This window comes from Salvelinus fontinalis, chromosome 20, assembly GCF_029448725.1.
Source record: "Salvelinus fontinalis isolate EN_2023a chromosome 20, ASM2944872v1, whole genome shotgun sequence".
In the NCBI taxonomy this organism is placed as follows: Eukaryota; Metazoa; Chordata; class Actinopteri; order Salmoniformes; family Salmonidae; genus Salvelinus; species Salvelinus fontinalis.
The window spans coordinates 19,490,050-19,634,228 of NC_074684.1; the positions used below are offsets into that span (position 1 = coordinate 19,490,050).

The 144,179-nt window shown below is 41.7% G+C and overlaps 4 protein-coding genes across 4 annotated transcripts in view; 2 read left to right on the forward strand and 2 right to left on the reverse strand.

Moving 5' to 3' along the window:
• Positions 1-1,190: 1,190 nt before the first annotated feature.
• Positions 1,191-4,906, reverse strand: LOC129817471 (lymphokine-activated killer T-cell-originated protein kinase homolog). Its single transcript, XM_055872744.1, has 7 exons — positions 4,788-4,906; positions 4,283-4,473; positions 4,056-4,195; positions 3,716-3,885; positions 2,982-3,111; positions 1,822-1,995; positions 1,191-1,604 (listed from the first exon to the last, which is right to left on the reverse strand). The coding sequence occupies exons 2-7, from the start codon at positions 4,459-4,461 to the stop codon at positions 1,375-1,377; spliced, it is 1,023 nt and encodes a 340-aa protein (XP_055728719.1). The 5' UTR covers positions 4,462-4,473; positions 4,788-4,906; the 3' UTR covers positions 1,191-1,374.
• A 4,695-nt stretch (positions 4,907-9,601) lies between these two features.
• Positions 9,602-75,700, reverse strand: LOC129817472 (scavenger receptor class A member 5-like). Its single transcript, XM_055872745.1, has 9 exons — positions 75,103-75,700; positions 72,327-72,445; positions 68,607-68,738; positions 36,294-36,968; positions 34,429-34,509; positions 33,646-33,753; positions 28,666-28,731; positions 16,497-16,685; positions 9,602-11,173 (listed from the first exon to the last, which is right to left on the reverse strand). Exons 2-9 carry the CDS (start codon positions 72,436-72,438, stop codon positions 11,040-11,042), a joined length of 1,497 nt encoding a protein of 498 aa, XP_055728720.1. The 5' UTR covers positions 72,439-72,445; positions 75,103-75,700; the 3' UTR covers positions 9,602-11,039.
• A 2,487-nt stretch (positions 75,701-78,187) lies between these two features.
• On the forward strand, positions 78,188-83,066 carry LOC129817473 (sterile alpha motif domain-containing protein 12-like). The gene is made up of 5 exons (XM_055872746.1): positions 78,188-78,375; positions 79,001-79,044; positions 80,463-80,607; positions 81,206-81,343; positions 82,134-83,066. The coding sequence occupies exons 3-5, from the start codon at positions 80,487-80,489 to the stop codon at positions 82,148-82,150; spliced, it is 276 nt and encodes a 91-aa protein (XP_055728721.1). The 5' UTR covers positions 78,188-78,375; positions 79,001-79,044; positions 80,463-80,486; the 3' UTR covers positions 82,151-83,066.
• A 22,864-nt stretch (positions 83,067-105,930) lies between these two features.
• The window catches only part of LOC129817474 (exostosin-1-like), a 370,751-nt gene continuing 332,502 nt past the window's right edge, over positions 105,931-144,179 (forward strand). The window contains exons 1-2 of the mRNA XM_055872747.1: positions 105,931-107,332; positions 107,651-108,738. Coding sequence (XP_055728722.1) covers positions 107,777-108,738 — 962 coding nt within the window. The 5' untranslated portion in view covers positions 105,931-107,332; positions 107,651-107,776. The remainder of the gene's footprint in view (positions 107,333-107,650; positions 108,739-144,179) is intronic.

Genomic DNA, 144,179 nt, shown 5'->3' on the forward strand with positions numbered 1-144,179 from the left:
TCTCCGTGTCGAAGTTTGTTTGATACATATGACCATATCACCGTAATGTATGTTTTTTCAATATAGTTTAATCAGATTATTAGAATTTTTTCGGGAGTTTTGCCGTGTTCCGTTCTTTGAGTTTTTTAACTTTGGACATGGACCGTGCCAGTCGACCAGTACCCAGGCTAAATGAAGAGGGGAAGTTGCCATTGTGAATGGATTGAACGACTCATCAGGACTAAGGACACCTTGATCAACATTCTGATGAAAGACCAGCAATAGTAAGACCCAATTTACGATGTTATTTCATATATCTGTCGTGCATGTGAACTGGTCGGGCGCGTCCAGCTGGTTCTGGCTGGCCTGGTTATGCTAATTTAGCGATACATTTTGTTTTCGCTATAAAACATTTAAAAAATCTGAAATATTGTTTGGATTCACCAGATGTTGGGCTTTCAATGTCTGTACGCTGTGTATTTTTTCTGAAATGTTTTAAGACAAGTAATTAGTTATATAACGTTGGTCTCTGTAATTGTTCTAGCTGCATCAGCACTATATCAGATTGCAGCTGCAATGTAGAACTGTGATTTATACCTGAAAAATGCACATAAAAAAAAAAAAAACTATGCTATACCATAAATATGTTATCAGACTGTCATCTTAAGAATTTGTTTGTTGGTTAGTGGCTATCAATATCTTAGTTTAGCCGAATTGGTGATAGCACCTGATGGAGTAAGAAACTGTTGGAGTAAGAAAATGGTGTCATTTTGCTAACGTGTTTAGCTAATAGATTTACATATTGTGTCTTCCCTGTAAAACATTTAAAAAATCTGAAATGGTGGTTTTATTCACAAGATCTGTGTCTTTCATTGGGTGTCTTGGACTTGTGATTTAATGATATTTAGATGCTACTATTTAATTGTGACGCTATGCTAGCGATGCTAATCAGTGTGGGGGGGGGGTGGGGGGTGCTCCCGGATCCGGGTTAGGTACTCTAGAGGTTTTAATGAAGATGAGCATTAAGCATATTAATTTAATTGCATGATCATTAACAACCTGTTTCAGCTGAAAATTCCTTCATCTATTTTACATTACACGTTCAGTTTCAGATTGTGCTGCACAATGTATGCCCACATCAATTTGACATGAACACATGGCTACACATGACACTACTAAAATGCTGAAGTATTAGTCTTTAGAAAAGCGGCTTCCTTAAAATGTTTCATATCAATTTACTGAGACATTTTATTTACTACATTTCACCTGAGAAGAGTACAGGACAGGATATTGCATACATACAAGTCAAGACAAACAGGAAAGGTTTTTGGATACGAAAACAAGACTAGCCAACATTACAGTATGGTTTGAATGAGATGAGACTAGTCTAACTGATCAGTCTATGACAATGACATTGTTTTTGTTGTCCGCCTGCATGTTGGACTCCAGAACCTGAACTATTTGGGTAGCTGAGGGGCGTTTCTGTGGATTCTCCTCTGTGCAGAGCCAGAACAGCTCCACCATTCTCTGGTAGGCTCCCCCAAGACTCTCAGAGTCCAGCGCCGGTCGGGTGCCCAACTTCTCATAGTAGGCATCCTCAAAGTCATCCTCGTCCATTGAGACATCTAAAAGGGTAAATATAAAAGTTTATTGTAAAATTACTTTAACAATCATTGAGCAAGTGATATTGTTTGACAGAACTTATGGGACAAACATTTGTCAAAGAGTGACAAATCTCAGATCTTATGAAATAATTATCTAAAACATGTTAACGTAAGGGAAATAGCCTTTTAAAAAGAGCTCTAGATTCAAATACAGCCAGAGTATGAGAACTCTCCTTACCCTCCTCCTCACTGTTCTCCATCTCCAAGTGAGGCATGGCCAGAGTCATCATCTCCCACAGGGTCAGTCCGTAGGCAAAGATGTCTGCCTTGTCCGTGATCACGCCTCCCTCTTCCAGAGCCTCCTTGGGCTTCCACGGCTCAGTGCCAACGTACTCTGCTTTGGGGTTACTCACTGAGAGAGGCAGAAACAGCAATAGGTTTAAACACGTTATACAGTGATTGAAGCCAGGGTTTTTAGGCATATTGGGCGTTCTTACATTTGACCAACGGGTTATTTGTGAGTATTTGTGGTTCTCAGAAAATCCCAAAATAGAATTTAAAGATCTTAAAGTTGGGAACATGTTTAAGAAACTATTGAAGAATAAAGAGGAATGTATTTGCTTTGAAGCCTAAGTAACAGAAATGGAGGTATTGTAAACATTTTTGATCCCCTTTCATTTCTTGCCAGTGTTAACATCTCTTAACTATAATTAATCACACATTGCTCAAAGCATTTACAAGCAAGCTGCATGAAAGGGTGAAACTATTACCAATTTTTGTCTATATAAAAGTATTAATATGCATTAAACAATGTTCTAGCTCTTCTGCATTTGGTTTGAGGTAAACTAAACTCTTATTGCATTTCACTTGTTGACACCCGGAATGATTCACCTTTGCCTACAGCCTATTTCTGAAATACAAGAATACATAAACTTGTGTTGATTGTGCCTTTTTCGTTGAGAGGTTCCATGACCTCATGAAAACAGGCATTGTGTACATGGCAAACCACCTGTACATGTTTGTTACTCTATACCCCTCCCTACAGCATCACTACCATGAATTCCCAGGCTGTGTTTATGAGAAAGTCCTTGGCATTCGTTCCATTAGGCTCATGCCATGAGTGCGTGCAACATTGTGAAAATCATCTACAGGCTACTTTGCAGGAACAACAGATGTTTGGCATTACTCCCAGAGTCCTAAACCAGGCTAGTAGGAATACACTTTGTAAAAGTCTAATCAGTGTTTACACCAGACTAATTTCTCAGGTTCACACTAACAGTGAAAAAGGCAGGTTGTCTGACAACATGGGGAAACGAGGCCTAACGACTAAAATACCAAGTAATGCCTATTTTCCCCAGTGTTTAAGTGCATGTATTCAGCTCAGATGCTGACATCTACCTTTCATATTCTCATCCAACTGCAAGGAGACTCCCACATCGCAGATTTTGACAGTCTCAAAGTCACCCTTGATGACAACATTGCAAGACTTCATGTCGCCATGTAATAGCTTCTTCTCGTTGTGAAGGTACTGGAGAAAGTGGGAAAAAATATATACATTTCAGTGTTTCCTTACTATATTTCTATAACAATTGTACAGTCATGTGTTTGACTCACATTAAAAGATGGAATAACATGAAGCATCTGGGAACAATGAGAGGGAAAGAAAACAGGAACATAATTTATATTTAAGGGGATTTTCATGGTGGCTTTTAAAGTTTATTTGGTCATAGCTAGGCAATGAATCTAGTGACACTTAAAAAAACACCCCCTCAGGGGATTACAGAACATTTGAAATCGTGAACCTGAAATTGTTTTTGTAATAACCAATAAAGAAGAAACTCAAAGACCCTTCACCACATGTCTGTATTCAAATCAGAGGAGGATTGAGTTGGTGAAAATGTACAAAAGCAATCTTCAATTACATTTGCTTACATGACCGACTGCCCCAAAGCATGAGAAATGAATAAAGCCCATCCATATCAATTAGCCTATCTGGATAATCACATCAAAACCTATACAGTTTACAGTACTCCTGGTATTACAGCTTTCTGTTTACAAGCACTTTCAATTACCCACCCCTTCCGGACCTAGACCAGGTGTAAACTGTGTTCAAAAGATGAGTATGAGGTTACCTGTAGGCCACGCGCCACATGCAAGGCCACTTTCTCAATGGTGGCGGCTGGATAAGCCTTCAGGCCCTCCTCTCTTCTCCACTCTATCAGGTCATTCAGGGACTTCTCCCCACCATACTCCATGGCCAGGCACTTAGAGCCATCATTGGCAGTGGTGAAGGCACGGAATCCTGTCAAATCATATGGCTGTTAATACGGATATCAAGAACCAAATATTGCATGGACTGGGATTTGTTCAACACAATCTTTATAATATGTACAAGTACAGTAGCTCTTTTCATGTAGAGTATAGAAGGTCATTACACTGCAAAAAATAATGATATATATAATTCATTCTTACCAACAATGTTTGGGTGCTGCAGACCTTTCAGGATATTTGCCTCGTCACAGAGTCGTCTCTGGTAGACACCCACCTGCTTTGAGGCACATTTGTTGTTGATCTTTTTGACAGCCCATGGAGACAGGTTCAGTTTACCAACTCTAAAAAAACGAGCACATGGGAACATGGTCATGATTCGTGACACACCAAAACCATGGGTGACATTGAAGAAGCTAAACAAAACAAACCTGTTCATAAGATACACATTCACCCCAGTTCCACATCCCAGTTTCTTCATGAAAGGGGAGGCAGGGATGGTTATGGGAGTTCTAGGACTGGCAGTGCTACCAGAGAGAAGGCTCTTCACCCTGTCTGGTTTGCAGGGCGTCTTGAATCCATTCACATCACCGGCAATAGTGGAATCCATTATTTTCTAGATCTGTGAATAGAGATGTAAAAGAGATGTGACAGATGTAAAATAATCGTTCAATGCTTTCACAGCTGACTGGCTAGCTAACGTGTTATCTAGGGCTAGGCCACTGATCTAGGCGAACTTTTTCCCCATTCATCGACGGTAATGCCTTAACAGTAAGTTACATATTGGGCTAGGCTAACTTCAACAACCGTCAGTGATCTAACGTTATCGCAGGGACCCAAAGTTAGCGATCATGCTAATTTACTCAAACGTGCGATTATGATCTTTTTATGTAGCTACAGCATAATGGGATAAATTCACAGATTATTATGTTTTACCAATTTCTGTCTTGCAGCTAGCTATGTCTTCATCCCAAAACCTACAGAAAACGCGCCCAGTCTTCGTTCAAAAATTGTTTACGTGGGTCAAGTACAGGCGCGCTAGAAGGACAAACGGCACGTCTGTCAAATTAAAAAGCGTTTTTAAAATATGTAATGAAAAGGGAAAGTGGATACCTAGTCAGTTGCACAATTGAATGTATTCAACCGAAATGTGTTCCGCATTTATAACCCACCCCCTCTGAATATGTAGCCCATAGATATATACAGTGATTGAGCCACAGGAGGTTGGTGGCACCTTAATTTGGGAGAACAGGCACGTGGCAATGGCTGGAGTGTAATGGTATCTTGCCATCCCATTTGCTCCGTTCCAGCCATTATTATGAGCCGTCTTCCCCTCAGCGGCCTCCACTGCTCAGATTGAGCCCACCAACTATCTGAAATACAGGTCAGTGGCATGGACACACTGTTTGGTGTATAATATAATGTCATGATGTAGCTAATGATGTTTCCGGTTTGATAAAAAAAAAGAATATATATATATTCAAGTAAAGTACATGTATTACACCAGCAGAGGGCAGGCTTAGGAGCTAAATAGATAGGTATGTTGTTTGTGTGGACCTTCACAGTCTATGGTGTGGACTGTGGGCATATGTAGATGCACCAAAGTGCTTTAGCCTACATTAAACATCTTACAAACTTATAGTGCATGTCATGACCACAGGTTATAAATAGGTAGATGTGACCACCAGTGGTGTGCTGAGCAAGGAGGATGGTCCTGTGGTACGATAATACACTAGATTCCAAATCAATGAAGGCCTACTGTAGTGCACTGAAATGTGAGATTCATGCGGAGCCAACTTGTCAAACCTGTGTTGTTTATCTCTCTTATAAACAAAAAATAAACAATTATGTTCATTGCATGTGTCTCTTTTTCTTGACTGATATGGCGTGTGTCCTAAGGGGAGAAAAGACAGCTTTGGGTATGCAAATGTTCTGCACACTCTCAGACTGTTTACGTAAGTAAAAAAAAAGTTTATTTATCTTACATTTTTACGTTTGGGGCCCGAACCCTGGACTCTAGTGGCAGAACAGATTTCCATATTTTCTGCAGATCAAGGGACAAATCCCCTGATTAATTTGTTATTTAACCAGCCACATTTGAGCAGATGTCTGCTGCAGCCTGCATGTGTGTCTGAAATGATCCCAAGCACAGTTGAGGCACACGTGTCTTACCCAATTTCTCCACATGTGCATACATACAGACATCACCATAGCAATGGGCAGACCATGTCCCAGCCATACTGCCCTTCCAGGTGGTACTGCATGCTGTTTAATCACTGGTGGGAAGGATTTCAATACCCTAGTTGTTTCCCCTCTTTCCTTCAGCACTATATTGTAGAAACATAGTTTAATATGAAGACAGTGCATTGTTGCTACATGTTTTGGTTGTTTTTAATAGACATGTGTTCCTTGGCCAACCCTCAGTGTGGGCTCTGGAGGGGAAGAAAGAGCTGTCCTCAGCTTTGCTCAAATTGGGTGGAATTGGGGAAATCCACAATTTAATCACTTCATGCATGTTTTCAATGTCAAATGTTGTTCTGTATATATGGTTTATTTATCCATGGTTTTACTTGAATAATCAACTGCATTTTGACAATTTCTTGCTTATTGTTTAACTTTACATTAATTTGGATCATATCCAGTGTACATATGTTAATCAATTCTGTATATGGACATGTCGACAGAATGTGTGTGTTCCAACAGCAGCTTCATCTGAACATTCAGACACAGGATGGAAGACTGTTCAGGAAATCCAGGCCAAAGGCCACCGATAACTCTTGCTAGTTTACAATAGCAAACAGCGGCTGTCAAATCTTTCTTATAGAGATGATCCTGTCCAGAATACTCGTGGGAATATGGGGGAGTTCTGGAGGGCTCTGGGGTAGCAGTTCAAAGTGCAGCCTTGGAACATACAATTTAAAAAAAAGAGTTACACATCAAGCAGTGTTGATTGCCGGAACTGCCCTTTCTGAGTTATGTGATGTGAGCCTGCTCTGAACAATGTGGTTTCTTTCCATAAATGCACTGAAGAGATATAGTTATTGAGCCCACTACCCCTTGCACAAAATCACTGTAAATAGATTGATAATCACTGATTGTTATTTCAAATCCTCATACAGAGCTGACTCAATGTGACAGTCATGGATGTTGATGCCAGAGAGGCCTTGTGGGTACTATAGAGAATAAGAGTCCAATGGTTCCTTTGTCCATCTGTGAATTCCACTGAAATATCTCTTAACAAATATTGTTCTCATGTCATACCTCAAATAAAGAACTTGGTGTTGTTTGTCATAAAACCGAGGGTAGAAAATAGATTGATACAGTACCAGATGCTAAAGACTTCCACAATCAGTGTATGAACCTGGGTGTACCAAAGACCCAAACATTTGACATGATAAAATGAAATATGTGCCATTACCTGCTAAAAAAAATCCTCCAATAAAAGTTCAAACATGTCGATTAAACGCATTTTCCCCTCACTCGTGATCCAGGGTCTTTGTTCTCGCTAGGCCAGGGGTAGGCAACCCTAGTCCTGGAGTGCCGCAGGGACTTCATGTTTTTTATGTAACCGACCTGAAAGACCAGGTGTGTTATATTTAGGCAGTCACTGAACTGATCAATTAGCTCAGTTGATCAGGTGTGGTGCCTAGTTGGAACAAAATCCTGCAGTACCTGCAGCACTCCAGAAACACTGTTTCCTTCCCCTGCCCTAGGCTCACCATATGCTGAGGTGATCAGGTGATTCTCCAGCAGTCATTTCTATATCCGTCCTCCATGTGGAACCACTTTTAAGGTAATTGTTTCTCAGTTGTCAATCCAGAGATGCCATACCCAACTTCCTCTCTCCATCTTCACCTGCTTTCTTGATGTAGCTACTGCAGGGTTTCCTAAACACGGTCTTCTGGACCCCAAGGAGTGCATGTTTTGGCTTTTGCCGTTGGACTATACAGTTGATTCAAATAATCAACTAATCATCAAGCGTTGATAATTTGAATCAGCTGTGTAGTGTTAGGGCAAAAACCCTTGAGGTCCCGAGGATCGAGTTTGGGAAACCCTACTGTAGCTATAGTATGGGATAGGATTACTTAGGTTCATACTGAATTGCCTCTAACCTCATTTTAATACAAATAAATGTCCACATAAACAAATTAATACCATTTTATTCTTTCAACAGTACATGATTTCTTTTTTTTATCAGCAAGAAATATCAAGTTAAAAGTATTATCTAATGAACATATCAAATATTATTGTCACATTCACTGTATTTATTTAAACATTTCATATTACATGAAAAAAATACTATACTATGGTTCACATACTATAGTATGCACTGTAGTTTTTTGAAGACTTTACTGTCATATTCACTGTAGTATACTGTGTATCTACAGTTAACTATAGTATAAATACTGTAGTAAAATAAAACTTTAGTATATACTACAGTTTTTAATGTAGTGCTTTTTAAGAGATTACTGTAGAATTTTCTATTGTGTTTTTGTTTTATTATCTTTGACATAAGTGGAGGCTTTGTCATTGAGGAAATCTACTGGACAAGTACTATAAAGATCACATTTTCAATAACCTGCATGTAGTTAGGACTGGGGTCTAAACAGATAATTCAGCACTTCTGTTCTTTTCTATAATCTGTAGTTAACACAATATATAGTCTATACTTCGCATGTAGGTTTCTCACTTATGGGTGGCACAAATTGGAATATGGGGGAGGGGAATGTTTTCCAATGTTTTCCAATTAGTTACCATACCCACAAAGTCAAAATTGGCTATAACGTAAAAAATGTATGGGAATTTTTTTTTGCTTCTTCATCTAAATTTATGGTTAGGTATAAGGTTAGCAGTGTGTTTAAGGTTATGGTTAAAGTTACGGTTAGGTTTAAAATCACATTTTAGGAAGATCAATTGTAGAAATAGGAGGGGCTTAAGACTATGCGGCTGTGGTAACTAGTGACGACAGAGGGGAATGGGCAGGGTATGTGCTAATTAAATACTGTAGTATTTAATATAGTTTTAAAAAGTTTTGTCTTTTTGCCGACTGTAGTGTTTTGGCGGACATTACTGTAGTAATTACTACAGTGTTTTCGTTGCGGATAATACTGTAGTATTTACTATAGTATTCTACGGTATATTCCAACATTCTCTAGTAAGTACTACCACACACGATCAAGGGATGTTGCAGTGTGTAGTATAGTATTATACGGTATTACAGTTTACTACAGAATTTTATAGTAAGTGCTGTAGTATTCTATAGTAAACTGAAGTATTTTTTCATGTGGACTGGGTGTTATGACCAGCACAATCGATAAACAGATATTTACACTCCTCAAACGTCCTTATTAAATCTTGACCAATAAAAGTGGTGGTTAGAGTTACAGGGGTACCATGGTATAATAAATCAACCAATCTCGACTTCACATACTGTAGCAATTATAGCATCCTTGTATTTGATAGTATGTTCCTAAAGTGGGAACCTGGGTTTGTGGTCCCAGTTATACAAATCAAAATTGTGTGCAGGCTGCTCCCTTGTACTTGAAAGGCATTGCATGACAGTGATGAATTTACAGAACAGTTGAAGATCCATGCAAAAATTACCTCTTATGTTCACAGACTAACTGCACTCTAGTTGAATATTTGAGAGTGGATTATAATAGTAATGATCACATACTGTAGGAATATGTATTTTTACAAAACAAGAATAATTTCTTTCTATGAAAATAATTCTGAAGAATTCCAATAGAAAATATTTGGTATAGTTTATTTTCTGTTTCCCAATCTGAGTGAAAATATAAAAAAACAGGGTAAGGTGTTATCTTTGACAGTTGTCACATACACCAGATAGGTGCAGTGAAATGTGTTGTTTTACAGGATCAGCAATAGTAGTATGGCTCCCCTGGAGCAAATGGTCAAGTGCCTTGCTCAAGAGCACATCTACAGCTTTTTCACGTTGTCAGCTCAGGTATTCGAACCAGAAAACTCTATAGCACTGGAGGCTGGTGGGAGGAGCTATGGGCTTGTTGTAATGGCTGGAATGGTATAAAGGAATGGAGTCAAAAATTTGGTTTCCATATGTTTGATGTCTTCGATGCCGCTCCATTTATTCCATTCCAACCATTCCAATGAGCCCGTCCTCCTATAGCTCCTCCCACCAACCTCCACTGCTCTATAGCACTCTATAACACCTCAATAGCACTTGTCTGAGTATGAACCTCAGTGGATGAAAGTGAGGCCCATGTCTAAAGGGGTGCTGCTTCAATGCTCCAAATTAAATACTGAGAGATAGTCCAGATTCATGTGGCTCAGAGTGTATCAAACCTAGTCCTCAGGACCTCAGCACATATCTTTGCATATCCCAAAGTAATATTTGTCTAGGCTCATCTACAGAAATCTATGATGAAAGATATCATGCTCATGGCAACACTTGATTTACATTTGAAAGTGTATTACGTCAGCGGTTGGTTTCGCTTATTTCACGCAATAATCTATATTTCCCTGTTTCTTTTCCTGTGATAAACCTCAAGTCGTTGTGCATGTTTTACCATTTCATAAAAATGTTCCCAAAATATAAAAAGCCATCTAGGGCTGTAATTTGTCTTACTTTAGTCTTGGTTTCCATACATAAACCAAGTGTTAGTCTCCAAACAGCCCCTGCAATTGTCGATGAAGAAAGAGGCATTTTTGGCTGCGCTCTAACCGAATCAAAATTAGCCAGTTGAAGGGAGAAGAATGAACGAGAGAGAGAGAGACTCTAAGTCATGATGATAAAAACCAATGCTTGGCTCCACAGACAGAAATGGTGAAATCGACAGACACAAACCAATCAATCGTACTGGGGCCAAGCCATTCATCTATTTCAAATGGCATTAGTTCCCTTTATTTTCTTTGTAATCGCGTCATCTGTCAACAATTGGACAAACATTTGTGACTGACCATTTTTTAAGTTGGTCCTTTATAGGCACTGAATCTAGTTCAGCTATTGTTAAATATACTTTACGTGGACAAAGTCGGCCAAGAGGCCCTAAAGGGGTCTGAAGTCAAATCAGTTGCCCACAGCAGTGAGTGGGTGTAGGGCGTCAGAACGCAGCCCCTCTGCTCTACCTCATGCTGCCTGTCATCTGCAATTTAACTCTGCAGTTTAAAACTGAACTCTGAACTGAGTGGGTGTTAAAATGGTGGGTGTTAGGTGTTGCATGTCACCCCCGCATCCTCCACGTGCCCACAGTTAGTCTTTGCCCAGCCTGAGAACTTGCACTGGTGGATGGTGTCCTCATTCCCAACACAGGCCACATCATCCATCCAGATGAGCCCAGTACCTGTAGAAATAGACAGGGAGATATATTTGTATATTAATGACAGAGAGCGAGAGAGTGAGCGGAAACACTTTAGTCAAGATTTACCTGACAGTGCAGGTCACTCCAGTACTTACAGAAACATATGGTTTTCAACTGAGATTATAAAGGAGGGATTTAGAGGATTTTTTCAAAGAAATGTTTCATATTTTTTTATTTTACCTTTATTTAACCAGGTAGGCCAGTTGAGAACAAGTTCTCATTTACAACTGCGACCGGGCCAAGATAAAGCAAAGCAGTGCGACAAAATCAAACAACACAGTTACACATAAACAAACGTACAGTCAATAACATAATAGAAAAAATCTATGTACAGTGTGTGCAAAAATGTAGAAGAGTAGGGAAGTAGGCAATAAATAAGCCATAGAGGCGAAATAATTACAATTTAGCATTAACACTGGGGTGATGGATGTACAGATGATGATGTGCAAGTAGAGATACTGGGGTGCAAAACAGCAAGAGGGTAAGTAATAATATGGGGGTGAGGTAGTTGGGGGTGCTATTTACAGATTGGCTATGTACAGGTACAGTGATCGGTAAGCTGCTCTGACAGCTGATGTTAAAAAGAGAGTTGCATGGGGGCAGCCAAGTATCAGGCTCTGATGTTCTATTCTTTCTCTCAAATCACAGCCTTTATCTGAAGTGAAGAGACTGTGATAGCAGAGTATGGTCTGGCCATACTTAGTCTCCTCTCCTAGCTCTCCTAGCCCCTCAGTCTGCTGAGTAATTCATCACACCAGTCTCCTCTGAGAGCTCTTGGAAGCGTTAATGTGAGGCAGATATCTGGCAGAGGGATGAGAGCACGCCGTGTCTCCACAAACACAGAGGTTCTGGAGACTGGAGCAAGCCTCTCCTCTCTCCCGTCCACAGGCATCAGCTAGGGTAGCTAAGCACCACCAGAGAGGACCTCTGGCATGGAACCTCTGTCTGAAACTGGGTTTATTGTTGTATCAATTACATTGAAGACAGAGCTGGGAGGCCGACAAACAAACATGACACCACCCCCCAGCGCCTGCTTCTTGATCCAAATGAAAATTATTTCAAGACCCAGTCAAGATCTCCAAGATGGCTTAATAAATTGTAGCTGTCTGGAGAATGAGGTGCAAAATGAATATACAATGTATAAATGCACCTTAGGAATTCCATTGTTCATGATGAGTTTGGAGTTACAATGGTAGACTTGGGACAATGAATTCATCATGCGCTTTGAGAAGAAAGGTCACGTCATCAATCAGTATGTAAATCTGATAGGAATGCATTTGTGTGCTTGAGGGCTGGATGGTTTTACACTCTGTCTATTGTTCTACCTCTGTGTTCTTTTTGGGATCTAAATTACCTTACTTGCCAAATAAGCAGGTTTGAGAAGTTCACTAACATAAATCAAAGACATAGGATCTTAAATATATGCCTAACATAACCCAACTTGGTTTGATCTATAACAACAAGGTCTAATATACAGTATATCAAACCAATCCACATAATATATGTTTTTAAGATGCAATATGTCATATGAATGTCTCTGTCCCAACAAAGGTTCCCACAAAGTTACATTAGCATAAGCATGTCTGTCTTACTCCACATTTGAATCCGATTTCTTCAGGGTTATGTGAATGCTGATAAAATAACAAGCACAAAAAGCACAATATGGTTTTTATAAACCTGAATTAGACGTTCATTTATTTTACTCTATGCTGAGAGTTTACAGATATGCATGAGGGCCTCCTTCCATAGACCAATCAGAGGCTGTGTACGGGTGAGAGGATTCATAGACAGACTTGATGAAAGACCATTAGAGGCCAATATAATATCAATATATCCTGCTCTAGTTGGAGCCAGCAGACTAGACCATCAAACTGTTTAACGTCAGGGCTGGTCTGATATAGCGTATAAATAGAAGTCTGTAATGAGAATTCTTTGTGTTGTTTGGTAGTAATGTCTCAATTTCAGCAATTTTATCTATCGTTGTGTGTCTTGGCTCCAAAGAAGTAGTATCCCTAATGTTCAAATGAGTCCTGTCCCTCTCATGTTTAAGAACAGGATGTGTAAGTAAATATCATACCATATTGTTTTCCATACACTTTATGACCAACGGTATTGTCGAGGACGGACCACAATCACGAAGGCCTGGCCTACTGTCTATCTACTCTATCCGTTTGTTCACAGAAACATTTTGAACTTTAAGTGTGAGCAATATTTTCCCTTCGAATGTTGGCGAACACAGTGTGTATGATCAGAGTTCTGCTCAAAGGTCTTTCTACCACATTTAGCACCATAAAGTGCTAAAGTGGCGACTCCAAGTCGTAGCACAACCAACTACATTACATTGAATAACTGAAACATCTTGAGTGCAGCATGAACATGAAGCAAACTTGAAAAGAAAACTTGGCCAGGGCCGGTATAGTATAGTGTACATTCAGCACAGATTTTCAGAGGCTGATGCATCACTGTTGGGTTTATTTTAACAAGACATGCCTCCTAAACTGGTTTACCCCAGATCTTAACATTTCGTTTCAGAATTATTTATTGGACTGACCATGCAGTGATGTACAATGTCGTCTGTAACTTAATTATAGATATATCACATCAAAGATATTTGTCAAGAGTAAATAAACTGGAAACATTTGACTAAATGTAGCTTCACAAATGGGGTCTATGAAAGAAATATTTACAATTATTTCATTCGCCCTCAAATAACATACGCCCTCAAAAGCCAATGTGAATTATAATACATTTTAAAGCATGGCTCTTGGAATTAGTATTCCCAGAAACATAATATGTTGATTGGACCTAACAGAGGTGTGTGTGTGTGTGTGTGTGTGTGTGTGTGTGTGTGTGTGTGTGTGTGTGTGTGATGTAATGATAGTTGTTGAAAAAAGGTCATAGAGGAAACAGATATTACCACTGGGACTTTTTTGATGGCATCTGGCTCCTACTATTTTTCCATATAAACTTATATGAATCTCAGTAGTATTCTACTGCTGTGTGCATTAATACCCACCATAAAAAAGTACAATTACAAAAACAAATGATACAAATCATAATCCTACTCCCTGAAACACATTTATCACAGTCTGTACTGTAGTTAGTTCCTAACTAGATGGAGATAAACTGCAAAGTGGCTTCCCAGCTAGCCCATAATGTTCTGAGAACCATATGTTTCTTAGAGCTTGGTGAGAGTGTGGTTGTCCTATGGTTATTTTGCATACAACCTTCCCACAATGTTCTGGGAATTGTGCAGGATAGTTGTTTGGCTTTGGAACATTTTCAGCACATTTAAGGAACTTGACAAAATACCGTTATTTCCTTGGTATTTCATTACTTTAACAGAACGTTTCCAAAAAGTTCAAACATGTTTACATTTGATTACATTACAGTTCTAGGAATGTTCTCCAACTGGCTTGACAGTGGGAATGTGCTCAAATAGTTCAATGAACATTAAGAAACAACGTTCTCCTGTGGGAATTTCAATATTTAAGCACAACGTTTCCACCAGGTTTCCTCATGGTTCTATTTAAAGTAATGTTCCGTTCTCAATTTGTTCTGAGAACGTTAAGAAACAACGTTCCTCAATGGGAATTTCAGTATTTAGCATAATGTTCTCTGTCGGTTTCCCCATGATTCTATTTAAAGTAATGTTCTCAGAACATGAAAAAACCTTGGCCAGTATGTGTGCATGTGTAGGCAACGTGCCCCTCCCCTTCCGAAGCTTAAGCTACTGTAGCCTACTGAATTTACAAGCGTGATTCAGAAATTAGGGAGAGATGTTTAATTGGAGAAGAATGGAGGAACTTTTCCAATTCTAGTTACGGGCATTATAGTTATCACGTTTCACATTGGATATATTAACTGTTTTAAATTCTGGTGCCTCTCTGCACACAAAAGGCAGTTAGCTAGCTAGCTATGGTCCAACTCTCTGAAGTTCAAAGACATTCAAAGTTCCTCCATAGAAGCCTCTCCTCCGTAGGCCTAATTCAGATAATGCATGTCATAACAAGATGCCCAGCACTTCAAGCCAAGGCTCCTCCTCCACCCTCTCTCGCTCTCTCCCCACCTGCAAAATTTCAGCCGCATCGAGTTCACTACACTTGGTGGTCCATTGTGCATGTAAACAACTATAGCCTAGGCAGCTGATAACACCCAGGAACTATCGGCTGCTTAGGCTAAAATAACAGTAGCTTCCCCGCTCCATAGCAAGCTGCACTATCTGCACTGATTGGTGAAGTAATTTAATCTCGAGCTAATGTAAAAAATATATATAGATTTCAGAGGTTTAAAAAGGTACAGAAAGGTACGATATAAACAGGTACTTTTTGGGGGTTTGAACCAGTTCAAAACTTTATTTTGCAGGTCGGAACAGTGGAACGCAACAAAAATAATAATGATTTTGTTCAGAATGAAACAATGGGAAAATAATTTCTGTTACAACTCCTGATGTTAGCTCCATCCTGGTGGCACAGTGAGCTAATTCCATGGTTAGAGAACAGAAGATCAAAGGTTTGAATCTCACTGATGCCATGCCACAATAATAAAGATATGTTTTTGCATGATTAATGCCAAAGCAAATTCATTTCCATGTGTCCTATCTGTGCTTGGAGTTCAAAACAGTTAAACCAAACTAATCTAGCAGTGTTATAAAGTCTTATTGAAACATTCAGGGAAAGTTTTAAGGAAGTTATTCAAAAACCTCAAAGTATCCTATCTTTTCCATTCTCAGAACGTTAATAAAACCTCAGAGGAAAACTTTCAGGGGACTATAGTAAAACGTTATCAGAACCTCCCTGCAAACTAAAAATGTACGTTCCAGGAACAGGCACCATTTTTACATCTGTTCTCAGAACGATTAAAAACCTTCAGTTTTACCGTTCAGGAAACGTATGGCTTCGTTCTAAGAACTAATGGGAAACCAAAAATCAAAATAATTTTAGACCCAAGCCACCCCGTGTACCCGGACTTTGAACTTCCCCCCTCTGAACGCAGGTATAGGGCACCCTCGGCAGGAAAAACAGAGCTAGACAATCAATTGTGCCAGGTGTGATATCCCTCCGAAATAGCTCGGGCTAATGTTCCTATCGACTCAGTAAGGCCAGCAGGCTAGTCTCTTTTTATTGGTATGTACTGTAACTGTTATGAAAGTTGTATTGTCAATTTGTTTTGTACTTAAACGCCACTTTAAACGTGTACATGACACTGCAACAAAATTTCCCCATGGGGACAATGAAGTCAGTAAAGTAAAGCTAAACTTACATTCCCACAACTTCCAAGGAACCAAATGTGCTAGCTGGGTTACCTTGTCCAAACCGGCCTGTTTTATGGATCTCGAAGGCCCCTGTGTAGCCAAGCATCCTGCAGACCACGTCACCGTCCTTCTTGTCCCAGACGTCGTCACACACCGTTCCCCAGCGCCTCTCATGGAACACCTCCACTCTCCCCTCGTGAGGGCCTGATCCATTCACCAGTCTCACCAGTGTCTCGTCCACTGAAACATACACATGCACAAGCACGCACACACACACAGCAGGAGAGCGAGACATGACTGGTGGTTAGACAAGGGATGCTGAGGGGTTCATAGACCACAGATAAGGTTGAGATGGCTTGACTCAGTGTATTAGTTTTGTGCATTCAGTTTGTTTGTAGACATCTTTCACCACACGTTGGTTTAATCACCAAAACACAACATAATTACATCTTGTACATTTTTATCGCTTTGGTGCAATTTCCTCAAGTATGTTGTACATTTTCACAACTGTTAGTACAAAACTCAAAACAGATAATCAAAAAGCACTTGTTTCAAATCTTTAAGCACATTTTCAATTGATTAAGTATAACACACAAAATCATACAGTCACTTTTTCACCAAACTTAATCAGTGTTTCATCTAGAAATACAGTACATGTTTCACATTGCAATACATGTTCATATAAAGTAATTGCCTTTCACAATGCAATTCTCACATTACTTTTGATATGATTCTTTTATATTTTGTTAGAGTACTATTACTTGTACTATTACTTAACCCAATTGCTCTTAAACCAATGTATTCATTATATTTCACATTCAACTTATATTTGGTGAAAGATGTCTACAAACAAAATGAATGCACAATGAAAGGTTTTGAATGTAAGACTGGCTGTGTTACAAATGTTACCAGTTTGGAGTTTAGAAAATTCAACACATACTTGTGAACATAGTACCAAAGCAAAAAATAAATAAAACAGTAGTTCTTTTAACAACCAGTTAATCCAACAGAAAAAAATTTAAGATACATGATTCATAATTGTCCTTTGAATGTAGTATGCTACAGTACATTACACTGTTTTCACATTAAGTATTACACTAGCACTTCCCATTAAAAATGACTAAACATCACAATTCCATAATTTCTATCCCATGTGTGATCAAAGGTGTGATCATTGAAGGCATCTTTCACAATGTAATCAAAAAAATAAATGAAAGAAAGAAAAATTGTTTAACAGGCACTAGTTTGAGCCTTGTCTTGATCATTTATCCATAGGTTTTCATTAAAGTCGCAGAAAAATATCCTCATTGTTCATGCACCTGTGAAAAAAAACTTTTGGCATTGCGAATCTAAGCCTAACATAGGTCTGGATTGAAATCATTGTATGCCTCATCCATGGCCTGAAGGAGGATGGTTCACTGATGGGGATGGCAATAAATTGTAAAGTATTTTGTCTGTAATGTAATTTTGGTTATGTGTCGGACCCCAGTAAGACTAGCTGTCACCATTGACGTCAGCTAATGGGGATCCTAATATACATATGTAACAGTATAACTTTACGTCGTCCCCTCGCCCCGACACGGGCGCGAACCAGGGACCCTCTGCACACATCAACAACTGACACCCACGAAGCGTCGTTACCCATCGCTCCACAAAAGCCGCGGCCCTTGCAGAGCAAGGGGCAACCCTAATTAAAGTCTCAGAGCAAGTGACGTAACTGATTGAAATGCTACTAGCGCGTACCCGCTAACTAGCTAGCCATTTCACATCCGTTACACTCACCCCCCTTTCAACCTCCTCCTTTTCCACAGCAGCCAGTGATCCGGGTCAACAGCATCAATGTAACAGATGTAACTTTACGTCGTCCCCTCGCCCCGACATGGGCGCGAACTAGGGACCTTCTGCACACATCAACAACGGTTGCCCACGAAGCATCGCTACCCATCGCTCCACAAAGGCCGCGGCCCTTGCAGAGCAAGGGGAAATCCTACTTAAGTCTCAGAGCAAGTGACGTAACTGATTGAAATACTACTAGCGCGTACCCGCTAACTAGCTAGCCATTTCACATCCGTTACACTCACCCCCCTTTCAACCTCCTCCTTTTCCGCAGCAACCAGTGATCCGGGTCAACAGCATCAATGTAACAGTTTAACTTTACGTCGTCCCCTCGCCCCGACACGGGCGCGAACCAGGGACCCTCTGCACACATCGACAACAGTCACCCACGAAGCAGCGTTACCCATCGCTCCACAAAAGCCGCGGCCCTTGCAGAGCAAGGGGCAACCCTACTTAATGTCTCAGAGCAAGTGACGCAACTGATTGAAATGCTACTAGCGCGCACCTGCTAACTAGCTAGCCATTTCACATCCGTTACACTCACCCCCCTTTCAACCTCCTCCTTTTCCGCAGCAACCAGTGATCCGGGTCACGGCACCAATGTAACAGTATAACTTTACGTCGTCCCCTCGCCCCGACACGGGCGCGAACCAGGGACCCTCTGCACACATCAACAACTGACACCCACGAAGCGTTGTTACCCATCGCTCCACAAAAGCCGCGGCCCTTGCAGAGCAAGGGGCAACCCTAATTAAAGTCTCAGAGCAAGTGACGTAACTGATTGAAATGCTACTAGCGCGTACCCGCTAACTAGCTAGCCATTTCACATCCGTTACACATATACAAAAATATTATACGTACATCTTCCACCTGTATTGTAATCGTGTATTGTATTTTACAGTAATGCATTGTGGTGATTGTCGTGTTGTGCGTGAGCATACGTGACTGGATGGCCAGCACTACAGTATTGTACTTGCGTATGTATTTTAGTGATCCTGTACGGGGTTCAGTTCATAAGAGCATGGCACTAGCTAATTTCCTATAATTCTAACAATTTTTACCATGGCTTGGTTTCATTTGAAGCATCTTTTTATACGTCTCTTGTTTGTATCAATTGCAAAGACATTGGCAACTTTATATTTGTAGTCAACTTTGTTTTGAAGTTATCTGCGGTCACAGAGAGACGATAAACCATGTGATTCTATGATTAGCGGAGATATTCTGAGGGCGAAAAAGCATTTAACGATGCGCTTTTAATGATTTAACTAGGCAAATCAGTTAAGAACAAATTCTTATTTACAATGACGGCCTACCCCGGCCAAACCCTAACCCAGACGACGCTGGGCCAATTGTGCACTGCCCTATGGGACTCCTAATCACGGCCAGTTGTGATACAACCTGGAATCGAACCAGGGTCTGTAGTGACGCCTCTAGCACTGAGATGCAGTGTCTTAGACCGCTGCGCCACTCGGGAGCCCACTTAACAGTTCTACGAATGGTCTGAGCCAGGTGTTGGATTATGAGCGTTTAAGTGCAACGTTAATAATGATGCTTTTGGGAATCATCTCAGAGATTTAATGATGCTCTTACGAAAGTTCTAACAATGAACTTAGTATTAAAATGCTTGTAAGAAACCGGGCCCAGCATGGTTATTGTCTTTAATTAGTGAACACATGCTTTTTTTCAATAAGTTTGTTTAAAGCATTGTTTGTCATTTTCATGTAGACTAATAAATCCATCCGATATGGAGCAACAAGCCAAACATCTTTAACTTTGTCAATTTTGTTATTTTTCCATTACTGTGAAAATAAAACAAAGCAAAACCTCACGTTTTTGTTCAACGCAGGAGAAGGCGTTGAAAACGATTAGTACCTCTCATTGGAAAATGTACTCTGACTCAACTAGCCTTTATTTACCTTAATAAGAGATTAATAACGTCGGGCTCCAAATGGCTGAATCTGAATCTGGAGGATAGACTCGAGAAAAACACAGGAACATCTCAATAATGTGTTGCAGATGTTGAGCCTAAGCTCTGCTCTACTCTTGGCCTGAGACAAGCCAAGAATCTGGCAGATTGAAAACGTGTCTGCTACAGACATGTAGCCGGAACTTTCATTTTGCCATTAGGGATTACTCTGATAACGGCTCGGGAAACTTCAATCTGTCTGGAGAAAAGCGTATCCAAGTTATCTCTGATGGGGGTGTGATGAAGCTAGGCCAGACCCAGGATTATATTAGCAGAGTAATTAACAGAGCAAAGCGGACAATGGTCTGTCTACAGTAGGTAGCAGAACTAACAAGGAGAAGTCCAAGCTCTTCTAAATGCCTAATCCAGCCCAAGAGCCTACAAGGCCAAACCTACTGTATTATCACTAAAATTAAACAGCCATACAGCTGTAGGTGTGTAACATGGTTGTTATGTATTAAATGTTTATGTATTTTTATTGGTTGGTTCAAGTCAGATGTCGATAAGGTGTTATGTCATTGGCTAAACTTGCAGATAGGAGGAGATTGCAAACATCAATTCTACCCAGTCTGAAATTGACATGCAAGCGTTAGGTCACTTTCTGAAATAGTGCATTCTATTTACGTATTAACAATGTGTACGAGTTCACTATGCACATTTCCTGAATATATATATATATATATATAGAGTGCAGTCGGAAAGTATTCAGACCCCTTGACTCTTTCCACTTTGTTACGTTACAGCCTTATTCTAAAATGGACAAAATAAAAAAAATCCTCATCAATCTACACACGATACCCCATAATGACAAATGAAAACAGGGTTTTAGAAAACAGAAATACCTTATTTACATAAGTATTCAGACTCCTTGCTATGAGACTTGAAATTGAGCTCAGGTGCATCCTGTTTCCATTGATCATCTTTAAGGTGTTTCTACAACTTGATTCGAGTCCACCTGTGGTAAATTCAATTTATTGGACATGATTTGGAAAGGCACACACCTGTCTATATAAGGTCCCACAGTTGACAGTGCATGTCAGAGCAAAAACTAAACCATGCGGTCAAAGGAATTGTCCGTAGACCCCCGAGACAGGATTGTGTCAAGGCACAGATCTGGGGAAGGGTACATTACTGCAGCATTGAAGGTCCCCAAGAACACAGTGGCCTCCATAATTCTTAAATGGAAGAAGTTTGGAACCACCAAGACTCTTCTCGGCCAAACTGAGAAATCGTTGGAGAAGGGCCTTGGTCAGGGAGGTGACCAAGAACCCGATGGTCACACTGACAGAGATTCAGAGTTCCTTTGTGGAGATGGGAGAACCTTCCAGAAGGACAACCATCTCTGCAGCACTCCACCAACCAGGCCTTTATGGTAGAGTGGCCAGACAGAAGCCACTCCTCAGTAAAAGGCACATGACAGCCCGCTTGGGCTAAAGACGCTCAGACCATAAAAAACAAGATTCTATGGTCTGATGAACCTAAGATAGAAACTGAATGCCAAGCATCACGTCTGGAGGAAACCTGGCACCATCCCTACGGTGAAGCATGGTGGTGGCAGCATCATGCTGTGGGGAGGTTTTTCAGCGGCAGGGACTGGGAGACTTCTTGTCAGGATCAAGGGAAAGGTGAACAGAGCAAAGTACAGAGAGATCCTTGATGCAAACCTGCTCAAGAGCGCTCAGCACCTCAGACTTTGGGTGAAGGTTCACCTTCCAAAAGGACAACAACCTTCAGCACACAGCCAAAACAATGCAGGAGTGGCTTCAGGACAAGATTCTGAATGTCCTTGAGTGGCCCAGTCAGAACCCGGACTTGAACCCGATCGAACATCTCTGGAGAGAACTGAAAATAGCTGTGCAGCAACACTACCCATCCAAACTGATAGAGAGGATGTGCAGAGAAGAATGGGAGAAACTTCCCAAATACAGGTGTGCCAAGCTTGTAGCGTCATACCCAAGAAGACTTGAGACTGTAATCGCAGCCAAAGGTGCTTCAACAAAGTACTGAGTAAAGGGTCTGAATACTTACGGAAATGTCATATTTCAGTTTGTAAAATGTACTGGCAGCTTCATTAAATAGTACCTGCACAACACCAGTCTCAACGTCAACAGCGGACAGTGAAGAGGCAACTCCAGGATGCTGGCCTTCTAGGCAGAGTTGCAAAGAAAAAGCCAAACCTCAGACTGGCCAATAAAAATAAAAGATTAAGATGGGGAAAAGAACAGAGGAACTCTGCCTAGAAGGCCAGCATCCCGGAGTCGCCTCTTCGCTGTTGATGTTGAGACCGGTGTTTTGCGGGTACTATTTAATGAAGCTGCCAGTTGAGGACTTGTGAGGCATCTGTTTCTCAAACTAGACACTCTAATGTACTTGTCCTCTTGCTCAGTTGTGCCCCGGGGCCTCCCACTCCTCATTCTATTCTGGAGAGAGCCAGTTTGTGCTGTTCTGTTCTGTGAGTAGTACACAGCATTGTACCAGATCTTCAGTTTCTTGGCAATTTCTTGGAAGGAATAGCCTTCATTTCTCAGAGCAAGAATAGACTGACGAGTTTCAGAAGAAAGTTCTTAGTTTCTGGCCATTTTGAGCCTGTAATCGAACCCACAAATGCTGACGCTCCAGATACTCAACTAGTCTATAGAAGGACAGTTTTATTGCTTCTTTAATCAGAACAACAGTTTTCAGCTGTGCTAACATAATTGCGAAAGGGCTTCCTACTGATCAATTATCCTTTTAAAATGTAAAACTTGGATTGGCTAACACAACGTGCCATTGGAACACAGGAGTGATGGTTGCTGATAATGGGCCTCTGTACGCCTATGTAGACAATAGTCATTTACAACATTAACAATGTCTACACTGTATTTCTGATCAATTTGATGTTATTTTAATGGACAAAACATGTGCTTTTCTTTCAAAAACAAGGACATTTCTAAGTGACCCCAAACTTTTGAACGGTAGTGTATATTTATATAATATTTATAAACATATATGGGGGATTGGAAATGATGCATTTGATAGAAGATAAACTGTGCTGTAGCCTATTGCAGAATAAGGACAATTTAACAAACAATCTCCCATGTCGAGTTTGTCTACTTGGTCAAGCATTTACTCTATAAGTCATCTCTGATTGAGATCTGTATGTCTGAAAATAAAGACCTCAACATCTCTTGTTAAACCCTTCAGGCTTTCATTGCATACAGTTGAAGTCGGAAGTTTACATACACTTAGGTTGGAGTCATTAAAACTCGTTTTTCAACCACTCCACAAATTTCTTGTTAACAAACTATAGTTTTGGCAAGTCGGTTATGACATCTACTTCTCGCATGACACAAGTAATTTTTCCAACAATTGTTGACAGAAAGAATATTTCACTTATAATTCACTGTATCACAATTCCAGTGGGTCAGAAGTTTATATACACTAAATTGACTGTGCCTTTAAACAGCTTGGAAAATTCCAGAAAATGATGTCATGGATTTAGAAGCTTGTGATAGGCTAATTGACATCATTTTAGTCAATTGGAGGTGTACCTGTGGATGTATTTCAAGGCCTAGATTCAAACTCAGTGGCTCTTTGCTTGACATCATGGGAAAATCAAAAGAAATCAGCCAAGACCTCAGAAAAAAAATTGTAGACCTCCACAAGTCTGGTTCATCCTTGGGAGCAATTTCCAAACACCTGAAGGTACCACGTTCATCTGTACAAACAATAGTACGCAAGTATTAACACCATGGGACCACGCAGCCGTCATACCACTCAGGAAGTAGATGTGTTCTGTCTCCTAGAGCTGAACGTACTTTGGTGCGAAAAGTGCAAATCAATCCCAGAACAACAGCAAAGGACCTTGTGAAGATGCTGGAGGAAACAGGTACAAAAGTATCTATATCCACAATAAAACGAACCCTATATCGACATAATCTGAAAGGCCGCTCAGCAAGGAAGAAGCCACTGCTCCAAAACCGCCTAAGAAAAACCAGACTACGGTTTGCAACTGCACATGGTGACAAAGATCGTACTTTCTTGATAATTTCTGATAAAACAAAAATAGAACTGTTTGGCCATAATGACCATCATTATGTTTGGAGTAAAAAGAGGGAGGTTTGCAAGCCGAAGAACACCATCCCAACCGTGAAGCACGGGGGTGGCAGCATCATGTTGTGGGGGTGCTTTGTTGCAGGAGGGACTGGTGCACTTCACAAAATAGATGGCATCATGAGGGAGGAAAATTATGTGGATATATTGAAGCAATATCTCAAGACATCAGTCAGGAAGTTAAAGCTTGATTGCAAATGGGTCATCGAAATGGACAATGACCCCAAGCATACTTCCAAAGTTGTGGCAAAATGCCTGAAGGACAACAAAGTCAAGGTATTGGAGTGGCCATCACAAAGCCATGAACTCAATCCTATAGAAAATGTGTGGGCAGAACTGAAAAAGCGTGTGCGAGCAAGGAGGCCTACAAAACTGACTCAGTTACACCAGCTCTGCCAGGAGCTCTCAACTTATTGGAGGAAGCGTGTGAAAGGCTACCCGAAACGTTTGATCCAAGATAAACAATTTAAAGGCAATGCTACCAAATACTAATTACATTTACATTTCATTTAAGTCATTTAGCAGACGCTCTTATCCAGAGCGACTTACAAATTGGTGCATTCACCTTATGACATCCAGTGGAACAGCCACTTTACAATAGTGCATCTAGATCTTTTAAGGGGGGGGGGGGGGGGGGGGCAGAAGGATTGCTTTATCCTAGGTATTCCTTGAAGAGGTGGGGTTTCAGGTGTCTCCGGAAGGTGGTGATTGACTCCGCTGTCCTGGCGTCGTGAGGGAGTTTGTTCCACCATTGGGGTGCCAGAGCAGCGAACAGTTTTGACTGGGCTGAGCGGGAACTGTACTTCCTCAGTGGTAGGGAGGCGAGCAGGCCAGAGGTGGATGAACGCAGTGCCCTTGTTTGGGTGTAGGGCCTGATCAGAGCCTGAAGGTACTGAGGTGCCGTTCCCCTCACAGCTCCGTAGGCAAGCACCATGGTCTTGTAGCGGATGCGAGCTTCAACTGGAAGCCAGTGGAGAGAGCGGAGGAGCGGGGTGACGTGAGAGAACTTGGGAAGGTTGAACACCAGCCGGGCTGCGGCGTTCTGGATGAGTTGTAGGGGTTTAATGGCACAGGCAGGGAGCCCAGCCAACAGCGAGTTGCAGTAATCCAGACGGGAGATGACAAGTGCCTGGATTAGGACCTGCGCCGCTTCCTGTGTGAGGCAGGGTCGTACTCTGCGGATGTTGTAGAGCATGAACCTACAGGAACGGGCCACCGCCTTGATGTTGGTGGAGAACGACAGGGTGTTGTCCAGGATCACGCCAAGGTTCTTAGCGCTCTGGGAGGAGGACACAATGGAGTTGTCAACCGTGATGGCGAGATCATGGAACGGACAGTCCTTCCCCGGGAGGAAGAGCAGCTCCGTCTTGCCGAGGTTCAGCTTGAGGTGGTGATCCGTCATCCACACTGATATGTCTGCCAGACATGCAGAGATGCGATTCGCCACCTGGTCATCAGAAGGGGGAAAGGAGAAGATTAATTGTGTGTCGTCTGCATAGCAATGATAGGAGAGACCATGTGAGGTTATGACAGAGCCAAGTGACTTGGTGTATAGCGAGAATAGGAGAGGGCCTAGAACAGAGCCCTGGGGGACACCAGTGGTGAGAGCGCGTGGTGAGGAGACAGATTCTCGCCACGCCACCTGGTAGGAGCGACCTGTCAGGTAGGATTGAATGTATGTAATTGAATGTATGTAAACTTCTGACCCACTGGGAATGTGATTAAAGGAATAAAAGCTGAAATAAATCATTATCTCTACTATTATTCTGACATTTCACATTCTTAAATAAAGTGGTGATCCTAACTGACCTAAGACAGGGAATGTTTACCAGGATTAAGTGTCAGGAATTGTGAAAAACTGAGTTTAAATGTATTTGGCTAAGGTGTATGTAAACTTCTGACTTCAACTGTAAATGTGTTTATCAGTTTACTGGTTAGGCAAACACAATCTGTGTTCAACCCCTGGATGGGCCCCTGCCTATAGTCCTTAAGGGAGTTTCATATGCAAGACCTCACCTCCTAGAGATGGCTATCACAGGGACCAGTCTATGTGCTATCGTAACTGCTCTGACGTTATCTCCTCTCAGGTCACCTCCGCTGTATGTGTTTGTGTTGGACTGTTTTCTGCCTTGTACAAAGAGGGTTATGTGTGGGCAATGTCGTCATCCTCTCGTGTGTGTGTGTGTGTGTGTGTGTGTGCACGACCCCGAGACAGCAGGAGTCCCTTTCCCTCAGCACACACACAGTGGGAGGCTGATCTGAAGGGCATCCTGTCCCCCATCATGTGAGATGAGAACAGATTTAGGAAGAATAGGAAGGAGAGGAAATGCTAGATCTAGCCAGGATGTCATATTACATGTCCCCTGCACATAAAGCCCAATCCTGGAGACCTGGAACGAAATAAGTTATGAAAAACATCTCAGCCAGGTATAGACCTACCTATCATGAGGACAGCATGAGGCTTGGTTTGGTCCAATCATTTTAGAAATTCAGACAGAAATGTGTTAACACTTTACTCTAGACATAATCATACATCCAACAGAAAACCTCTTAGCAGAGCCTGTTAAAGTCCAGCTAATTGATCGGACGACCGCGTAATGAAAGCCAGTACTTCCCCTTTTCTAGCACCATGCTGCTGACATCTCTCTACAGTTTCACAACTAAACTATTTGTTCTAGAAAAAGAGCCAATTGGTTAAGTCCTAAGGGAAAGAGCACTAAAAAACATGCTGTCAACACCTTATAAAAACAGACACATTGTCAAAAGTGCATTTGGAAGATTGGAAAACTGGCCCACTTTGAAATGCTGTATGTCATCAAAACAGCAATTTTAACTGGGTATTTTTCATCATTAAAATATACTCTGGGAAAAAAGATATCTAACTTGGTTTTGGCATGAAATGCATATAATCAGGGCATAAACAATAACAGAAGAAAAAGGACGTACACAACTTCCACCAAACGTTCTACACCTTCCTCCTTACTCTTAGAGGAGAGGAAGGGAGTGAACCTTGATCTTAGAGCAACAGTTTACAACATCTGGCAGGGAACCGATGTTTGGCACTTTGCAACAACATTTCTGGACTAATGGACTAAGACCATGCTGTGCAGTGTGTGTGTGTGTGTGTAGGCAGACACTTCAAATGTGGAGACTGAAGCTTGTGGCTGTCCTGTAAAAATGATCTGTCAAAGCCAAGCTTACTCCAGTTTCTTGGGATATCATATCAAAGTTTGGTACCCCCATTCTGAGAGGTGTGAAGGTGAAAGGCAATGCTATGGCAACAATTACCAAGCAAGCATTAAAGCACCTGACATTTTACAGCTTGTCAAGCTAGGTCCAACTGCACCCCCAACCCTCAGTCTCAGCTCTCAGCCCCAACCCTCAGCCCCAACCCTCACCCCCAACTTTCAGCCACAACCCTCAGCCTTCTAGGATCATTAAAAAATATATATATTTTACCTTTACTTAACTAGGCAAGTCAGTTAAGAACAAATTCTTATTTACAATGACGGCCTACCGGGGAACAGTTGGTTAACTGCCTTGTTCAGGGGCAGAACGACAGATTTTTACCTTGTCAGCTCGGGGATTCAATCCAGCAACCTTTCAGTTACTGGCCCAATGCTCTACCCCCTAGGCTACCTGCCGCCCCAAAAAAACATGGTTGTCAGTTGACATTGTAAACATCAAGCGAGATAGAGGACTAATGACCCAGGGGACTGGGGAGTGTGATCCCCAACTCAGAGCCCCACGGGCTCTGAGCTGTGACAGACCTTCGTCTCACTACGAGAACCTACACTTTGTGACACCACTGCTTCCCACCAACCACCAGCATTCCATGTACAAGTAGAGCAGAGATGTATGCCTGTTGTGATTGGGTCCATAAAATTGTCTATTTTTCTATTTGATCCTTTGGCATCCCTGTTGTTTACAAGTGATGCGTGTGTGCCAGGTGAGAGCCTCCACCTACTCATGTAAATGAGTGATGAACTCACTAGACTGACACCAGCATGTGACGTCAGCTCTGGTGCTGAGTTTTGAAATGTGTTGTGATGGTACAAACTGCATTCTAAAGCCAAACAGAAAGATAGCAGGCCTCAAAAAAACCTCTGCATTCCTTCACCCCCTGAACAGCAGTAAACAATAATTGGTAGGTCAGTTAGGGTTAAATTCTGTAACCTACCTGTGTTTTACTACAACCTAATACAATAACCAATTTTACGATGCAGCATTGTTACAGATATGTGTGCAGATAAAAATGGACCAACATCATTGAGAGGATGATGAACATCAGCAATCCCATAACTCTTCACTATTCACTGGTCTCACCTGTTTTTTCACCACGGTCACCTCGGTCTCCCTTCTCGCCTTTCAGTCCTCTGTCTCCTCCGTCACCTTGGAAAGGACAGACAGACAGACAACAAAACATTGTGTTACAGCCAGTGGAAACTTTAGGAGACGCACAGATGAATATTTCTCTTCCTGTTACTACAAAATCAAACTGGACATAAATAAAACAGATTATCCTGTTGAACAAGATCAGTATTATGATCCTAGAGGACCTTCCCACATGCTATTTATCTTCTAAATATTGCCCTCTCACTCTGTCATGGTTGACTTTGTGTAGATGGGCCTGGATTAGACCTAAATCTAGGCTATGGTTTGAGGTTTCCATATTGCCTTCCTGGAATACTTCTGAGCAGGGCCACTGAAAAAAGTGTGGCGAGGTGGCATTTGCCATAGCTCTTTTCGATCAGGTGTGGTAGTGCCACACCACTTTTGATTTAGTTGAATAAAATATATTGATGCAAAGCTTTAAAAAGAGGGGCAAATTTGCCTCATGATTTGTTCACTTGTGCACAATTACTCTGTCCTTCACATCAGAGTGTTGCTGCAGGCTCTTTGCGTGTCTTCTCCAATCAGATTCACGAAAATCGGAGGTTGCGCGGGCCGGGCACAATGCACAAAACTCAAGGTGTGCTCTCCACTTTCCTGCGCTTTCTCTGTGTCTCTGTATAGGAAACCCCCTTCTTTAAAATATAATTCATATGAACAAGTACATGGTTGCTGAAGTTTGACAGGGTTTTCATCCTCCCCAAGGCCAGTAGTTTTCCCAGGAGTTTTTTAAAACCTTGTGACCATATCAGAAGAACTCTGGTCCCATCATTAATCACGTCATACCATATACGGTCAGAGTTTTAACTGGTTAGGTTACTAGATCAGGAAAACTACGGACCCAGATTTTTTTTCCCACCACACCACTCTGGGACCTGTGGTGCCACCTCTACTTGTGAGACAAGAATACTTGTGAGTAACTCTAAAATAGTCCCCCTCACACCGAAAAGAAAGACAGCTGAACCAACCTCAGGTCTGATTTTAGACATCCCTCAACTCAATTTCCCTTTGGATACCTTATCATCTTGTTAACGTGAACTGAAGACCCAAAAACTAAATGTAAGCACCTTGTCATTAGACTTAACAATTATAGGACAACCTCCTTGTAAACTACAGTATCTTCAGCTTGTGCTGAAGTGGACTAGAAAAACAGCACAAAGAAAAAGACAGTATAGACAGCAAATACAGTATAGTGAGGTGTATGTTTCCCCAAATGTGAACATGAACACATATGTCCTTGTCACGCCCTGACCTTAGAGAGCCTTTTTATTTCTCTATTTGGTTAGGTCAGGGTGTGATTTGGGTGGGCATTCTAGTTTTTCTATTTCTTTGTTAGCCGGGTATTGTTCCCAATCAGAGGCAGCTGTCTATCGTTGTCTCTGATTGGGGATCATACTTAGGCAGCCTTTTTTCCACTTTTAGTTTGTGGGATCTTGTTTTTTGGTTAGTTGCCTGTGTGCATGCCATTAGTTTCACATTTCGATTGTGCTTGATTGTTTTGTTTGGTGAGTTTCGATTTATTAAAAGATGTGGAACTCTACGCATGCTGCGCCTTGGTCCATTCATTTCAACGAGCGTGACAGTCCTTGATTCTATGTGATCTGACATCCATTGTTGTGGGCTATTGTTTTGTTTGTTGCTCTGCTCTCGTCGTCTGAGGCAACTCATCTGTCTGTCTGTGGGTTTTATGCCATATTATAAAAGACAAAAAGGAGTCGGAGCAAAAGACAACATCAATTTAACGATGAAAGGATTTTATGAAAAATCGCTGGAGTTGAGAGGCTGAAAGCACAGTCGTCCTGCAGCTCCTCTTTCAGAGTGAGCAGAGAGACATTTTATGGCGTCTTTCTGGCTTCACTACTTGAAGCCAGTAACAGTCTTGAAAATGTTTTTAAAGAAGATCCTCCTTGGATACATTTGTGACCTGAAGAGGGCATCTGATGTTGATCTGGTGAGGATCTGAGTGTGGGTGCAGGGACTTTCTGGAGCCTGGCAGTTTCATCTGAAAGTCTTGATTGTTACAAGTGTGCCAGCACCATACATTTAATTTACTGTCTGGACTTGAGAGAGGCTGTGGAAAATGAAGTAATCAGTCAACTTCAATCTTCAATTCCACTAAATTAAGATTTGTTGTATTTTGATATGTACCAGAAGTGTATGTCCATGATTATAGAGGACACCACACAATAAAGCAAAAATGACCATTATGGTACTGTCAACTTTTATTGTAGAATATTCATAAAAATAACAAACTCTGGATATGCCTTTGATGGAATATTAAAATTCCTACCACTCAGTTCTGTGGGAACATCTCACTGTAACTACAAGTTTAAAACCACAAGGTGTGGTTATGAGCTGTTACTGTAATAAAGTGACTATTATCCCACGTTTAATTCCTGTATTTTCAGATCCAGAATTACAGGAAAGGGTCCAATGGCAGTGGCACCCAAACAGAACCACCAATTGTCGGGTAGCGCTCTGAGCTGACCACATCCTCATAGTAATGTGTGCGGTGGTCAGGAAATGTTAGACACTTACTCTGGTTCAAGCGCCCAATGCCAAACACAGCTCTAACTCACAGAAAAACATACATAAAGGCCTACTTTAACAGGCCACACAACATCTCTCCCTTTTCCACAATGGTGCTTTTACAAGCTTTACTAAAAGGCTAAGTGCCTTTGTTATTTTATATTTATCTAACCCTGTGTTATATGTGTTGTAGTCACAGTGAGTCAGTCTAACAGGGCTGGGAGGACAGGGCAGATAGAGAGCATCCAGATCCAATATTAATGTTATTGGATCACGGGGGTTTGAGCCTCCAGCACCGGACAGTTCAGCCAAACTAAACTGATCCAGCTGTTTGGTTTGCATAGAGAAATAAAATAAGTCCATTGTGGATAGTCAAATCCATGACCAATACAATAAGGCACTGCGTCTCAAATCATATGTGTGAGAGGAGTATCTGATTACAAAACAAGTGCTGATTCCCAACACACAATGTGACGAAGGATGAAAAAGCTTCCTAGAAGCAAGGTTGGACTAGCCCTGAGACATGGCTGTAGACTCCTATGATATCTAGGCACCATAAGCGTCTACAGCCAGGTCTCAGGGCTAAGGTTGGACCAACTAAAAACCGGACATGGCTTTCCTCCATTATTATGGGGAGAGGGAGACATTTCTGTCTGCAAGGTTGGCGGTTCAGCTGATAAGGAAGGTCTGCTTTGGGTTAGGATGGGGAGGCAGAGGGCATGAAGATATACAGTACCAGTCAAAAGTTTGGACACACCTACTCATTCAAGGGTTCTTCTTTATTTTTACTACTTATTTTTTACTATTACTCTACATTGTAGAATAATAGTGAAGACATCATAACTATGAAATAACACATTTGGAATCATGTAGTAACCCCAAAAAATGTTAAGTAAATCAAAATATATTTGAGATTTGAGATTCTTCAAAGTAGCCACCCTTTGTAGTCACCTGGAATGCATTTCAATTAACAGTTGTGCCTTGCTAAAAGTTAATTTGTAGAATTTATTTCCTTCTTAATGCATTTGCGCCAATCAATTGTGTTGTAACAAGGTAGGGTTGGTATACAGAAGATAGCCCTATTTGGTGAAAGACCAAGTCCATATTATGGCAAGAATAGCTCAAATAAGCAAATAGAAATGACAGTCAATGTGGAAAATTTCAAGAACTTTGAAAGTTTCTTTAAGTGCAGTCGCAAAAACCATCAAACGCTATGTTGAAACTGGCTCCTGTGAGGACCGTCACAGGAAAGGAAGACCCAGATCTGCTGCAGATGATAAGTTCATTAGAGTTACCAGCCTCAACTGCACCTCAGATTGCAGCCCAAATAAGTAACAGACACATCTCAACATCAACTGTTCAGAGGAGACTGCGTGAATCAGGCCCTCATGGTCGAATTGCTGCAAAGAAACCACTACTAAAGGACACCAACTAGAAGAAGAGACTTTCTTGGGCCAAGAAACACGAGCAATGTACATTAGACCGGTGAAAATCTGTCCTTTGCACTCATGAGTCCAAATTTGAGATTTTTGGTTCCAACCGCCGTGTCTTTGTGAGATGCACAGTAGGTGAACGGATGATCTCCGCATGTGTGGATCCCACCATGAAGCATGGAGGAGGAGGTGTGATGGTGTGGGGGTGCTTTGCTGGTGACACTGTCTGTGATTTATTTCGAATTCAAGGCACACTTAACCAGCATGGCTACTCAAAACACAACTACAGGCTGTGTAAGGGCTATTTAACCAAGAAGGAGAGTGATGGAATGCTGCATCAGATGACCTGGCTTCCACAATCACCCGACCTCAAACCAATTGAGATGGTTTGAGATGAGTTGGACCGCAGAGTGAAGGAAAAGCAGCCAACAAGTACTCAGCATTTGTGGGAACTCCTTCAAGACTGTTGGAAAAGCATTCCAGGTGACTACTTCATGAAGCTGCTTGAGAGAATGCCAAGAGAGTGCAAAGCTGTCATCAAGGAAAAGGGTGGCTACTTTGAAGAATCTCAAATAGAGAATTTGAGAAAAATACATCTTTTTTGGTTTCTACATGATTCCATTTGTGTTATTTCATAGTTTTGATGTCTTCACTATTATTCTACAATGTAGAAAATAGTAAAAATAAAGAAAAACCCTTGAATGAGTAGGTATGTCCAAACTTTTGACTGTTACTGTAGTTGTCAATGAGACACAACAAATCAGATGGAATAGACCCTGAGCCTCCATTGCCCTCTCTGGAGCCTGAGCTTAATAAGAGAGAGCATGCCATCACAGAAGGATAAGGGAGATAGATGTAACCATTGACAGCAGGTTCAAAGAGGCAGCGAGGTACAGATGATAGTTTAACTAATGGCTCTACAGCTGTCAGACAGTACTAATATCAGACATACCTTTGGGCCCTTCGGGTCCCATATCCCCTTTCTCCCCCTGTAGGCCGTCAGGGCCGCTCGGGCCCTTTAGTCCCCTTGGACCCTGGAAGCCTTTTTCTCCTGTAAAACCTGCCGAAGTACATAAACAAAGCATTGGATTTATTTTCCCAATTCTTTTCAAACAGGATATCTGAAATGCGTTTCAAAGAATGCAAACAGCCTATCTTATCCGAATCTTTGAGTACGATGGTCCGCTTGCATGCCATAATAACATTTTCCAATGTTCTCTTTCTTTATTCACCATTTAATTATGTAATGAAAGACTATCTCAGGGAATGCCCCTGCTACATTTCACAGGATGCTTTGAGCCCAGTTGGAGGGCTGTTATTAGGTTGCTAGCAGACAGAGTGGACTTATGGATTTGGAACCATAGAGGGTCGTGTTCACTAGGTAACCCCTGATGAATCAATAATTGAAGATATAGTCGCAGCATTACTAACAAGGTATACTGTAGTAACCAACTCTTTCATAAGTAGGATAGTGGACTGACTGATAGTTTGGATGTGGTAGGAGGAGTCTTTTGGATGGCTATAACAAATTAACATGTTCCATGCTCCTAAAGGGAGGATTGCTTTCAGCATTCTTCTTGGAAATATGTCTTTGAGGGTTTAGGCTACATAATCCGTGACCCGGGCCAATTACAGTAAGATACGTTTCGAGGACATGGTTGAAAAATGGTTGAAGAATATCATGTATGTTGAAAGCTAGAATAGGACAAATGACAGTACTGTACAGTGTACGGACCTCTCATCCCTATGAGGCCTGCCACACCAGGGGCACCAAGTGGCCCAACATCGCCCTTCTCACCTTTTGGTCCTGGAGGCCCTGTGGAAAACAACCTCATTAAAGCATTGAGTTGATCCCGACATAACAAACTGATGAATATACTGTAATATGAAGACAATATGATTACTGAAGTGGTGTGATCTTATAAATTGCCAGTTTCCTCTTGGTATGTCATTCATGTTTCACCACACTCTCGGACTAAAGCAGAGGAGCTCAAGGCAGAATCTGAGTCTGAAACATGGTTAACGGACATCATCCAACAATTGTTTTTACTTGGATCCAGTTAACTGACTTCAGATTTGTTTGTAGAATCAGCTTGGCCACAACGGAAACCACGTTACCTAAAGTACACCACAATGGAACCACAATTGAAAAGTTAGACATTAGTCTTGTTTTGTCCGACTGACATTCTCAAAGTAGCCTTTCAAATCATAATGTGAGCTGATCCCTAGATCCTAAGATACTGTCCTGGCGTAAAGTAGTGGCTAATGACGAGTCAGAGTTGAAAGTTCACTTGGAAGTCTTCTCACCCTGGGGGGTCTGAAGGGAAAACCACTCCACTTAATTGGTGTTGACTGGTTTGTTTTAGTAGGATCAATGATATCACTCATTACGTCTTAATAGTTTTCTATTAATTCAATTAAGAATGCTCAAGAAAAACAAACATGATGCATGAGGGTCAACCAGCGTGCAACTTTCACATAAAGAGCTGTCCGTTAAACACCAATATGTGCTGCTGTGTCATGGATCAGCAATTCTGAACTGGAGTAGGTTGGACCGAAAACACACGTTGGTAATGCCCTATTTGCATGTCAAGGGAAAACACCTGCAATGCAATCAGTTTTGAGACATTTGGTATCAACTTGATAGATAGATTATTTAAACCATTGGCTTTCTGATAAACCTGTTTAGGCTATTTAAAGTGGCTGATATTGTTTTTACACTAAGGATGACCATTTATCAAATTATCCATTAAAAGAACATTCAAGTTTCCTTATTTTGTTTCACCACTGGTGAATAATGAAATTAGCGCTAGCTCAATGTTTAAATTATGACAATTACATTTCCATGAGAATGAAGGCAATGGACACAGTGATCCTCCCAGCCAGAAGACACTTCACTAAAACAGCAAACATGTCACTCCTGAGGTCATTCCTGCTAATCAAGTGGCTGTGTGATGATTATAAATGTTTCCAAGCTCACACTCTCCTCAGACCAACACATCACAGTTTCTTAATCCACCTCTCAACTTTGCTTAAATGTGTATTTTTTCCCCCTTCTCATTTGTTCACCACTGCCAAATTGGAAGGTAGGCATGAAACATAAGCTAAAGGCATTGGGATGGAGTGATGAAGGGAGGGAGAGGAGGCAGGCCAGAAATGCCAATTACCACGACAAGGTGTGGAGCTTTCCTGGCTAAACCCATGCTTAATGACAAGCAAATGGGATGTGCAGTGGAACAAATGACAGGGCTGATTTCCTTGGTTTTGGAGGCTTCTAAATGTAACCCACAATTGTTTCCAGCCTAAATAAAACACTGCCCCATTCACATACAATATCAATCAGATTCTGATTCAAAGTCTTATTTGGCATGGATTCACATCACTGAATTCTGTCTAATTCCTGCTAACATTACATCATGACATACTTATTTGACATTTATTTAACCAGGAAAGTCATTGAGTATGATAGCAAGTCTCAATACAACATCAACATCTTCATCTCACATTTTCCTTAACCATCGTGTAAGGAGCTCAGTAATCATAGTGAGATTAATCATGACAAACTTCATTCTAGCCAGTGATCAGTGATGGGGCCGTTACCTTCTAAATAGGTGATGTTCTTAAGGATATTGGAGTGCTCCCAGTCCTTGAGCCTCAGGTCCTCTGTGATGGTGCTGAGGATCTCTACCTCATTCTTCAGGGTCTCTTCCATGTGCACTTGTGTCTCCCTCATGTGCCGTGCATCCTGGCTTGCATTGCTGATCTGCACCTGCAGGTCCTGGATCTTTAGGTGATGGACGCTGATGTCGCTGGTGAACGTGTGGTTGACTGAGCCGACCGTCCAGCCAACCTCCTCCAGCCTATCCTTGAGCTGGTCCACCTGGTCCACTGTGCTCCTCAGCAGGAGGTCGTGGTTGTGCAGCGAGACCGAGGCCTGGGCCAGCTGGTTGCTGAGCCCACTCACGTTCCTCTGGGTGGAGCGGTTCAGGACGGATACACGGTCCCCCAGCTGCTCCACGGTGCTGTCTGTCGACTGGCAGTGGCCTTGCAGATCCCTGATATCCCTCTCCAGGCCGCTCACTGCCCGGCCCAGCTGCTTTAAGGACTCACTGTGGTTCTGGAACAGGCTCTCCAGCTTCCAGATGTTCTCCAGGAGGTCTGCCTGAGAGGAGATGTCACCCAGGGACTGCTGGAGCTCTCGAGAGCGGTCCTCCATACGGGTCATGTTTTCCATCAGTGCCTCCTGCTTCTCTGAGGACATCTGGGACCTGGACACTGAGGAGGACACATGGAAGAGAGGAGAAAGACAAGAGGCTCAATTATACATCTCCTACATCTCCATAGCAGATAGAAAATGCTACAGATCAGCAACACTTACTACAGAAAATGGCTCCTGAACATTTATCAATGCAATCCATCGCATTGGATCACTTAATTGTCATTGGGATGATGATTTATAACACTAGAGTTGTACACTACAGTATTACTATTAAAACAGCAAGATAATGTCGTGATCTCTTTTATACCATTGGCAATGACTGTTTGTTGTTAATGTCTTTAGAAAGGAAAGAGAAGTGATCTATTTTAAACAACCTCTATAACAAGGCTTTTAAGGTTTATGTTCTGTTGGAGTGAAGTTTCTTAGTAACAGTGCAGTCAGCCAGAGAGATATTTTGAAACTAAATCCTCTCAGCTCTGCAATGACGACATCCTCTCTTATACTTTTGAGACCCTTATGTAAAAAAAAAAGGGATGTTACTCAATCTGAGAAAAAGAGAATGTTGGGGAAATGGAAGGAAATGGCCAATTCCCAGCGCACATGTTCAAAATCCCTCCCATCCCCCTCCACGGTTATTAAACAATTGTTGCCTATGTGTGTGTTGTGGACCAGAACTAATTTAATTATTTCAATATGAGGGAAATGTTTCCTACATGGTTGCACAAAGAGACTTTACATTACTTCTCATTTTACATTGTTCAGAAAGTTAATGAGCTGAATACCAAAATAAGCTGGCACTCAACTACAGAGACTTTCTCATTTTCAATGACAGTCTATCTTACAGTATGTTATTTCCACACGTAGATAAGCCTAATTGTTATTAATCAGGAATTCACGGACGGCAACTTCGGCTCTAATGTGGGTTGAAGAGTAACGTGGCAATGTGCCAAAAAGCACAAAACCAAAACAGATGGATTTGTTTCCCAGACGGATAAATTAAGAAGAGATGTGGGATCCTGGACTGGGGTGAATATAGAGTAGGTGAAGGTCTGCCCTCCTTTGGCATTCAATCCCTCGTTCTTGGAGGAACCAAACTCTCTGGTAACGCACTGCGGCTCTTCACATGACTTTGACCTGTCCCTGCTCTACCAGGACAGTAACAAGAACTCACACAAGATAACACAGAGGACTCAGGAACTCACACACGATAACACAGAGGACTCAGGAACTCACACAAGATAACACAGAGGACTCGGGATCTCACACAAGATAACAAAGAGGACTCAAGAATTCACAAAAGATAAGTCACATTTCTTGAAATTCTCCAAAATTTACAAATATTTTTTTTTTTCTCCTATTGATGCATTTCTGTTTCCAGGAATCTGGGAGCCTAATTACGTTTCAAGCAATTCCCCGAAGGATATCTAATGTATGAATATCAACATCGCCCATGCAACATTTACCCTTGCACTAGAGCCAAACAAAATTGCAAACGGGTGTGGTGACCAGTAAACTGGACTGCTCATCGAAACAGGCAGCAGGCGATGTCAACAACCCCATTCCTCCACTGGACTACCTACCATGAAGACGGGAGAGTCTGTAAAATATATGGAGAGTCAATGTGTAAAACATCCCTGTGAGGGTGTGGTGGCAGACCTATTATTCCCAGAGGCCTCACTGTCCTGGTGCATCATGTGGTTTTACAGGATGTTACTGTGCAAGACGATCTCTAGGACCAGGTGGTCGTCAGCTGTTTGCTCTCAAACTAGTTAAAGAGGAGAGGAGGCTGAAAATACAGGCCACGCTCCTCTCCTTTTCCTGTTATTGGATTTCACATCCCCACACCCAATGCATGTTCCTGATTACCAACCGTAGCTTATGCTTATTAAACAAGCCTTTTCATAAAATACTTCATGTTCTGTGTCTGTCCTAGGAGTTCAGTATGCAGGGACTTTTCACCTAGTGGAAGTGTGTTATTGTCAATAAGAACTGATGTCCTCTCCCACAAAAAAATACTACACTCTACTATAGAATACTATAGTACTTACTATAGAATACTATAGTACTTACTATAGAATGTGGGTAGTAAACTGCAGTATACTGTAGAATCCTATACTCCACATTGTAGTGTCCCTAGATCATGTAGCACTTACTTTAGAATTTAGATTTTGTAGTTTACTGTAGAATCCTATACCCCACACTGTAGTATCCCTCAATCATTTAGTGCTTACTTTATCATTTTCATTTTATAGTATACTGGAGAATACTATACTACACACTCTAGTGTTGTCACGATACCAGAATGTTGACTTTGATACGATACTCGATACCATCACTATACTCAATACCAAAACGATACCACAACAACAACAAAAAGATGGCGTATTAACCAAAGTCACAGAATGACACTTGATCCAGACAAATAAACTCAGCTACTGCTCTGTTCAATTTTTGGGTATCTTTTGAGTTTAATATCCTTACATTTGAAAATGTATGTCCATTTTTTTTTTACACAACCATGTATTCAATCATACAATCAATTTGACTTTGTTTTATCCCTCTAACTACAAAACAACATAATGAACTTGGTCAAATCAAATTGTATTTGTTGCATGCTTCGTAAACTACTGGTGCAGACTAACAGTGAAATGCTTATTTACTTATGGTCAGATGAGTCTCTGTGGAAGCACAGTTGCATTTCAGAGGAAGTAACAGATCTAAGAAGTCCTTTTGGTGTACTCTTGTTAAAGTGTTATTTATCTGTCAGACAAGCAAACCTAATCCTCTAAGCGTTAATAAACGTTCCTTGTTCTTTATATATGCCTCTGTGCTGTTTCCCTTTATTGGGCCTAGAACCTGCCTAACGTTTAGATGTTACAATTGTTGTTTGGTCCATTGCATTGCTCAGAACTATTGAACCAACTCAATAGGTGGCCTGTCACGAACCTGTGAGTCTTATGTTCTGGTTGAGGTTTTCCCCTCATTCAACAGTAAGTGGTGTAGTCTGGTAGTTGTACCATTTTAGCTAACCCTAGACTGCAGGTTACTACAGCATACTACATTCATGTCCACAAAAATACTACAGTATACTACATTTATGCCTGTAATAACTTCAGTGTGAATACTATAGTATACTAGTCATGTCTGCAAAACACTACAGTGGATACTATAGTATACTAGTCACGTCCGCAAATGCACGACAGTGAATACTACAGTAAAGTTCGAAATAACACTACAGTGAATACTATAGCATACTAAAGTCATGTCCACAGAGATGTTACAGTGAATACTATAGTATACTACATTCATGTCCACAAAAACACTACTGAATACTATAGAATACTACAGTAATGTCTGCAAAAACACTACAGTAAATACTACAGTATATAAATATAATAATATTACAGTATTTAGACCATAGTATACTATAGTACTTTTTCATTATGTCTTGTACAATAATAATAATATCAATACCTCAATAAAGAACCATACCTATTTTAGCTACACACCTACTCTGCCAGTGGATATACTATACATCTAAAACCAAAACATACTCACCATAGCTCGTTAGGGCCCTATGACCAAATGACCTGGAACTAACAATAACATAAACACAATGATTGGCTTGATAAAGTTAACTAGTCCCTGGAGAACCATGAGTCTGGGGCAACAAGAGCTGTAGGGTGAGGGGAGAGGGTGGGGGGTGTGTATAGCTAATTATCCCTGACCGACCTGCTTTAAGCAAAATCTGAGGCGGCACAAAGTACATTAGGATGGCTGGGGGTGGTCCGGAGGGGGGCTAGGAAGTTGGAGAATTCTGCATTTTTCAAACACCTGAAATCTACCCATAATCACAATGTAAAATTTCTGGGCATATCTAAGCATACCTCTTGAGCTGTCTATATCCTCCTGACTGGTGATTCTTTTTTTAAAGAAACAATATATGCTTCTCTGCATCTCTGCTAAAATCTCAGTAAAAGATTGAAAGGAATGTGAGTCTTATTCAGTAGGCTACATTAAGTTATTGCTTGCTTTTCTAAAATCTACCAACCTTGGCAGTAGGCATGTCAGCTAAGCTAGATAGACAAGCTAGCTACTCTAACTTGATTGATAACCTGAAATGGCTTCTTGGTAGCTAGTTATGAGGTTGGGAGATTTTAACCTATCTGGGCTAGCTAAAGCCAACTTCATAAAATTGATAGATGGGTAGCAGTATTACAGAGCAACAGCAACAACAAAATGGTATTAATATATACATGTATATATACTGCATATATACACTGAACAAAAATATAAACGCAATATGCAACAATTTCTGAGATTTTACTGACTTACAGTTCATATAAGGAAATAAGGAACTGGAACACGCTGTCATACACGTCGATCCAGTGCATCCCAAACATGCTCAATCAGTGACATGTCTGGTGAGTATCCAGGCCATGGAAGAACTGGGACATTTTCAGCTTCCAGGAATTGTGTACAGATCCTTGCGACATGGGGCTGTGCATTATCATGCCATAAACGCTGTCTGCCATCTACCCGCTACAGTTGAAACTGGGATTCATCCGTGAATAACACACTTCTCCAGCATACCATTGGACATCGAAGGTGAGCATTTGCCCACTGAAGTTGGTTACGACGCTGAACTGCAGTCAGGTCAAAGACCCTGGTGAGGACGATGACCACACAGATGAGCTTCCCTGAGATGGAGGTCCTGGGCTGGCATGGTTGCACGTGGTCTGTGATTGCAGGCAATCTCAACGCTGTGCGTTACAGGGAAGACATCCTCCTCCCTCATGTGGTACCCTTCCTGCAGGCTCATCCTGACATGACCCTCCAGCGTGACAATGCCACCAGCCATACTGCTCGTTCTGTGCGTGATTTCCTGCAAGACAGGAATGTCAGTGTTCTGCCATGGCCAGCGAAGAGCCCGGATCTCAATCCCATTGAGCACGTCTGGGACCTGTTGGATCGGAGGGTGAGGGCTAGGGCTATTCCCCCCAGAAATGTCCGGGAACTTGCAGGTCCCTTGGTGGAAGAGTGGAGTAACATCTCACAGAAAGAACCGGCAAATCTGGTGCAGTTCATGAGGAGGAGATGCACTGCAGTACTTAATACAGCTGGTGGCCACACCAGATACTGACTGTTACTTTTGATTTTGACCCCCCCTTTGTTCAGGGACACATTATTAAATTTCTGTTAGTCACATGTCTGTGGAACTTGTTCAGTTTATGTCTCAGTTGTTGAATCTTGTTATGTTCATACAAATATTTACACATGTTAAGTTTGCTGAAAATAAACTCAGTTGACAGTGAGAGGACATTTCTTTTATTGCTGAGTTTATGGCATAAATCCAATTCACATACTACACCAGTTACTGTTAGACCACACTCTACATACTGCAACATCAGAACACACTTATGGAGCCATCCTATATCTAAAGTTAAAGTTAGATGTTTGAACTACAGTATATTCTACAAAGAATTGTTCACAAGGACGAGTGATACGTTGCTTCTTGTGTTATGTTGAGTTATGTGTGTCTGCTGCATGCCAGCGGAGAACAAGCTGTTTGAGTGATTGCTGTGGCTGTTGAAGCTCTGTGAAGCTGGACAACTGTTTACATTCCTGCAGCTGAAATCTTTTCATGGATGAAGTAAATGTCATTGAATCATTAAACTGCCAATATTATCATTTGTAGTGCATTCCTCGGCTGTATTTGTCAATCAGATTTTTATAAGAAATACCCTGAGGACGTGATATACATTCATAGTGGGATAATTCTCCGTGGGTACCACATACACACAGGCAAGACAACCATTACAAAATACAAGCAAATAGTTTTGTACATCAATTTCTCTCATCTCTCTCTGAATGTGTTCAGAGGCAGGACACAAATATTTGCAGGCATCTGTCAAATAATATGTCATTGATTAAGATAAAGGGAACCTTATAAGATGACCAGGTAAAAGAAGTATGGTTAGGATTTAGAGGCATGCTTTTTAGAGCATCCCCCTAACAGGGACAGACACGGTGCAGGGCAGGGCAGGGCAGGGCAGGACAGGTGCTAAGAGTCTTTGTTGCTGCAGACAGACCGTGCCTTTGTAAAGCCCAATCAGCCCTGACAGTCTCCCAATCCTCACATTCGGCTGATTTGTCTCTGACTGGTTCTGGGTCATTAATGAAACAAACTATATACAGTATCACATTCAGATTGAGTCAACATAATTTTATCCTATATGAGTCATTTATTGAAATAACTGGAATGTTAGTATGTTTTTGACAGTGTCTAGCTAACAAGAAGCAGATTTACACATGATTGTCGGCCTGATGAAATCATTACGAACTCAGAGAAACTCTTTCTCCATCATCGTCTCTGTCCTGCATATTAGAAAGTACTCTCGAACCAGTGAAGGACCCACCGATTAGTTCCAATCCCATTCATAGGCCTGGCTATTTTTGACATCACTAGAGGCCTCTCTGGGGAGAATCAAACACTTTGTCCACCCAGCTCTGGTCTGGTCTAGCCATGCCTTGGCAGGGACACTCAGTAGGTCCACAACAGCCTTCTTCTTTCCTGATGAGGACACAGTGTCAGACTGTTTGAGTAGACACCAGGCCAGAGCCCAGTAGCATCCTGTGCCACTACGTTATCACCCAGGCCTCCACTCCCATGCTGGGTTCAGGAGGCCCACCCAGCCCCAGGGCTCAGCCATCACACCCACCCCACAATAGGACCATTGTCTCTGGGAGCGGAGGGCAGAGAGACGTCCATCCTGGATCCTGCTCAGACCAGCTCGGCTCTTTCATCCACAGTGTCACAGACTGGCCAAGAAGCAGCCCACGCACAAATCAAAGGGATCTCAGATTCTTATAGGGCTCTGAGCGACAGCCAAGGAAAATATACAGGTTCACCCAGGCTCTGCCAATTCAAACAACAATGTGAGCCATGGGGAGTACATACTGACATGACATTTACAGGGTGGCTCGCTGGGCTGACTCAGTCTGCGTCCACTCCAAAGTGCCATGGTCAAGAAGACACACGGGGGGGACTATTAGAGTTGCAAATTTAAAAATCACTGAGTCATTGCCATCATGTCTTTCTGTTAATACGGCTAGCAGCAGTGAGCGCTGTCACAGGGTGTCAAGTCACTCTTGTTTTCAGCACATCGGAGTGTGTAGACTGTGACGAGCCTGGAACACATTTCAGTTTGTGTTCGGCTCTCGGAGTCACGCACATATAAAACGGTGCGTTAACTTGTTGTTGTGACTAGGGTGGGCATTCTAGTTTCTTTATTTCTATATTTTATGTTTCTATGTTTTGGCAAGGGTATGGTTCTCAATCAGGGACAGCTGTCTATCGTTGTCTCTGATTGGGAATCATACTTAGGCAGCCTGTTTTTCCATCTTAGTTGTGGGTAGTTGTCTGTGTTAGTAGCCTGTATAGCCCTAGTCAGCTTCACGTTCGTTTTTGTTGTTTCTTGTTTTTGTTGGCGACATTCAAAATAAAAGGAAATGTACGCTCACCACGCTGCACCTTGGTCCGGTCATTTCCACTCTGACGTCGATCGTGACAGAACTATCCACCGCAAACGGACCAAACAGCGTGGTAAGGAGGACTGGACATGGGAGGGCATCCTGAATGGGAAAGGATCCTGGACGTGGGAGGAGATCCTGGTGGGAAAGGATCGCCTGCCGTGGGAGCAGATGGAAGCAGCAAGGAAGGCGGAGGCAGCAGGAAAAAGGGCCCAGGTTTACACAGGGTCATGGCTGGTACGAAAGACCGGGAGGCCACTCACAAAAATGTTTTTTGGTGGGCACACGAGGAGATTGGCTGAGTCAGGTTGGAGACCTGAGCCAACTCCTTGTGCTTAACGTAGGGAGCGTGGTACTGGTCACGCACCGTGTTATGCGGTGGAGCGCATGGTGTCTCCAGTGCGCCTTCACAGCCCGGTGCGCTACATTCCAGCTCCCCGCATTGGCCCGGGCTAGAGTGGGCATCCAGCCAGGACGGATGGTGCCGGCTCAGCGCATCTGGCCGCCAGTGCGTATCTACGGCCCAGGATTTCCTGCGCCGGCTCTGCGCGGTGCGTCTGCACAGCCCAGTGCGTCCTGTGCCAGCGCCCCGCACTTGCCTGGCAGACTCTACGCTCGAGACCTCCAGTGCGCCTCCACGGCCCAGTGTATCTGGTGCCTACTCCAAGAACCAAGCCTCCAGTATGTCTCCTCAGCCTGGTGAGTCCTGTGCCTGCTCCCAGAACCAGGCCTCCTGTATGTCTCCCCAGCCTGATAAGCCCTGTGGCAGCTCCATGGACCAGGCTGCCTATACGTCTCCTCACTCCAGTGATGATCCATGGCACGAAGCCTCCAGTGATGATCCATGGCACGAAGCCTCCAGTGATGATCCATGGCACGAAGCCTCCAGTGATGATCCATGGCCCGGAGTCTGCAGTGAGGATCCATGGCACGAAGCCTCCAGCATTGATCCATGGCACGAAGCCTCCAACGACGGTCCCCGGTCCGGAGCCCCCAGCGACGGTCCCCGGTCCGGAGCCCCCAGCGACGGTCCCCGGTCCGGAGCCCCCAGCGACGGTCCCCGGTCCGGAGCCCCCAGCGACGGTCCCCGGTCCGGAGCCCCCAGCGACGGTCCCCGGTCCGGAGCCCCCAGCGACGGTCCCCGGTCCGGAGCCCCCAGCGACGGTCCCCGGTCCGGAGCCCCCAGCGACGGTCTCCGGTCCGGAGCCCCCAGCGACGGTCTCCGGTCCGGAGCCCCCAGCGACGGTCTCCGGTCCGGAGCCCCCAGCGACGGTCTCCGGTCCGGGGCCCGCAACGAGGGTCCCCATTCCGGGGCCCGCAGCGAGGGTCCCCGGTCCGGGGCCCGCAGCGAGGGTCCCCGGTCCGGGGCCCGCAGCGAGGGTCCCCGGTCCGGGGCCTGCAGCGAGGGTGCCCGGTCCGGGGCCTGCAGCGAGGGTGCCCGGTCCGGGGCCTGCAGCGAGGGTGCCCAGTCCGGGGCCTGCAGCGAGGGTCCCCAGTCCGGGGCCTGCAGCGAGGGTCCCCAGTCCAGAGGCGCCACCAAACTGGGGGGAGCCAGAGGTGGAGTGGGGTCGACGTCTCGCACCGGAGCCGCCACCGAAGTAGATGCCCACCCGGACCCTCCCCTATAGTCAGGTTTTGCGGCCGGAGTCTGCACCTTTGGGGGGAGGTACTGTCACGCCCTGGCCATAGAGAGGTTTTTATTCTCTATTTTGGTTAGGCCAGGGTGTGACCAGGGTGGGCATTCTAGTTTCTTTATTTTTATGTTTTCTGTTTCTATGTTTTGGCCGGGTATGGTTCTCAATCCAATGATGGTCCCCAGTATTTAACAAGTGCATTCGCAAGAGAAGCACTATCGTTGCACCAATGTGTACCTAACCATAAACATCAATGCCTTTCATACAATCAATACACAAGTATATGTATTTAAACCTGCATATTTAGGTAATATTGCCTGCTAACATGAATTTGTGTCACTTGTCTTGCGTTCTGTGCAAGCAGAGTCATGGTATATGCAGCAGTTTGGGCCGCCTGGCTCGTTGCGAACTGTGTGAAGACCGTAATTAATTTGCCAGAATTGTACATAATTATGACATAACATTGAAGGTTGTGCAATGTAACAGCAATATTTAGACTTAGGGATGCCACCCGTTAGATAAAATACGGAACGGTTCCGTATTTCACTGAAAGAATAAATGTTTTGTTTTCGAAATGATAGTTTCCGGATTTGACCATATTAATGACCTAAGGCTCGTATTTCTTTGTGTTATTATATTATAATTAAGTCTATGATTTGATAGAGCAGTCTGACTGAGCGGTGGTAGGCAGCAGCAGGCTCGTAAGCATTCATTCAAACAGCACTTTCCTGCATTTGTCAGCAGCTCTTCGCTGTGCTTGAAGCATTGTGCTGTTTATGACTTCAAGCCTATCAACTCCCGAGATAAGGCTGGCAATACTAAAGTACCTATTAGAATATCCAATAGTCAAAGGTATATGAAACACAAATGGTATAGAGAGAAATAGTCCTATAATAACTACAACCTAAAACTTCTTCCCTGGGAATATTGAAGACTCATGTCTTCAAGGAACATAAACGTTAGCTTTTTTACATGGCACATATTGCACTATTACTTTCTTCTCCAACACTTTATTTAAATCAAATTGAACATGTTTCATTATTTATTTGAGACTAAATTGATTGTATTGATGTATTATAGTAAGTTAAAATGTGTTCATTCAGTATTGTTGTAATTGTCATTATTACAAATATATATATAAAAATCAGGCGATTAATCGGTATTTGGTCCTCCAATAATTGGTATCGGCGTTGAAAAATCATAATCGGTCGACCTCTACTTCTGACCCACTGGAATTGTGATACAGTGAATTATAAGTGAAGTAATCTGTCTGTAAACAATTGTTGGAAAAATGTATAACTTTTTGAGGATCTGGGGACTCATGCCAAATGTTTTCAGTCTCCCGAGGGGGATAAGATGTTGCCTTGCTCTCTTCACAACTGTCTTGGTGTATTTGGACCATGATAGTTCGTTGGTGATGTGGACACTAAGGAACTTGAAACTCTCGACCAGCTCCACTACAGCCCCGTCGATGTTAATGGGGGCCTGTTCGGTGCTCCTTTTCTTGTAGTCCATAATCAGCTCCTTTGTCTTGCTCACATTGAGGGAGAGGTTGTTGTCCTGGCACCACACTGCCAGGTAATTTCCATGGCCATCTCAGAAAATGCCTCAGGACATGAAATAGACCATGAGGAAACCTGCAGAAAACGTTATGCTGAAGTACAGAAATTCCCACAGAAGAACATTGTTTCTTAAAGTTCTCTGAACGTTCTGAACGGAACATTACTTTAACTTCCCTAGGGTAGGGGGCAGCATTCGTATTTTTGGATGAAAAGCGTGCCCGAATTAAACTGCCTGCTACTCAGGCCCAGAAGCTAGGATATGCATATAATTAGTAGATTTGGATAGAAAACACTCTAAAGTTTCCAAAACTGTTAGAATAATGTCTGTGTGTCACGCGCTGACCTTTGAGAGACTTTTTATTTCTCTATTTGGTGATGTCAGGGTGTGATTTGGGTGGGCATTCTAGTTTTTCTATTTCTTTGTTGGCCGCGTATGGTTCCCAATCAGAGGCAGCTGTCTATCGTTGTCTCTGATTGGGGATTATACTTAGGCAGCCTTTTTTCTAACTTTAGTTTGTAGGATCTTGTTTGTGTGTAGTTGCTTTCTGCACTGCATGTAGCTTTACGTTCGTTTTGTATTTTGTTGTTTTTTCGGTGTCATTTTATAAAAGAAAGATGTACGCCTACCACGCTGCACTTTGGTCTAATTCTTCCATCAACGAGCATGACACTGTGAGTATAACAGAACTGATATGGCAGGCGAAAACCTGAGGAAAATCCAACCAGGAAGTACTATTATTTTGAAAGGCTCTTTTTACATTGAAAGCCTATCCACCATACAAAGACTTAGGACCCAGTTTACGATATCTATGCCTTCCTCTACATGTGTCCAGTTTTTAGGCATTGTTTCAGGCTTTTACTCTGAAAAATTAGGGAGATACAGCACTTTCAATGAGAGGACAGTGGACATTTCGAGACATGAGTCCTGCACGTGATCGGGAACGCGCCTTTCTTGTTTATCCTTTTCTATTGAGGAAGCTTTTGTCCGGTTGAAATATTATTGATTATTTATGACAAAACAACCTGAGGATTGATTTTAAACATCGTTTGACATGTTTCTACGAACTTTTATTGTACTTTTTAAAAACTTTTCACCTGGACTTAGTGCCCGCGCCTTGTGCATTCAGATTACTGGACTAAACGCGCGAACAAAAAGGAGGTTTTTGGGTCATAAAGAGGGACATTATCGACCAAAACAAACATTTATTGTCTAACATGGACACCTGGGAGTGCCACCAGATGAAGATCATCAAAGGTAAGTGATTCATTTTAATGCTATTTCTGACTTTTGTGACACCTTTCCTTGGTTGGAAAATGGCTGTATGGTTTTCCTTGGCTAGGCGCTGACCTAACATAATCGCAAAGTGTGCTTTCGCCGTAAAGCCTTTTTGAAATCTGACACAGTGGTTGCATTGAGGAGAAGTTTATCTTTATTCGTATTTTTAACACTTGTAGCTTTTATCAATGTTTATGATGAGCATTTTTGTAATCTGATGTGGCTCTCTGCACTTTCAACGGATGTTTGTTTGAGACGATGCATTTCTGAACATAACACACCAATTTCAAATGAGGTTTTTGGACATAAAGATTAACTTTATCGAACAAAACACACATTTATTGTGTAACATGAAGTCCTGTGAGTGCCATCTGATGAAGATCATCAAAGGTTAGTGATTAATTTAATCGCTATTTCTGACTTTTGTGAGCCCTCTCCTTGGCTGGAAAATGGCTGTATGGTTTTCTGTGACTAGGCGCTGACCTAACATAATCGTTTGGTGTGCTTTCGCCGTAAAACATATTTATAAATCCGACACTGTGGTTGGATTTACAAGAAAGTGTATCTTAAAAATGGTGTATAATACTTGTATGTTTGAGGAATTTTAATTATGGAATTTCTGTTTGAATTTGGCGCCCTGCAATTTCACTGACTGTTCTCGAGGTGGGACGCTAGCGTCCCACTTGTACCAGAGAGGTTAAATAGAACCACTCGGAAATCTGTAGGAAATGTTATTCTGAACTACTGAAAATCCCTCCTAAGAAATATATGGTTCTCAGAACGTTAAGTGCTAGCTATATAATATTTTGTGTTATATTGTACGACCGCTATTCCATTCATATCATAATAAATGGAATATCACAGATTTACATACAGAATAATATGAATTGCCCTGAGATTGAGCAGTTGACATGAGGACAAATCAAAAGCAGCTGCCTGATGTCTCCTGCACTTTCAGTTTGCCATTTATCCCCACGGTGTGAGTTCTATTTGTGGTGGATATACATCAAGTAGTTACATGTTATGATGGCAACACCAGAATGTAATAACTCAAACAGAGAGTCAGGTACACCAGTGTACATCTGCTTCAGTTCCTCTGAAGGGAGGAATCTCATCTGTCCGAGCAACCAGAGCCATTTGAAAATCATAGAGAGACCTCGAAATTCCAGGTGGAATGAGAATAAAATAAAGAGAGGTTAAATCTGTTTTGTTTAACATCAGCAAAAATCAGCCATTATTCTTGACAAGACAATCATTTCACATATCGTCTGGACAAGACAAAGGCTCTACTTTAATTTCCTGTTCCCAGAACGACCTTCATCTGCTGCTCAGACAAATACCACCCCAATACTTTGGGATTGATTGCATAATTGGGGAGTGGAGGGCCGTTAGTACAGTCTGCGCTCTAAGCTGCTGTGGGTCATATACTGTAGATCAGTCAGTGCCCCAGACAGGGAGTTACCCACTCTATCTGGACAAGGTGATCCAGGAGTGGCTACTGAGGGAGTGTCTGCTGGACAATGAGCAGGCCAGACCAGACAAGACCTGGCTGTAGCGCGGGATGCGTGGAATGTAATTTCAACCAGCCAGCTGAAACCTACCTGCTGGAATGCACATGAAGTCAGAAGTAGTACCCAGGCTGTTTGTGAAAGGGAATCAAAACGCAGCTCCTGCTGAGAGGGGGATTGGCTGGTTGAAGTGATGCAATCTCGGACCGTAGGTGGCTTTTAGCTAAAGCCCCTGAGGTAGAAAGCACCTGTTCTCTCGCCGACAGCTTCACTATGGTAATTGTACTGTTTGAAAGTAACAACTATGCAAACACCTGACGGCAGTCATTATGCATTGTGTGTTTTCCCAGAAATATTAGCTCTGTGGCTGAACAACCTTATGCCCAGCCAAGACACAAACACAGCCCAAACACAGCCCAAACACAGTCCAACATGAGGCCTCTGAATCTGTTGTGCCTAATTACCTCTTTAGAGAAACATTTAGATCCAGACAGACAGCTGATGTTCTGAAAGAACTGTAAAATCTGGATCCCTACACATCAGCTGGGCTAGACAATCTGGACCCTCTCTTTCTAAAATTATCTGCCAAAATTGTTGCAACCCCTATTACTAGCCTATTCAACCTCTCTTTCGCATTGTCTGAGATCCCCAAAGATTGGAAAGCTACCGCGGTCACCCCCCTCTTCAAAGGGGGAGACACTCTAGACCCAAACTGTTACAGACCGATATCCATCCTGCCCGGCCTTCTAAAATCTTCAAAAGCCAAGATAATAAACATATCACCGACCATATCGAATCCAACCGTACCTTCTCCACTATGCAATCTGGTTTCCGAGCTGGTCATGGGTGCACCTCAGCCATGCTTAAGATCCTAAATGATATCATAACCGCCATCAATAAAAGACATTACTGTGCAGCCGTCTTCGTCGACCTGGCCAAGGCTTTCGACTCTGTCAATCACCACATTCTTATCGGCAGACTCAATAGCTTTGGCTTCTCAAATGACTGCCTCGCCTGGTTCACCAACTACTTCTCTAATTGAGTTCAGTGTGTCAAATCGGAGGGCCTGTTGTCTGGACCTCTGGCAGTCTCTGTGGGGGTGCCACAGGGTTCAATTCTCGGGCTGACTCTTTTCTCTGTATACATCAATGATGTCGCTCTTGCTGCTGGTGATTCTCTGATCCACCTCTACGCAGACGACACCATTCTGTATACATCTGGCCCTTCTTTGGACACTGTTAACAAACCTCCAAACGAGCTTCAACGCCATACAACACTCTTTCCGTGGCCTCCAACTTCTTTTAAATGCTAGTAAAACTAAGTGCATGCTCGTCAAGCGATTGCTGCCCGCCCGACTAGCATCACTACTCTGGACGGTTCTGACCTAGAATATGTGGACAAATACGTGTACCTAGGTGTCTAGTTAGACTGTAAACTCTCCTTCCAGACTCACATTAAGCATCTCCAATCCAAAAAATATATTTAGCAACAAAGCCTCCTTCACTCATGCCGCCAAACATACCCTCGTAAAACTGACCAACCTACCGATCCTTGACTTTGGCGATGTCATTTACAAAATAGTCCAACACTCTACTCAGCAAACTGGATATAGTCTATCACAGTGTCATCCGTTTTATCACCAAAGCCCCATATACTACCCACTACTGCGACCTGTATGCTTTCATTGGCTGGCTCTCACTACATATCCATCGCCAACCCCACTGGCTCCAGGTCATCTATAAGTCTTTGCTAGGTAAAGCACCGCCTTATCTCAGCTCACTGGTCACCATAGCAACACCCACCCGTAGCACGCACTCCAGCAGGTATATTGCACTGGTCATCCTCAAAGCCAACACTTCCTTTGACTGCCAATGACTGGAACGAATTGCAAAAATCTCTGAAGCTGGAGTCTTGTATCTCTCTCTCTAAGTTTAAGCATCAGCTGTCTGACCAGGTTACCAATCACTGTACCTGTACACAGCCAATCTGTAAATAGCACACCCGACTACCTCATCCCCATATTATTACTAACCTTATTGCTCTTTTTCACCCCAGTATCTCTACTTAATGCTAAATTGTAATTATTTAATATTTATTGCCTACCTCCCTACTCTTCTACATTTGCACACACTGTACATAGATTTTTCAATTTTTTATTTTCTTTTGTGTTATTGACTGGTCGTTTGTTTGTGTAACTGTGTTGTTTTTGTCTCACTGCTTTGCTTTATCATGGCCAGGTTGCAGTTGTAAATGAGAACATGTTCTCAACTGGCCTACCTGGTTAAATAAAGGTGAAATAAAATAAAGAGTAAAAAAAATGTTGTAAGCCTGCTGTGATATCTGAGTGTGCAGACTTCTAGAATCACTGTAGTCATTTGTGGAAAGTTATATCAATAACAGCACTGGGTTAATTGGCAGGCAGAGCCTGAGCAATAGCGCTTGACAGTTTTTAAAAACCTGTCTGTTGTGAACTACTTGGGATCCTTGAAAGTTGGCTGCGACATGGTGTCAAGTGGAATAGTGTCTTTCCTCTAAACCTCTTGACATGAAGTTTTTTTTGTCCCGGTCGGTTAGAAGGGACCACCGGCAGCCAAAGAAAAAATACGATTCAATCAACACTTCCCAACATAACTTTTTATTGAAAGGAAGTTATTATCAACATTTACCAAATCCAGTCCAGATATGGAAAAAGCATTAAGCTTCTCTGCTCTTTCATCACTTACCCCTGGTTATCTTCAATAGAACAGCTGACAAAGCACTCTGCGTGGAATTCATTCAGCACATGGGGACAACTCATTATAACAGTTAGGAGCTGCAAAGTGCACAGTCCAGCAACGGGCCAGACCAATTAGGGTTCAAATGTTAATTGACACTGTTTAACTATCTCTCTGTCTGAATGGGGATGTATTCAGGACTTCCCAGTGAGCCTATAGGGAGCAGGACTTCTCCAACGGCAACCCAAATGATGAACCCCTGTCTGTAATGAGTTGGGCACAGAGGAGCCTGAACGTCAGCATAGAACTTCAACATCAGCTTAGAACTTCATTAAAGGGGCTTTTCTAGAGAAGAATGGAAGGAAGGGGCTCTTGGAGACAAGAGAGGGTTCCAGCCAAGGCTTTAACTCTGTTGCCAAGCTACACATGTTTGCGGAAAATCTTTGTCATCTTTGGACTGTTTAAGAATCACACATGCAAGTTCACTTCTCACACATATCAAGTATAAACACGTAAAAATAAGAAATAAATTGCAAATGAGCACATAAATCCAAAAGTTGGGTGTGGCAGTACTATTGAGGTTCTCTTTGAGCTCCGAGGAGTGGCTCGATTTGTGGTTTGAATTACATACTGAGAAAGTTATTCTATGGATAAACTAGGTATGACACGTGTTCTAGATTCGTGTGAATTTTTATCTTGTACTCTGTTATATGAAGTATGCAATTATGGTCCTAGATAACTTCAGACATTGTGATTTTTTGGGGGGTTATTCTAAGCTCAGCTTCTCACTATTTCCCCAAGAACTCTAACTGGATTTGAATGTCTCCTAAGTAGTGCCTTTCTAGCTGGTCACAGTTAATGGAAACCCTACAAGGTTCGCATCAGACCACAGATTTTCATTTAATCTGACAGTTGGTGGTTATGTTGGCCAGCAGTGCGGTTGTGAGTAAGGAGAGAGGTTTGCAACTGTGACCTACAGTTTTACTTGATCTTTTGCACTCCACACACTTGGCCAAGAAAGCCCCAGCGCCCAGTGCCCATACCAGATCATATCCTGCATACAGTACATCAAATCAAATCAAATGTTATTTGTCACATGCGCCAAATACAACAGGTGTAGACCTTACAATGAAATGCTTACTTTCAAGCCCTTAACCAACAATGCAGTTTTAAGAAAATACCCCCAAAAAGTAAGAGATAAGAAAATCAAATGATTAAAGAGCAGCAGTAAATAACAATAGCGGGCTATATACAGGGGTTACCGGTACAGAGTCAATGTGCGGGGGCACACAGGCACACAGGTAATTGAGGCAAAATGTACATGTAGGTAGAGTTCTTAAAGTAACTATGCATAGATATAACAGAGAGTAGCAGCAGCATTCCAGAGGTGGGGGGTGTCAATGCAAATAGTCTGGTTAGCCATTTGATTAGCTGTTCAGGAGTCTTATGACTTGGGGGTAGAAGCTATTTAGGAGACTCTTGAACCTAGACTTGATGCTCCGGTACCGCTTGCCGTGTGGTAGCAGAGAGAACAGTGGCTGGTAGAGTGGCTGGACTCTTTGACAATTTTTAGGGCCTTACTCTGACACCGCCTGGTATAGAGGTCCTGAATGGTAGGAAGCTTGGCCCCGGTGATGTACTGGGCCGTACGCACTAACCTCTGCAGTGCCTTGCGGTCGGAGGCCTAGCAGTTTCCATACCAGGCAGTGATGCAACCAGTCAGGATGCTCTCGATGGTGCAGCTGTAAAACCTTTTGAGGATCTGAGGACCCGTGCAAAATCTTTTCAATCTCCTGAGGGGGAACAGGTTTTGTCATGCCCGCTTCACGACTGCCCTGGTGTGCTTGGACCATGTTGGTTTGTTGGTGATGTGGACACCAAGGAACTTGAAGCTCTCAACTTGCTCCATTATAGCCCTGTCGATGAGAATGGGGGTGTGCTCGGTCCTCCTTTTCCTGTAGTCCACAATCATCTAATTTTGTCTTGATCACATTGCGGGAGAGGTTGTTGTCCTTGCACCATACGGTCAGGTAGTCTGACATCCTATCTATAGGCTGTCTCATTGTTGTCGGTGATCAGGCCTAACGCTGTTGTGTCATCAGCAAATAGAATGATGGTGTTGGAGTCGTGCCTGGTCGCGCAGTCATGAGTGTACAGGGAGTACAGGAGGGGATTGAGCACGCAACCCTGAAGGGGCCCTGTGTTGAGGATCAGCGTGGCAGATGTGTTATTACCTACCCTTACCACCTGGGGGCGGCCAGTCAGGAAGTCCAGGATCCACTTGCAGAGGGAGGTGTTTAGTCCCAAGGTCCTTAGCTTAGTGATGAGTTTTGAGGGCACTATGGTGTTGAACGCTAAGCTGTAGTCAATGAATAGCATTCTCACATAGGTGTTCCTTTTGTCCAGGTGGGAAAGGGCAGTGTGGAGTTCAATAGAGATTGCATCATCTGTGGATCTGTTTGTGTGGTATGCAAATTGGAGTGGGTATAGGGTTTCTGGGATAATGGTGTTGATGTGAGCCATGACCAGCCTTTCAAAGCGTTTCATGGCTATAGACGTGAGTGCTACGGGTCGGTAGTCATTTAGGCAGGTTACCTTAGTGTTCTTGTGCACTGGGACTATGGTGGTCTGCTTGAAACATGTTGGTATTACAGACTCAGACAAGGAGAGGTTGAAAATGTCAGTGAAGACACTTGCCAGTTGGTCAGCGCATGCTCAGAGCACACGTCCTGGTAATCCATCTGGCCCTGTGGCCTTGTGAATGTTGACCTGTTTAAAGGTCTTACTCACATCGGCTGCGGAGAGTGTGATCACACAGTCGTCTGAAACAGCTGATGATCTCATGCATGCTTCAGTGTTACTAGCCTCAAAGTGAGCATAGAAGTTATTTAGCTTGTCTAGTAGGCTTGTGTCACTGGGAAGCTTCCGGCTGTGCTTCCCTTTGTAGTCTGTAAAAGTTTGCAGGCCCTGCCACATCTGACGAGTGTCGGAGCCGGTGTAGTATGATTCCATCTTAGTCCTGTATTGACAGTTTGCCTGTTTGAAGGTTTGTCGGAGGGCATAGAGGGATTTCTTATAAGCTTCCGGGTTAGAGGCTCGCTCCTTGAAAGCGGCAGCTCTACACTTTAGCTCAATGCGGATGTTGTAATCCATGGGTTCTGGTTGGGGTATATATGTACGGTCACTGTGAGGATGACGTTGTCGGTGCACTTATTGATGAAGCCAGTGACTGATGTGGTGTACTCCTCAATGCTATCGGAAGAATCCTGGCTCATATTCCAATCTGTGCTAGCAAAACAGTCCTATAGCTTAGCATCTGCTTCATCTGACCACTTCCTTATTGACTGAGTCACTGGTGTTTCCTGCTTTAGTTTTTGTTTGCAAGCAGGAATCAGGAGGATAGAATTATGGTCAGATTTGCCAAATGGAGGGCGAGGGAGATATTTGTACACGTCTCTGTGTGTGGAGTAAAGGTGGTCTAGAGTTTTTTCCTCTCTGGTTGCACATTTAACATGCTGGTAGAAATTAGGTAAAACGGATTTGAGTTTCCCTGCATTAAAAGTCCCCGGCCACTGGGAGTGCAGCCTCTGGATGAGCGTTTTCCTGTTTTTTTTATGGCCGTATACTGCTCATTGAGTGTTGTCTTAGTGCCAGCATTGGTTTGTGGTGGTATGTAGACAGCTACTAAAAATACAAAAACCTTGAGACTTCCTTAGATTTCGTGCACCAGCTGTTGCTTGACAAATATACATAGACCGCCACCCCTTGTTTTACCAGAGGCCGCTGTTTTATCCTGCCGAAAAATCTTAAAACCCGCCAGCTGAATGTTATTCATGTCGTCGTTCAGCCACGACTCAGTGAAACATAAGATATGACAGTTTTCATGTGTCCCGTTGGTATGATATACTTGATCGTAGTTCGTCTATTTTATTATCGATTGATTGTACGTTCCCTAATAGGACCGATGGTAAAGGTAGATTACCCTCTTGGCTACAAATCCTAACAAGGCCTCCCGGATCTTCATCCACAATACCTCCGTCTGTTTCTCCTGTGAATTATGGGGATGAAGGCCTTGTACTGGGATGAGGGTGTCTGAAATAAATCCTTACCGTCCGACTCGTTTTCCTGCAGTATGGGATGAGTCATACGACACGGTGGCAGAAACATTATGTACAAAATAACTTACAAATAAGTCCTGTGTGGCCGTGTGGTGCCAAGACAACAACCGCTCCCTCAACATGATCAAGGCAAAGGAGACGATTGTGGAATACAGGTAAAGGAGGGCCAAACACGCCCCCATTCACATTGATGGGCTGTAATGTAGCGGGTCGAGAGCTTCAAGTTCCTTGGTGTCCTTATCTCCAACAAACCATCATGGTCCAAACACACTAAGACAGTCGTGAAGAGGGCACGACAAAGCCTATTCCCCCTCAGGAGTCTGAAAAGATTTGGCATGGGTTCTCACATCCTCAAAAGGTTTTACAGCTGCACCATCGAGAGCATCCTGATTGGTTGCATCACAGCCTGGTATGGCAACTGCTCGGCCACTACAGAGGGTAGTGCGTACGGCCCACTACATCACTGGGGCCAAGCTTCCCATCATCCAGGACCTCTATTCCAGGCGGTGTCAGAGGAAGGCCCTAAAAATTGTCAAATTTATGACTAGCCACCCTAGTCATAGACTGTTCTCTTTGCTACCGCATGGCAAGCGGTACCGGAGCATCAAGTCTAGGTCCAAAAGGCTTCTTAACAGCTTCTACCCCCAAGCCATAAGACTCCTGAACAGCTAATAAAAGGGCTACCCAGACCCGTCTTTTACGCTGCTGCTACTCTCTGTTTATTATCTGTGCATGATCACTTTAACTCTACCTTCATGTACATATGACCTCAATTACCTCGACTAACCAGTGTCCCTGCACATTGACTCTGTACTGGTACCCTCTGTATATAGCCTCACTATTGTTATTTTACTACTCCGCTTTAATTATTTGTTTCTTTTCTTTTCTATTTTTCAACCTATCTAGTTTTTACTTAACATACGTTTCTTCTTAACTTCTTAAAGCATTGTTGGTTAAGGGCTTGTAACTAAGCATTTCACTGTAAGGTCTACTACACCTGTTGTATTCGGCGCATGTGACATAAACAATTTGATTTGAACCTCAGAGCATCTTAACCTGGTGTTGAGCCTGGAGAACTAAATCAAGTCACCGGATTTCCAACTAATGCATCAACATAACCATCTGGATAGAAGTGACTGTGAGGCCATCATGACAGAGCAAAAAGGTTTTCCTGTTGAATGCTCTCTCTCAGCAGTGTCTCTCTGATTATCTATTTACCCAGATGGATGAGGTTCAGTATCTCCACATGGAACTGGGCTTGCTCAAACTTAAAATGCTGCTCTTTTAAATCTCTTAGATGTCAGACATATGCCAGGCAGGCACTAACACACACTATATAGAGTACATTGTCACATTGAGCCAAAAACAGGATGTTGAAAAACATTCTGTGGTAGTTTGGCAAAATTACAGATAGAAATGATGTAAACAAAACATCAAGAGGACTTTAGCAGGGCACAGTTTATAGTGAAATGCCATTACCATTATGTCATAAACTCGCATCATGGTTGCGGCAGGAATAAAAAAATACAGATATTTTTTGGTAGTCCTAGGTCTACTCTCTAACTTTATCTACCATTCTCAAACAGATTGTGAGTAGGTCTACTTTTTCAGTGTTGGTCAACCTTCCCCTCTTCTGTCCTGGACACCTATGAAGTGTCAACGCTATTTATAAATCAGCTCCTCTGAAAGGTGATGTACTGGGCAATCTCCTTGTCCATAGGAATGTTTGTTGGATACCTTGCAAAACACATTTCCCATAAAGGACTCCAGATGCAGGAGCAGAATAGTTGTACTGCTGCCCAGCTGAAACATGAGTATCTAAACTAGATGCACTCAATCTCACACAAATTATCAAGGAACCTACCAGGTACAACCCTAAATTCATAATCATGGGCACCCTCTTAGATATCATCCTGACCAACCTGCCCTCTAAATACACATCTGCTGTCTTCAACCAGGATCTCCGTGATCACTGCCTCATTGCCTGCTTGCGTAATGGGTCCGCGGTCAAACAACCACCCATCATCACTGTCAAACGCTCCCTAAAACACTTCAGCGAGCAGGTCTTTCTAATCGACCAGGCCTGGGTATCCTGGAAGGAAATTGACCTCATCCTGTCAGTAGAGGATGCCTGGTTGCTCTTAAAAAGTGCTTTCATTACCATCTTAAATAAGCATGCCCCATTCAAAAAATAAAGAACTAAGAACAGATATAGCCCTTGGTTCACTCCAGACCTGACTGTGGTGTCTGCATTAACATCGAATAGCCCCCGCGATATGCAACTTTTCAGGCAAGTCAGGAACCAATATACTCAGTCAGTTAGGAAAGCTGAGGCTAGCTTTTTCAAACAGAAATTTGCTTCCTGTAGCACTAATTCCAAAAGGTTTTGGGACACTAAAGTCCATGGAGAATAAGAGCACCTCCTCCCAGCTGCCCCTGCACTGAGGATAGGAAACACTGTCACCACCAATAAATCTACGATAATCGATCATTTCAATAAGCATTTTTCCACGGCTGGCCATGCTTTCCACCTGGCTACCCCTACCCCAGCAAACATCTCAGCACCCCCTGAAGCAACACCCACCCGTAGCACGCGTTCCAGCAGGTATATTGAAATGGTCATCCCCAAAGCCAACACTTCCTTTGGCTGCCTTTCCTTCCAGTTATCTGCTGCCAATGACTGGAACGAATTGCAAAAATCACTGAAGCTGGAGTCTTATATCTCCCTCTCTAAATTTAAGCATCAGCTGTCAGAGCAGCTTACCGATCACTGTACCTGTGCACAGCCAATCTGTAAATAGCACACCCAACTACCTCATCCCCATATTATTACTTACCCTCTTGCTCTTTTGCACCCCAGTATCTCTATTTGCACATCATCATCTGCACATCTATCACTCCAGTATTAATGCTAAATTGTAATTATTTCACCTCTATGGCCTATTTATTGCTTACCTCCCTACTCTTCTACATTTGCACAGACTGTACATAGATTTTTTTATATTTTTATTTTCTATTGTGTTATTGACTGTACGTTTGTTTATGTGTAACTTTGTGTCGTTGTTTTTGTCGCACTGCCTTGCTTTATCTTGGCCAGGTCGCAGTTGTAAATGAGAACTTGTTCTCAACTGGCCTACCTGGTTAAATAAAGGTGAATTAAACACAAATATATATATATTGTTTAAATCAGGTTCTGTATGCATTCAAATTAGTCAACATACTGTACATTCAAATACATTGGAAATCAATGTATCATGACCCAAATAATGTGTACAGTATGTGTCCAAGTCCATTGTGACTAGGCTACTAGTCGGCCTTTAAAACAATAGGTGATCTGAACAGGTCTCTCTGGTTTGTTTAATATTGTTTGTAGAACAGGACTACGCAGGAAAAGGTTTGGGGAGCGGTTATTTTATTACCCATAAACCACTTTGGTTTCCAGCAAATCCTGGTGTTTTCATGCTTTGAAACATCCACCCACTGTAAAGGGGTTATAGCTCACATAGCTTGTTGATTAACTAGGCACCACTTGATTATGAGTCATAGGGTCCATTTATACAGACTCATGTAGCTCAAGTTTTTTTTAAAGCAGCTGCAATTTGTTTTGCTATTGAAATAGAAATAGTAGTAAATTCTGATTCAAAAAATTACACGAGTTATGTACCTAGAATAGTAACCTGTCTCTCTTCACTGTTAGTTCTTGACAGTGGGAATGAGCACAGTGATTCATTAAAATAATAAATGTTCTCAGTGACATCCTCCTTTTGGGGTGACATTTGTATTTTTTGCAAATTTTTTCCTCTTCACTGCACCGGTCCCTTCACATCTAGAAACATTGGCCAAACAAGTCCATGAATTGTCCTCATAAACATGGACGATCAAAAGTGCAATTGCTTTCCATGCACACAGCAGCATTTATATAACTGAGTGCAAGAATCCCAAAGTTCGTTAAACTCAGTGGAACACTCTCTGAAACACTGTTAAGCCCTATCAGGCAGCTGAGAGAGCCAGACATAATCAGGGAGTTCCCACTGGGAGTTCGTTTTGAACTGGAAACTAAACACTAGCAGGGTAACTCACTTCTCACACACTCTCAACATCATGTGCTGAGGTCGAGTAGCCATAAAACATAGAGTGCTTTGATGTGTATTCACTGTTCTGCTCAGCTTCTGAGATGTAGGCTAATCTAACTGTTGTATCTCTATTTTCTCTGTTCTCTCCATTGTTCCCTCCTTACTGTCCTCGGCTCTTCCATCCCATCTCAATTCCTGAGTAGTAGGGTAATAGTTATTGTGATTGTCAGAGTAATGTGTAGTTATACTAATGCTACTAAGTAGCAGATGACTTTGATTGTATGTAAATTGTTCAACTGTTTAACAGCTGCAACAGTCATTCCGTGGACAGAGGTGTACCAATACAGTCGGTCTATGGAAAGTTTGAGAACATCCTTTGATACGGGAACACAGGGTTCAGATCTGTATTCATGCCGTGCCTTCTCCGACCTTACAGAGCTGTGATCTCTCAGCATGGGTCAGCGAGTACATCTGAATTACTTGAAATATGGAGTGATATAACCCCTCTCTCTTATCTATCCAAAAGCATGGATTAAAGGTTCAGATGTCAGGCCTGGATATTTAATGTGCTGGCTAGGAGGTTGAAGCAGAGCCCTGCCCAGGTCATATAGGGAAACCTCATAAATATTCACAAATGGACACAAATGAAAAGCAAATGTGGATTAAAAAATGGATGGGTGTTGGTTCACACTGGAAACTTGGCAGGGTCCCTGTAAAATGTCCCCCTCCACAGCAATCATTTTGTTATGTTAGTCTCATTCACCCTCTTGAATGATCCTCATTTCATTTCACAGAGACTATTTGAAAGCTCTGTTTGATTACTTTTTAAATTAGCTTTATGCTAAACCATACATTTCTAAATACCTCCATGACAGTGTTTGTCTCCCACGATTTCGTCTTCCTTTTCAAATGATGTCAATGGTATTGCATGTTGGCTGCAGTAATGCCTTGGCTTTGCCTCGGCCCATATCCACCTACAGAACTTCAGTTATTATGGACCTAATGGGAAGAGTTGGAAAGGCATGTGTGAAATTCCCTAGAGATTACACAAAGAGTTAATCATCTAGATTCCCGCTGTTCACCAACCCAACAGGGCTTAAGTCTGTGTCCGGGAACTTCCCTCATTACTAATAATGCAGAGGTGTGGTTTACTGACCAACACGGCATGTTTTCTCTGGGTTATCGAGCCAGAATCTAACAGTGAAACATGACTTTATTAATGTTAAATTGGTCACTAGGGTATAATTTGTCAGCCATGGATACCAAGAGCCTGATTCCTTTCAGATGCTCTAGATTTTTCCAAATCAATCTAGGCAACAACGGTTTCATTCTAAATTGGTTTAAAGTAAGGATCCACATTTGGGGAAACAGTGCCACTGTTTGCCTCCAGTGGCTTTGTTATTGTTTTTGTTTTGTTGATGAAAACGGAAAAAAGGAGCATCCAATAATTTTTCACAGTACATATTTTGCTGTTCTATAGAGCGTGCAGTGGGGATCTGTCATTCAGGGCAGGTGGGGCAGAGCCCCACATTTTTAGCAAAAAATACATATTGTCACGACTTCCGCCGAAGTTGGTCCCTCTCCTTGTTCGGGCGGCGTTCGGCGGTCGACGTCACCGGCTGTCTAGTCACCACCGATCCATGTTTAATTTTCGTTTTGTTTTGTCTTCATTGTACACACCTGGTTTACATTCCATAATCATGTTCCTTATTTAACCCTCTGGCTTCCCATTTTGTTTTGTGCGTGATTGTGTTTGTCAAGTGGTTCCGTGTACGTGTTCTGGATTGTTTATGTTTATCCTTGTTGGATTATTGTTGATGTTGAGTAAAGATCGTGGCTTTACTCATACCTGTGTCCTGCGCCTGACTCCGCTTCATTCCATTCACCTGCAACACTGACACACACATATATATATATATACATTTTGGGAGTGGACTTGCCTGCTTTGCATGCTATTTTGGCATTATACGTGTCACATATCAATAAATATAATTGAATTAATAAAGCCGCATGCAAACATGGTCTGTTTTTTTGTTGTTGTGTAAGGCAGCTCCAAAATGCAGGTGTTTCAGCCTAGTTCAGTGCTTTCTGTGGTGGTGGGGCAAACCAGAAAATAGGAGCATTGCGCCATGATTGGCTCAATGTTCTGTCACTCATGGGGACACTACGTCATCGCCAAGCTTGAGGCATTAGTAAGGGTAGACATCCAAAATGTAAGCACTTTGGGTCCTGCCATAGAGTTATATTACAAGTGCCCTTCCAAGAAGGCTCAAGGTCATTGTCCACAGATAAAATGACGTCAATGACGTTATATGTACAGTGGCTTTCAAAGTCTTTCAAAGTCTTAGCTAGCAGTCATCATCATGAATCAAGTCGACAATCTACTGGCAAATCCTTTTTAATCCTTGTCATATGAAGAGAAATAATGAAGAGAAATTATAGATAAAACATATCGGTGCTCATCGGCCTTTGGACATAAAGATTACACAACAAGTTGGAAATCGCAAATTCAACAATGAGTCGTTTGGAAGGAATCAGTGGCTAACTGCAACTATTGCAAAGAAACCACTAGCCTGCTATTCAATAGAGTGGCTGTGTGCTTTTTTTTTTCAAAGTTCCCAGCATAAATCAAGAGAATACCAGACTTTGATGACAAAATTTGCCCACAAAGGACCGTCGTGCCACCTTCTTGTTTAAGTGAGCAGATCACAAGGTCAGTCCAAAAATGTCTTGTATGCTGCTGCATAAATTATGTAATATGCAAGGGAGATATGTATACTGTAGTTAAGAAGGTAATACTAAGTGTATGTTGTTTAGTAAGCTATTAGTAGCCCATGTGCCTCACCTTAATAATTTGGTCTATTTTCACCAATGTGGTATTGTACGGTGTGTGATTTATAAAAAACTTTTTTTGTACAGGTTTGACAGTGCTACTGATAGTAGTGGTGGCGCTTGGCTTTCATGAGCAAATTCAGCACACTGTCACGCCTACTCCCGCTTCCCCTCTCTGGCACTCGAGGGCACCAGGCTGCCCTTCATTACGCACACCTGTCACCATCATTACGTGCATCAGCGCTCATTGGATTCACCTGGACTCCTTTACTTTGTTGACTGCCCCTCTATATCTGTCTGCTCCTCAGTTTGTTCCCTGTGTCAGCATTGATGTTGTTACATTTTCCCCTGTCCAGATGCTGTTCTTGTTTGTTTCTTGTCTATTATCCATTAAATGTTCACTCCCTGTACTTGCTTCTCGTCTCCCAGGATTGGTCCTTACACACACACACAACATTCTGTAATAGAATTCTGTTTATTTGATGTGTCAAATTAAAAGCTTGTTTAACACGTCAAATAGTGTTCTGTGACGTGTATCTTTTTTGACACGCAAAGACCCAAACGGCGTTCAATGTGCCTCACCCTTACAATTTGGTCTATTTTCACTTCTTAATTTCTCCTAACATTACTGTTCTGACTCGGTGTTGCTGCACATGTAGCCTATAACCTTTTAGAGAAATGTAATCATTGAATATTGTAAGAGCTTTCATTGTCTGCTTATATGCCCCCTTTATTTATCCTATAGTTCTGACTTGGTGTACAGGGAGTACGCTGTAAGATCAGCACATGTTCTGAATTCTGTTGCTGTACATTTCAAAAGTGCAAAACAAATAGTTATATTGACTACGTCCGTCGTCGCTCGCTCATTAATGTCTTAATCGAAATTACGGATTGCCTCTTATCCGCTCGTCGTCTCCTTATGCCATAGTTTGTATATCTCAATTGTCAGTAGAAACCACATTTGTTTAAGCAAATCAGCCATATCAGCTATGTTTTTTTTAAAGGCAGTAAATGAGGCTGAATTAACTGTTTCACTGCAAGACAAGGCTCCGCTGATAGCCAGGTGTAGCAGTGGTAAGGTGTTGGAACTGGTGTTGGGATTCTGCTGTTGGGACAGCTTTATGTAGACCCTAACCGTTTGTGGGCACCATTTGTCACCGTTATAGTGCAATTCATGTATTGCTTAGTGTTGTGTTGTGTAGTGGCTTTGCTGGCATGCATCCCAATTTCTTTTTTGCCCCACCAAGATTTACATGCTAAAATCACCACTGAGATCATGCAATGATGTCCAAGGAGAGAGAACTGTGTTTGCTATTTGCAGCAGTGGTTGGCTCCTCAGAGGAGGAAGGAGAGGACCATCCTCCTCAGTAAATTTCATAAAAATAAAAAGAGTGAAACATTTAAAAAGTTATCCATTTAAAAAGTTATCCATCCAACTATACAAAATATATTCATATGCCACAAAATAATTGATTAAAACACACTGTTTTGCAATGAAGGTCTACAGTAGCCTCAACAGTACTCTGTAGGATAGTACCATGGTGTAGCCAGAGGACAACTAGCTTCAGTCCTCCTCTGGGTACATTGACTTAAATACCAAACCTAGGAGACTCATGGTTCTCACCCCCTTCCATAGACGTACACAGTAATTACGACAACTTCCGGAGGACATTCTCCAACCTATCAGAGCTCTTGCAGCATGAACTGACATGTTGTCCACCCAATTAAAGGATCAGAGAATGAATCTAGTACTGAAAGCATAAGCTACAGCTAGCTAGCACCGCAGTGCATAATATGTGGTGAGTTGTTGACTCAAAGAGAGAGAAAGACAATAGTTGAGCAGTTTTGAACAAATTTAATTTCTTCAAAAATGGAGGAGCAAGAGAGAGAGGGAGAGATTTAGTTGAAAAAAATTAACTTTCACTTACTTAACTAACCAACGCAGCTAGCTAGTTTAGCCTACTCAAACACCCAGCTCAAACAGAGGGATGCTATGTTAGCTAGCTGGCTATGACTATCCAACACTGGAACTCTTCCAAGTCAAGGTAAGCTTTTGGTTTTACCACCGGGGCCCTCTGGAGTAACTGCTAAACTGCTTACTAGCTGTACACTGCACTGCATGATTGTAGCAGGTTTACTAACGTGTTAGTTCTATTAGCTATGTTGACGTTGATGTTACTTTAGCTAATATGGTGACAACAATGTAGGCTGTGTGTAGCATTTATGAAGGTTTGGCTTGGAAAGTTTTTTTTCACCTGGTCACAGACAGGTGATGTGTTGTGCACTGAAGTCCATAAGCAAAGCGAAAAGGTGAGAGGAGGAGAGCACATAGATGTGAGAAGGAATTATATATACAATGAGCTGTTTATATGTGCCTATGAAAGTGATCAGGAGTATATTCATTCCGCCGATTCTTTTGAAAAACCTTTCTTAAACGAAGATGCAAATTAAACGAAACGGGGAAAAACATACCTGAATTTGTCCAATAGAAACTCACTTTTGCAACTGTTGGACTAATGATTACACCCAAGATCAGCTACATGTAGGCAAGAGTGTGCAAGGCAATATTGAATGTGTCACTCTGTCCATGTGTCACTGTCTGTCACCTCAAATCTTTCTCTCGACCTGTTTGCACCTACATTGTAAACTTTCATTCATAGGCTAGGTTGTAGCAACCTCATGATGGGTATAGGGAACATGTTTGTGTCATGTAGTAACCTAAACCTATCGATGTGACATTCAACTGGGTGAATGGAGTCATCCCAGTCAGTCATCCAATATGCTGTAATAGAAAAAAAGCTATACTCATAAAGAAATGATCGTCCTCCTTCCATCTTAAATGGCCCCGAACGCCATTGGTTTGCAGTAACTTCTTTGTTGTAATATCCCAAACGAACATGTGAGTTTCAGCTTTAAGGATTCTAGCTTAAATGTATTATGGCCATGTGTCACAAAGCCAGCGATACACAACGACAACAAAAAAATCTTTCCATAAATCCAACTTCAAACTTCCCCCAGAATGGTATTCGTTTTGAAAGACCGACCTAACATTGACTCCACATCACTCCCCTTTATGTTAGTTCTGCTGCTCACATCTAACTAAAACACCAAGGTGTTTCCCAGGTCTGATACACCAAAGGTCACCAGGGCATAGATTCTAACCCTGGCAAGTCACGTTATAGACATCCCTCCCCAGACACAAAGACCCAGGCCTGGAGGTGAGGAGGAGAGGCTCTAGGCACAGCTCTGTCAAGACTGATTAATGACACTGTTTCTCAGGGTTGGCTACAGACCGTGCAGCACTGCATTACCTGACGACACAACTTACAGGAGTGGAAGGAAAGGTCCTCAGCTGCCAGGCAGCACCATGGGCGAGCTCTCTCAAACGTGCTGATGGGAGTCCAGTTTCTCCTCAACCACAACACACAACACACACACACGGACCCTGTGAGAGCCAAGATGGCCATGGTGGAGTCCCTCCAGGGGCCGTGGAGTATTGGAAACACGTTCCTGTCAGTCTCTGCATGCCAAATCCATCCACATGGCCTCTTTCCACAATGTCACATAAGTAATGCACTGAGGCAGGTACATGACTGAGAAATAGCATAGGGAAGTGTAGCCCTCTTTCAGCACCATAACTTTTAAAGATGAGGATTACAGTATGTCTCAGGTAACCTTAGTCATATGTCAGGGTTGGTGACTTAAGAAAAAAGTATTGTTCCAAGAATGTTACAACTACTCTATAGGCCTTTGCCAATGCCATTGTTTGGGAAGACAGCCTGTCGACAATCAAAGCTACAGTCTGTTTGATTTTACCAAAAGCTGCTTTTCCTACTGCTTTCATTGGTCTCAAGCTACACTCTCCAAATGTACAAAGAAATGGCTTTTCTCAAATTACCAAAAATGTCTCTTAATCCATAAACTGAAATAGGCAGTTGCTTATGTTTAAAGTGAAGTACAATTGCAAAGCACAATCCTTATGTGTTTCCTGAGACAGACTAACTGTTTTAATGTGGCAGTAGCCATAGGTTTTCCCATTAATTCTTCATCTTGTGGGATCACTGATGTCATTGGTTGCAAAGGGCTGGAGACCAGAGTTCTCAAGTGAAACCAGATGGACTAACAATTTGAAATTTCAGTTGAAAAACTTAAGAACTGAACACATCTCAACTCATTCTGTTTTTCACTTTAAGTCAACCAGAATACCCGCTTCAGACAGTGTATGTTGTTGAGTTCAATCACATTTGATCCCACAAAGAAAAATGTAAAGAATAGCATTATATATACAGCTCTTGGGAACTGGAAAAACACTGACAGTGTCCAATAAGGTATTTATCTTATTTCACTCAACCAGCCAGATAGAGCTGATGTGGTTTGTGTACATAAACTCTTAGATAGACAGCTTGGCAATAACATGCTTTGTAACTCAAGTGACTTGACCTACCTGCTAAACAGAGACCAAAGATGCTCAGGAGTACCAAGATGTATAGAGACACGATGGCATACTTGATGGCAGACAGGGAGTTCAGGTGGCTGCAGCAATTGTCTGGCTTTCTTCTCCTCTTGGCAGAAACAGCTGAAAAGAAAACATATCTTTAGAATTGGAAGACAAAGATGGATACAACGGCTCTTAGAGGGGGTCTGAATTGAGGGGCCATGAGGATAAAAGAAGCTGTATGAAATGAGGATAAAATGTCATGAGGATAATATTCTTCTGCAGTGATGAAAAGGTCCTACATAAAAATGCATGCCTGACTGTCAACTGAATGACTTGTTGCATTGTTGCGGCCATCTCTCATAACATAGACTTTATGAGTGCTAAAAATCCCCCCAAATGATTGTATTATTGTTCTATTAGTACTGACGTAGCGAGTTGGCAGCCTTGATTCTACACTGGGCTGATATTGTAGTCAGCATGAGAGTCAAAACAAAGTCTGCATGTCTGGCATTTGGCCTGAGATTTATTGGTCGCCACTGCACCATGCTGTACATCACAGGGCTGCCACACAGATACAGAGCAATAATAGCTACAATCGGTAATTTAACCCCTTAACACACTGTCCAGGTTGAACATAAAACTGTCATCGTGGCATTCTAGTTGGGAGTTTGTGTATGTGTCATGTGCTTGTGAGGAAGCTGTTTAGATTAAACTGTTGTTGCTGAGGAAACATTCAACGCTGGTCAAATAGGCCCAGAAGTAGGGTGACAGAAGACATTATTCAGGCAAAGAAGATCTCAGTCCAATAGGAATCTGATATAAATTCCAAAGTGTCTAATGCTATTAGGTCATGAAGCACATTGTCTTATTTCGAGGAGACATAAGCCCTGAGAGAGACCAAGGGGAAAGTATTACACACTTTCATTTTATGTTCTCCTGGCAAGCAATCCCAAGCACAAGACTAAAAATGAGTAGTCTCCCCAATCCTTCCTTGTCTCTCTTTCTCTCTGTGGAGCATATAGCTCTGAAATCACAGAGGAGACTTCTCTAGAAGACAAGGCCCTCAACCTATTTCCCATAAACAGTCTTGAGTTTGCTCTGTAGCCCTACAGCATGGTGGTTTCAATTGTACCAATACAGTGGGTTTGGTGACGAGTATGAAGTGAGGGCCAGGCAACGAGCGCATACAGGTCGCAGTGGTGGGTAGAATATGGGGCTTTGGTGACAAAACAGATGGCACTGTGATAGACTGCATCCAATTTGTTGAGTAGAGTGTTGGAGACTATTTTGTAAATGACATCGCCAAAGTCAAGGATCGGTAGGATGGTCAGTTTTACGAGGGTATGTTTGGCAGCATGAGTGAAGGATGCTTTGTTGCGAAATAGGAAGCCGATTCTAGATTTAATTTTGGATTGGAGATGTTTGATGTGAGTCTGGAAGGAGAGTTTACAGTCTAATCAGACACCTAGGTATTTGTAGTTGTCCACATATTCTAAGTCAGAACCGTCCAGAGTAGTGATGCTGGACGGGCGGGCAGGTGCGGGTAGCGATCGGTTGAAGAGCATGCATTTAGTTTTACTTCCATTTAAGAGCATTTGGAGGCCACGGAAGGAGAGTTGTATGGCATTGAAGCTCGTCTGGAGGTTAGTTAACACAGTGTCCAAAGAAGGGCCAGAAGTATACAGAATGGTGTTGTCTGCGTAGAGGTGGATCAGAGAATCACCAGCAGCAAGAGCGACATCATTGATGTATACAGAGAAAAGAGTCGGCCCGAGAATTGAACCCTGTGGCACCCCCATAGAGACTGCCAGAGGTCTGGACAACAGGACCTCCGATTTGACACACTGAACTCTATCAGAGAAGTAGTTGGTGAACCAGGTGAGGCAATCATTTGAGAAACCAATACTGTTGAGTCTGCCGATAAGAATGTGGTGATTGACAGAGTCGAAAGCCTTGGCCAGGTCGTTGAATACGGCTGCACAGTATTGTCTCTTATCGATGGCGGTTATGATATCGTTTAGGACCTTGAGCATGGCTGAGGTGCACCCATGACCAGCTCTGAAACCAGATTGAATAGCGGAGAAGGAACGGTGGGATTCGAAATGGTCGGTGATCTGTTTGTTAACTTGGCTTTCAAAGGCCTTAGAGGGGGGGATGACCGCGGTTGCTTTCCAGTCTTTGATAATATCAGACGATACGAAAGAGAGGTTGAATAGGCTAGTAATAGGGGTTGCAATAATTTTGGCAGATAATTTTAGAAAGAGAGGGTCCAGATTGTCTAGCCTGGCTGATTTGTAGGGGTCCAGATTTTGTAGCTCTTTCAGAACATCAGCTATCTGGATTTGGATGAAGGAGAAATGGGGAGGCTTGGGCGATTTGCTGTGGGGAGTGCAGGGCTGTTGACCGGGGTAGGGGTAGCCAGGTGGAAATCATGGCCAGCCGTAGAAAAATGCTTATTGAAATTCTCAATTATAGTGGATTTATCGCTGGTGACAGTGTTTCCTAGCCTCAGTGCAGTGGGCAGCTGGGAGGAGGTGCTCTTATTCTCCATGGACTTTACATTGTCCCAGAACTTTTTTGAGTTTGTGCTACAGGATGCAAATGTTAAAGGGTGGGTAAATTGAAATTTTTCAGTTGAATTTGTCTGCTTACTAAATCACAAGAAAAAGAAATCATGTAAATAAACCTTCCACAGAAAAACGCTGGTGCTTTGTATGGCGTCATGTATTACATATAGCCCATTACCATTCACCCTGATATAGCAAATATACATTACAATATTTACTTATCTTAGACATTCGTAGGGGTCAATTAAGTCTAAACACAAGGTGACATCAGGCAATGAGAGAATTAATATTTATAGAGATGGAGCAGAACAGAACTTCTACGTTTAAAAATTCCTGCAACATTAAGACATAGACGCTGTAATACATTGGACACAACACCAAAGAACACAAGTTAATGTGGCTGCATGTGGCTGCATGTTCAGCCTGGCTTTTTTTATAGGTTGTGTGATGGCAACAGGATCCTTGAATGTTTACAGTGAGTATGCTTGGCAGCTTAGGGACAGATTAGTTGAGTTGGACAAGTAGAGGCCAACTGAATTTGTACCAATTCACTGTTAAGGCTTGATAAGCATTTCCCACCAGCGGTGGCATGCCGGAGGTCCTAACTTGTGAACACTGTACAGTTGATTTGTTCAACTGCACCTGACCAAGCCCAACACCCTCACACATTCACACACACAACATACTATCAGCACTTAGTGTTTATTGACCGCTCGCTGGGTGAGAGAACTCGGCAGACCCCAGGAGTCAGATTTCCTATATTTACCTTTGCAGTTACAAGCATATCCTCTAAAAAGGCCATGACCAAGTTTGGTCAAAGGGACTCTGCTTGCATCACTCCATGAGCTGAAATATGAGCACATCACATATGGAGGCACAAAATGAGTTCTTACATCAATGGCAGAATTCAAAGACGATTTGACCCGATTTGGTCATGGCCTTTTAGAGGTATGCTTGTAACTGCAAATAAAAGAGAAAGGGAAATCTGACTCCTGGGGTCTGCAGATTTCCCTTACCCAGTGAGTGGTGAAAAAGCACGACGTGCTGATGGTATGCTGTGTGTGTGAATGTGTGATGGTGATTATAAGTCTCTGGGCAAACGTGTGAAAGGTCAAGGGGAAGGATTTATACAGGATAAGAAGGGACATGGCTTCTTTACCGTCTTCACACAGGTTGAGCTTTGATAGGTTTCTGCCATCGTAGCCCTCCTCATAGAAGGATCCGTTCTCCCTCTCTTCATATGTACTCAGGTACATGGCCTTATTCTCCATTCAGGAACTGTAGGGAGGACAAAACAGATTATTTTCATGTCACCAAAGCAATATGTAAGATGTTAGCAATGTATGTTATTCTTCAGTAACACAAACTCCAAAGCAAATCAGGGGGAGGAAAATAGGTTTATTCAAAGAGGACAAATCATACGGGGGGTTAGATGGTCATTCTCCCCTGTCCTTGGTGATGCTCTCACAGTGATTCTCTCCTGTGGTTCTCTCCAGTGAATCTCTCTCCACAGAACAAAGGGACAGCATGTAGTTTTATAACCCAGCCCTAGCCTGTGGTTGACCAATTAGAACTCCTTGCAATAAAACTAGCCCATGACCAAATAACAAGTATCCTATTTCAGAAGACATATTCCTCCCATGTCTCTGAACCATTGATCAATAACTTCCTATTACAGAATAAAACCTAATTTCCATTGATCGTTAGTTCTATTCTCGTACTCTTGTCTCTGCGTTGTGTATTTATCTTCGACATATTCTTACAAAGACAACCATATGAGTTCTGTATATGCATGTAAGTATTTGTCAATTTGTTATAGCACATTTGTTGTGGCACATATAATTACAGCCCAAAATGTAATGCAAACCACCCCCCATTCTATCAAGCTGTATTTCTTCCCAGTATTTTTTATAATATTGAGTCTATCTGATCTGTTTCTTATGAGGCATGACTGAGTGTCAATTTCAAATCCTAAATTTTAAATCATTACCAGACTACTAATGTGGCTGCCTGTCAGTGTCGAGGCATTCATTATTAATTTGAAGTTGAAGTGTGGAGGTAGGGTCATAGGTCAAGAACTGTATCCCCTGTCTCTCAGACTACTACACATTATTCAAGAGGGCAAAGCTCCACAAGTATTCTTACCGATCTATTACCTTATTATCTTCTCAGCATGGAATACAAAACCAAAACCAAACTCATAACTTTTCTCTTTAAAGCAGACAGCAGAGCCTCTAACATAATGCAAGTGGCATGGATTGAATTATATTAATCCATGACAAGAATATAGAGAATCCAAAGCCTCCTGTGCTGCCATCTAGTGCCATAAATCTGACTGTGGTCTATGAGTGAGAAAGAGATAAAATGGCTGACAGTAAACATTCCTAGCTGAACAGCTGTGTGAGAGAGAGAGTGATGCTCCCCCACATTCCTAGGCCACAGCTCAGGCAGACCTATGGACCCCTCCCCTTACAATATGAACCAGTAGCAGCAGGCAAGAAATTAGACCCTTATAAAAAAACGAATAATCTCATAGATGTGGGATTAAAGTGCATGTACCTTTTATAGTATAGTAGAAAACAGTGTAGTTTGGACATCAGTTGGGAATAGGTCAATATTAACCGTGTAATAGAGAATATAATGTGAAATACAGAGACGGATGTGGGACTGTTGAACCAGGTCATTAAAAGGAGCTCAATCTGGACTTTTTCATTAAGCAGCGGGAGTGTCAGTTGACATTTTCGGGCAGACACAGCTATTACCGAACCAGGCTGCTAGGAAACCTTGTATGTGATCACCACCGCTGATCATAGTCACCCAATGCAAACTCCTGAGAAAGTACATCCCTACCAATGCTCAGGAAGCCATCCTGCCATCTCTCACACACCACTGTGTTTTTCCATGGAGGCAGGGAAGTGGTAGGCTCCAGACATATTTCCTTTGGAATTGGAAGCTACAGTACAAGTCTTCCATGGTACTGCTCTACCTGGCAATGAGTGAGCCATGTGATGTCTCCTCAGATACAGGAACAAACACATGAGCATGTCCAATCTCCATGAGGAACTTCTTTGTGTATCATGAAAAATAAAGTCTCTAGGCAAAGGGAGAGGATAAAGCCCTCCATCCATCATTGTGACAAAAAAGCCCACACTGTGATTTGTGACTATGCCATAGTAATGTTTGCCTTCTCTCTGCCAACCAGGGACGTCTGAATAGACATAGACTAGACACACTGAGAACGTGCACACATGGATGGTGACCGAATCTAAAGGAGAGAAAACAATTGAAATGTCCAGTGGCCAGTCGCGTACCTCACAGCTGAGTGGCCTCTCTGTGGAGTGAATGTACATGTCAGCAGAGCTCAGCGGTGTGGTCTCAGAGAGACATCCCGTATCCATCCATCCGTGTGGAATTAACCCATTTCCCAGTTAATTAAACGCGCGGACACTTCACCCATGAGTAGAGAAATATAAAACCAAAAACTTTTGGATATACATTTTCTTGGCATTAAGTCAACAAGGAACAGACTCGTTTCTTTGAGGTTAAATTGAATACCAGAGCACAGATGTAAAATAATATGGCCATAATATAATTCAGATGTCATTATGGAGACGCTACAGGTGATCACCTGTAGCGTCTCCATAATGACATCTGAATTATATTATTGCTACATTATTTGGGGCTATCTAATTTCTATTTGTGGGAATTCAAATTTCATTAAACAGAATTGTCTTGTTTTTTTGTGCAATTTCAAGGTCATGATGCAAAAATACTGAACATGATTTATCTATGGACATAATCAAGTGAATGTAAAAGGTTTTCGGGGATAAATGCGTTTCAGGTTCACTTTGTTGATGTCTTCAAATGAACACATAACAGGTAACAAAACTAGACTACACAAATTGACGCAAAATTTTGAAAAGTTTGTCACTCACCTTGTCAAAGTTGTGACTAAAAAGTATAACAGATGCAAATGTCTCATCTCTAATTTCAATTTAAAAAGGGTGCATGTTTTCCCAGTGGCATCTCAATAAACGTTTCCTTTAACGTTTCCAATAAACATAAAACAGTTAACTGAAGTCTCACTCTCTCAGTAGCTAGATAAGCGCAGCGTGGAGATCCGTGCACCAGCCAGTGGAGATCCGTGCACCAGCCAGTCTGTGATGCTCGGGTGAATTAATCCCTTTTTAAAAGTGTAGGCATGGAGACTACGATGTGGCTAATACCCCTGCCTGGACAACTCTGACTAGATGCATTCTTACCTCATTCTATATATAGTATCTAGTTGCTGTACTTATACGCCTGGGGCAGGGCAGCGTCCAGTATAAATTATGTACCGTGGTAAAACTTTTGTACAGATTTTTGAACAAATACGCCCTCCTCTGAGCATTTAAGCATGGTACATTACAGAAAAGGTGCATTCCATCTACAGATCTTATATAAATACTAGTTTAAAGTTGTAATGTCACGTGCACTCGAACAGTGAAATGCCTTTCTTGCAAGCTCCAAACTACCCTCCTATACTAATTCCTCATAAACAACATATATTATAGATAGGTCCAGTGGCGACCCGTTATTTCGAGCTCCACCTTTCTAGCAAAAAAAAAGAGAGTGCAAAGCTGTCATCAAGGCAAAGGGTGGCTACTTTGAAGAATCTCAAATATAAAATCAATTTAGATTTGTTCAACACTTTTTTGGTTACTATATGATTCCATACGTGTTATTTCATAGTCTTGATGTCTTCACTATTATTCTACAATGTATAAATATATTTTTTAAAGAAAAACCCTGGAATGAGCACAGTATGTGTCCAAACAGTTTTTATTGGGGGAGGGGGGGGGGGGGCTGTTTTGCATGTTATTTTGGCATTTATAAGTGTCACATATCAGTTTGCAAACAATCTTTTTTTTTAAAGCTGCATACAAACTTGGTCTCTTTTTTGCTTTCTTGAGTAAGGCTGCTTCAGAATGCAGATGTTTCAACCTATCAGTCCTTTCTGTGGTGGTGGTGCAGCCAGCGGAAATATGGAGGTAAGGGTTGGTAATGTTCTCCAGTTGCGCTGTGATTGGCTCAGTGTTCTGTCACTCGTAGGGACACCACGTCAAATCTAAGGGTAGAGATAGAAAATTCAAGCCCTTTGGGTGCTGCCATAGAGTTACATTAGAAGTGCCCATCCAAGAAAGCTCAAGGTTATTGGCCACAGATAAAAATGACATCAAATCACATTATATCTACAGCAGCTTTGATTGGACTGATCATGTCAACATCATACTTTCAAAAACTTAGCTAGCAGTCATCATCATGAATCAAGTCGACAATCTACTGGCAAATCCTTTTTAATCCTTGTCATATGAAGAGAAATGATAGATAAAACGTATCGGTGCTCATCGGCCATTGGACATTAAGATTACACAATAAGTTAGAAATCGCAAATTCAACAATGAGTGGTTTGGAAGGAATCAGTGGCTAACTGCAAGCATTGCTAAGCAATCACTAGCCTGCTATTCAGTGAAGTGTGTGTGTGGTCCCAAGTCTGGGTGTAAGGGTCTCTTGTCCAACCTTAACAGGATAAACATTCAACATTGTTCATGGTGTCAATCCAGCATGACTTCTGCCACGCTCAAAACAACTGGAAACTCAGAACTGGGAAATCTGATTTCAGTGAGTTCAAGACAACTGGGAACTCTGAAAAAATTTGCTCTGACTGTAAAAATAAGTTTTGAACAGTCACCCAACTCAGAATTTCAAGTCGGGAACTCGGGCCTCTTTCTAGAGCTCCGACCTGAAGATCACTGACGTCATCATGATTCAACTTTGTTTTTTTCAAAGGCCAGACTTTGATGACAAAGTTTGATGACAGAATTTGCCCACAAAGGACCACCGGCTACCTTCCTATTAAAATGAGCACAGCACAAAAAGGTGAGTCCAAAAATGTATTTTATGCTGCTGTATAAATGATGTAATATGCCAGGGAGATGTGTATACTGTAGCTAAGAAAGTAATACTAAGTGTATGTTGTGTAGTAAGCTGTTAATAGCCCATGTGCCTCACCCTAATAATTTGGTTCCCTTTCCCCTCTTGAGTGGCGCAGCAGTCTAAGGCACGGCATCCCTGTGCTAGAGGTGCCACTACAGACCCTGGTTCAATTCCAAGCTGTATCACAACCGGACGTGATTTTATTTTATTGACTACTGTTCTGACTTGGTGGTGCACATGTAGCCTATAGCCTGTTTTATAGAAATCTAATCATCAAATATTGTAAGAGATTTCATTGTCTGCTTATATGCCCCCTTTATTTATCCTACGGTTCTGACTTGGTGTACAGGGAGAACACTGTAAGAATGGCCCATGTTCTGAATTCTGTTGCTGTACATTTCAAAAATGCTGAACAAATAGTTATATTGACTATGTCCGTCCTAGCTCGCTCATTAATATCTTAATTGAAATTACGATTGCCTCTTACCCACTCGTCGTCCCCTTATGCCATAGTTTGTACATCTCAATTGTCAGTAGAAACAACGTTTGTTTTGGCAAATCAGCCATATCAGCTATGTTTTTTAAAATGCAGTAAATGAGGCTGAATGAACGGTTTGGCTGCCAGACATGGCTCTGCTGATAGCCAGGTGTAGCACTGGTAAGGTGTTGGGACTCTGCTGTTGGGACAGCTTTATGTAGGCCCTAACAGTGTGTGGGCACCGTTTGTCACCATTATAGTGCAATTAATGTATTGCTTAGTGTTGTGTTGTGTAATGGGTTTGCTGGCATGCGTTAAAAAAATATATATATATTTTTTGCCCCACCAAGATTTACATGTTAAAATAGCAACTGGATAGGTCTATCATTTCTGAAGAAAAATAATGAACTATTCTTTTTGAAAGCCATCAAAAGAGATAAAATTGCCTAATGTTAATGTCTTTATGTTTGTGCTGTAAACATGACTCTGTAGGCCGAGTAGATACATAGCCTAAATGAAGCATGGTCGTCATGAAATACCTTTATTTCCTCTGCATGAAATATGATTTTATTTGGATGATAATGGCTGTGGTCCAAGATCACCTTTTAGGAAGAGTTCCTTCCACACGAGGGAGCCCTCGAGTAGTGGTTATTCCTCCAGACAGCTGTGCACCGAACCAGCACTAGCCCACAGCCACCGCAGCACGCTGGCTTGGCTGACTCAGAGACAGGAAGGGTTGGGCACAATGGGACAGGTAAGAGGCTGATATGAGTACCGATAAAACGATTAACTGTACTTGATTAAACACTACAATAACTATTAACGTTACTTTACTATCATGAATGTCAAGTCTAGCGCATATAAGTGAATAATACGAAGGCAGGAAATAACAAGGACTACAAAAGTTTGCCGTACATGCGCTAGGCTTAACGTTACTTACAAATGCGACGTGGTAGCATTTACAGTACAGTTTATAGTATTAGTACTAGTAAATACATAGTTACAATATAATAGGCTACCAATTAGTTTCAACCGTTTTCTGTCCCTTTGTCTGTCTTTATCAACAGATTTCCCTCAGTGCAGTACACTTCCTGTGAATGTAATAGGCTACTATTACTGTACTGACTAGCATACAGTATGGTGTGCAGCAAAATTTAAATCAAAATTACAACCATACCTGGAATAAAGTTATATCATTAATTCAATGTATACCAGTGTAGAATTTTAAAGGTTATACAGTATGTCATTGAAATGACCATGAGTACTAGAATATGGGAAGTTAGTATGTTCTGTGGTATTGTATATCACCACAAGATGGTGTATTTGTCACGTTGGGCCCATGTTTCTGACTATAAGATATACACTTATTGTTTACCCAGGTCCAGCAAAACATGAGTAGGCCTGCAAACAACAGCTGTTGAAGGTATGTTAAATTACTTGGCAAGTTTGATTTATTAGCTGAGCAAGGTGCACCTATGCACTTTACTATGATGACCTCCTCTCAGAGAGATTTATCAACTTCCTCTCTCCTTTTCCTTCCCTTTTATCTTGCTGTCTCGTTCTATCTTTATTCCACGCACCATACAATGTTTGTTGAACCTTTTTCCTAGAACATTTTAGGCCCGCAGCACTTTACTCTAAAACTTTGATGTAATATTTGATTAGGTCTGAGTCTTAAACCTCAGTGACATTTACTCTAAACCTTGTTGCCTCATACTCCGTCAGGTCCGAGGTCTCCAAGAGTTTGTGAAAACAAACAGAAGGGAACTCTCTGCCCAGGGGGGGGGGGGTTTGGGATAGGGAGTAATGGTCAATATGCACAGTATGTCTTTTTCACTGCTTAGATCTTGTCTCTCCAGTGTCATGTGATCAATCCAGGATGTATTGTAAGGAATTGAATACTCTCAACTTTATCTTTGAATCACACTAAACATTGAATTACACACACCAGTCAGAAATGCACTGGGTCAGAGTATGTGGTTTCATGTGGGTTTGATCAGGAAGATGGTGATGCAATTCTTCTGGAAAGCAGCAAGACTGATAAAGGTGTTTCTCTGATGAGATTATGTTTCATACATGATGTTGTGGTGTGGTTTGTGTACAGATGTCAAAGTCTAATCCCACAGCCCCTAGCTCTTGGGAACAGATCCTACTGCAACATTTCATACAGTGTTTACAGCTTTCTTTGCATAGGCAGTAAAAACAGACATTTACATTTTAGTCATTTAGCAGATGCTCTCATCCAGAGCAACTTACATTTAGTGCATTCATCTCAAGATAGCTAGGTGAGACAACGACATATCAGTTGTAGTAATTAAGTTATCAGCAAAGACAGCACTAGTAGGAAAAGACAAGTAAAATATTTACTAATATACAAGTGGAGAGGTTTCCTGCTTTTCCTGTCCTCTTAATGAAAGGTTTCTCACTGTCTCGTCTGGCTGTCCAGTAATTACTCATATGGGAGCTCGTTCCTGCCAACATCATAGATTAGTCTCTTCATTAAATCAGTAAAACATTCCTATATTTCCAACATGGCAAAAACAAGACAGTGCCCCACAGCATGTAAAGGCCAAATAAACATTGATGCAGCTCTATAAAAGTTACTGGCCTAACCCCAGGGATATGGCTGAGGAAATAGTACTATAATGAAGTTGACATACAAAAGCAACCATCTCATAACATTAACGACTGCAGTATTCTGCTTTTTCCCCAAAGATATTGCATAATTAATCAACTTCAAATTGTCATTGCTACTTTTTGAGAAATGTATATAAGTAAGGGATGCATAGTCTCAGATATATACTAGATACTTATGACTTTCTCCTTCCCTGACATATGCAGTGCAGCCCAGATAATAACGCCAGAATGAGCCTCCCCAAAAGGGTCTCCCTCTGGACCGTGGTGGATGTGTTTGATTGGGTCAAGGAGCAGTACCCCTACCAAAAGAGTGTCCTCCAACTAGCCATCTTCAAGCATGACATATCCGGTAGCTATCTTCAGTAGCTCTTCTACTTACCAAATCTTGCCTTAGTACAAAACAACCTACAGTATATTCCTGTACATCAGTTATCATTAATAGACTGCTATTATTGTAAAAAAAGTGAATATATGTGATATTTTATCCCAGACTTACTTCAGCCCTGTACTGTATAAGTAACAGATGCCTGCAGAGAGTTCTGAACCCCACATAATGACATGGAACATTAATCTTCCCAGTTACTGTTAACCCTCTACAAACCACACAGCTCATTCACAGTGTCAGTACTGTTGTAATGTTGCATCAGTAAAACCTTGTCAAAAACATGCAGTAAAAACAACTGTATGAGTAATAAAACCTTGTGTCCTAAGGCTTAGATCCTGGAACAGAAGTTTTGCCCACCGTGGGCTAAGTGCATTTGAATTCAAGTTAATTTAGGAATGGAATTTGATACATAATTCAAGTTCATCATGTCATATGAAATCTATTCAATTTGAAATCCATGCTACCAGCCTTATTTGACTTATTTGACTGGCATCATTTTGCTTCCTTCTATAGTAGCCTCCCCTCACCACCTCTCTTGCCTTCTTGCTCTGTCCCTCCCCAGGCCGAGCTCTGCTGAGGATGGGTGAACACCAGTTGGAGAGGATGGGGGTGGAGGTGGAGCATCTTCAGGAGATCATACTGGACATTCTTCTCCTCAGGGTCCAGGAGGAACTTGAGAACCTTAACGACATCTTCTCTGGTGAGGAACAAACATCCATTCTACCGTCTCCTTTTAAACTTTATCAGGAATTCAGTTGTAGCCTATATCAACGACTTCTTCTCTGGTGAAGACCTAACTTTACTTTATTGTCTAAAACTGCATCAGAAAGGGACAGACATCTACTGTGTCCTCTTAGATGGCTTCAGGAGTTCACTTGTACACTCTTAGAAAAAGGGTGCTATCTAGGACCTAAAATGTTTCTTTAGCTGTCCCCATAGGAGAACCCTTTGAGGAACCCTTTTTGGTTCCAGGTAAAAACCCTTTAAGTTCCATGTAGGACCCTTTCCACAGAGGATTCTACATGGAACCCAAAAAGGTTCTACATGAAACCAAAAAGGGTTCTCCGTGGAACCAAAAAAGGTTATCCTATGGGGACAGCTGAAGAACCCTTTAGGAACCTTTTTGGAAGAGTGTAGCCTATATACCCAAAGTGACTCATACGAGGTTGCATTATCAGCCAACGTGATTGACAGACATGTATTTCAGCAAGAGGACTAGCTTAGAGACACCTGCCAAGAATAGATTGGCATCGAATGAGAAGAGAGAGAGGTGAAAGCCTCTGATGAACAGTACTATTCAACTGAACTGAAAATAAAATAATTAAATTGGCTTTGTTTGGCATGGATACAAGATAGCTATAGGTTAAATAAATTCAAGTTCAAAATATAGATAAAATAAGTTCACAATGGTCTTTGTTCTATGTGGTACGTATGCTTGCATATTTCAAATGCATTTTTAACCAAATGTATTTTTATCTCTCATTCTCTAGAGTGTTTCTCTTCATGACTATAACAGAAGAAGAGGCCTGAGATATCATTATTTAGTCCATCTACGGTGTGGAGGACTAGAGAAGAAAAAATACATTTGCCTTCAGTAGTCATTGACCTGAAGAAGGCTGCCAGATTGGTTTTGGCATGGTTGTAGTTTTACTGACACGTCTGTGAATCAAGCCCTTGCCCCTCGCTCTGCGCTGCTCTTGTGGTCTTATTTTTCACAATACTCAATACACTATGTGGCAGCTATTGCAGAGGGAGAACATCATTCCCCACTTGAACAGGGGATACAGTGCATCCCTCATCTGGACTAAATGTTGCCATCCCGTACCCAGCAGTGATTTGGCTAGCTAATGGCCTGTTATATTACTCTCAGGAGACCCTGTGTGAATTAGAATGGAGAGTAAGTAAATTAGTCCTGAGTTTAATGCAGGGACACATGGCCATAATTTAGATAACAACCCAAATGCTGCTCAAACCTATTAGGCCCTACACAGGGAACATAATAGGGATCATTTAATGGGAAGTTTCTGGCAGAGACAAAATGGCTTTAAAGTTTTATGTATTTGCTTATATAGTTTTATGTTGGAGTAGGAATGTTGTGTCCTCTGACTGAAACTCGTCTTTATTTAGCTTTTGTTGCTCCACACCTCATGTTTGTAAGATGTCAGTAGAGTTTTTCTGTCTGTCAAATACAATGCAATGTCTAGCAAATCTTTAAATGGAACACAACTACGTATAGAATCCCTCCAGTATGACTACCCAGCTAGGAATGTACTCTATGCAGATATATCCTATTTTATTTGCTCCTAGAACATATTCATATAAACAGTTCATTCTGTAATCATGTGCTTGCTTAAATTACTCAGAGATAACAGTTTTGCATATTAAGTGGAGCAAATAAAAGTGCTATGTTTGCAAATACTAAATCTTTTTATGTTTCAAATCCTCCTTCCTCAGAGAAATTCCTCCCCAGACTTAAATGTCCTGTCCATTGTATAATGATAACGTTTGTTTGCTCCAGTTTGAAGTATTTTAGTGCATCCCTAAGGTTCTGCACGTTTCATTAGACACTACATGTACATGAAAAACTGCAGGACTGTCAAATCTGAAGCTCAAACAGTACCTTAGCAAAGCATGCAATGCAGTTTAACTCCAAACCACTATACTTGTATTATAGTGTAATGTTTTCATAAACAGGAAACGCTATGTTTAGACATCCATTTGCTATCCAGCCTAGAACACAGGAGAGAAACAAGTTGTTCCAGTGAAGAGATGAGGATGAAATGTCACACGGGTGTTTAGTGGGTAAATCTGTGGATGAACACTATTTAGTGCATGAGTCTGACCTGACACCTCATATTTGCTAATGAAGACCAAATCTGATCATTGTTCATTTGAAATAATTGTCTTCGCTGATAATTATATAAAAATCAATGTGTAGAATCAGCCAGTGGCCTAAATCTTGAGAGACACACTGGTGCCCTCAGACAATGTCCATTTGTCTCTATTACATGACTCGTCACGATACATCTTCCCACTTCACCACACACTTGTCAGACAACCCAAACTTTAAATCTCCTCCTACTTTTAAAGGGCAGCCAGAAAACAGAGGACAGCCGAAAGCAAGCAAAAACACATTGCTCAGTGAAAGTAACACCTCTAGGGGAACATTACTTTTTTTCTTTGTTCAGTAATCCAGCTCCTGAAAAGCCCAGCCCAGGCCTGGCATGCTGAATCTGATGTGCCCCATAAAAGGACTGTTTACATTTCCTCACCTTCCATGGACATTAGCAAGTGCTGAGCCTGTGGCTCTAGGGTCCCAGTGGGGGGCACACCAAATTAGACAGGCTGATTAATGTCCCTCAGAGATGCATGGCATTTGATTTCCTCCATTCAGGGCGATGGTGCATCAGGAAAGCGCTGACTCACGTTAAATGTAAATATACCTCGGGGAGAGACACTTAATCATATATGACAGTGAGGGCTTCCCGAATATTCCAAAGGTTAGCAAATCGTGCCTTTGACCCAAAGAGATGGAGAGAAAAAAAGAAACATGGAACCGAACTTTGTGTTGTTTGGCATGCAACAAATGATGGGTTGAACAAAGAGAAAGGACTACAATGGACTGCTAAGTGGAGCTAACAAACAGCAAGATACATTCTCGGTAGTAACAGTTTTATTGTAACTAGACTCAGTAAAATTTCCTGGCCAAAATATTGTTCCAATAAGTTAGGGGGGGTTTCTGTAACCTCTTTGTCTTGTTTATATTTCACTCAAATTTCAGTTCAAGAATGCAATCAGGGTTTTGTTAACGTGGAGTCCAGTGGAGGCTGCTGAGGGGAGGGCGGCTAATAATAATGGCTGGAACGCAGCGAATGGAATGGCATCAAACACAAGGAAACCAAGTATTTGATACCATTTCACTGATTCCGCTCCAGCCATTACCACACGGGCTCGTATCAAATGAAGGTGCCACCAACCTCCTATGGTGGAGTCTGTGGTCTGTGTTATATTCCATATCTAATAGACACTGTTGGCTAAAATCTATACTTTCTTCTGCCAAGACATAATGCATCTCCAGTCTATTGTCTGCACCGCTGAATCAATCATTAATGTAGGCAGCAGATAAAAGAGGGAAGCTTTTTAGCAACTACTTAATTATTAAGGGTTGGTTGAACTTTTCACATGACTTTCTGATTCTCATTTTAGTTGAACGTTTAACAAGGTTTACTCGAACCAGGTGTCAAGTAAGGGTTATAACTTACTGATTCTTCATTATCCAGCTACAAATATATGTATTTCCTATCTTAAATTCATGACATGATCTTATTGCTCAGGTAACAAGCTTAATTCAGGCGATGTACTGTAGCATGGCTGCACGGCAGAGCATACAACTCGCAGAATGTCTTCTGCCACACTGAGACGGACAGACCATCTGAGGAGTGCCATTATAGGTCTTTGTGCATGTTGATCATGACTGCATTGGGTCAGCACATCGCCTTAGAGATGCGTTTCTAATGGGATACCTGGGGAGGTCCAGCGAAGAGGTGGGCCTTAAATCTCAGCCTGACAGACATTGCTCTTACTCTAATGACACTACTTATGCCTATCGGTCACACAGACAGGCAGCCAGGGGTTGGGGAGACTTTAGACTGGGGAAAGGATGACAGGGCTCCTTTCAGAATAATGAACCAATTGGTTCCCTTGTCTTTGAAAGTGTGTGAGGAAAAACCACAGACAAAGTAATGACATATCCCTTGCAATTAAATTATTTGCTGCCTGTGAGGGGCTGAACCTCGTCACTTTCAGCACAACTCTGCATTTTTCCCTTCGCTCCCTGTTTGCTGTGTTTGCATTTATAGAAATGGTAGTACATCCCATCCCTATCCCCCGCCAGCCATAGCCAACCAGCAGTGCATCCATCTGACGCCACTGCAGACTGTTTGTCACTGTCTTGTAAATTATTCATAGCTGCAACTGCAAGAAAAGGATCAATACATTCTGATATAGAAATTAGTTAGTGGCAGGGCATGAGATGCATACATTTTTTGGATTAGAGAGAATAAACAGTGGAAACAGTCCTGGAAGTGATATTGAGGTTGAAGAGGCCATGCCAGGAAGCTGTTGTATGTAGGTGATTTCATCTGTTCCCTGCTGATGTGTTTTATGGCAAAGAGATAATGCTGACATTGGTGACCAATGTGTTAGTCACACCATACAATCACAAGATAACAACCCATAGAGCCTGAGTGAAATCATTTTCAGAAATATTTTTTTTCTCAATGGACATTTTAGGGGAAACAATTTACAATTATTGACAAACTGTACGTGCAAATATACAGTTGAAGTCAGAAGTTTACATACACTTAGGTTGGAGTCATTAAAATGTGTTTTTCAACCACTCCACAAATTTCTTGTTAACAAACTATAGTTTTGGCAAGTCGGTTAGGACATCTACTTTGTGCATGACACAAGTAATTTTTGTTTACAGAAAGAATATTTCACTGTATCACAATTCCAGGGAGTCAGAAGTTCACATACACTAAGTTGAATGTGCGTTTAAACAGCTTGGAAAATTACAGAAAATTATGTCATGGCTTTAGAAGCTTCTGATAGGCTAATTGACATAATTTGAGTCAACTGGAGGTGTACCTGTGGATGTATTTCAAGGCCAACCTTCAAACTCAGTGCCTCTGCTTGACATCATGGGAAAATCAAAAGAAATCAGCCAAGACCTCAGAAAAAAATTGTAGACCTCCAGAAGTCTGGTTCATCCTTGGGAGCAATTTCCAAACGCCTGAATCTACCACGTTCATCTGTACAAACAATAGTACGCAAGTATAAACACCATGGGACCAGGCAGCCGTCATACCGCTCAGGAAGGAGACGTGTTCTGTCTCTTAGAGATGAATGTACTTTGGTGCGAAAAGTACAAATCAATCCCAGAACAACAGCAAAGGACATTGTGAAGATGCTGGAGGAAACAGGTACAAAAGTATCTATATCCACAGTAAAACGAGTCCTGTATATCGACATAACCTGAAAGGCCGCTCAGCAAGGAAGAAGACTGCTCCAAAACCGCCATAAAAAATCAAGACTACGGTTTGCAACTGCATATGGGGACAAAGATTGTACTTTTTGGAGAAATGTCCTCTGGTCATAATGACCATCTTTATGTTTGGAGGAAAAAGGCGGAGGCTTGCAAGCCGAAGAACACCATCCCAACCGTGAAGCACGGGGGTGGCAGCATCATGTTGTAGAGGTGCGTGGGTCTTCCAAATGGAAAATGACCCCAAGCATACCTCCAAAGTTGTGGCAAAATGGCTTAAGGACAACAAAGTCAAGGTATTGGAGTGGCCATCACAAAGCCCTGACCTCAATCATATAGAAAATTTGTGGGCAGAACTGAAAAAGCGTGTGCGAGCAAGGAGGCCTACAAACCTGACTCAGTTACACCAGCTCTGTCAAAAGGAATGGGCATAATTCACCCAATTTATTGTGGGAAGCCTGTGGAAGTCTACCCGAAACGTTTGACCCAAGTTAAACAATTTAAAGACAATGCTACCAAATACGAATTGAGTGTATGTAAACCTCTGACCCACTGGGAATGTGATGGAAGAAATAAAAGCTGAAATAAGTAATTCCCTCTATTATTCTGACATTTCACATTCTTAAAATAAAGTGGTGATCTGAACAGACCTAAAACAGGGAATTTCTACTAGGATTAAATGTCAGGAATTGTGATAAACTGAGTTTAAATCTATTTGGCTAAGGTCTATGTAAACTTCCGACTTCAACTGTATAATGTTTTATTGTTTTTATTAGAACAAGACCAACCAAGAAACAAACAATCAAAAGAAAAAGAGCACAAACAATATGAAAATAATATAAAAACAAATCACAACATCCCATACCTCACTCTCCGTGTTGGTCCAAGTTGTTAATCCTCATCAATGGAGGGTGTAACGGCAGTCCTCCTCCTCTCCATCTGAAGAGGAGGAGTATTGAGGGAACCAAGGCGCAGCGTAGTGAAAAGACATATTTTATTATCGAAACACGAACTTGTATAAACTAACAAAAATAACAAACGGTGTAGACAGACCTAGACGACGTACTTACATAAAACAAGGAAAACGCATGAATAGGAACATAGGCTACACAAACCGAACAAACCGTAAACAGTCCCGGGTGGTGTACAAACACAAACACGGAAGACGAACACTGTGACAACGCCTACCTAAATATGACTCTTAATTAGAGGAACGCCAAACACCTGCCTCTAATTAAGAGCCATACCAGGCAACCCAATAAACCAACACAGAAACAGAAAACATAGAATGCCCACCCAAACTCACGTCCTGACCAACTAACACATATAACAAACTAACAGAAAATAGATCAGGAACGTGACAGAGGGTAAGTGGTCAAAAAAGGAAATTCAAGGTTGTCATCTCAAGAAAAGGTTATCAGTGCATCCTCTCATTTTTGTAATTGAAGAAAATACATTGCTGTAGGTCTTTCAACCAGGATGATACTGTGGTTGGTTTGGAGGATTTCCAATTAAATATAAAATCTGTGAGCGAAGCAAACGCTACAACAAACAACTGCTTTACTTTTGATAAGAGTGGGCAGCACAGATGGATCTCCAAATATAGCTATCAAAGGAGAAGGCTGCAGGTTGATATCGAGAACTTTGGATGGAGTAGTAAAAAAGGATGATTAATACTCCAATAGCTTAGGGCATGAGTAGAACATATGAGTGTGATCAGCGGTGGACACTGAGCATCTGTCACATGTATCATTTGTGTCTGGGAAAAACTTACTAAGTTTCATCTTGGTGAAATGAATTCCATGCAAGACTTTAAACTTACGTGCACAAGAAGATGTGGAGTTAAGCCTAAGAACGTCCTCCTCCCACCAGTAAGGTCAAGTTCAAGTTCTCTTCCTTGATTTGGTGGATGGAAGATGGTTTCATATCGTATTGTTTTCAGAAAGATACATAATGTTCCATGGATGAGAAGTCTGTCTGTCTGTGTGTGTGTGTGTGTGTGTGTGTGTGTGTGTGTGTGTGTGTGTGTGTGTGTGTGTGTGCGCACACATGCGCGTCTGCGCGTGCTCGTGTGTGTGTGTTAACATACAGAGAGAGTGTCTACTTTAACAATGCTCTCCCAGCAGAGACAGAGGAGAAATGGTTTATAGTGTGGAGAGACAGTGACATTATAACAGAATCAACTACCATACAGATGTACAATCTTAATTTGAGCCAGTTTGCTACAGTATGAAAATAATCCTGCAGCAACAGGACATGTGAATTATTACGTGGATTATAATTAATGGACATTTTTGTAAGGGTTGATACATTTTTCATTAGGGCAAATTAAGTCTGACATTTCAAAGTGGAAATTACAAACTTTAGAAGCATTTTTAAAACTCAAATTCACTACATGTTTGAATTGCCGTGCAGGAAAATTTGCAGCAACAAAAGAGTGATCTAATTAAGATTCTACATCTGTAACAGGTTTTACTCCACCCAAACTGCCACTCTGGAGCAACAAGATAGGAAATCATATTTATTCGATATGTGTACATGCTTACGAAATCAAGCTGTGTTCATTGAGGACTGTAGAATTAGATTGTAAATTAATTTAATTATGAAATTAACAAATATCCTCTCATTTCAGAACTCACATGCTTCTATTTATTTTCTGTCCTCCACATGAGAGAAAGTATATGAACGTATGATACTGCATCGGAAAAATAAACGAGGCCAATGCATCCATACTGTAGACCTACATTTACATCTTGCAGCCTATTGAATTAATTTGGCCCTGAATTGCCTAGAGTTTCTAAAGCCAGAGGCACAACATCACAAGACTTCCGGTAACGCTTCTGAAACAGACAAGGCAGACCCGGCTGGGTTTGGGTTTTGAGAAGTCAATGAGAGAAGTGTAAAATTCTTCCTTAGTTGTTAATTTTCTCAAAATCTAAAGGCACTACCTGGATTCAAGTTAGTCTTAAGTAGTTGAACATGTTATTAGTCCAACCTAGTGACAAACGGACACATTTTCCTTTGTGCCTTTGATTTGAAGGCCTGCACATGCATAGTTCGGTGCGAGACTACGATTTGACCCGATTATGTATTTCTGCACATTTTGCATTAGCTAGCCAACGTCGCCATGATATCTCCTACGAGTGTGATCAGGGATTTCTATTGGAGAAGCAGTTTCTGCCAATCTTCATACTGTACTGTCTTTGGGCATACCTTCCATGCTATCGCTAATAATCCCAGTTTCAACTGCACTGGGCAGATGGCAGACAGCGTGTATGACGTTGTGTGGGCAAGTGGTTTCGTCGGGGCACCTCTACAAGGTGTCAAAAATGTTCCACAGGGAACTGTTTAGCGTGAAAAACCCAGCAGCGTTGCAGTTCTTGACACGCTCAAACCGGTGCACCTGGCACCTACTACCATACCCTGTTCAAAGGCACTTAAATATTTTGTCTTGCCCATTCACCCTCTGAATCGCACACATACACAATTCATGTCTCAATTGTCTCAAGGCTTAAAAATCCTTCTTTAAACTGTCTCCTACCCTTCATCTACACTGATTGAAGTGGATTTAACAAATTACATCAAGAAGGGATCATAGCTTCCACCTGGATTCACCTGGTCAGTATATGTCAAGGAAAGAGCATGTTTTATACACTATGTGTATATCAATGTTGCAGTCCAGAAATGAGAGCATTACCATCTATGCCAAATGCCTGGGCCTCTGATGGAGACTGTAGAACCCATACTTCAGTATTCCCACTTCTCTCGTATAGGATCGAAAGGATTCCACCATGGTCACCAATGTAGCTGACCGATGTAGTGCCTTAGCAGAATTCAATCTAAAGCTTGTGCGGTCCAGAGACGAGAACTCTACACTCTATGGCAAAAGCCTCGGCTCCTGACAGGGACAATAACATTCTCACCACTGAGATGTTATAATTGTAAAATAATCTGTTTGTCACTTGTGAAACTGATTCTACATTGAATTTAGTCTTTGAGATGCTCAAACAAGCACGGGTATCTGTAGTTGATGTTCTTCAACTCTAAAATGCACTAGGGTTCCCCAATAGGGGGCCTGCAAGCCAAATTTGGCCCTGGTGTGGTTTTATTTGGCCCCCCAAGTAAAAAATAAATAAATATATTTTTTAATTTAATTTAATTGTTGGACATAAAAACTGTAAAACCCCCCAGGAAATCAGCTCCAAGTGATTTTCATTTTGGAAATCTGTTACCATGTATTCCCAAGCATAATAGAGAGACACGTAATCATATACAAATGTAAGCAAGGTTTGAGATGATTATGTTTTGGTCAAATATATATATTTGTGCTTAGGCAGCCCCCTGCACCTCTCTGATTCAGAGGAAGACACATTTCAGTTGAAGGCATTCAGTTGTACAACTGACTAGGTATTCCCCTTTCCCTTTTTTGCGGTCAGTTTACAGTCTACAAATTATTTGTTATTATGTTCCGGCCCCCCGACCATCCGCTGAAGAAATGATTTGGCTGAATCTAGGTGATGATCCCTGCACTAGACTTTGTAAGACAAAATCCACAAAGAAAAGACATCAGGCAAATGCTTACAGTATGTGGTCTCAATGTTTAAATAGTGACGGCAAGGTTAGTCCAAACTGCAGGACTTGGTGAAAAGATAATGGAAGAGAAAAGTGAGAGACAATGAATAAAGATGTTCAAACAAGCCCATCTATCTGTAGTGGATGTTCTTTAACTCTAAAATGCACTAGACTGTGTAAGACAAAACCCATAAAGAAAAGACAACAGGCAAATGCATGTGTTCCCAATGTCTAAACAGTGACAGCAGGGCTAGTTCACACTGCAATAGCATGGTTCTCCTCACAGGTGAGTGAATCAGCCCATGCTCGGTGAATAGCACTTGGTTGATCTCTGGGAGCAGGACACAGCATAGCTGATTAGATCATGTGAGACAAAATCGAGAGACAAAAATGAATAAAATAAATCAGCAAAGGAATGTAGTTTGTGAGCTAGAAAATGAACATCCTGGCAGTCTGAGGCAGGGTGCTCTGCAATCATCCTACTCCAACTATTGACAGCGATAATGGGGCATTTATTATTTGTTAGAAGGAAATGAGTTGGTCCTGTCCTGCCTTGATGACTGTATTAGCTTTACACTACTTGACCTATAGATATTTGTAGTCACCAGCTCTCTACCAGCTGTCTACTACCTTAGGTGCTGGATAACATGATTGGCAGACGTGATCAGCAGAGATGGTAGCATGAGTTTTGATTAGTTTACAGTTTAGTACTTGGCAGCATTTGTCTGTCCAGCTAGCGACCATAAAAGTAAGTATTTTGAAAACATTTGCAAGAATTGGCATTGGCAACAAACGGAACTGTGTTCAGATGAAATAAATATATACAATATGTAAAAAGCAGTTCCTCCCTCGACAGAGATCGATCATCTCGAAAGCTAAAGCAGACAGCTTGCTACGGCCCACCGCCTATTCCTTAATTTGGTGTTTATTACGATTCTTCAAATTCTTATAGGATTCCTGCTGCAAGGCAGCATGGTGATTGAATTACTGTGGGGAGCCAATCAAGTTACTCCAGGAGACATTCGGAATGGCCTCCATATCCCCATTGGTTCGATGGGTTCTCTGTGATTAATGTGGAGTAATTGGCAAGTCATCCATGCATTCAGTCAAACCTTCACTCCAGGTGAGAGGAAAGGAGAGGGGCAAATAATTGACGATGGAAGGAAGCAATCAAACAAGACATTGGTACTTTTATTAGCATAGAGAGCACCTAGCAGCAGTCTGCACACTATCTCCAGGTTAAAGAGCGCGGCCTGTTATTGAATATATCCATTTGTCAAGACAAATGAGGTACACAGCTCTGGGTCTGATGGGCAAGCTTCCAGCGAGGCCAAACTACCGTGTAGTTTATTACCGGGGTGAGGAAAATTAGTTTTCCCTGAAAACGCAGGCAAGGGCAATTTATTTTCCTGACATCAATGGATCTTTGGCAGTTGATTTATCTTTGCTGTGTTCGAACTGATTGTGTGAGAGCATCTGCGGGTGGCCGCAGTGGCTTGTGGGAGAAAGGGTTTCAGGGCAGCGATGCCTTGGCTCATTTGGTTGTAGTAATTTATAGTTGCAAAGCCTTGCAAAAGTTCTGATAGAGAAATATTAAATTACCATTGGCTTGGCATGTCCTGTGTCTGTCCATATAAAGAAAAATGAAAGCCTGTGGTAAAGATATATATTTCGCAAACTCTTATTAAAGAAAGTCTATCTTATAAAATAATGTCTATACAACCTGTTCAAAGCCATGCAATATGATTTATAGAATTTGTTTGGCTTTATCTTTAAAGATGTATCGATCTTCCACTATCAAGTCTTATCATCAATCTTTCCCATCATACATATGTCTGGCTATATATTTTCGGCATGCTTCCCTGAGTGCATAATATGGATATCTCCTAAATGATTCTTGTTTGCAAACTAGCTAATTTAAAAATACATGAGTATGCCATTCACATGACATTGCATAAACATTTTACAGGGGTTGGTCAATGAAGCACATCATATGCTATACATTTTGCACTGGGGAAAGGAGGGTTTGAAAAATGTATGGTGACATGGTGACAAGTTGTAAAGTGTTGGAGGTAATTGGTGCCCTGATGCAGTGATATGGGTGCTTTATTTTCCAATGATTTTACAGTTAGTATAGCGGGTCTGGTCCTTCGTAGCAAATATATTTATGGAGATGTTTAGAAAATTGTATATCTGGTTGAATGATGATAGAAATAGTCTGGATGAAGTCATAGTTCTCAAATTCTTATATTTTTGGGTCCAATGTCTATGTCTATGTCTTGAGTTTTTGAGTAGTTTTGTGTTTGGGAGAATTTCAATTTCATTCCCATAAGTTTCTTGACAGCACTGGAATGATTCTGTCAGTCTGAGACATGATCTTCTCTCAGTATCTCTTGTTACTGAAAATTGAACTTTGGAATCAGCTCCTGACTGATATGAAAGAGATACTGCCTTCATAAGGCATAAAAATCAATCCTCAAGACCTGTCATACAAGGGATATAGCACTTAATGTCCTTCTCAAGAGGGGGCATGCTGATGAGAATGGGTGAGCTTAATTCAAGCTGAGTTGTCAGAATGAAGATAACTATTCACGACTGGTGAAGAGGGATTGCACTGGAGAGAGAGAGAGCTAGAAAGAGAGATAGAGAGAGAAAGATAGGGAGTTGTACTTTAAATTGAATACAGAACATGGATTAAATTCTCCTGCTGATATCACCCTTGTGAACAGACTGTAATAATACCAGTATAATCTTGCATATCCTGTTGGAAATTCCTGTGATCCTCCCACTGTAGCTCTGAGGGGATATGTGAGATCAGAAACTCTCGTTTCTGTTAATGATGACATCCCTTTGGACCAAGTGTCTGGTTAACATGAAATTCAGAAAACACAAGATGTAGTGGTCATCTGTTTAAAGTCAAGTGTCCAAATGTTTTACTTGGATTAATGCAGTGAATAAAACCAAGTCTTGATTCCTGAAGTCTTGATTGTTATGTCTTAATTTTCATGACTCCACTGATAAGTGTCCATATCAAAGCAGAGTGATCACAATGGGATACCAATAAGTAATACACTGTAAGGCATTTGAAACTGGGTTTGAACCAACATTTAGTGCAGCACATTTTCTCAAATTAGGATCAAGTCGTAAGAGGTCATCTCCACATGTAAAAACAGTCTGACAAACAACCATGTTGATGTCCTGACAGTCCTGTGCAAGAAGATAAAAAGTGTCACAGCACCAAACATTGGGAGTCCTCCACCCCAACACAAATCACTTTCCATCTTCCAGTTAGGACATGAGGGGCTATGCTAGCATCAGCAGCTCTCAGTGTGACCTGGAACAAAAGGCCTTTGTCCTGAAAAAATAATCCACTCTCGGAATTTAAGACTCACTGGCTTTTAAAACATTCTAAGAATAAATACTTATAGATGTAGATCTTAATTTGAGCCAGTTTGCTACAGCCGGAAAATAATCCTGCAGCAACAGGAAAGGTGAATTATTACGTGGATTATAATGGATAATTTTTGTATGGGTTGGTACATTTTGCGTTAGGGCATATCAAGTCTGACATTTTGAAGTGGAAATTACAAACTTTAGAAGCCTTTTTAAACGTTGAATACACTACAAGTTTGCATTTCCTGCTGTACAGGACATTTTTCATCAACAAAACAGTGATCAAATGATCCTACATCTGTAGCTATATCTTTGGTTTAATGCCTCACTCTTTTCTTACTCTCAATATTTCTGCTTAATACAACGGTCTTTCTTCAGTAGCATCCAGCTGGCAATGTTTGATGCAGCCACTATTAGATTCATACACTAAATATAACATTTCTGTTAAGTTGAGCTCAAGTTTTTCCTGACCTGATTTTTCAGTCTCTATTTTGTCAGAGCCCAGTCAAATGTTTGAGAGAAACTGCTATTGCTTCATCCATAATACACACATGCCTACAATATGTATAAAGAGCATGTGGAAATATGTTTTCCCAGTGGTTACCAGCTTCCAATGCAACTATAAGTAGCCTACTGCACAAAACCATCAACTTGACTCCCCACTGCAGTAAGAACACTGAAACACAGATAATCAACACAGGCATGTACAATGACTAAATTCCGGGAAACATTTCAAGACAGTCCTTTAACCCAGAATAAATATAAACATTTCAGGAAATCCAGGCTGGGACTCCCTGCAGAGAGGCCATGCAGTTTGACCAGGTGTTGGAAGCTGTGGAGCTGTGGCAGTGTCCAGGTTCTCCCAGGGAGTGTGAGAGATGGGTGTCTGGATCACGGGTGTTGGCCAGGGGTACCGCTGGGCTCTGTGCTGGCCCCAGTACTTTTTACTGAGCAGGAGAGAGACACGAGCCGTGGACTTGTCTGGTGGCGCCAGATGGAAGTTGTCTGGCTTCAGCTTTCATCTTCCTATGCTGCTGGGCAACCATACAACTTGTAGTGTGTAAAGAGCTGCATGGCAGGCTGCATGATTTTCACAATTGAAATTGACAACCACCATTGAAAGTAAATATCTACAGTATCCTGTATCTTCATTTCAAACAGGGAAAATGTCTCCTTGGAGATGGCATTTGTATTCACAAACAGAATACCTCTGGGCTCAGACATCAATTCAAAGTCTATTTCACATTGGTTCGTCATCATTTCCTTTAAATGATATGGAAACAACATTGATTCAACCAGTGTGTGCCCAGTGGCTATGTTCTGTCACGGTAGTTCCCTAAATTTGATCAAACATACAGTACCATCTTCATCTGAACAACCAAGATTACCAGACTAGCTTGTTAGATCTACACCTATCGTGTCATATTAATTCTTCTTTAGACCTGCTGCTGTCTCAATATTATTCTCTTTGGATATTACTACAACTATAATTCCCTATTACTTTTTACATCATTATCAGAGGGACCGCAGATGACTTACTCTCCAAGTCAACAATGAAAGAATATCATGCTAGGGCAGTTAGTAGAAATAATTAAGGTTCTGTTATCCGAACACCTGCAACATATAATTGATCTGCACCACATTAAACATGGGTATAAAATAGAGAAAATTAAATGCTTAGAAGGTGCTGTGTTTTTCCAGGTCCACTTTTTCAACTTGACAGAACACGTGTCTGAGCAAAGATGAACTCATTGACACACCATACTGGCAGTGTTTTAAAAGTACGATACCTGTAACATCTTCAGTAGCCATTCAATACTATTAATGAAGTGCTGCCGCACCTCACAATAAATTCATAGACTTATGAAAAGTGCGTACTCCCTATCTGCTTTAACCTTTTTAGGACACACGTTCCGCTAGCGGAACCCCCCACAACATTCCGCTGAAAGGCAACGCGGGAAATTCAAAAATATTTTTTTGAAATATGTAACTTTCACACAGAAGTCTTCATTTATTAAGTTATTGGTTTGGTGGTTGTCAATAACTTCATATTGATCCATCACATCCATTGAACAAAGTTGTACATTTTCAGATCTCAGTTCATTTCCCAAATTCATGTCTAGTCTAACTGTAACTGGACCTTGAATATTATATTAACATAAAATACAGTAGTTGAGTTACGTAATCGACCATAAGCCCAAGGGAGCTGTGTCGTGTGTTTGAGTCAGGGGCAACAAACAATGTATTACTTTTCTTTAGGGAGTTGGACATTCTAAACGCAGGTCATCGTTTTTCAGTCATGAATCTTATTCTGGAGGCAACTCTACATGGCTGTCACTATCTGGAACAGCCACAATGTTATAAAATCTGATTTTAAACCTAAACCTAACCTTAACCCTAAACTTAACCACACTGCAAACCCTAATGCTTAACCTGATCTTAAATTAAGATCAAAATGCATGAATTTTTACAATATAGCCACTTTTGAATATGCATCTGGACTATCTAAGGGGAAATCACTCAGTTCTGTCTCTAGGGCAAGACTCATGACAATAAATGTCAACCTGCATACTAAACAGAACATCCACCATTTTGAAAAAAGTAAATCATAAAATAGAAACAGTGACCCCGTCACTTGCTATATATGTTTAATTTGAAATATATTGTTTTTTGTGAAGGGGCCTTTCAGAGATAAGAGAGAAGAACATCCATCTGAAGCTGAGCACTCTGAGACGACCCTCATCTGAACCAATTCAATGTTATACTGTGCCTGTGTTATACCTGTCACGGATCCCCCCGGAACTGATGCTCATTCTGTTTCCCAGTTCCGGAGGTCTACGTCACCGGCTTTCTAGTCTTCACTGAACGGGATTTATTATCATCAACCCAGACTGTCTTGTCTGATTACACACACCTGGTTCCCATTTCCCCTGATTAGTATGTTATATATGTGCCCTCTGTTCCCTCTGTCTTTGTCGGTTATTGTTCCCATGTCCGTTGGTGGTGTACCTATGCGTTGGTGCAGCTGTTATGATGCATGCTATATACAGTTGAAGTCGGAAGTTTACATACGCCTGAGCCAAATACTTTTAAACTCAGTTTATCACAATTCCTGACAATTAATCCTGGTAAAAATTCCCTGTTTTAGGTCAGTTAGGATCACTACTTTATTTAAAAAATGTGAAATGTCAGAATACTAGAAGAGAGAATGATTTATTTCAGCTTTAATTTCTTTCATCACATTCCCAGTGGGTCAGAAGTTTACATACATTTAATTAGTATTTGGTAGCATTGCCTTTAAATTGTTTAACTTCGGTCAAACATTTAGGGTAGCCTTCCACAAGCTTCCCACAATAAGTTGGGTGAATTTTGGCCCATTCCTCCTGACAGAGCTGGTGTAACTGAGTCAGGTTTGTAGGCCTCCTTGCACACACACGCATTTCCAGTTCTGCCCACACATTTTCTATGGGATTGAGGTCAGGGCTTTGTGATGGCCACTCCAATACCTTTACTTTGTTGTCCGTAAGCCATTTTTACACAACTTTGAAAGTATGCTTGGAGTCATTGTCCTTTTGGAAGACCCATTTGCGACCAAGCTTTAACTTCCTAACTGATGTCTTGAGATGTTGCTTCAATATATCCACGTAATTTTCTCCCTGATGATGTTATCTATTTTGTGAAGTGCACCAGTCCCTCCTGCAGCAAAGCACCCCCACAACATGATGCTGCCACCCCCGTGCTTCATGGTCGGGATGGTGTTCTTCGGCTTGCAAGCCTCCCCCTTTTCCCTCCAAACATAACAATGGTCATTATGGCCAAAGAGTTTTATTTTTGTTTCATCAGACCAGAGGACATTTCTCCAAAAATTCTTTGTCCCCATGTGCAACCGTAGTCTGACTTTTTTATGGCGGTTTTGGAGCAGTGGCTTCTTCCGTGCTGAGCGGCCTTTCAGGTTAAGTTGATATAGGACTCGTTTTACTGTGGATATAGATACTTTTGTACCTGTTTCCTCCAGCATCTTCGGAAAGTCCTTTGCTGTTGTTCTGGGATTGATTTGCACTTTTCGCACCAAAGTACATTCATCTCTAGGAGACAGAAAGCATCTCCTTCCTGAGCGGTATGACGGCTGCGTGGTCCCATGGTGTTTATAGTTGTGTACTATTGTTAGTACAGATGAAAGTGGTACCTTCAGGCGTTTGGAAATTGCTCCCAAGGATGAACCAGACTTCTGGAGGTCTACAATTTTTTCTGAGGTCTTGGCTGATTTCTTTTGATTTTCCTATGATGTCAAGCAAAGAGGCACTGAGTTTGAAGGTAGGCCTTGAAATACATCCACAGATACAGCTCCAATTGACTCAAATTATGTAAATTAGCCTATTAGAAGATTCTAAAGCCATGACATCATTTTCTGGAATTTTCCAAGCTGTTTAAATGCACAGTCAACTTAGTGTATGTAAACTTCTGACCCACAGGAATTGTGATACAGTGAATTATAAGTGAAATATTCTGTCTGTAAACAATTGTTGGAAAAATGACTTGTGTCATGCACATGCAGATGTCCTAACCGACTTGCCAAAACAATAGTTTGTTAACAATAAATTTGTGGAGTGGTTGACAAACACGTTTTAATGACTCCAACCTAAGTGTATGTAAACTTCCGACTTCAACTGTATATTTTGTATTACGGGTATTGTCCCATGGCGTTCAACAAGGTTTGTTCTCTCTCTTTTGTTTGGGTAGAGCCCAGTGTTTTTGTATATGTGTTTGTTTTGGGTGTATTAAAAACCCCTATTGTGTATTCCTGCGCCTGTCTCCAAAATCCTTTATACCAGCGTGACAATACCCCTGTACCTCTTAGAAGAATGCATTGTTCTTCTTTTCCCTGTCCTGCGATTCTCATTTTATTAGATTGCATGAGTGTCATTATTTCAAGAGAATGCTGTGTCTGTTTCTAATGGTAGCCTGCTGTTCGAGGATGAAAGTTACCCTTCTTTTCAATTGACACACTCACCAGTGCTTGATTTAATTTGGAGTGGCAGCTATATGAAGCTCCCTGCAGTCTATAGCTGTGAATTTGTAATTGATTATGAAATCTCTGAACGACGCATGCAATAGCTACAGTAACCATATTCTCTACCACACCATCATCAATAATCACTGAACAACAAATCACTCAACAACTGGCAATAGCACGTAGCAATATTTTGGCAAAAATACCAAAAGACAAAGATTTAGCTTTTGCTGTCTTGGGAGTTTTCGGTTGACGGAGTGTAGGTTCCTCACAGATTGTAGGTGTTTAAGTTAGTCATCTATTCACCACAAAATGGGATACATTTAAAATCATCAGGCATGGAAATGTCTTGTTTACTTCATGGTTGATATTTTTCACTACACCACCTGATACTTCCTGGACTGAGTGAGGCGCCCTGGTGTACGCTGACATTTACTTGGGAGAGCTAAAGGACACCACTCTAGGGACTGTATTCTGACCTGGTCCTGCTCTTGATATTGATTGACCCAAATATGTTGTGAGTCACTCAACATGGTGCTTCTTCTCCCCCACTGGCACCAGCGGTGGCAACACGAGAAATCAATTTACACCATGGCTGTAATGCACCAGGACGCTATGCACAACAGAGGTGAGAAGTACCCTGATGCTCCATGTAATGCAGTAAGCTCACAGCTTTAGCGCATCCATACACACTAACTCCTGATAATGCAGTAAAGCTGCGAAGAGAAATGTTTATTTTCAGCGTTAGAGTAGTTCACCTTTTAGAAAATAATAGAGGATGTATTGTTTGAATACTTCACCATTCAAATGCAGCACATCATTTCATGTTTCCTGTCACTTTTACCTTCATTTCAGCATATGGTTTACTTGCTTTGCTTATTATGGCATTGTTGATGGCATCCGTGTGGTTGCGACTAAGGATGTGTTGTTTTTAGTGCTATCAAACACCAGTCTCCAAAGTGCTAAATTAGCTGGCAGGGTGTAATAATGCATTCCATCTCTCACAGACCATCTGGGGTTTGACTGTGAAGGTCAATTACAGGAGAGCGCTACAGAAGTGCCAGTGCGGCATTACAACCAGCTTGTCATGTCAACAAATGTATGTTTTTCTGTTCATGTAATCTGCACTCCAGCCTCAGATAGCCTATTGCCCTATCTCTGTATGTGTCCTCACTTCAACAAGGGGTATGTCTGACTTTGAATTTATCCTTTGCCTGATAGGATATTGTGCTGCCAGTGCTACCCTACTTATATGAAGCTCTCTGGATGAAGAGTGTCTAGCTTTTTAGTCTAATTGTTTTTTATCTTAATTATGGTGAATATCATGACTTTGTATACAAGTAGATGGACCTAAAACAAAACGGCACATTATTTCACTGATGTGAATCCATTAATCAAGTATATCCAAACAAAAGAATGTAGGTACTGTATTTGGCCACAAATGGCTGTTGGATATTTGTGTCATTTTATGATGTGTGGTTGACTGGCTGGGTGCATCATTAAAACAACAAATACATACAGTATAACTGAGAACATTGATGTTCCATCTAGTTTGAGTCAAATGAGAGTGATCCCTGATTACTGATTATTTATATATACACACCTTTCAAGACTTCCTATCAGTATATCAAGAACCAAAAAACTATGTGGAACTTTCTTTTACAATTCCCCAAATAACATGGCACTGGGTATCGGTTGGTCCCTATCAGAAGACAATATCACACCTGCAGAGGAAAAAAGAACGGGTTGCAGCTTGACTCTTGCCCAGTCTGATACTTGTCAAAGCCAGTGTAAATGACATCCCAGATCAACTAGAAATTGGATACCTTACTTCCTGAGCTCACCATTCTCAAATTGAAAAGTCCAATCATGTTGGAGTCATGAACTCAGCTGGTCTGATGTGATTTCTAACAAAAGAAGCCAGAGAGAGATGATATTAACATAGTGTATTAGTGAGTCAACCAGTGTTGTTTTGATAAAGGGATAAAGAAAATATTTGTATTGAGTTTGAAGCGGTTATTTATCACCAGAACTCAGGAGGCCTTGATGAATCAGACTTGTTTTCCTTGAACATATCTCTGCAACATTCTGTCTGCTCTCTCTTTCTCTCTCTCTTTCCCTCTCTCTCTCACTCTCTCTCTCTCTACCCCTCTCAAGTCGTAAGTGTACTCTTAACTTTTTTTACACAGCTAATAGGAAAAGAGTTGGGAGGAATGGATGACAGGCGGATCAATATTTCATGAGGGATACGTATGTGGTCAAGACTCAGGCAGACACACAGGAACCAAGCTGCTACAGTACTGTTTTTAATAACCTGTTAACTTGGGAGACTGCCAGAAGAATCTCAACAGAACAATTGCATTGACAAAAGGCCACTCAATCCATATGTAATTCAGTTTAAACATCGGCACTCTGTCTTGACTTACAGTCCTAAAACATTCCAGTCTTTTGCCCATCCATTAAAGATGGGTATTGCACTGTAATACTCTGCGAGACAAGACAACAACATTCTCAATTAGTCCATTATTGTTTGCTTGACAACATAATGTTCAAGACTGTAAAAACCTCAATAGTAACCTCAGACTCAAGCAGTGCGTTTGTGAAATCATGTTGCACTGTAATTCTTTCCGGTCTTAAATATAGTGTACCTGCGTGCACATTTCTTAACCATTAACCATGAAAATATATATTCTAAGTTTAGGCCTATTTAAAACATTTAGTGTCTATTCATTGTGTGTGCACTAATATTCTTTCTCAGTCCTGCTTATCATGTTGGCAAACACAATTTCACTGGATTGTATCAAATGAGCAGCAACAAGGGCAGGTGTTAAGCCAGCAGGACTCTCTGTTTCCAGGGAAGGTTGTTCTCGCTGTCCCACTGAGAGTATATAGTAAGCAATCAGGAAGCAACAGCAGGTAGACCACAGGCTAGGGTCCCCACACCTATGGGAATCTCACTGCCAATCAGCCTCGCTTACAGCCTCCCACGGCCTGATTAAGCAGGACCTGCCCAGCATTACCATTCATGAAGTTGTGGGACCTATTAAAAAGCCTCACACGTGTAGAGTGAAGGAGAGATGAAAGTGGGCACTTTGTCACAAGTGAAAGGAAGCTTCACACGGCTCTCTCATCAGGCAGCAGCACTGCATGTACACTCCCACAGTGGATCCAAACGCCTGCCTTACAGCTACGTTCTCATTAGGTATGTTTTGATGGTCACCCCCAGGACACCCTTATCAGTATGCCTGGGAGACACAGTCAGAGTGGGGTAGAATAATGATTTTCTTATTAACTCTGTACTGTGCTCCCAGTCACATCCATCACATACCTCTGAACCTAGAGGGTGTTAATGCTTGATCTCAGGCACGATGTTGAAACCTGTAACCTTTAACTGTGACCAGGGGTTGCTGGAAAGCACCGGGAGGAAGCTGAGACAGTCCTCATTACACGATTTTCTCACCAGATGATAGACAGAGGCCTCACAGTACCAGAGGAGGACAGGATAGAGCAGCTGTGAAAACAGATGGACATATTGTAGAATGAGCCAAATATGCAACTATTGTCCTTTAATATCCCAGACAAAGGCAACAATTGTTTAAAAGGAGAGAAAAGGGTCATCTTGCCGACAAGGTATTACGAAGTTAGCGGTCTGACATATATACAGATTGACACACATAGCTTGTCTAACCATGCAGGACCAACACAGACAACAAGATGAGAATGATGTATGGCCTCAGAGTAATACATCCTCAAAATGACACTCAAAAAGACTTGACAGCTTTAAAAAAAAAAATTCTATCAGCTCCTAAACAGCACCTAACGGTCGGCATGTTTTCACACTGCCTTCTACTCACTGCTTTGAAAACACAAAATTCTCTCAGCCTCATTGCAGAATGTGTAGAATAGCATGAGTTTAGCTATAAAACTGCACATTTTTCTTTCTGCCCCATGTCAATATGTGTAGAATTGCTAGAAATTTGCTTTAAAACCTCATCATTTTCTCTCAGCCTAACAAATGCAGTCTCATTGGATATTTTATTTTATTTACTATTTTCATTCACTGCTTGTGACTGAAACAACTCACTTGGACATACAGCAAGTACTGTAATTGTGTGCTAATACGATGGGTGTTTTTCATTTGATAGCATGTGATTTGTGTTGAAACCTACTTGTGGTTCTGCTGACATGTAGCTGTTATGGATGCTCCACTGAGCCCTCTGTTGCCCTGAGCTCCATGTGGTCTGATCCTACTGTACCTGGGCTGTGCCACTGCTGAGGCACCCCAGGCATCAGGGTGCATAGCATACTCCCCAGAGGGCCAGCATATATAACCCAAGGGGCCAACATCTGTACTGTAGTTTACCTGCCACAATATACTGTATATTCTCAGGCCAGCTGATGGTCACTTAGCACCAGTCCCGGAGAGGCACGGCAGATGTTATCGTCCCAGTGGAGGGAGATAGGGTAGTTATGGGTCAGCTAGCAGCCACAGCTGAGAAATCTGACCAGAGAGGGAATCCTTCTGGAAAAACGAATGGGAAACAGTGTGAGTATATTCAGGCTTCCAATACAACAGTACAGGGGAACATTCATAACAGTGGTTGTTTTTGTAGACTCAAAGGCAGTAGTGAGAATTCCTCTTAGGACTCGGCAAGCAGAACTGAGATGATTCAGTTTCTTTCTGTAAGTGTTGGCAAAATGCTGCCTCATACAGATGTTGGATCTTAATTTGATCACCCTGTAGCATCTCCTGCAATGCATAAAATGTAAAAATGGTAGTGTATTTGAGGTTTAAAAAGGCCTCTGAAGTTTGAAATTTCCCCTTTTGCATTTTTGACTTGATTTTCCCTCACACAATTTTTTTTATCAACCCCTACGAATATGTCTAGGAATTATAATCCACATAATAATTCACATGTTCTGTTTATTTTCCTGCTGTAGATAACTGGCTCAAATTAAGATCCTACATATTTAACATCATACTGGTGGTGCATAGCCTGCCCCTGTTCCTGCGGACATGGCTTGATGAGTCTAATGAACCCATACAAGGGCGGAATGCAATGGGAAAATTGGATTTTCACTTGAGCACACAGAATAGGTTGACTTGATAATTTAGGCACTAAACACAGCTCTCAAGTTACACTCTGACTTGCAAATGATTCTTCCATTAAATGTGGTTATTTTATGTGGCATGATTTCATGTGGTTATTGTAAGAATGTGAAGTCTTCTGCTTGTGTAGAGTTCAATGCATGTGCATTTGATTCTGTGAAGTTATTTGTACATTACATTTTAACATAAATTAAATATAAAGCGTTAATTTCAGACAATAATTTATTTACCACCGGTTGATCTATCTTACCAACAGTTATACTCACTAGTAGAGTGATTCCAGGCTTTCTGAATCATGCTTGGCTTTTTCTGTTACATCTTCGGCCACAAGATGGCATCATTTATTGTACGATGAAACATATGCATTTGAGCTGATATGCAAACCCTGTCCTACTCGTAACACCTGTATCGTTAATCGATAGTGACGAAATGATCAGTTATACTGTGATTCTGAATCAATTTAATTTTGAATATTTTCTTCAAAAGTAGAATGAATCTAACAATCTATAATTGAATCATCCTTAGGAACTTCATATTGAAACACTTTGATGGAGTTGTATTTTAAGTGTATCTAATGAACCCAACTGTAGCACGGTGAACTTTTAAAGATGCAACAATATCCAGCAAGCATAAAATTGTATCAAAAAAAGGTCTGCATCTCTTAAGTCATTGTATAAGTGTAACTAATAAGCTAAATAAATACTTTACTGTGTTATAACTGTGGCATTCCCATATATCCTTATGGTTTGTGTGAGGTCTAGAAATACCATATAACAGACTTGCCATTAATTATACAAGGGAGTGTTGCTAAAGTTATAGTCCGCTACAGTGATAACATACATACAGGACCATATTACCAAGTTATTACATTATTATCACACTTCTTTATCATCATCACGAATCAGCGCAGTATTGAATCATTTACTCATCATCTATTTCTGAGTTTAAGCTCTGTATTCAAGACGAGAATGCATAGTGGAATATTTTGTCAACTTCACAATAGCCTACAGTACACGTTGAGATTAAAAAAAGTAAGTGCAGACTATGTGCAATCTATATCTCAAGCACACCCCTAAAGAGTGAATATGGGCGACTGATACAAAAAAAGAGCTCTGGGTAGTGGGCACGTCATGATTAGGCAGGCTACCATACCACGAACTTCGTCTCGCATGCTTTCTCATCGAACAGCTACACTTTCTGCCAACGCCTCTTGAAATGATCGACGCTTCCCTCATCCATGTCCATTGCTCACAGCGCATCCTCTACCAATAACCGCGGTCGGAGGCGCAGCCTCTCGTTGTGGGAGGTTCATTGCATGGTCCTCTGCTCTGAATGGGAGTGGAGAGGGATGCAGGAGGATTCGTAAACTTCACAGGACCCGTGGAATATTTTGAATTTGCCCTTATCTGCGAACTGTGGTTGTATCCGTAGTGATTCAATCACAGCCCGGTGAATGAGAGATTGAAGCTTGACGCCCGTATCACTTTGGTGTAAATTTGACGCTTGGTCGTTGGAAGATGCTGTGCTGGGCTCCAGACTGTTGATGCGCTTGTCGTTTAGGTGACACAGACACTTAACTTTACGGACTGTGTATCATTTATCTGCTATGTAATTGGGAGCAAGTGGATGTACATGGGATCCATACAATTACGATCAGGTGGATGTATTCAACTGTCACGCATGATTTACGCGAATTTATAGAGATTGAGAAAATAACCCTGAATTAAATCTCAGCAGTAATTCGTGCACGGTATGCAAGTGTGCCTTGTTGATCGGACGGAGCTGGGTAGACAATCATGGACTGTCATCAGACGAAGAACATGCCAATGCATTGTAGGTTCCACAATCGCAACGATTGGAATTGACATAGCCAGTCTGTAAGAGCGCCGGGGAAGTATGGAGAGACAGGTCTAGATTCACTCATTCGGATTCACCCGTTGAGAGCGAACTTTGGAAACTAAAGTGTTCTCCATGGAAACTTTTATGCAGGATTTCGACACACTCAAATATGACAGCCTGAGCAAACCGTTGTAAACACCACTATAGAATTGCATGAATACAGAAAATATAGGTAGGCCTATATAAGTAAGTCTTATGGGGGTGGGGGGTCCCTTATGGAAATAAGACTACACTAAGAATAATAACAATTAAAAAATACGTTTTAGCGGGGCCTCCCATATGGGAAAATGACCTCTATTGCAAGTGATGACATGTTCTTCAAGAAGTGCGAAGCAGAGGCCCTTGAGAATGAAAGAACAGTGTTTTTGCATGAGTTCGCTGGAATATGTTGACGTAAACGTAGGCAACCACATTATAGGTAAGGAAAAAGGTTACTTTGCATCGGATGGCTTCCAATGCATCTCCAATTTCGTTGACTCTTATCCTCACACAAATGCATTATTTTTGTTAATTAAGTGTCCCAAAAGCTATTCGGATAATTTAGGATGCTGTATTTACGTCGTGTTTATCAACTGTTCATCCTGGTGAGAGGGAATCAATCAACGCTGGAAGTTTCAAAAACAGAAAGTAGTCTACCACAGGTGTTCAGTACAAAAAGGTAGGACACATGTTTCCCAGATACATGACTTAATTCAATAAACTTTTGTTTTTTCTTCAATGGGATTGGTGATTGAATGGAATTGGTGACTAGTGATCTATATTAATTTATTATTACTTTTGCGGATGGGTGGGAAATTGTCTGAAAGAGATTACTTTGGTGTTGAGCAATTGATTCTAATCAGAAAGATGAATATTGATTGGTTTCAAAATATGCAGCAAACACTGTCAGTGATACCAATGCATCTCTTGTCTCTGCATGTATATTGTCCAGCTGTAGTGTGATTATCAGGCACTCTGTTCTATCCTGTGCACACAGTGACTCAGACCAGCAGCATGCTTACCTGTGGATAAGAGTGATCCCCGTGGGTTGAGTGTGGACCCCCACGTTCTCCCTGCTCCTTCTCCTGCCTTGGTTCCCATCACCTTCAACCCTACTGTCCACATGCAGGCCAAGAAGAGGTACCTGCTCGTGTCTCTAGGGGCCTGTCTTCTTCTGGTTGCCTACTTGTGGGGACTGCAGATTGGGGAGTTCCATCACCAAGACCACCACCAGCAACTCTACAGAGTCGCCCAGAGCCCCGGCCTGCCCAGACAGCGTTGGCCTGAGTGGACCCACCCGCTCAACACCTACCTGGAGGACGGAGAGCAGGAAGAGGACAGCCCTCTCCTCCACCATCAGCACACCTCTCCCCGGGAGAGACGGGAGGTCCGTAACAACATCTACAAGAGCAGGAGGTGCCGCATGGACACATGCTTCGACTTCAGCCGCTGCCAGAGGGGGTTCAAGGTGTACGTCTACCCCCTGCTGAAGGGGGAGACGGTGTCTGAGAGCTACCAGAAGATCCTGACAGCTGTCGAGGATTCCCGGTTCCACACCACAGACGTCAACGAGGCCTGTCTGTTTGTGCTGGGCATTGACACTCTGGACCGGGACCAGCTGTCAAGCCAGTACATTCACAATGTCAAGGCTAGAATACAGAGCCTTCCTACATGGAATGACGGAAGGAATCACCTCATATTCAACCTTTACTCTGGCACCTGGCCAGCTTACACAGAGGAACTGGGCTTTGATATTGGCCAGGCCATTTTAGCCAAAGCCAGCATTGATATGGATAACTTTAGGCCACACTTTGATGTGTCCATTCCTTTGTTTTCAAAAGACCATTCTCAAAAAGGAGGGGACAAGGGTTATTTGACACTCAACAATGTCCCTCCATCAAGGAAATATTTACTGGTTTTCAAAGGGAAGAGATATCTGACGGGTATTGGTTCAGAAACCAGGAATGCTTTGTATCACATTCACAATGGGGAAGATATCATTCTATTGACCACCTGCAAGCATGGGAAGGACTGGGAAAAGCATAAGGACGCAAGATGCGACAGGGACAATGAAGAATACTCAAAGTAAGTTCCCCTCTTATGTCCTTTTGCTGGTTCAGGGTCTGTCGGGGCTAATTACTAAAAGTGAGTGACATATTTTACAACAGTATGTTTTTCACTCTACAGCACAGGATGTACAGTCTGACACAACATATCAATGGGTTGATCCCTATTTCAGTAGGACACTCTTAGCACTGGGACTATCATCATACTGCAGATGTTCATCCATGTTAGTTGGATTATCCTGACAACATTTGCATCTAGTTGTACTTTCATATTTGCTACAGTATCGATCTACCAATATTTTGGAGCAACGGGGAAACAGCAGCTTCGGTGGTACAGGTTAGGTTGGCTGTGATCTTTGCCTCATTTTTATAGATGCTTTAGAATACCCATGAGAGTACTGCTAGTCTGCTATATAGTCCAACATGTTCTTTAGTCCTGCAGCCTGAATAAAAGCACAGTGACTAAACACTTGAGAGATCTGAGTGCAAAAAATCCCTCTCCACAGGGCAGCTCCATAACAGCTGACAATTAAAAGATTTTTTCAGCAGTTGAGCAAAAAGTTAGAGACTTTCATTGGATTGCAAATTTACTGTCCTTGCTTGAATCAAAGCATAAAGAAGTTGTTACTCTTTTTAAAGCACATGCCTCAGTAAAGTTACTGAAGCATTTGCACCCAAACAAAATGTACAAAATCCAGTAATCCCATACGGAACCATGTGACAGTTTAAATTTGCCTCATTTAACCTGGAACCACATGGGAAACATTGACTTCCATTGTGTCGGACTCTCCTGATTTGTTTTGTATGGCTGGGTTTTCCCCCACTTCCCATTGTTGCAGGATGGGCATGTTTGTGCAGTGAAGACCATGTCATCACTGGTAAAGCTCAGTCTTACATACTTTTTCAACTTGCATTCCAGCCCTTACAGTTATTTCAGTGCCTGGCTTGCCCTCAATGGTTATTAGTATGAATGAATGTCCCACCGATGTTTTTAGAATGGTCAGATAGTTGGAGTGTGGAACACATCCTGTGAGGGCTTTTAGGGTTTTTTGTTACAGTTCTCGGTCTGTGGCAAATCACATCACAAATTTTGTTTGATCAGACCAATAACATCAACATCTTAAAAATGTCTTGAAGCTCACAGAGAGAAAAATTTAACAGCACTGTTTGAAGAAAAACCGATGTGGCTTATAGTAGAATTCCAAAATATTTGATTACCAAAGATATCAAATGACTCTCTCTGACAGTGACAAGAAAGTAAAAAATTATTTTGTACATTCATTCCGATGCAGTGTGGGCAAACAAGGTCCACACCTGAAGATACTCTGTGTGAATAAAATGGAAGGGGATTTCAAAGCCTCAGTCAGAACAGTCAATAATTGGCATTCAATTTAATTAAACCCGGGCTGAGGGATAGAGGAAGATCACACCCCATGCTGGACAGCATGGATTGAAGTCAGATGATTTAACTGTACCACGATAACGTCCCCCAGAACCCAGCACAACAGAACCATGTGTCTCACAGTCACATAACTGACGATGACACGATGTCCCTATTTAACATGGTAGACTGTTATTTCATTACCAAAATGGTGTAGAAGCAGTCATCAAAGCCTTTGTCTCAGAAGACAGTCAGATTTCTTTGTCTGGTCCTTGTTCTTTTCCACCTGAGGAGAGTGAGATCCTGCTGATGGGATGTATTGATGTAAATTACAGTTTCTCACTGTTGGGTGCTTTCTGCAGATCTATCACCAGCCATGAAAAGAACAATCATTTTATAGTGCTTTAATTGCAGACTACATTTAACCTGTTGTTTCCCAGCCTCGCTGGCAGACAAAGGACACATGATATTTAATTACTGAAGCACTATAGACTAGTTCTTGCTTTTATGGTAACTACATGTTACATGAAAAACCTGTTGATTGTCTGATATTACGTTTGCCATTTTATTCATTTTCACACACTCTTATTCAGAGAGACTTACAGTTAGTGCATTCATCTTAGTGAGCATTTTTTCACCGCGATCAGCGTTTACCCCTTTTTTTTTTTTTTTTACATCACTGGTTATGACCAGTCATGTCTTGCTTCTTTATAAATGCATTGGATCATTAGTCCTTTAAGCCTAACTACAAAGCTGCAAAGACTTATGGGTTTCGAAGATATCTGGGTGACTTGCTAGACTTTCTGACAATAAGGTCTAGACTGGGGTACACATATGATCTGAGACATGTTGTATAGGTGCTTCCTCAACCCTGCACATCCACGTACAAATTAGACAAATGGATCAAACACATCGAAGGTAGTTAGAAGATTAAGTGATTGACAATCACCTTCTACCTCAGCTGATAATGTCAGCTGGGAAAAAAGGCTGGGAATTGATTAATACTTGCTCGACAAAAACCAATGAGAGTATGAAAAGACTTGGATTGTTCTGTGCTGTAGAATTGGTAAATGCTTTTGAATTTTCTTTCAAGTGGATGTGTTACCATCTTGACTAACTGGAATTGAAAGGGTTCATTTGTGAGGTTGTATCTTTGACATTGATAATGTGGAGCAGCAGTTGTGCACTGGTGCAGTTAATTCCAGCCAGACAACACAGGTACGGTTTTAGACATGCTTTTGTTTGTATCTTGCATATGTCTAGAAACCCTGCCAACATTCAAACAATGCAGCGACATCTGCTGACACAGAGACATAGATTTGGTGGGTGAACAATGTCATATGTTTTCTCTAGAAGATTTTCATTTTCTTCTGCCATATTAAGTGTTGTTGCCATGTTGTACTTGCAATCCTAGTTGCCTGACTCGTATCTGATACCTCGCCTGGACTCCAAATAAGTAATAGAGGAATGGGACTTGACTCAATCACAAGTTCCTGTTTTTTCTCCCTCTTTCCCATCTGGACTTGTGCATCATAGAAACCTAGCGCCGGGCATCAAATGAAATGTGCCAAAGGTGTGGGTCACTCATGATTGATACCATCCATCTTCACAGGGGTGGGGTGGGGGGGGTGGGGGGGTCGGTTGGAGCAAAAAAGCCACAAAGCACTGGCTAGTGGCAATATCAGTTGTGATATGAATAAATGTTTTTCTGAGATATCTTGACACGCTTGAAAGAAAAGAGCTCTGGTATTGGACTTATTTTTCTTGTATGGCTGTGGATTGGATAATTACTTTTATTTTTGACTTGATGATATAAATCATTTATGTTGTGATTGGCAAATGACATTGGCAAGTTTCTACAATTAGAAATGGCAACACTAACACTTAATACCATATGTGTGTAATTTAATTGTCACGTTCCTGACCTATTTCTGTTAGTTTGTTATATGTGTTAGTTGGTCAGGACATGAGTTTGGGTGGGCATTCTATGTTTTCTGTTTCTATGTTGGTTTTTGGGTTGCCTGGTATGGCTCTTAATTAGAGGCAGGTGTTTGGCGTTCCTCTAATTAAGAGTCATATTTAGGTAGGCGTTGTCACAGTGTTCGTTGTGGGTGATTGTCTTCCGTGTCTGTGTCTGTACACCACGCGGGACTGTTTACGGTTTGTTCGGTTTGTGTAGTCTATATTTCCTATTCGTGCGTTCTTCTTGTTTTATGTAAGTTCGTCGTCTAGGTCTGTCTACACCGTTTGTTGTTTTTGTTAGTTTAGTCAAGTTCGTGTTTTCGTTAATAAAATGTCATTTCACTACGCTGCGCCAGGGTTCCCTCAATACTCCTCCTCTTCAGATGAAGAGGAGGAGGACTGCCGTTACATTAATGCAAACTAATAACATGTTAGGTCATTCCAATTCCTACTTACGGCAGTCTGAAGCACTATCCACTTGACACTTGTCAAGCCATAACGTTGATAAAATGCACTAACAATAGTGTAATTTCAGAGCCATTTTCCAGATGTTTCCAAAAGCAAACAAGCTATGTACTTTGATCCTAAACTACTCAAGGCACACACATTGTATGCTTTCATGTCTAAAGTAGATCTAAATTTAGAGGCCAAGCATCATACTCACTGTTAAGCTAATTTGATTAAATTTGCGTACCTCTGAGAGCTGTTGACCTGCATGTGTGTGTGTGCAAGAGCTTGCTCGGTGTTTGTGTGTATGAGTCACAGATTCACCCTGGCCATTCTAGCTTCTCTCAAAGGCTCAGCCTCTCAGCATCTTACCCTGGAAGAGGTGAGATCTATATAGAATCACCACCCTCACTAAAACAACCCTTTGTGTCAAGGGCGGTTATAAGTTATACTTATGGGCATCCCTTCATGGGTATTGTGATTTGTAAGTCGAATGGGGGGGGGGGGGGGGGGGGGAGAAATGGGGGAAGGTATCATGGGGGGATATGATGTGGCAAATATTACTATGATTGGGGATTTATCTATAAATGGGGGGCAAACACAGGAGAAGTTTCTAAGCTAAATAATAGCCCTGGAAAGAGGCAACCATCAGGTACCATAGTTACAATCTGATGCCACGTTCAAAACAACTGGGAACTCGGAAATCTCTGACTTCAGTCTGTTCAAGACAACTGGGAACTCTGGGGGGGACTAGCTCTGACTGGCAAAAATCATTTTGAACGGTCATCCAACTCGGAATTTTAACTCAAGAACTCAGGCATTTTCTAGAGCTCCGACCTGAAGATCACTGACGTCATGATTTGACCTCGTAGTCTTGAGAGCACCATAGTCAGTAGCGTGAACCATCCTTCACCTTGTTTTGTTATAACATCTTTAGTCTGATAGACGCTTACGTGACAACCAGAATGCATTGTATGATGTCATCAACATGGCGCCACACATAGCTGGCAAATAGCTTAGGATTAGCTCATCATAATCAGTACAACCTTCAAAAAAGTATTTTACACACATCATGTGTCCATTACAATCTATGCAAGAATCGGAATGCATGATTTGTCAACAGAACTTTAAAACTTGAATAAAACATAGCTCAACGTGAATAAAATTGAGCTCGGGTGCATCCTGTATCCATTCATCACCCTTGAGATGTTTCTAAAACTTGATTGGAGCAAAATTCAATTGATTGGACATGATTTGGAAAGGCACGCACCTGTCTATATAAGGTCCCACAGTTGACAGTGCATGTCAGAGCAAAAACCAAGCCATGAGGTCAAAGGAATTGTCCAAGACAGGATTGTGTCGAGGCATAGATCTGGGGAAGAGTACCAAAAAACATCTGCAGCATTGAAGGTCCCCAAGGGCACAGTGGCCTCCATCATTCTTAAATGGAAGAAGTTTGGAAGCACCAAGACTCTTCCTAGAGCTACCAGCCCGGCCAAACTGAGCAATCGGGGGAGAAGGGCCTTGGTCAGGGAGGTGACCAAAAACCCGATGGTCACTCTGACAGAGCTCCAGAAGTCCTCTGTGGAGATGGGAGAACCTTCCAGAAGGACAACCATCTCTGCAGCATTCCACCAATCAGGCCTTTATGGTGGAGTGGCCAGACAGAAGCCACTCCTCAGTAAAAGGCACATAACAACACACTTGGAGTTTTCCAAAAGACACCTAAAGGACTCTCAGACTATGAGAAACAAAATTCTCTGGCCTGATGAGAACAAGATTGAACTCTTTGGCCTGAATGCCAAGCGTCACATCTGGAGGAAACCTGGCACCACTCCTAAGGTGAAGCATTTTGGTTGCAGCATCATGCTGTGGGAATGTTTTTCAGTGGCAGGGACTGGGAGACTAGTCAGGATTGAGGGAAAGATGGATGGAGCAAAATACAGAGATCCTTGATTAAAACCTGCTCCAGAGCCCTCAGGACCTCATACTGGGGCGAAGGTTCACTTTTCATCAGCACAACGACCCTAAGTACACAGCCAAGACCACGCAGGAGTGGCTTCAGGACAAGTTTTTGAATGTCCTTGAGTGGCCCAGCCAGAGCCCGGACTTTAACCTGATCGAACATCTCTGGAGAGACCTGAAAATAGCTATGCAGCTACGCTCCCCATCCAACCTGACAGAGCTTGAGAGGATCTGCAGAGAAGAATGGGAGAAACGCCCCAAATACAGGTGTCCCAAGCTTGTAGCGTCATACCCAAGAAGACTCGAAGCTGTAATCACTGCCAAAGGTGCTTCAACAAAGTACTGAGTAAAGGGTCTGAATACTTATGTAAATGTGAGAGTTCAGTTTGTTATTTTTAATACATTTGCAAAAAAAAAATACCTCTTTTTGCTTTGTCATTATAGGTTATTTTGTTTAGATTGATGAGGGGGGAAAAACAATTTAACTTCTTATGGCTGCAAGCCCGACGTCGGTACACTTATGACAACAGCCAGCTCAAGTGCAGGGCGTGAAATTCAAAATATATATTTTTTAAATATTTAACTTACACACATTAACAAGTCCAATACAGCAAATGAAAGGTACACATCTTGTGAATCCAGCCAACATGTCCGATTTTTAAAATGTTTTACAGCGAAAACAGCACAGATATTTATGTTAGCTCACCACCAAATACAAAAATAGGACAGACATTTTTCACAGCACAGGTAGCATGCACAAAGCCAACCTAACTAACCAAGAACCAACCAAACTAACCAACAAACAACTTCATCAGATGACAGTCTTATAACATGTTATACAATAAATCTATGTTTTGTTCGAAAAATTTGCATATTTCAGGTATAAATCATAGTTTACATTGCAGCTACAATCAGAAATTGCACCGAAAGCAGACAGAATAATTACAGACACCAACGTCAAATACCTAATTACTCATCATAAAACATTTCTGAAAAATACATAGTGTACAGCAAATGAAAGACAGGCATCTTGTGATTCCAGCCAATATTTCCGATTTATTAAGTGTTTTACAGCGAAAACACAATATAGCGTTATATTAGCTTACCACAATAGCCAGAAAGACAAGCCATTTCCCAGCAGTAAAAGTTAGCGATCGTAACAAACCAGTAAAAGATATATAATTTTTGACTAACCTTGATATTCTTTATCAGATGACAGTCCTATAAGATCAGGTTATACATACACTTATGTTTTGTTCGAAAATGTGCATATTTAGAGCTGAAATCAGTGGTTATACATGTTGCTATCTTAGCTACTTTTTCCACAACGTCTAAACAGCAACGATATTTTTCTGACACACATATTCTGACCAAATAGCTAGTCATAAACATAACTAAAAAATACATGTTGTATAGGAAATGATAGATCCATTAGTTCTTAATGAAATCGCAGTGTTAGAATTCAAAAAAATTACTTCATTACGACATCCAGCTTCGGTATATCTAGAGTACCCCAAAGTTGGGCGCCGGCGACGAGTTCACATGCACGACAGATATATGAAATAGCATCATAAAATGTTTCTTACTTTTGGTGATCTTCCATCAGAATGTTGGACAAGGGGTCCTTTGTCAAGAACAATCGTTGTTTGGATTTAGAACGTTCATTTTCCCTCTTGAATTAGCAAGCGCACTAGCCAAGTGGCACAAAGCTCTCCATGTCAACAAACGGAAGAGAACGGAACACGGCAAAACTCCCGAAAAATGTTCAATAATCTGATGAAACTATATTGAAAAAACATACTTTACGATGATATGGTCACATGTATCAAATAAAATCAAAGCCGGAGATATTAGTCGCCTATAACGGCAGCTAAACAGAAGGCAAATCCAAGTACCCCTTCACGCTCTCCAGAAAACAGGAAATGGGCGGACTCGTCATACAAAGAGCTTGTATTCCACTTCAGACCAAGATAAACACTAAATTTCTTCTCTCACCGCCTCTTGACATCCAGGGGAAGGTGTATGAAGTGCACGTATACTAATACGTATCATGCCCATGTATAGGCAGGAAGTAGAACAGAGTTTCGATTTCAGACTTTCCACTTCCTGGTCAGGAAGTTTGTGCCAAATGAGTTCTGTTTGACTCACAGATATAATTCAAACGGTTTTAGAAAATAGAGAGTGTTTTCTATCCAATAGTAATAATAATATGCATATTGTACGAGCAAGAATTGAGTACGAGGCCGTTTGAAATGGGCACCTTTTATCAGAGCTACTCAATACTGACCCTGCAGCCATAAAAAGTTAATCCATTTTAGAATAAGACTATAATGTAACAAAATGTGGAAAAAGCCAAGGGGTCTGAATACTTTCCGAATGCTACAGTAGAAACAACAACATGATATGCAGAAAATAAGGCACTTACTTTGATAGGAATGCAAACATGTTCAGAGTTATTATTTGTAAGGAAAACAACAATGAAGGCAATGCGGGTGCCAGCCAGAAAATGTGCCAGGGGGGAACAGTTTATGCAAGGCCTGTCCTGACTAGAGTTGCGCAAATGTCTGCATACTTGATCTGGGGAAACACTGGCGAAGTGCTTGGGCTCTCGTCGAAGAGAGAAGTTTGTCTGGCTCAGTAAAGCCTCAAACGTATATTGTCCGCAAAAGTGAATTGGGCTAATTCTTATCTGAATTAATGAGGCAGAATTCAAACTGTTAGAATAACATTTGAAATTCTTAAGTTCAAACAGGGTTATCTAGGGTTAACTTTCCTGTTGCGTAACAATCACACTTTGGAACAATGCGTGCATTCTGACACCACACGCATAAAAAAACTCATGCTGTCTGTTAGAGATATTTGGAACTCATGGTGAAAAAGTTAATAGTTAAAAGATATCTAGCTGGCAAACATTTAGTTGTGAATTCCATACTGTAACTAGATCACCTGGCGTGTGCTGCACAACAGTGAGTGATTCACAAGTCTCTAGTTTCTCATCGTTGTGTGTTTGTAAACAAACACAATGTGACACGTGACTGGGTACTACCATAGGCTTCATAGGAATGTGACCGGTAAAATTAAGAATGCATTGTTCTTTATCTCCTAAAGTATTGCACAAGTTGACTGCAGATATTTACTTAATACGTAGCCACAAATATTCACATTTATTAAAAAACTTCAAAGAAATAGTTTCAATAGTATTGACGGTATAAAATCCATCCCGTGACCAAGCCTAGATCACAATTGAGTAATGTGATTCGGGTGTTGACGGTAGTATCAACTTCACTTGTATTCTAATGGCAGTAAGGGTGATTTTATATTATTATTATACAACGTATGGGTCTAATCCTGAATGCTGATTGGTTAATTCCGCATTCCAGCTGGTGTCTATTCCACAAGTTACCATTGGCTAAATCTGACGTTTTAAATGCCTATTTACTCTGTTCCATCTGACTACGCAATCCACTGTCTCATCAGCCCAGCCAGGCACTTTATACATTTAATAATCTCCACTATTAAAAGCTACTAGACATTATCTCACATTTCTTTTAGACTAACATTTAGTTTTCAACAGCAGAGATTTGTATAAACCTTGCTGTCTGTCTCGCCAACGTTTGCAACATTGTTGCAATATTCAAATTCGATCTCCAGCTGTCCCATAGTAATGAATCTGTCGGGAGTCGGGGCGAGAGACAGGCAGGCAGCTTTTCTCAGCCAGTCGAAATTATGAATCAGCTGGCATCATTTTTATGGATATATACAAAGAAATGTCAATTGACAAAAGGTAAAATGAAACGAAGTGCCACTAGTTTGCAGTCTTTCCAGCTTCAGTTTGAAGTGATTGTGTTAGCTGTGTTTTTAGCTAGCTCCTCGGAACAACATTGTCCTGACGAGTGAGCAAATTGTCTATGCCAGGCGAAATCGCGCCTCATTAGCTCATTGTTATGGATGTATCCAAATAAATGTCACTACAAAACAACAGCTTAAACAAATGCAAATGTCTTTACTTTGCTCTTATTCTGGCTGCACTTTTTGATGTGACTGTAAGTTAGCCATAGTTGGAACGTTGCCAGCCAGTTTGGCGATGGAACATTTAGAACGAACGTCTGGGTCGCGTCCATAGATACAGAACAAAAAGACTGAACGACTGGGTCTCTAGCAACCGAACCGATAGAACGAACGACCAGCCGGCTTGGGTACTAACCCTAGATTTGTATCGGGACTATATCTTGTGGAAGAATGAAATGGTATGAAAATATGTCAATCATTATTCGAATTTGTTGGTAACCCGTTGTATAAAAGTGATCATGCCTTCGAAGTCGGTGTTTGGAGGATATGTTGGCACGGTTTGCCAGCCCTCAACTTCGACTCTGGCCTAACAACACCCGTCCCATTTATTTATTATTGTCAATACTGCTAATGGTGAAGATTGCAGGTGAATATAGGTAGAATCTTGGGAAGATGCTTATACCTGTTAGATTATTGTTTTTGTGGGTATTTCTTTTCACATATGTATTATTCTTGTAACTTTTTAATGACCTTTATGATGTATTATTGTTAGCACTATTAATATTACTAGATATTAGCATCATTAGCATTATGTTCCAAGTTTTTGCTGCTATATAGGTATGTTTTTATTTAAGTCCTATTGGCTACAGTACTCCTTAAGTTATTTTCTCTGTCTCTCTTCATTTTTAATTTCTATGTTTGTTTGTTTTATCTTTTTTTCTTATTTTATCTCTGATATTTGGCTAATTCTCAATTAGGATGCACCTCTCGTGGACCGATAGGATATTTGGCTGGGCACTTGAGGGGTGGCAGCATTGAATCAGGTTTTCATGGTACGGTCCACATTGCTTTCTGGGCTATGCCAATTGGCGGTTGAAGATGAGCTTAGGACGCTAAAGGTGCTTCATTGGTGAGGAGGTGGTCCTTCTGGCAGTGGTGTAAAGTACTTAAGTAAAAATACTTTAAAGTACTACTTAATTCGTTTCTTGGGGGGGTGTATCTGTACTTTTGCTTTACTATTTATATTTTTGACGACGTTTACTACACTACATTCCTAAAGAAAATAATGTACTTTTTAGTCCATACTTTTCCCCTGACACCCAAAAGTACTCATTACATTTTGAATGCTTAGCAGGACAGAAATGGTCCAATTCACACACTTATCAAGAAAACATCGCTGGTGATCCCTACTGCCTCTGATCTGGCGGAATCTCTAAACACATGCTTTGTTTGTAAATGATGTGTTAGCGTGCGCTCCTTGGCTATCTGTAAATTTGAAAAACAAGAGCATCTGTCCGTCTGGTTTGCTTAATATAAGGAATTTGGAATTATTTACTTTTACTTTTACTTTTGATACTTTAGTATATTTAAAACCAAATACTTTTAGACTTTTACTTAAGTAGTATTTTACTGGATGACATTCACTTTTACTTGAGTCATTTTCTATTAAGGTATCTTTACATTTACTCAAGTATGACATTTGGTCTTTTTTTATCTCCTGGTGTATAGCCAGTTATAATTGGAATGGTTTAGCAGATCATACAAAAGACGCTTAATCTTTACCTGGCTAAAAGAGAAAGAATATCAAATTTACTGTTTACAGGAAGCTCACTCTATAACTACAGATGAAGTTGTATGGAAAAAAGACTTGGAGGTAGAAATGTATTTCTGTCATGGGCAAATCCATTCTAAAGGGGTAATGATATTAATTAACAACAGTTTTGATCCGAATGTGCAAACTGTCTAAACTGAACCGCAAGGAAGGTGGATCCTTTTAAATATGCCATTGGAATATAAACAGTTTTGGCTCATATGGTCCAAATAATGTTAATCCACACTTCTTTAAAAATATTTATAACAATTTATCGAGCTCACAAGCAACATACGATCCTATAAGTATGGTGGGAGATTATAACAGAGTTTTAAGTACTTCAATGGACCGTAAAGAAATCACACTACAAACTATCAAACTATTGGTCTTAAGGAGATCACAACTATCATGGACACTTTGGAACTAGTGGATATATGGATGTTTAAATACCCTTACTTAGTGAGATGTACATGGAGGAGGCTTAATCAAGCTAGTTGTCTTGACTACTTTCTTGTGTCCTCCTCGTTGGCACCAAAAGTTAAATTATTGATAGGAGACAGAATGGTGGATGGTGGACACAGGCGGACACAGGAGGACTCCAATCAATTTGTAGAAACATCTCAAGGATGATCAATGGAAACAGGATGTACCTGAGCTTAATTTTGAGTCTCATAGCAAGGGGTCTGAATACTTATGCAAATAAGCTATTTAATTTTTTTTTTTTTATTAATTAGCAGAAATGTGTAAACCTGTTTTCACTTTGTCATTATGGGGTATTGTGTGTAGATTGATGAGGAAAGAAATGTATTTAATCCATTTTAGAATAAGGCTGTAATATGGAAGAAGTCAAGGGGTCTGACTTTTGAAGATGGCGCTGAAGAACATGGCTGATGTTTTACATTCTTCCAATCAATTGTGCTATTCAGTTCGTTTTTTTGCGTTTTGTGAAACTTATTTTTTAACTTATTGTGTACATAATGTTGCTGCTACCATCTCTTATGACCGAGAAGAACCTCTGGACATCAGAACTGCGATTACTCATCGCGGAATGGAAGAAACTTTTTCCTTTAACGAGTCTGACGAGAAGGATATCCTGGTTTCACTGGAACAGGCCCAGATCCACGCTTTTGCGTGAAGAAAATACGCAGGAAAAGGGGCCGCAGATCAGGCAGCCTTCTGAGAATCCATAGGCGAGCAAGTAAACTCCCACTGCCATCCATTCTTCTTGCTAACGTGCAATCATTGGAAAATAAAATTGATGACCTACGACTAAGATTATCCTACCAACAGGACATCAAAAACTGTAACATCTTATGTTTCACCGAGACGTGGCTGAACGACGGTGCAGACAATATAGAGCTAGAGGAATTTTCCATGCACCGGCAGAACAGAAACGCTACCTCTGGCAAGACGAGGGGTGGGGGTGTGTATTGATTTGTCAATAACAGCTGGTGCACTATGTCTAATATTAAACAAGTATCGAGGTATTGCTCGCCTGAGGTACAGTACAGCTAACAGTACAGCTAACTTATGATAACCTGTAGACCACACTATCTACCAAGAGAGTTCTTGTCTATATTATTCGTAGCCGTCTATTTACCACCACAGAACAAAGCTGGCACTAAGGCCGCTCTCAACCAACCATATAAGGCCATAAGCAAAGAAGAAAATGCTCACACAGAAGTGGCGCTCCTAGTGGCCGGGGACTTTAATACAGGCAAACTTAAATCAGTTTTACCAAATCTTTACCAGCATGTCACATGTGCAACCAGAGGAAAAAAGATCCTAGACCACCTTTACTCCACACACAGAGATGCATTAAAAGCTCTAGTTTGCTAGCACAGACTGGAATATGTTCCGGGATTCATCCAATGGCATTGAGGAGTACACCACCTCAGTCATTGGCTTTATCAATAAGTGTATCGACGACGTCGTCCCCACAGTGACCGTACGTACATATCCCAACCAGAAGCCATGGATTACAGGCAATATCGGCATCGCGCTAAAGGCTAGAGCTGCTGCTTTCAAGGAGCGGGAGACTAATCCGGACGCTTATAAGAAATCCCGCTATGCCCTCAGCTAGCATTAAACTTATCTTATAAAAAAACTATCAATCAATCAATCATAATCACTAGTTATAACTACACATGGTTGATGATATTACTAGTTTATCTAGCGTGTCCTTCGTTACATATAATCGATGCAGTGCGCATTCGCGAAAAAGGACTGTCGTCGCTCCATCGTGTACCTAACCATAAACATCAATGCCTTTCTTAAAATCAATATACAGAAGTATATATTTTTAAACCTGTATATTTAGCTAAAAGAAATCCAGATTATCAGGCAATATTAACCAGGTGAAATTGTGTCACTTCTCTTGCGTTCATTGCACGCAGAGTCAGGGTATATGCAACAGTTTGGGCCGCTTGGCTCATTGCGAACTAATTTGCCAGAATTTTACGTAATTATGACATAACATTGAAGGTTGTGCAATGTAACAGGAATATTTAGACTGATGGATGCCACCCGTTAGATAAAATACGGAACGGTTCCGTATTTCACTGAAAGAATAAATGTTTTGTTTTCGAGATGATAGTTTCCGTATTCGACCATATTAATGACCTAAGGCTCATATTTCTGTGTGTTATTATGTTATAATTAAGTCTATGATTTGATAGAGCAGTCTGACTGAGCGATGGTGGGCACCAGCAGGCTCGTAAGCATTCATTCAAACAGCACTTTCGTGCGTTTTGCCAGCAGCTCTGCTGTTTATGAATTCAAGCCTATCAACTCCAGAGATTAGGCTGGTGTAACCGATGTGAAATGGCTAGCTAGTTAGCGGGATACGCGCTAATAGCGTTTCAAACGTCACTCGCTCTGAGACTTGGAGTAGTTGTTCCCCTTGCTCTGCATGGGTAACGCTGCTTCGAGGGTGGCTGTTGTCGATGTGTTCTTGGTTCGAGCCCAGGTAGGAGCGAGGAGAGGGACGGAAGCTATACTGTTACACTGGCAATACTAAAGTGCCTATAAGAACATCCAATAGTCAAAGATATATGAAATACAAATGGTATAGAGAGAAATAGTCCTATAATTCCTATAATAACTACAACCTAAAACTTCTTACCTGGGAATTTTGAAGACTCATGTTAAAAGGAACCACCAGCTTTCATATGTTCTCATGTTCTGAACAAGGAACTTAAACGTTACCTTTCTTACATGGCACATATTGCATTTTTACTTTCTTCTCCAACACTTTGTTTTTGCATTATTTAAACCAAATTGAACATGTTTCATTATTTATTTGAGGCTAAATTGATTTTATTGATGTATTATATGAAGTAAAAATTAGTATTCATTCAGTATTGTTGTAATTGTCATTATTACAAATACATTAAAAAAATTGGCATCGGCTTTTATTGGTCCTCCAATAATCGGTATCGGCGTTGAAAAATCATAATCGGTCGACCTCTAGTTGTTATTCTGGCACCACCCGGCCAGGTCTCTGACCTCCTCCCTATAGGCTGGCTAGTCGTTGTCGGTGATCAGGCCTACCACTGTTGTGCCGCCTGCAAACTTAATGAAGGTGTTGGAGTCGTGCCTGGCCATGCAGTCGTAGGTGAACAGGGAGTACAGGAGGGGACTGAGCACGCACCCCTGGGGGGCTCCTGTGTTGAGGATCAGCGTGGCAGATGTGTTGCTACCTACCCTCACCACCTGGGGGCGGCCCGTCAGGAAGTCCAGGATCCAGTTGCAGAGGGAGGTTATTTAGTCCCAGGATCCTTTTCTTAGGGATGAGCTTTGAGGGCACTATGGTGTTGAACGCTGAGCTGTAGTCAATGAATAGCATCCTCACATAAGTGTTCCTTTTGTCCAGGTAGGAAAGGGAAGTGTGGAGTGCAATAGAGATTGCATCATCTGTGGATCTGTTTGGGCGGTATGCAAATTGGAGTGGGTCTAGGGTTTCTGGGATAATGGTGTTGATGTGAGCCATTACCAGCCTTTCAAAGCACTTCATGGCTACGGACGTGAGTGCTACAGGTCTGTAGTCATTTAGACAGGTTGCCTTTGTGTTCTTGGGCACAGGGACTATGGTGGTCTGCTTGAAACATGTTGGTATTACAGACTCAATCAGGGACATGTTAAAAATGTAACCATCTCAGCTCTGCAGATTTTGCTGCAAAGAGACAGAATCATTAGACCACTTATTTTGGTATTGCCCCCTATGTAGCTTTTTTCTGGTCCAAGGTTCAGGAGTGGCAAAAAAATCACAACATTTACCTAAAACTAAACCTACAAATGGCACTGCTGGGAGATTGGGAAAGCCATAGTCAGTCAACAATATAATACTCTTATTACAAATATGAATCTTTAATTTACAATCTGGACACTATTCGATTCAGAATTCTTGTGAAACAGAGCAGTTGAAAAATATATGCTATTATGGAGAGAGGTGGTATAGGCTGAGAGTAGCTGAGGGGTGCGTTTTTAAAAGCCCATAATTTATAATAGTTTTATAATAGATTGAAAACATACCGGATGTGTTTAAGAACAATCTATCCAGATGTGGTCGACACTGAGTATACTAAACGTTAGGAACACCTTCCTAATATTGAGTTGCCCTCAGAACAGCCGCAATTCATTGGGACATGGACTGATTACAATATGACCACAGGGATGCTGGTCCATGTTGAATCCAATGCTTCCCACAGTTGTGTCAAGTTGGCTTCATATCCTTTGGGTGGTGAACCATTCTTGATACACACTGGACACTGTTGAGTGTGAAAAATCCAGCAGCATTGCAATTCTTGACACAAACCAGTGTGCCTGGCACCTACTACCATACCTCGTTCAAAGGCACTTAAATATGTTGTATTGTCCATTCACCCTCTGAATGGCAGACATACACATTCCATGTCTCAATTGTCTCAAGGCTTAAACATTTGTCTATACTGATTTGGAATTGATTTAACAAGTGACATCAACAAGGGATCATAGCTTTCACCTGGATTCACCTGGTCAGTCTATCATGGAAACAGCAGGTGTCCTTTAATGTTTTGTATACTCAGTGTATAGCAAATACCTATATTTTTGCTATGTAACGACTATGTAAAAAAATTTGCCTTGTGTGTAGAATGTACAGTACCAGTCAAAAGTTTGGACACACCTACTCGTTCAAGGTTTTTTTTCATTTTACTATTTTCTACATTGTAGAATAATAGTGAAGACATCAGAACTATGAAATAACACATATGGAATCATGTAGTAAGCAAAAAAGTGTTAAAAAAATTAAAATATATTTGAGATTCTTCAAAGTTATTATTATTATTTATTAAACCTTTATTTAACCAGGAAGGGCTCATTAAGATTTAAAATCTATTTTTCAAGAGCGTCCTGGCCAAGATAGGCATCGCCAAGTCATTACACAAATTACAGACAAACAACATGAAAAACTAGTAATCTAGTAAAAACAATAGAATTCACAAGAGTATAACAAAATCAAAAACAGCAAATTAAAAACATTGACAGGTCAGGGAATCAGTCTCAAGATCATTCATCAGTGATTTAAAAATACCAATCGGGACAAGTTCTTCCAGTTTAAAAGTATTTTGTAAGGCGTTCCAAGACGATGGCGCAGAGTACATAAAAGCCCTTTTACCAAATGGGTTGAGGTCAGGTGATTGTGGAGGCCAGGTCATTTGATGCAGCACCCCATCACTCTCCTTCTTGGTCAAATAGCCCTTACACAGCCCGGAGGTGTGTTGTGTCATTGCCCTGTTGAAAAACAAATGATAGTCCCACTAAGCCCAAACCAGATGGGATGGCGTATCACTGCAGAATGCTGTGGTAGCCATGCTGGTTAAGTGTGCCTTGAATGTTAAATAAATCACAGACAGTCTCACCAGCAAAACACCCCCATACCTTCACGCCACCTCCTCCATGCTTCATGGTGGAAACCACACATGTGGAGATCATCCATTCACCTACTCTGTGTCTCACAAAGACACAGCGGTCTGAACCAAAAATCTCCAATGTGGACTCTTCAGACGAAAGGACAGATTTCCACCGGTCTAATGTCCATTGCTCGTGTTTCTTGGCCCAAGCAAGTCTCTTCTTATTGGTGTCCTTTTAGTAGTGGTTTCTTTGTAGCAATTAGACCATAAAGGCCTGATTCATGCAGTCTCCTCTGAACAGTTGATGTTGAGATGTGTTTGTTACTTGAACTCTGTGAAGCATTTATTTGAGCTGCAATTTCTGAGGCTGGTAACAATAATGATCTTATCCTCTGCAACAGAGGTAACTCTGGGTCTTTCTTTCCTGTGGTGGTCCTCATGAGAGCCAGTTTCATCATAGCGCTTGATGGTTTTTGCGACTACACTTAAAGAAACATTAAAAGTTCTTGAAACTTTCCTTATTGACTGACCTTCATGTCCTAAAGTAATGATGGAATGTATTTTGCCTTTGCTTATTTTAGCTGTTCTTGCCGTAATATGGACTTGGTCTTTCACCAAAGAGGGCTATCTTCTGTATACCACCCTTACCTTGTCACAACACAACTGATTGGCTCAAGTGCATTACGAAGGAAATAAATTCTACAAATTAACTTTTAAGCAGGCATACCTGTTAGTTGAAATGCATTCCAGGTGACTACCTCATTAAGCTGGTTGAGAGAATGCCAAGAGTGTGCAAAGCTGTCAAGGCAAAGGGTGGCTTTGAAGAATCTTAAATATATAAAATATATTTTGATTTGTTTAGCACTTTTTTGCTTACTACATGATTCCATATGTGTTATTTCATAGTTTTGATGTGTTCACTATTATTTTACAATGTAGAAAATAGTACGAATAAAGAAAAACCCTTGAATGAGTAGGTTTGTCCAAACTTTCGACTGGTTCTATACATGTAATATAAAACATAATATGTAATAACAAGTTATTTTTGTCCTCTGAAAAGGTGAATATGTGTGACCTTCCTGGAAGTGTTGTACTTGGCAAACCTGCAGTGGTGGAATTCCCTTGTTCTCAGGGTTCCTTGCTTGGCCAGGTACAGTATAGTAAACCAATATATGAGGTGTGTCAGGAGACCAGCAGTCAGTCACTCCTGAGAGGCCCTCAGGTGCTGACAAGGTGAATCTCTCTCTTTAACTAGCGATGGTTTGAGCACTGAGTAAACATGCCAGCCTCTCCATCTATTACCAAGGCTGCTGGGTCAATCATCTTTACAGCTGCTTTATGAAGAGGGACTTCACAAGGCATAAACTTAGGCTTTATTCCTCCTGTCAATTCTAATTTATTGAACCTATCTAACATTTCATGCAAGAGAACCCAAACAGCCTTTCCCTTCTTTCCCTCTGAAGATGAATGCACTGGATTGAGATGTTTGCAGCACATTTTAATACATTTTTACTGCTAAATATGTATGACTTATTTTTTTTTATACACGGTTAAAAATATACAGCAATCGAATTATTGATGATAAACATGCAGTTAACTGCCAAAATAATGCAAACACTTGAGTAAATGAGGGATACAAAGTATATCAAATCAAATTGTATTTGTCACATGTGCTGAATACAGCAGGTAGACCTTACAAGCCCTTAACCAACAATGCAGTTTTAAGAAAATACCCTCCCAAAAAGTAAGAGATGAAAGTAACAAATAATTAAAGAGAAGCAGTAAAATTACAATAGCGAGGCTATATGCAGGCTATATACAGAGTCAATGTGTGGGGGCACAGGTGTCAAATTAATTGAGGTAATATGTACATGTACACTACCGGTCAAAAGTTTTAGAACACCTACTCAGTCAAGGGTTTTTCTTAATTTTTCTTATTTTATACATTGTAGAATAATAGTGAAAACATCAAAACCATGAAATAACACATATGGAATCATGCAGTAACCAAAAAGTGATAAACACATCAAAATATATTTTATATTTGAGATTCTTCAAATAGCCACCCTTTGCCTTGATGACAGCTTTGCACACTTACTACATGATTCCATATGTGTTATTTCATATATTTGATGTCTTCACTATTATTCTACAATGTAGAAAATAGTAAAAATAAAGAAAACCTTTGAATGACTAGGTGTTCTTTGAATGACTAGGTAGTTAGAGTTATTAAAGCGATTATGCATAGATAAATAGCAGCAGCGTAGAAGGGGGGGGGGGGCAATGCAAATAAACAGGGTAGCCATTTGATTAGATGTTCAGGAGTCTTATGGCTTGGGGGTAGAAGCTGTTTAGAAGCCTCTTGGATCTAGACTTGGCGCTCCGGTACCGCTTGCCGTGTGGTAGCATAAAGAACAGTCTATGACTAGGGTGGCAGGAGTTTCTGACTATTTTTAGGGCCTTCTTATGACACCGCCTGATATAGAGGTCCTGGACGGCAGGAAACTTGGCCACGATGATGTACTGGGCCGTACGCACTACCCTCTGTAGTGCCTTGCGGTTGGAGGCTGAGCAGTTGCCATACCAGGCAGTGATGCAGCCCGTCAGGATGCTCTCGATGGTGCAGCTGTAAAACCTTTTGAGGATCTGAGGACCCATGCCAAATGTTTTCAGTCTCCTGAGGGGGAATAGGTTTTGTCGTGCCCTCTTCACGACTGTCTTGGTGTGCTTGGACCATGATGGTTTGTTGGTGATGTGGACACCAAGAACTTGAAACTCTCAACCTGCTCCACTACAGCCCCGTTGATGAGAATGGGGGCGTGCTCGGTCCTCCTTTTCCTGTAGTCCACAATCATCTCTTTTGTCTAGATCATGTTGAGGGAGACGTTGTTGTTCTTTTACCACACGGTCAGATCTCTGACCTCCTCCCTATAGGCTGTCTCATCGTTGTCGGTGATCAGATCTAACACTGTTCTGTCATCAGCAAACTTAATGATGGTGTTGGAGTTGTGCCTGGCCGTGCAGTCATGAGTGAACAGGGAGTACAGGAGGGGACTGAGCACGCACCCCTGAGGGCCCCCCGTGTTGAGTGTCAGCGTGGCAGATGTGTTGTTACCTACCCTTACAGCCTGGGGCGGCCCGTCAGGAAGTCCTTAGCTTAGTGATGAGCTTTGAGGGCACTATGGTGTTGAACACTGAGCTGTAGTCATTGAATAGCATTCTCACATAGGTGTTCCTTTTGTCCAGGTGGGAAAGGGCAGTTTTGACTGCAATAGAGATTGCATCATCTTTGGATCTGTTGGGGCGGTATGCAAATTGGAGCCGGTCTAGGGTTTCTGGGATAATGGTGTTTATGTGAGCCATTACCATCCTTTCAAAGCACTTCATGGCTATAGACGTGAGTGCTACGGTATGGGTCGGTTGTCATTTAGGCAGGTTACCATAGTGTTCTTGGTCACAGGAACTATGGTGGTCTGCTTGAATCATTTTGGTATTACAGACTCAGACAGGGAGAGGTTGAAAATGTCAGTGAAGACACTTGCCAATTGGTCAGCGTATGCTCGGAGTACACTTCCTGGTAATCCGTCTGGCCCTGCGGCCTTGTGAATGTTGACCTCTTTAAAGGTCTTACTCACATCGGCTGCGGAGAGCGTGATCACACAGTCGTCCGGAACAGCTGATGCTCTCATGCATGTTTCAGTGTTACTTGCGAGCGTAGAAGTTATTTAGCTTGTCTGGTAGGCTCGTGTCACTGGGTAGCTCTCGGCTGTGCTTCCCTTTTGTTTACTGTAATAGTTTGCAAGCCCTGCCACATCCGACGAGCGTCGGAGCCGGTGTAGTATGATTCGATCTTAGTCTTGTATTGGCGCTTTGCCTGTTCGATGGTTCGTTGGAGGGCATAGCGGGATTTCTTATAAGCTTCCATGTTAGAGTCCCGTTCCTTGAAAGCGGCAGCTCTACCCTTTAGCTCCGTGCGAATGTTGCCTGTAATCCATGGCTTCTGGTTGGTGTATGTACGTACAGTCACTGTGGGAGCAATGTCATCGATGCACTTATTGATGAAGCCAGTGACTGATGTGGTGCACTCCTCAATGCCATCGGAAGAATCCCAGAACGTATTCTAGTCTGTGCTAACAAAACAGTTCTGTTGTTTAGCATCTGCTTTATCTGACCACTTTTTTATAGACCGAGTCACTGGTACTTCCTGCTTAAGTTTTTGCTTGTAAGCAGGAATCAGGAGGATAGAATTATGGTCAGATTTGCCAAATGGAGGGCTAGGGAGAGCTTTGTATGCGTCTCTGTGTGTAGAGTAAAGGTGATCCAGAGTTTTTTTCCCCTCTGGTTGCACATTTAACATGCTGATAGAAATGAGGTAAAACTGATTTAAGTTTCCATGCGTTAACGTCCCCGTTCACTAGGAGCGCCGCCTCCTGATAAGCATTTTCCTGCTTGCTTATGGCGGTATACAGCTCATTGAGTGCCGTCTTAGTACCAGCGTCGGTCTGTGGTCGTATGTAGGCATCTACGAAAAATACAGATAAACTCTCTAGTTAGATAGTGTGGTCTACAGCTTATCATTACATACTCTACCTCAGGTGAGCAAAACCTTTAGACTTCCTTAGATATCGTGCACCAGCTGATGTTTACAAGTATACATAGGTCACCACCTATGGTAGGATAGACGTGCTTTCCGTTCGTCCCATTTATTTTCCAGAGATTGAACGTTGGCTATCAGTACGGATGGCAAAGGCAGATTAGCCACTCGTTGCTGATCCTCACAAGGCACCCCGATCTCTTTCTGTGAAATCTCTGTTTCTTTCTGCTGCAAATGACGGGGATGCTTGCCTGTTCGGGTGTTTGGAGTATATCCTTCCTGTCCGAATCATTAAAGAAAAATACTTTTCCTCCCCCAAAAAGCAGGTGCTTCCACACAGGTGTGGTTCCTGAGTTAAGCAAGAAATTACCATCCCATTATGTTTAGGGTCATGTAGGGTTGCACATTTTGGGGAATATTCAGAGGTGGAAACTTTCCGTGGGAATTAACGGGAATATATGGGGATTAACGGGAATATATGGGAATTAACGGAAATATATGCAAATTAATATGAATACTATTTAAATGTAGATGTTTTTTTGCATTGGATATACAGTATTTACCATATCATATGGAGACAGAAACATAAACCTTTTACCTTATCATAAGTAGACATAATTGCAAATGATTAAATCCTTCCAACAGAAATAAAAAAAACTTTAATTTAATGAGTTGACTCTTCACATGGGATGATTTCACTGAACAACAAAAGAAAGGTAATATTGAATGATCCCCAATGATCCATTGCATCTTTCAAAAATGTTTTCAACATACATCTGTAAAATGAGCCTAGAAACTATAGATTTGGTTGTCTTCCTCTCAGGCTTCTATGTCTTCTCCCTGGACCTCCTCAATGTCCACCTCTTGAACATCAGACTCTGAGGCCTCATCTTCACTGTCACTTTCCAACATTGTTCAGGATAGCTCGTTGTCAGGCTCAAAAACCCTACAATTTGCCTGAATGGCCACCAATTTTCCAACCCTTTTATTGGTCAGCCTGCTGCATGCTTTGTTGTGTGTGTTCCCAAACAAGGACCAGTTGCGTTCTGAGGCGGCTGATGTTGGTGGGATTTGGAGGATGATGGAGGCAACAAGGGAAAGAGCCTCAGATCCACAAAGTCCCTTCCACCAGGTGGTTGATGAGATATGTTGGCACAACTGCCATATTGCATCTCCATCCCAAAGCCCTTGCTTGGAAGTGTACTTTGCCAGACTGCCAAGAACCTTGCCCTCATCCAGGCCAAGGTGGCGAGACACAGTAGTGATGACACCATAGGCCTTGTTGATCTCTGCACCAGACAGGATGCTCTTGCCAGCATACTTGGGGTCCAACATGTACACTGCAGAGTGTATGGGCTTCAGGCAGAAGTCTTTACTCTTTTTGATGTATTTCAGAACTGCAGTTTCCTCTGCTTGTAGCGACAGTGAAGTGGGCAGGGCAGTACGGATTTCTTCTCTTACATTTGCGAGCAGAGTCTGACCATCAGACAGGAGGGCATTGTCTCCCTCAATCCGTGCAATGGCTACTGCTACAGGTTTAAGGAGTTTCAGGCTGCTTACCACTCTCTTCCAAAATACATCACCCGAGGATCCTCTTGATGGGGCTGTCCGTATCGGCAGACTGTGATATGGCCATTTCTTGGAAAGACTCCTTCCCCTCCAGGAGACTGTCAAACATGATGACAACACCACCCCAATGGGTGTTGCTGGGCAGTTTCAATGTGGTACTCTTATTTTTCTCACTTTGCTTGGTGAGGTAGATTGCTGCTATAACTTGATGATCCTTCATATACCTAACCATTTCCTTGGCTCTCTTGTTGACTGTATCCATTGTTTTCAGTGCCATGATGTCCCTGAGGAGCAAATTCAATGCATGAGCAGCACAGCCAATGGGTGTGATGTGAGGGTAGGACTCCTCCACTTTAGACCAAGCAGCCTTCATGTTTGCAGCATTGTCTGTCACCAGTGCAAATACCTTCTGTGGTCCAAGGTCATTGATGACTGCCTTCAGCTCATCTGCAATGTAGAGACCGGTGTGTCTGTTGTCCCTTGTGTCTGTGCTCTTGTAGAATACTGGTTGAGGGGTGGAGATGATGTAGTTAATTATGTTAATTTAAAATGAAACATGTATGGAAACAGGTGAATTAACACTCCTCAGTTAGCAGGCTCAAGCAAGCTAAAACCCACATGGTAGCAAAAACTAACTAGCAGAAATGTTTAAGAAGTTATTATTATTTTAGCTACCATTGTTTTTGCCCCCATAGGATGACAATGCCCCCATCCACAGGGCACAAGTGGTTACTGAGTGGTTTGGTGAACATGAAAATGATGTAAACCATATGCCATGGTTGTGTCAGTCACCAGATCTGAACCCAATTGAACACTTATGGGAGATTCTGGAGCGGTGCCTGAGACAGGGTTTTCCAACACCATCAACAAAACACCAAATGTTGGAATTTCTTGTGAAAGCATGGTGTCGCATCCGTCCAATAGAGTTTCAGATGCTTGTAGAATCTATGCCTAGGTGCATTGAAGCTGTTCTGGCTCGTGGTGCCCAACGCTCTATTAAGACACTTTATATTGGCTTTTCCTTTATTTTGGCAGTTACATGTAGTATATCCGTGAAAGAAAGACGCTGAATAAACAAAAGAATAAACAGTTGTCATAAAAAATCTGCAGTTTACAATTTTGGTATGATCTGAAAACCCTGTGGCAATGTAAGTTTTGCTTAATTAAAAAGTGTTGGTCATAAAGTGGGGCCATAAAACATCAAGCTGCTGTTCTGGCAGGGATTCACAAACCTCCATTGTTCCGCTGATGCGGTTGTGTTACAGAGCACTGGCTTTATGGTTTCAATAGAAGGGGATGAGCAATACTAAGACCATAACTTTGTCTGAACGGATTTATTGCACATTGACCCTAATTATAATTTCATATTCTCAACTACCCTCGGGGTACTATTATCCATTTTGCAGAGTCATGTTTTTCAATCCATTTTGAATGGAATGCCTAATCCCTATTGAGAGCAGGATTATCTCATATCCAGTGGTATAAACCATTTCAGGAAATGTTCCCTGAATATCCCAGTTGGTCAGATTATGAGCAGACCACTTACTTCCTTAAATCTCCAAGGCTATATCATAGGATATAAGCACTAATATTGCCTGTAACTGCCTATAATCATGCACTTTATATGATAATTTAGTATTTTCCTTAGATCAGGCTGTTTCTGATAGAATAGTATGTAATACATCTTTATTGTCCATTGGTTAGAACGAAAATGCCTCCTTAGTCTTTCCCATCACCTCCAGATGCATAGATTGCCCAGGGTCAGTGCAGCACCCCTGGATGGATACGCCGTTGGGTGATGGTCTCTCACAAAGTATACACAGGACAGCCTTGCACAGCAGAGAGCAGGTTTGTGTAAACACTCTTTGAGTGTCATCAGTGTACATACCCGCTCATCCATTTTCACCAGTGGCAAATAGTGCTTATCACATATTGACACATTCAACAGCAGAGAAGAGAACTCTATCCCCAGATCCCAGGGCTATTTGTTCTTGCTGCCTTCCAATGAACTGCTACTCACATTCACAACTCCATATTCCTATTCACATTTATTAATAGCTCAGGCAATCCAATACTCACCCCCAATGGAGACGCATGTGTCATAAAAGCCAATTTATGCTTGATCTGAAATGTAGTCGGAGACCAAATTGAGCTTCGTACCGCATCACCGTGCACCTCCCAAATTTTGTGCCTCCCAAATCTCTATATAGCTCCGCACTGACATGATTGGTTGACGATAGGTGAGGGCGGGAGGTCCTGTATAAACACAAACTCACTTCCTTGACAACTTCCTTCACAACCGTTCTGTGCTGCTCTGTGAAGCTCAAGAAGTATGAATGCCCTGACTCCTACAGCGGCTGTATATGCTTCATGGCCAATGCAGACGTCAGATTGACCATGCAGCGCCTTTAATGCCTCAATTACACTTACAGCGTCATTGTGCAAAATGGTACGCAGCATCATTTGTATATGTGTGCAACTAAAGTTCAACATTCACCTTCTGCTACCATTTCTGTCAAGCCGTCTACGCATAGTTTGATGCATACGTTTGATAAATCCAATGAATGCACTGCAACTGCAACTCAATACTACAAGGCAAACGCAGCTTTCCATTGGAAATGAAGGTACTTCTGGTGTACCAAAATGCAATGATGCTGTCGTGTGATCGAGGTTTAAGAGACCACATGAGAAGAACAAGTTAAAAGACAATGTTAATGTCACCAGTGTAGCTTACTGTATGCACAGGGTCACAGTGATACTGTGGAGCAGTGGACTTGTAGCAAATGTGTATCGGATAGGGCTTTCATCCTCGTGAAGGGATGTGAAAATGCCATTGTTCAACCCACAGATCTGACCTGCCTCCCCTCTTTGGGATCAGGCTTTATTAAAGTGGCTCGCAGGGGGCAGCGAGGTGACGGACATCCTTCACAGGAACTCATCTTTTCTCATCCCACCTTCAACCACTGGAGGAGTAACCCTCTACTTTCCTCTCCCTCCTCTTCACCTCCAACCATTGAAGGAGTAACCATTTACTTTTTTCTCCTCTCCCTCCACCCACTGAAGGAGTAACCCTCTACTCTTCTCTCCTCTCCCTCCACCCACTGAAGGAGTAACCCTCTACTCTTCTCGCCTCTCCCTCCACCCACTGAAGGAGTAACCCTCTACTCTTCTCTCCTCTCCCTCCACCCACTGAAGGAGTAACCCTCTACTCTTCTCGCCTCTACCTCCACCCACTGAAGGAGTAACCCTCTACTCTTCTCGCCTCTCCCTCCACCCACTGAAGGAGTAACCCTCTACTCTTCTCTCCTCTTCCTCCACCCACTGAAGGAGTAACCCTCTACTCTCCTCTCCCTCCACCCACTGAAGGAGTAACCCTCTACTCTTCTCTCCTCTTCCTCCACCCACTGAAGGAGTAACCCTCTACTCTCCTCTTCCTCCACCCACTGAAGGAGTAACCCTCTACTCTCCTCTCCCTCCACCCACTGAAGGAGTAACCCTCTACTCTCCTCTCCCTCCACCCACTGAAGGAGTAACCCTCTACTCTTCTCTCCTCTCCCTCCACCCACTGAAGGAGTAACCCTCTTCTCTCCTCTTCCTCCACCCACTGAAGGAGTAACCCTCTACCCTCCTCTCCCTCCACCCACTGAAGGAGTAACCCTCTACTCTTCTCTCCTCTCCCTCCACCCACTGAAGGAGTAACCCTCTACTCTCCTCTTCCTCCACCCACTGAAGGAGTAACCCTCTACTCTCCTCTCCCTCCACCCACTGAAGGAGTAACCCTCTACTCTTCTCTCCTCTCCCTCCACCCACTGAAGGAGTAACCCTCTACTCTCCTCTTCCTCCACCCACTGAAGGAGTAACCCTCTACTCTCCTCTTCCTCCACCCACTGAAGGAGTAACCCTCTACTCTCCTCTCCCTCCACCCACTGAAGGAGTAACCCTCTACTCTTCTCTCCTCTTCCTCCACCCACTGAAGGAGTAACCCTCTACTCTTCTCGCCTCTCCCTCCTCTTCTATCTCCCAACTTTGATTACGTACCTCAAATGTAGAACATCCAGAGGATGGCAGGTGCCAGTTTGAATGTCAATGTGTTTTGTTTGAGGAGGTAGGCGAGAGCAGAGCGTATCTCTCTCAGACAGCAGGGGATAGCCCGAGGGTTTGATCATGGAAATGCTTCTGTACCTTTTCCTCCTAATGACTCAGTTATTCTTGGAATGTCAATGGCCCTCATCTTTGAGAGCATACATTTACATTTTCTGGGTTGATGAGCGTACTTAGAATTAGAAGAGGTATGTCTCTTGGTATCCAGACTACCTCATGACATATTGTATTAAAAGATTGGCATTTTTATGTCGATGTAATCTTGAAACTTTCAAAACAGACTAACCAAGTTGTTCACCTTGTGAATTCGGAGACATCTCAGTTGTTCATGCCAAAATACATGCTGTGTTCTCTTCAGTTTTTGGGCTTTATCTTACACCTTTTTTGCAACGTTCATTGCAAGAACACTGCGGGAAGTCTTCCGTGGGAGAACACAATGATGTACTCTGACAGAGCTGCCACACTGAAGTGCAGAGTGAGATAATGCACACATTAGAGCCAGTTGCACAGAGCCAGCCTGCTGGTATATAATTCAAGATCTGTCTTCCTCTTGTCTGTACTCTGTAATTTGAGGCGGACATGTCTTAGAGGATTAGACCATGCTTCAAGCTATTGTCCACTCTGAATTCAATAACTGGAAGTGCACTGAAATTGATCACAATTGCAGTTAAGGGAGGTAAATATAGCTGTGAGCTCGGATGCCACAGATAAGAGGTTGCAGTGCAGGCAGATCGGCACTCAGTACATACCTGTAGTCTCCTCTACAGGCTTTAATTTACACTGAAAGGGGTATACACTGACATGACCGATATGGATTTATGCATTGCTTAGCACAGGGTATTTGTCTAAGGTGTATGTAAACTTCCGACTTCAACTGTAAGGCAACATCCTCTAATGTGCTGGTGATGGCTATTTAACGGTAGAAGATAGAAGATAGAAGCTTTTTTCAGTCTCTCGGTCCCAACTTTGATGCACCTGTACTGATCTCGCCTTCTGGATGATAGTGGGGTGAACAGGCAGTGGCTCGGGTGGTTGATGTCCTTGATGATCTTTTTGGCCTTCCTGTGACATCGGGTGCTGTTTATTTGAGTAAAAGTATAGATGCCTTAATAGAAAGTTACTCAAGTGAAAATCTCCCAGTAAAATATGACTTAAAAAGTCTAAAAAGTATTTGGTTTTAAATATACTTAAGTTTCAAAAGTAAATAGATTTCAAATATAAAATATATTTTGATATGTTTAACACTTTTTTGGTTTACTACATGATTCCATATGTGTTGTTTCACAGTTTTGATGTCTTCACTATTATTCTACAATGTAGAAAATTGTACAAATAAAGAAAAACCCTTGAATGAGTAGGTGTGTCTGAACTTTTGGGTACTGTAGGTGTGTCCGAACTGTATTGTAGAACCTTCTCTCTTTCTGTGTTCTAAGAGGCAGACTGTACCACAATGTTGTTCTCCCGTCCTCATGTCTCTCCAATGGCAGATACAGCGTCAGACTGGAATGTCTCCAGAGAGCAGGGTGCCACATTCAGCCGTGCCAATTTAAAATGTTATTGTTTGTTACCAGGCCAGTTCTGTCTGTTTCAGCCTAGGAACGTGCCACTGTCTTTAAAGCCATGTGCATCCTTACCTGTCGGATCAATGCCAGACAGAGAAACAGTAAATTAGTCAGACATTGGATATAGCAGAAATAGGAAATGCACAGTGAGACATGATTCTCTCCATTGGCACAGTGCTGAGGCTGTTTGGTTTGATTCTAATGCAGGCAACAGCACCGGGCTTCTAATTGGTTGGAGTAACCCGAAGTGCCAAACGTCTCCAGTACATTCCAAGGTCAAATCAAATGTTATTTGTCACATGCTCTGAATACAACATGTGTAGGTAGACCTTACCGTGAAATGCTTATTTACAAGCCCTTAACCAACAATGCAGTTCAAGAAATAGTTAATAAAATATTTACTAAGTAAATAAATAAAATAAAATCAATCAATAGGTAACACAACACATTTAAATAACAATAATGAGGCTCTATACAGGGGTGACCGGTACCGAGTCAACCCATAGAGTTCCAGTCATTGCGCTAGCGCTAGTTAGTAACTTCCTTCAAACTGCACACAGAGACATAAAAATAGTATCCACCAGTTCATCTGACTGGGGAAGTAGATAAAAGGCATCATTGCCAAAATCACAAAGTATCCCTTTCAGCACATGCTCTGCTATAAAACTGGAATAGCCTACCCAGCATGATTTGAAAAAATGAACCGGTGGGAAAGCCGCCTCCATTCGCTATTTGAGTGCATACGGATTACATATTTTTCCCCAGCCCCGGTTCCTGCCCATTTGATAACAGGACATTCTAAATCAAAACAAATTTGACATATTAGTAAAGACAAGATTAAATTGACAATAGTCTTGTGTGACGTTTTTTGTTGTTGTGACGTTCTCAAATCATCAATAGCCTATAGTCGCATCATGCAGCACATATATGTATTGATTTCTAAGACATTCTAAGGTTTGTATCAGTCACAACTAAAGTTGCCAAATAACTAAATCTAGCGTAGGCTATAGGACCTGTTTCAAATTATCCCTTTTACGCTCAATATAACCACTTTGTATGCGCATTCGCTTTGCAATGGGAAAAATATCCTTTCTATTTTATTCAGTTAAGTTCAATTTATATTCCTCTTACTATAAAATCATATCAAATAATGGCACGGCACTTATAAGCATATCTTGTCTTCTAAATGAACAAGCCTATGGCATGGCACATAGCTAGATAACATACAGTAGGCCAACTCAAATTCTCTTCTCCTGAAATAGATTTTCTTCATATCCTAATGTTTCTTTAGACCTGCCTCCGAAACTGTGCATTCAGAAATATTCAGACCCATTAACTTTTTTCACATTTTGTTACTTTATAGTTTTTTCCTCTCATCAATCTACACAAAAATGCCCCATAATGACGAAGCAAAAACAGTTTTTTAGAAGTGTTTGCAAATGTATGAAAAAAAAAGAAATATTACACATATATTTAGACCCTTTATTCAGTACTTTTTAGAAGCACCTGTGGCAGTGATTACAGCCTCTAGTCTTCTTGGGTATGGTGCTACAAGCTTGGCACACCTGTATTTGGGGAGTTTCTCCCAATTCTTCTCTGTAGATCCTCTCAAGCTCTGTCAGGTTGGATGGGGGGCATAGCTGCACAGCTATTTCATGTCTCTCCAGAGATGTTCAAGTCCGGTCTCTGGCTGGGCCACTCAAGGACATTCAGCTGTGTGCTTAGGGGTCATTGTCCTGTTGGAAGGTGAACCTTCGCCCCAGTCTGATGTCTTGAACACTCTGGAGCAGGTGCTCATCAAGTATCTCTCTGTACTTTGCTCTGTTCATCTTTCCCTTGATCCTGACTAGTCTCCCAGTCGCTGCCTCTGAAAAACATCCCCACAGCATGATCCTGCCACCACCATGCTTCACCGTAGGGATGGTTCCAGGTTTCCTCCAGACAGGACGCTTGGCATTCAGGCCAAAAAGTTCAATCTTGGTTTCATCAGACCAGGAAATCTTGTTTCTCATGGTCTGAGAGTCCTTTAGATAGCCTTTGGCAAACTCCAAGCGGGCTGTCATGTGCCTTTTACTGAGGGGTGGCTTCCATCTAGCCACTCTACCATAAAGGCCTGATTGGTGGAGTGCTGTAGAGATGGTTGTCCTTCTGGAAGGTTCTCCCATCTCCACAGAAGAACTCTGGAGCTCTGTCGGAGTGACCATTGGGTTCTTGGTCACCTCCCTGACCAAGGCCCTTCTCCCCCGATTTCTCAGAAGAGTCTTGGTGGTTCCAAACTTCTTCCGTTTAAGAATTATGGAGGCCTCTGTGTTCTTGGGGACCTCTAATGCTGCAGAAATGTTTTGTTTCTCTTCCCAAGATCTATGCCTCGACTCAATCCTGTCTCGGAGCTCTACGGACAATTCCTTCGGCCTCGTGGCTTGGATTTTGCTCTGACATGCACTGTCAACTGTGGGACCTGATATAGATGTGTGTGCCTTTCCAAATCATGTCCAATCAATTGACTTTACCACAGGTAAATTCAATCAAGTTGTATAAACATCTCAAGGATGATCAATAGAAACAGGATGCACCTGAGCTCAATTTCGAGCCTCATAGCAAAGGGTTTGAGTTCTTATGTACAGTATATATCAGGTATTTCAGTTGCTTTCATTTTTAATACATTTGCAAACATTTCTAAAAACTTGTTTAGTTTGTCATAATGGGGTATTGTGTGTAGATTGATCAGGAAATATTTTTATTTAATCCATATTAGAATAAGGCTGTAACGTAACAAATGTGGAATAGGTCAAGGGGTCTGAATACTTTCTGAATGCACTGTAAATACATTTTTTGTGATTGTGTATATTAAATTATTATACTTTTTAAGATGTAGATGTTCCAAAGGCCCGCATCAGTGGTGTGGAGGCCTGTAGATGCTAAACATGTTTATGTTTTTTAACGGTCAATTACTGTGATATGGAATTATTTTGCATGACAATAACCGGCTGACAAAATGTCATGACTGCCACAGCCTTAGTCAGGGTCAAGAAGAACGTTCTTAGAGTTGGTCAGAGATTATGCACTCAAGTGTTTTCGAAAGGAAAGGAAGAAGGTATACCTGACTGTAGTTTTTGATGACAGTGTTGATTTCTTGAAGAAGGGAGCGACTCTGGACAATTTGAAGTCAGAAGGTAAAACAGCCAGTGGTCAGGAATTTAGTTCTTGAGGGAAGGGAGGAATGGGAGAAGGTCTCCAGAGATGGTCTTGAGGAGGGGACAAGGTCGAGTGGGCAGGTTGTCGGGCGGCCGAACCTCAATATTCGCAGGACGTCATCTGGAAAGGGAGGGGAAAAAGAGGTCAAGGCGTAGCGTTGTTATGTGTGAGTGGGACCAGCGGACTCAATAGGCTGAGTGAATGAGGAGTGGATGTCATTAACCTTTTCAAAGTGGTTGACAAAGGGAGCGAGGGGGAGTGTAGAGGATTAAGAAGGGAGGACAAGGTGGAAAAGAGTCTCCTAGGGTTAGAGGCAGAAGCTTGAAATTGAGTGATAGAAAGTGGCTTTAGCAGCAGATACAGAGGAAGAGAAGGTAGAGGAGGAGGGGGTGAAAGGATGATAGTTCCTCCGGAAGTTTAGTTTTCATCCATTTTCAGTCAGCTGCCCGCAGCCCTGTTCTGTAAACTCGCAATGAGTCACTTAGTCACGCAGCAGGAGAGGAGAGCCGAACCGGCCGGGAGGAAAGGAGGCAGTGCGAGTCGTAGGATGCAGAAAGATCGGACGGTAGGGTTGAAGAGGCAGAATCAGGAGACAGGAGGGAGAAGGATTTAGCAGAAAGGAGAGATGATAGGATAGAAGAGGAGAGAGTAATGTGTACTGTTCATTTTTATTGTTTATTTCACTTTTGTATATTATCTACTTTACTTGCTTTGGCAATGTTAACATATGTTTCCCATGCCAATAAAGCCCCTTGAATTGAATTGAATTGAGTAGTGGGAGAGAGAGAGAGAGCGAAGATTGAGGTGGCGCATGACCATCTGGGTAGGGGCTGAGTGGCTAGGGTTGGAGAAATGAGAGACAGAAAAGGAAACAAAGTAGTCATCAGAGACCTGGAGGGGGGTTGCAGTGAAATTAGTAAGCAAAAAGCCTCTAGTAAAGATCTAGTAAAGATTGCCCTCTATGGTTGTGAGGTCTGAGGTCCACTCACCAGCCAAACTATATCCACTTATTACCAAAATCCAGAAGAGAGCTGTTCAATTCCACAACCACCTAAAGGAAAGTGATGCACAAACCTTCCATCACAAAGCCCAAATCTTTAAGGAGATGAATCTAGGGTAGAGTCCTCTCAGCCAGCTGGTTCTGGCGCTCTGTTCACAAATACAAACAGAGACCCAGGACAGCAACACAATTAGACCCAACCAACTTTTGAAAACACAAAAAGAGAACTACTTGACACATTGGAAAGAATCAACACAAAAATCGGAGGAAATTGGAATTGCCCTAAACAGACAGTACACAGTGGCTCAGTAGGTAGATCATGACGCTTGCAATTCCCACAGGGTCCAGTAAAAGAAAATGTATGCACTCACTACTGTAAGTCGCTCTGGACAACAGCGTCTGTTAAATTACTAAAATGTAAATATAAAATGTACCTGACCACTGTGACTGACCCAAAACTAAGAAAAGCCTTTGCTATCTACAGACGTATTGAGCATAGCCTTGCTATTGAGAGAGGTCGCCATAAGCAGACCTGGCACTCAAGGAAAGACAGGATATGTAGCCATTGCCCACAAAATGAAGTGGAAACCGAGCTGCACTTTCAAACTTCCTGCCATATAAGAGACATATTTCCCTCAAATTACACAAACCCACAAAGAATTGGAACACAAACCACATTTTGACAAACTCTCGTATCTGTTAGGTGAAATACCGCAGTGTGCAATCCCAGCAGAAAATGTGTGACAACCAGTGAGTCAAACACCAATGTAAATATAGCCTGTATTTATCTGCCTATTTATTGGGGGAATTGTCATTCTACTATTGTAACATTCAAAATTCAAAAGGCACTTGCACATCTGAGCAATCTTTTTTGCAGATGCATGTTAACAGTTGAACAAGATGAAGGTTAAAGGAAACCGCACACTGCTCTTGATAGTATCACTGATCTTTAATAAGCTTACGTATCGGTCTCACGGCCTTCGTCAGAGCTATTGTAACATTAAAAGTTTTATACTACATTTTTTAACTGATAATAATAGAATGTCTATCTGATTATAATATATACTGTTAATGTCTGAATGTTTTTGTCTTTGTTTTGTTTAATTCGATAAAGCCACTTTGGAGAGAGCACTCAGTCCTTTGTATCTACAGTATAGTACAGTTAAGTATGAATCTCAAGGCTTAACATTCTATACAAGAGCCTCACAAATGTATGGATCACAGTGCTTTGAAGAATGTGATGACACAGTATCTTGTCAGCATCATCTGGGGAGGGGTTGGTAGGAGAGAGAGGGGTACATTGTTAGCATAAGCAGATGGCTTTAAACATTACAAGTCGTCCTGGTAATCAGTGATCTAAAAGAAACAGCTGAGAGAGCAGTGGAGCTGCGGCTCTGTGTCTCTGTGAGTCTCTGTGATCACAGAACAAAGACAGTGGCTGTCATTGGAGTTTTCTTATCTCTATTAACATCCCGGAAAGACTCAATTGCCTCTCCTACAGAGACATATCTCCCTATTTAGCTACATCAAAGACAGAAAGCTCAGACTGAAGGTGATGCCTGTAAATCCTGAAAATCGCACAGAGGTGCTTACAGTATTTACTGTATCGGGGTGGAGGGGGGGGGGGGGGGGTTGGGGCAAGCTGTAGAAGATGTAGAGGAGTTTTGAGTGACACTGTCAGGGCTGGGCTGTAGAGGATGGGGAGATGGTGGGGAAAGCAGTAGGGCTGTCCCAGACGAATGTTGTCTGTTCTTTCAACCAATTGATTGGTCTAAATGTTTAAATGTGTATCTTTCCATATATAGACACACCCTATGTGTTTTAATAAAATCAACTATATGCATTGAGCTTTTTCTGATGCTTTAAGCTTACTGTTTAATGAAATAAGACACAAATGACACAAGGAAGCCAGAGATTTGGAAAAACAGCAGAAAAACTTAACTTGACCCAACTATTCTCCTCCTGGCTTTTGCAGATTCTGCCATTACTCTCCTGAAGTTGCCGGTATTGGGCTACACAAGGAGTTGGCAACCTTTCTCATGCTGAATGCCAATTTATCTATTTCTACCGATCTGCATGCCAGTTATGGTTGTCATTATGCACATTTTCTTGGAACAGTTTAATTTCATTTATAACAACATCTTCCTATCTCAAAATCATTATTAATCAAAATTATGTCCAAGTCTAAAGGAAA

Bases quoted from the DNA above. Each gene is read 5' to 3' on its own strand.
- LOC129817473 (XM_055872746.1), top strand. From the start codon at position 80,487: ATGAGCCTCCCCAAAAGGGTCTCCCTCTGGACCGTGGTGGATGTGTTT. The intron at 80,608-81,205 runs GTAGCTATCTTC...GTCCCTCCCCAG, and splicing joins CTTCAAGCATGACATATCCG to GCCGAGCTCTGCTGAGGATG.
- LOC129817471 (XM_055872744.1), bottom strand. From the start codon at position 4,461: ATGGATTCCACTATTGCCGGTGATGTGAATGGATTCAAGACGCCCTGC. The intron at 3,112-3,715 runs GTAACCTCATAC...CACTTTCTCCAG, and splicing joins ATGTGGCGCGTGGCCTACAG to TACCTTCACAACGAGAAGAA. The intron at 1,996-2,981 runs GTAGATGTCAGC...TGCCTCTCTCAG, and splicing joins GTTGGATGAGAATATGAAAG to TGAGTAACCCCAAAGCAGAG.
- LOC129817472 (XM_055872745.1), bottom strand. From the start codon at position 72,438: ATGGAGAATAAGGCCATGTACCTGAGTACATATGAAGAGAGGGAGAAC. The intron at 68,739-72,326 runs GTAAAGAAGCCA...TTTTCTTTTCAG, and splicing joins GCTCAACCTGTGTGAAGACG to CTGTTTCTGCCAAGAGGAGA. The intron at 34,510-36,293 runs GTAACGGCCCCA...TGTTTTCCACAG, and splicing joins GAACATCACCTATTTAGAAG to GGCCTCCAGGACCAAAAGGT.